The sequence below is a fragment of the Melospiza melodia genome, chromosome 4 (genome assembly GCF_035770615.1).
Source record: "Melospiza melodia melodia isolate bMelMel2 chromosome 4, bMelMel2.pri, whole genome shotgun sequence".
Taxonomy (NCBI): domain Eukaryota; kingdom Metazoa; phylum Chordata; class Aves; order Passeriformes; family Passerellidae; genus Melospiza; species Melospiza melodia.
In genome coordinates this window covers 69072045-69216223 of record NC_086197.1, presented here as the reverse complement: position 1 = coordinate 69216223, position 144179 = coordinate 69072045, and the positions used below count along the sequence as shown (strand labels likewise).

General features: G+C 40.1%; 2 protein-coding genes across 2 annotated transcripts; both read left to right on the top strand.

Annotated features, from left to right (window-relative positions):
* Nucleotides 1-26385: 26385 nt before the first annotated feature.
* Nucleotides 26386-110374, top strand: CNOT2 (CCR4-NOT transcription complex subunit 2). Its single transcript, XM_063155060.1, has 15 exons — nucleotides 26386-26502; nucleotides 76239-76361; nucleotides 87189-87255; nucleotides 90569-90716; nucleotides 91322-91504; nucleotides 92964-93043; nucleotides 94195-94320; nucleotides 96837-96961; nucleotides 98443-98563; nucleotides 98675-98831; nucleotides 100629-100690; nucleotides 100787-100836; nucleotides 101636-101736; nucleotides 102315-102459; nucleotides 109236-110374. Exons 2-15 carry the CDS (start codon nucleotides 76251-76253, stop codon nucleotides 109320-109322), a joined length of 1563 nt encoding a protein of 520 aa, XP_063011130.1. The 5' UTR covers nucleotides 26386-26502; nucleotides 76239-76250; the 3' UTR covers nucleotides 109323-110374.
* Nucleotides 110375-116542: 6168 nt separating this feature from the next.
* KCNMB4 (potassium calcium-activated channel subfamily M regulatory beta subunit 4) lies at nucleotides 116543-134898 on the top strand. Its single transcript, XM_063155921.1, has 3 exons — nucleotides 116543-116903; nucleotides 126337-126464; nucleotides 134030-134898. Exons 1-3 carry the CDS (start codon nucleotides 116565-116567, stop codon nucleotides 134196-134198), a joined length of 636 nt encoding a protein of 211 aa, XP_063011991.1. The 5' UTR covers nucleotides 116543-116564; the 3' UTR covers nucleotides 134199-134898.
* The last annotated feature ends 9281 nt before the right edge of the window (nucleotides 134899-144179 follow it).

The following is a 144179-nucleotide window of genomic DNA, read 5'->3' as shown; positions in this document are numbered from 1 at the left end:
AAAGTACCAATTTAGACCTGGGCCACTCTCATATTTTTGTCTTTTAACCAAAAGTATTTTCTTTCCTTCTGACCATATTAATGGTATATGCGGATCTGTTACATTTACAAAAAAAAAAAAAAAACCAAAACCATCTATATTTTTGCCAGGGTGCATACACATTTTCATGCATATTAATGGAACAGTCTGCTATATGGAAATGTATTGATTGCTGTCAACATGAGCTACATTTATAGATCCTACAAAATGTAACATCTTCACCTTCAGATACATAAAAGTAAGGCTCACTTCCTTTACCAAAATTGAGAGACCACAGCATTCTCCTGGACAAATGAATCAGAACTCACAATGGACTGACTCATAAATGGATAAGCAAGCAAAAGTTTGTCCTAGCAGGAAGATGCATACACACAGCTGATGCAGAAGGACAGGGCAGTACTTCTCCTAATATGGATTTCCAGCATCTGGCAGCATCTGCATTTTTCTTGGATCTGCTCCTCACCATGACGTATCGGGTTACTTGCAACAGCTGGAATCAACTAGTGTACATGGCATGTTAACCAGCACTTAAAATGCCATATATGTTGGCCAGTGTTATGAAAAAAGTTTTACAGCAGGAACTGCTGCATTCTTTTCCTGTAGTATTAAATTTCTATTTCAGGCACTAGTGTGAAGGCAATCAGATAATGTCTTTGTACAGGCTGGACTTTGATCCTGGGAACTCCCTGCAACAACACAGCATTCCAAGAAGATAAATTGGTATACAGGCGTCACAACATAGAAACTATTATATTTATTAATGGTGCCAGGATAGTTTCAATTATAATAATAAACCTCTATACATAAACTTGAAAAATAATTCTATGCGAACTTTCTCTCCTTTTTAAAAGGGGGACTTGTGAAGACAAACTCACAGGAGATGAGGTAGTTTCTTCCAATAGGAAAAATCAACATAGAGCATGTCAGAGATTAAAACTCTGAAATGCAAGGCTTATATTTGTTTTTGGCTTATGACAGTGATGCAAGGAAGTAGCTGTAAAGAAGCTGTTGGACATGTGTGATCTGTACATTGCCTGGGCTAGTCTAGGATAGGCTTTGCCTTATCCATTTTAAAGTTTGCAACAAGATGCTGGAAAGCATACCTTTCTTTAGCCTCCAGCTGTTCCTGTAGCTCTACTCCCTGACTTCCCCCTTGCAGCCCCTGCACCCAGCTTCCTACCACAGCCTGCATCCACCCTGCTCCCTGGCAGGTCTCCCAGTCCTTGTGCCACCATGTCGCCGCTGCAGGCTCACCATGAAGTGCGTGGAAACTTCCACACCTCCTCCTCGAGGCAAATGGCACACAACGGGCTTTGGGCAGGCTGCCAGGGCAGCACCCTTGCTCTCCTCACACAGGGTTTATTGATGGGCAAAGCTGGCTGTCAGCGCCTCAAACTGTCCATGAGAACAAAATGTCATTTGGAAAAGCATATGTGTTGATCAAACTGCTTGTAGAGACAAACTCTCAGGGTTGAATAGAACTCTTTCCCTGGTGCTTAGTTCTTAGGCTGGCCTGCAGAAGTCAGGGATCCTGGCATCCTTTACTCATTAATACTGAATTAATGCTGGAGCCTGGAGAAGCACAGCTTCAGTCTTGCCCAGGCACGTCTGCAGGCTGGAGCAAAGTTAACCCATGCACATGACAGAAAGTTCATGTTTCCAGCCTGGCTGTGGGAACACGAGCATTACCTGACCTGATAGAAACTAAAAGTAGCAAAGAGAGACAATGCATGATCAAACATAAATGCTGTTGATGCAAAGTCTAATCACTGCTATTTTTGAGCAAAGTTGAATAATGAGTGTGTAGTGGAGGATACATACTGTTGCTCAGTGTGGTTTTGATCTGGCTCCAGGAACCTGACCAACAACACCCTTATTGCACGGTCCAGCCTGAGGTTTGCTTGCAAAGGTTGCCCATCCCAAAGATCTGTCAGGCAGCTCAGAAAGGGAGAGCAGCCAAAGTACAGGAGCAGTGAATAGTCTCAGAAACAATCACACTTCAAATCTGCTCGATGTTCCTGCTGTCAGTTATACAAAGCAGCATTAGTGTTGTAGGACAGACCATTTTCAGATAGACAAACAGAGTCAGATTTCAACATTCATTTAGATTCTTAGTTTTGCCATTGCATGTGTTAGGGATTTTTTTGTTGGTTTGTTATTTCTCCCCCACCCGAACTGGCTCAATTAGACCTAATGCCTAGCACATATTCCCTGGGGTGGGCTGCCAAGCTGAACTGTGACTTATGCTTATTATTTAAGGCTCTTCTACTGTTACTTGGAGTGATTTTGGTTACACCAGTACTGCTCATGCTCTTCCAAAACAAATTAATCAGATGGGGTCTGCGGTCCTCCACAATTTTTAAGAGTCATGCTGCAGAGATGTGGGTAAAGGAAACTATGATCACCTGCTCAAAATCTTTTCAGCTGTTCAATTTATTTAATATCCCTCCTTGGTAAAATAGGGGAACCAAGGAAAAAACCTTTGATAAAGCAAGTTAAAGTCCATGGACAAAAGTACCAGAGGAAAAATGTTTAGGTGTTGTAAGACTTAGCTCTTAATGAAGAATTTTCTTCCTTCCCAGTGAGATTGCTGTGCCATCCCACTTAGATTGCAATCATTATTTTTCTCTCCAGTACTTTCTTGCATTTGACATATTTTTTACTATTTCTGAGAGTAGAAAAGACCTTACAGTGACCTCTTTACAAGGATATTAATAATTTAAACTCCCTGAGAATGAAACTCCTTTTGTCACTTATCCTCAGCCTCACATAAAGGACTTTCTTAGGATATGCAATTTGATCTCCCATTAGTCTCTTCTTGTGGCCTGAATTTCCTCTTTCATGTCCTCTCTTGCATTTTAACACTGTGGAGATTGTTTGAAGCCAGCAGCAAGCTACAGAAGTTTTTCACTGCTAGAATTTCTTTTTCAAAGAAGCCTTGCTATGGCCACTCCAGTCTCCATTAGCAGAGAAGGCCTTTGAAATGCATGAGGCTCCACAGCATGGTCATAGTAATGATGAGCACACACACACACACAAACCCCAAACAAAAACCAAACACACACTTAAAAAAAGAGCTGTTTGTTTTCACTGTTGGTAGCCACCATATAATTAAGGTGATGAGAAGGTCTGGAGTCTGTTTGTCTTTTAAAGGAAGGTTACTCACACACTGGTTTCTGCTTTGCTGCAGGTTGGGTAAACTATAGGCCTGCGACTCATGCTGTGACTGCCTTGTTATTTATGGTTTCCCAGATGGATTTGGCTCTTGCATCTTGTCACAGCCTCAGTGTTTCCCTGCTAAGCTGTGACTGTCTCCTGCACTGTAAATGTGAGGTTTCCCATGCAGTGCAATACCTGCCAGAGCAACTGCAGGATTGCAGCAACTGCACTGGGGGCTGCTCACTGACCTTAGGGTGTGACAGAGACAGGACACACCCAGAGATGGCCTGGCCCTGACCCCAAGGGGGTTTCTGGCCTTCAGCAAAGCAGGGACAAGCTGCAAATACCCCCTGGGAGCTCAGAAGCCACGTGATGGGCCCATAGTGAGGAGGGCAAGAGCCCCAGTGTGTGGGCAAGGTCCTGGAGAAGTGCTTCCCTTCTTGGCCCGGTGTCCTGCCAGTGGCCACTGCACCCTGTGCTGGTGCTGGCAGCAAGGGGCTGGCTGGAGATGTAGCTAGAATGTGTTTGTTTGCTTGTTTTGATGAGCCTTCAGCTACTGGACCTGGCTGGCAAACCCTCACCACAGCCTCAAGCCAACAGCGAAGACCGTAGGTGTAAGCCCTGTGAGAAGTAATTCCTAACAAAGTAATGCAAGGAGAGCAAAGAAGAGAGTCAATCTGTTTCATCCTATCTGTAAGTACACAAAAGTACTCAGTGACTCTGCCAGGTAATCCTGGCATGCATAGAATTAAGTTTGTTAGTCCCTTTGGTGAAGCAGCATTAGCTAAAATGAGAGCGCATTATATTCAATCTATCAAGCTAATCTGCTGTGCTAATGCAATAATCTTGGAAAGACAATTTGTGGGAGACCTCTAGGAAGCTGGGGGTTACTTTTGTTTTTCTGTAAGCTGGGGGTTACTTTTGCCATTTCTATGTGAGTTCAAGGCTAAATCCATGAAACATCCAACTACTGAGAAGGTATTGGAGCTAAAAAGGATTAGTAGAAAACAATATAGCTCCATCCATGGAAGGACAAATTACTTCATCATTGCAAAATAAGCATTTTGTTACCACCACCACTTCTTTATAATCCATTTCAGATTGTAGCCATGAAGGATTAGACAAATATACTAATAAGACAGCAAAACATGAGATTTTACATGACTGTAGAAGAAAAAAAAGCAATGTGGATTAAACAAACACCCTATTGCTTGCTGATGCAGCTTAGCCTCTCCACAGCATCTGCTCTGCCCTGCCATTCCTGTGAACCTTAACAAAAGATGGCAAAGCTCACATTTGGAGGTGACAAGCTTTTTAACTTTGTGGAGTTAGGATCAGGAGGGTCCCAGGGCACAAAATGACCTTAACAGAACCCTGAGGCATTCTAGAGTTTAATGATATCTGGAGGGAATCCCTTCCATGACAAAATGAGCCATGGTGACATGGGTACCTCACTGATCAGTCTTTGTCGCACACAGGCGAACACTGATCTGCTTGGCAAACTCAATGTCTCACCAATTTCCTCTCATGACTGGGTGACCTGCAGCTAACACCCACAGCAGTGTCACCCCTGTTAGCCTGCCCCTTAATTCTTACCCATAAGCTCTTGACTCATTCTTCATCCACACCTAGGCAGCGCTCCACACATTCCAATTGCTCTCTCACATAAGGAATAGCTCCACCATTCTGTCTTGCTGTCCTGTCTCACCTACAAATTCTGTGGCCATCCATGACAGCACTCCCATGCTGGGAGCTGTGCCACCATGTCCCTGTAACTGCAGTGAGGTCGTGGCACTGCGAGCACATGGAGGTCTCTGCTTATTCCTGTTTATTCCCTGGGCTGTGTGTGTTGGTGTACAGGCAGTTCAGAGAGGGAGTCAAGAGCCAGACTTCCCAGGAGGGGGCCAAGAGGGTCCACCACAGCTATATGCACCCCTGAGGTGCTTTTCCTTCTGGCTCTCCTCTAAGGAGATAGCTAAGGAATGTTTGTTCCTGCTCTGGCTGGCCTGGCTTACTCCCTGAAAAGGCACTTTGGGTTATTCCCCAGAAATTCCTCAAAGCCATTTTGGTAATGTTGTGCCTCTGTCCGACCACTTAAGCCGGTGTATCCCTATTGAAAGGGGCATCTCCAGTATAACATGCTGGGCATTGGATGTGAGGGGCTGGAAGACCTGTCTGTGCTGTAATCACCTGGAATTCAACAACAGTGTACCTGCAGGTGCTCTGTACATGTAGCTTATGGTTTGCATGAATCCAGCTAGATGGATATGTGAAAATACTTGTATTTTATTCACCAGTGGTATCTGGAACTTGTTGAAATTTTTATTTTCATTAAACATGCAAGACCACTATGTACTGTGGTGTGATTTGAATGTATAATTTAGAGGGATAATTATTTCTTTATATTTTATGAGGGTTGTTTGCTGCTGTTTCTGCCTAGAGTTTATTAAATCAGATTTCTTTTGTAAAATCAGTTACATATAAGGTAATAGAGGACGCAGCACTGCATCTACAGAGTCTTTTGCCAAAAGCAATACTTACAAAACTTTAAAAAATATTTTTGTCAGTCCTTATGAACCAGCTAAAATCTGTGGTTTTTAATGAAAATAATCTACAGAGTATGAAAGGTTGACAAGTAATTCCCTGTATAATGCATTCACCAGGTCATAGTAATTATAATAAAAACAGATTGACTGCCCAGATTTCAGAAGACAAAATCTATGAGTCACTTCTGTCTTTACAACTGCAAAGGTTATTTGGTTGGATCCAACACTTTTAGTCTCCCCATTCATCCGAACTTGGAGCACTGTTCCATTGCTATTTTCTGTGAAATCCAGCAGAAAATTTCCTAGGCTTTAATTGGTTTTGATACAATCCCATCAGCTGCACTCAATCACATACTACTCCAGACATTCCAGAAAGCCTATACTCCTGTACACAATTTTATCAGGTCACTCATAATAAAGTTTACTTTAAGATGAGCATGTTCACCATGGAGAGACCAGATTATGAATATTAATTTTACTGTATATAATTGCAGTGTTTAGTGTGAAATTCAAATACAGATACAGATTTGCACCATAAAGCTCTTGCTTCCACAAAGTCCACCAAAGAAGAAAATAATTTTGAAGCTAAGCAATACATGATCAAATAAAATCCCTTGATTGATACTCTGGATACTTGAGTTTTATGTGCCTTAGTCAAGCAATTTTCTACAGTTTACAAAACACTAACAACAATGCAGCTGAAAACTGTGATCTAGTATTTTAAAGGTCTTTCAGATTTTCAGGAAAATACATCACCATGTCATATTTGTTACAATGTATTAACATTGCTGACTATTTTTTTTTGTTTGTGGGATGAACTACTTTATCTGAACTACATTACAATAGCAGAATTGCTACTCTCTTCATGGAGAACTTCAGAAACATTTACAGGTTGGTTAAATATTGATTGCAAAATTTTTACTAGGAAAAAATAGGACTTAAGTTGGAGAGGAGGGGAAAAATACCCCTCTATTTTCTTTCAAATTCTGCTTTATAAAGATAATAAAAAAAAAAAGACAAAATAAAGTGAAAGTAGTGGGAAGGCAAAAAGCTTAGTTATATATATTTGCTGGAAATGCTGTATGTATCAGCATGAAGTGCTTGTAGCATTTGCTTTTACAAACCTTAATGGGAAAAAAATTTTCTCTGTTTAGTGTGCAGACCTGCAGAGGCAATGTACAGCTTGACTTGGCCTGTGCCATGCAAGTGATTAACTGTGGATGTTTTTATTCTCTTTGAGGACCATGGAGGGTATCCTGGGCCAGAGGTGGATGGACATTTTGTCCCAGGACTCAGCACGGTATGCTCAGCACAAGCACCTGGACCTAGTGTGGTCCGGCAGCAGCGGGCAGGGAAGGAGTGTCCATGAATATCCTCTGGTGTCCTCCCAGGATGTCACACCACTGCTCAGTCAGCCATGCTCCATGTTCTCACTTGGCAATTAGACCCTTAAATCTGACATGACAGATGACATTTTCCATTTTCAAATTTTTAAACTCTGCTCTGTCTTTGCTGAACCTTCACTGATGCCCTGAACATGGGCTTGTTAAAGGTTTTCTGTGATATCACCAAGGTGTTGCCACCAAGCTCTCTTGTGCCTATCTACTGTGCCAGGGACAACAGATTGTCCCTGTCTATCTATTGTGCCAGGGACAGCCAAATTTAGCCATGTTTATCAAATGATGCATTATGAGGTGTGTGTATTTGTCATTCCCATGCTTTAACATGTGCTGTCAGGGCATTAGCAGAACGAAGATTTATTTTGTAGTAACTTTCATGAGGAGGCGCTGTAAGAGATCCATGTGATGGGATGCAAAGTGCTGGCAGCATGCCTGAAATTATCTCACTAATGCATCCCATTATAATGTGGTAATCACAGGGGACCAGGACTATTTATAAACAATTGGGTAGGGAGTCTCAGAAATTGTTTTACGCACATGGGGAAAAGTATTCAGGCAGTTTCTAGTTTCAAGACACCCAAGGAACAGGAAAAAGAGCTAATCATTTGGCTAGAAATGCTTAAGGACAGACAAATGAGTAGTTTTGAGGCAGTTTACATGATTCAGCAGCTGGAAGCTGTGGTCGTGTTGGTTCAAACTTAGAACCAAGCTGGCAAGCCCAAAAGCCACCCTGGTTTTCCCTTGTACCTCCAGCCTCACCTCCTGCTATCACCCATGTGTGTCCCTCCCACCTTCCTCCTGGGAGGGAGAGCAGTGTGGAAGGAGGCAGCGAGGCCACCGGGATGCCGGCTCAGCTCGGATGCCCACCGTAATGTGAGGAGGAACGTGCCCTCAGCTGCTGACAGCCCTGGAGCCCACGGAGGAGAGCGGCAGCCGTGACGGGCACAGCAGCATGGGGCTGCGCTGCGGGAGGGACGCTCCGGGCAGCACCAGCAGCACGGCCCCGTGTCACAAGCGGGACACCGATACCAGCCCAGCTCGCCGCCAGAAGCACCGAGCCCTCGCACGGCACCGCCGGTGGCCAGCACAACACCGAGAGGGCCACTAGAGGGCTCAGACACTGCAGCCATCCACACCCGCGGGATTGCCGTGCCCGGCAGCTCAGCCATCCCTGCAGCTCAGCCATCCGTGAGATTTACTGCGCTGGGCGCCTCACTGACCGCCGCCAGGAGTAAATGGCATCTGCGAAACGCCTTCCGTGCTTTGACACTGCACGCTGTTTACTAGAGACGCGTGTCAGCATCACCGAGTCCTTCTGCAAGCGCAGGGCGCTGATGGTTACTGAAACTGAGTCCTCAGAAGTTGAAAGCAATTACTTGAGGAGTGAATGAAGTCCAAATTGCCACCTACAGGGGATTTCCCATTTTGGAAAAATTTTTACTTTCATCTTACTGGAAAAAAAAAAAAAAAAAAGACATAATAATTTACTGAATACTTCAAAGGTAATACAACAGGGAATTATGTCACAGTTTCAGGTTATATTGTGTGCAGCTTATCTGTGTTTCTTGATTACTGAATAAAAAGGCAAGCTGTTCCTCAAGCTGAAATCGCTGATTTCTGCAAATTTTTTTTTTTTTTTTTTTGCATAGCCTGTTCAAAAGCATTTTGGCTGAACTGTATTCTGTCATTAAAATATAAATATTTTTCAGGAGTGTTTCAATTTAAACAAAATAAGAGATGAAATAAAAGTCTTAAATAAGATCTCATCATGTAATTTTTTTTTAATATTGATTACTAGCTCACTGACTGTACCAGAATATCTCCATTGAATAGCTGAAACTAACTGCTTTTTCTGAGATTTTTCATGGGCCCTAATCTGCTGAGTTCAGACACATAGCAATGTGAAGTAATACACCTTTAAACATCTTTCACATAAGGAAACTGCATTACCTGATGTACTCCTATAAATTCTCACTATTTAAGACATAAGCTTAAAGTACAGAGCTCACAGTTCATGTTCTTATTGTCACCTATCCACCTACAAAACAAAGCATTGTCTAAGCAGCATCAAATTCCTGCTTAATTCTGCAGACAGGATGCTCATGTTTACTTTCATTTTAAATATAGTACAGTGAATTTTATCATGAAGACATCATGACATAGTTAAAGAATGTCAAGAAAGGCAAGTTTATCAGTGTAAGCCATGTGATCTTATTTTATTGCCTTTAAAATAAAGTAAACAATGAGATGTGCAATGGCTTCCATTTCACTTCTTACTATGAAGTGTGTAGGTAGGTGTAACACATTTATCAAATTAGCTGAATTAAATTAACTTACTGTCAGACAAACAGTTCTAACCTCACTCTAACAATATTATATAAAAAACCCCAGATTTCTAGCCTGGGGTTTTTGACCCCTTTTTGCCAGAGCTGATGGAGATACTGTGTGCTTAAAAGTTCATCCTAGTTTTTGCAGATATTTAACAAAAATATCACCTCTTTCTGCAAGCATTTCCTTGTACCAGATTTTGGAGCATCTTGCTTAAAACACTACTATGATTGGTCTTTACTAAAACACTGATTTTTTTTGTTGCCTGACAAAATTTGCTTTAAATATTAATTTAAATATATATTTTTGTGCATCATTGAGTATTTTTGGTTGGCTACCAGTAAATATCTATTTCAGTGTTTATATCATCAAAGAAGTGTACTGTGGAATTTTAATTTTTTAGACCTGGGAAGATTGTTCTTGTGTACAGAGGCCTGAGTTACAGCCCTTCTTTGTTCACACCAGTGAATTGCACTGCCCTTGACATTATTAAATATTTCACAGATATATTTAGTTGTAATATATCTATGACATAATATAACTAAATGTCAGAGCTTCAATGCTGAAAAAACTCAGAGCAAAATTCAGCAGATGCCAGGATTTAATCCTGGTGGAAGGTGCCTACTGCATGTCCCCAGATTATTGCACAATGGGTGTTGACCACGAGCCCCGGCTGTGGGCTGCCAGCACCAGAGACCCCCAGGGACCAAAGCACAGTGCAGAGAATAAAGACACTCTGTTCTGAGAGGGGTGCTCCTGTTAGAGAGAAATTCTGCAATTCCCCTCTGTTTTCTCTCTTGGTCAGGCAGTGAGTGCTGAAGCACCTCACTGTCAACAAGAGACATTTTGTTGGTTGCAGGAGACGGAGACAGCCCCTGTTGATGCTCTCAGCATCCTGACAGGGCATTGATTCTGCAGTGACTCAGAAGGAAATGTGTCACGTAATGAGTCACCTGCACTGCTGCTCACAGCACCTCTGCTCCAGCAATTTAGGTCTCCCATGCAAGCTGACAGTGACCTCATCTTACTTCTGATTCTTGGGACGGTGGAAGCAAGAGATGTCATCACCATGAGGGAAAATTATCATGGAGACTGCTCAGCTGTTACTCTGGAGTTTGACATCTGTGGTCCTTTTTACTCTTCTTCCTTTTTTTTTCCTTTTTTTTTTTTTTTTTTTTTTTTTTAATAAGGATGAGCAACTGCTCAGGTTCTCAAGCAATGAAAACCCAGGACAGCATTTTCAGAACACTGCAGCCACTATCAGTATAATTATAAATATTACTTTTGATAAATCATCAGACACTTTAGACTATGGGTATCTAACTATGATCCACAGCTGGACAAAAATTGTAAAATGTTTCCTTTTCTTTTTCCTTTTATCTTTTTTTTTAAATCTATTAAACGATTACTACAAGGAAGAATTGGTTCACTTACAAAGTAAACTGGAAATTAAAAAGGCCGAGCCATTACAGGAGGCAAAACGTGCCCCAAAGAAGCTACTCCTAAATAATACACACTCCTTCAGGGGAGGACCTAATACAACAAACAATCTCTCACTTTTTTCCATTTAGATAAAGGTTTTGAGTTTTACTTTTTTACTTTTTTAATGTTACTTTTAAATGTAATTTTTAATTTATTTTTTTTAATTTAAATTAATTTTTAATACAAGTGGGTGATTTGTTTCCTGTGCTAGTGTTTTTAACAATTGCCCCACCCTCTCTAGTCTGGCTACTCAGAAAACACAAGATACAATAGCACATTGTTAAGGGAAAGATGCTTCTCTAAAAGCTGCTATTTCTAGGAGTAACATACTATAAAATTTTTGCTTCTGCATCTCCTACCAGACGTGGATCATGTTCCCCTGAAGATCTTAAATCTCCTTGTTTGAAAAGGCACCAAACCCTTTAAGGGCCCCTGAAGAACGAGAGCCTGCCATGAGGTGCTGTGTGAGCTTTGCCTTTCACTCCAAACCCCGTCCTGGGTGCACAGAGCAGTGACCCCCGATGTCTAAAGGAGTCACAGAGCATGGCCAGAGGTGCTGCTGTGCTGGCATCAGGCATCCTTGCAGAATTTAATCTCCTGATTAAAAACACCTTGCATAATCCACACATTGCACTATATGAGCCAGAATTCCTGAAACATCAGCAGTTTGGTGGTGTGCTTTTATGAGACCTGCCATCAACCAATATGCATATAAAGGCTTTTGATTTCCTAATCAAAAGGATGAATTTATCTTGATTCCCCATATGCTAAGTGAGATTGATTAGTGAAAGATATAAGATATTAAAACTGCAGCTGATTAAAACTAAATTATTCATTGCAAATCAGTTATCTGACAAGCTGGCCATTATCATGTTTCTGAACTAACTAATCTAACATTCTCAAGCTCTGTTTTGCAAGTTATTTCCAAGTACTGACAACACAGGATAAAAACATTTCAGAAAACAAACAAGAAAACAAACATGGGCACTTAGGTTGATTGTCCATCAATGCAAGATGGATAAGTCTGGGTCACTTGGACTGCTCTTAACAGTTTTACTGAATGTCTGAAAAAATATACAGATACATCTTGTGCATCTTCCAGCACAACACTCTTACATATGAATTTTATGTATCTTGCTAGAAGATACAGAAGATATTTAGAAGATATTTAGTTGTTAAAGAACTTGTTTTCTGTTAGAGGAGGGACACAGTGAAGCATTTACTAGTGTGTTTTTACGTTTCTGAAGAGGTGGGTCTGAACAGTTGCAGGATGCAAAATGGTGGTCAAGACCTTATGGCCTTTCTCAGGTTTTGCATGGCCTGCAAGGGTACAATAACCCCTTTCTCTTTTATAAAACCAGCTTTGCACACAGCAGTAGTGCTTTTTCTACCTATAACATCTCAAAGCTTCCTGCTGCTTTCAAAGGATCAATCTAGCAAACGCTCCTGTATTTCACACTGCCAGGTTCCTGAGGAAGCAGTGTAACATACCAGCTTGCCACGTTGCCCTGTGGTGGCATCAGGCCTTGGCACACCAGTGGGATGTGGCCCTGGCTCCAGGGGCTGCCACCTGCAGAGCTGGGACCAGTGCCCCACAACTGCTGCCCCCAGTAGCAGCTAGCTGGGTAACAGTGCAGGAAAGCAGCCCAGGAGAGTGAGCAAAGGCTTTTGTCACCCCAAAGCCACTGTTTGTGGTGGGGTACCAGGCATCCTGCAATGCCTGTGTGCCCAAACAGCCCCATGGCCCAGCTGCCTGGATGCAGTGATGGGCACAGAGTTATCCATGCCCACATTATGGCACTGGTCGGTGGCTAAGGCTGGCACAAGCCTTGCCAGTGGGCTGGATGCCACATGAACAGATGAAAAGCAGCACAGCCATGCCAGGATCTGGCTGACTTCATCCCAGGAGCAGCAGCACTGGGGTCAGCAGCATCACACCTGCAAGTTGTTGGTGCCAATGAGCTTGGCTAAAGGTTTTAGACTGAGGTTAGTAACAAGGGGGCCACATTGGCAGAGGAGCATGTTTCTGTCACTCCAGGCCAGAAGCAGATTATCCCAAAAATTTGAAATAGGAGTTTAATGGCTGCATGTGAGAAACAGCTGGACTGAGTTTTTAAATGAACAAAGAGGAAACAATTATTTGCAAGGAAGGTTTGGGCAGGGGTTTTGTTTGTGGGAGGGTTTTCAGGCTGTCAGATTATTTGCATTTTAGAAGCATCAGATTAGAAATCCTGTTCGAATTCTTCACACTAGAAGATGACTAGCATGATTAGTGTAATCAGGTTTTTGAAAATTTTTCTTCTTTTAAACCAAAATATCTACATAAACACATCTTTCAAGGAAAAGTGTCACCCAGTTTTTTCATAATTAGAAGGATGTTTCAGGAAAGCAAAAGCTTTTATCTACCTTTTAAACATGAATGTTATATTTCCATCTGACTAGGAGGGTCACTAGAGTTTGAAACTGAGGTGTATAAAATGCATTTCCAGGAAAAAATTGCCATGTTATTGAGCAAGGCTGCAGTTACTTAGACCCAATACTCCTGTCACAGTCCTTTCAGACAGAAAGAAGTAAAGGAGCCACCTACTGTGGATTTTGTCTTTATTATTCTGTCTTTTCCCAGTCTCCTTTTGCAAGAGGAGTGGCTAAAGGGGTGAATAATTTGCAGAGAATTGTGCTCCTCTAAGTATTGCACGTCCTGGGTTGCCAGACTCGTGTGTAGCTACTGACAGCAATGCCAGATCTTTTTCTAATCCAAGCACTTTTTTAGCTGCAATCCTTCTCACTTCTATGATGCAATTTCACGTGTGACACCAAGGCATGACTGCATCAAGGCCAAGGCTGGGCAGAGCTGGAGTGCAGGACAGCAGCACCCGGGGGCCGGGAGCCGCTCTCCGGCCGTCGCTGCCTTCCACAGGGAGAGATTTCATGATCAATAGTCATGGTTGCCACATCCTTGGCCTTGGAGGTGATCGTCCATGATGTGTCATTGCTGGAAAAAAGCACTTGACTCCAAGGTGGGGTTCTCAAATGCCAAAGCTTGTTTTGGCATGGTGGGGTACAAGTACAATCCCTGACGTATCAGTTGCTCTGATGGCACTGAAGAAATCTGTGTACTACACCTTCCCTCTGACAGAAGCAGCATAGCTAAAGGCTTATAAAAATTCTGTCATGCAAAAGAGTGAATAGGAGCTAAAAAGGTCATTCAGACTTCACACTGAGAAGGGGGATGCTAAAGAGAGTGCTGGATGGAGGCAAGTGTAGAATGCAGAACATACCAAGCAGGGAACACAAAACAAAGGTCCAAAAAAGCATCCAGGCTAGCAAAGTGCTTGCCAAAATTTGAAACATTGAGAACAGTCTAAAAGAGAGAGGTTTATGGGCAAGAATGCCCTTTTCCACTGATGAGCCAAATGGAGCTGAAGAAATCGTCAAAGGCCAGAGGGAGAGAGAAAGAAAGAGTCCCTGATGAGATAAAGAGAGTAACCTACAAGAGAATCCCAGAATGAGGGGGAGGAGGTATGACAAATGGTGTCATGAACAGTAAAAATTTACTGACCTAAATCCCAAATAACACTAAAATGCAGTGGGGGAATCAAGCAGAGACTTAAATGCTAAATTTCTTATGCTGCTTAAAATGAAATTCAGTTGAACATATTTAATTCAGAATTAGTGTATCCGCAAGATTTGGATTCGAGGACAACACAAACCAAACCAATAGGGTGTATTCAGTGGTTATCACTGCTCCAGTGCTGCTCACCACAGCTCCATCCCACTCACAGTTAGGAGATCATGATATGGAGATGGATATGTCATAGACCTTTACTATCTACACTGACACAGGCATCCAGGGAGGGGCCTGAAGGGACAGGGGCAGAGGCAGTGCTGTGGGTTCCCCAGCCCAGGAGAGGCTGGCAGCCACACAGGCCAGTGCTGGCACACAGCACCTAGGCACACACAGTGCATGTCCAGCGTGGACTTTTGTGTCAGCTTAATGCCACACTCTGCAGGCATTTCATGCAAGATCAGAATTTCATTTTGAAAGGTAGATTTGGAATAATTCCATGTTGAATATATGATTTAGAGAGTACCAATGGATGAAAAATGTTTCTTTTATAAGATGTGAAAAGAAAATCACTTCGGGTCACTCCTTTGAGGAGGTAAACAGGAAAATATTTTTATATGTAAGCTATAAACAAAATATCAATATATCTACAGTAGAACTGATACAGGGAGGTGAATATCTCTGATATTTTTGTTGTGTTATGGCACTTTTGTTCCTTCTGTATGTGAAGTGGATTTCATTTTTCTGGCAATTTTAGTTTGGTGTAGAAGTAGTGTTAATACTTCCACCACTGACTTACAATAATCAGGGTATATCCCCTCTGGAAAAGTTCACAGTCTAAAATAAACAAGAACTTGCACTTGAGAAGTATGTCTGTTGGCCAATGAGTGCAAATGCCAGCTATATCTTGCAGACAAGAGAAATCAGAATGCATTTAAAAATATTTTGGTTTTACCATTTTTTTCCAGTTAATTGTTATACCAGAATTTCAGGGAGGGAATGTTTGTGTGGAAAATATAACTAAGCATCTCTTTGTCACAAGAAACCCAAAAGAAAAAGAAAGTAATGTGATATGCAGCATCAAGGACGACTAGTGAGCTTTTATTTCCATCCCAGAAGATGGGTTTAGAAAGTAGGATCCACAAATTCTTTGTTTCTCTCCAGAGAACTGTAACAGTACAGTATTCACACACACGACACACATGCATGTGACACAGCCTTAACACATAATTCTTAGTTATCTATCTTCCTTTCTGTGGGTGGGTAAAGCCTCAGTGCTCTTATAAAGAAGTGAAAGACTGTTTGCCCAGTTTGGAGAATACAAATGAGGAATTATTCTAAAGTAATTAAATAGCTTTTCTTTTCCCCAAACTGTGATAAAATGCAAAATGTATGACAACATTGCAAACAAAAACATCACTGTTTGCACTTTTCTAGATTAATTTGTACAAATTATAGCTATATTATACCACAGGGATTTTAATTATATGTTACAAATGATAAATTTTTAATGCATTAGACATGATTAAACTTATGAAAATGTTCAGCGGTGGTAAGAAAAATGTAAAGATACATTTTTATGACTAGGGTTAATTCCTTCCTCTGACTTAATTTTATCTATATTATCAGGAACATCTTCTACGGAAACTACTGTGAGGCCAAGACACAGAAGTCACTTGACACAAGACTAAAGATATTTATTTGCTGATAACTACTGAAAATTTCATTGAATCATGCATTTATTTTATTTGCAATGGCAACAGATGATGGATGGAAAAGTTGAGGATGGACCCTTGCAAGAGAGCAACCATGTGGAGAAACACAGAGAGAACAGGCTGCTTCTGGGGGCAGGCTGCAAGTGATCTGCCCCAGGCTTTGCTGGAAAATGATAACCCTGGCTCCACAGCAGCTGAGAGCTGTCCAGGGAACCTTTCAGGGCAGGTCCTGACCTAACACACTGCAACCTGGGCTCCGTTAAACACAAATCTTCCACAGGTAATTAGCAACTCTAACAGTGATCATACCTATGATAATATTGAATCTTGTCTTCCCAAATCCTGCTTATGAAGGGGAATTGCAAGGGTGTCTATAAAACTCCTTAGGTAAATGTGAATTCACTCATGAAGAGATAAGCCAGCAGAGATTAATGCCTAGCAATCAGTGTTTAAGTTTCAGTTCAAATCCAGACAATTTTGGTATGAATGTCCCACAATTCACTCCCTTTTTTTTGCTTTGGTGGTTCAACAACTGGAAGTGATGGCTCCAGATACTGCTTGAGTGGTTGATGGGACAGCAAAGTCCACACCTGCACCAGAGGAGAGAGCAATGCCCCCTCAAGTAGCCCAGGGGTTGCTATGATGGCTGACTCATGCGTTTCCCCCAAGAAAAGGGGGAAGAAGCACAAAGACCAAACCTCCTGGTGCCTCCTGCCCAGCAGAGCGATGCAAGGCAGTGCTCTCAGGGCAGGTCCAGTTGATGTTTTGCAGACAGATGTGAGGCCTCTCCCACAGCTCATCCTCCCTGAAAACAACACAACTTTGTTAGATGAGCACAGAGATCTGATTATCAGGGTTCCTGGGCTAAGCAGCCTTTTGTCAGTTTGCAATGTGACTAGCTGTGGGATAAAAAAGCAGCCCAAGACATGGCTATCTACCCTCAGGCTGTGATGCCATGGTGCTCATGCTGGACCTACACATGGCTGGATCACTGCACACTCTGGTGCCCCCAGAATGGGCTTGCTGACCCACACAGAGCCAGTTCTAAGCTTTTCCTGATTTTATGTCAATGGCTGAAGGATGAACAGTACATGGCCTGGCATGAAGCTGGGCTCTTGATTTGGCACAAAGCCTGCTGCCACAAAATTATTCCATTTACATTTTTCTAAGCAAATGTAAACCAACAGAAGAAAGACAACTTTCTTTGAGAAACAATATTGGGAATGATGAAGTCAGATTTATTTTCTGACCAAACCTCAATTGTTTTCAGGGCTCAGAGTACCAACTATCCTTTTACTGGTTGAGCATGAGAAATATCCATAAATGTCCTCATGTCCTCAATAAAGAAACACTGGAGGCTGAGTGGGGAATATGGCATAGGGCCAGATTATATGTGGTCCACTGAAGTTATCTCAGATTATCTCATATTTCTACACTTAAAAAAAAAATCATACTCATCAGCCTTTGACTAGTAGTTTACCTGGGTGCTAGTACACATTGCTAACAAGGATGTGGCAACCATAACTATTCCTCACAAAATATTTTTGTATCTTTTGCCATTCTAACAATACTAAAAAGAATAAAATTCTTGCTCATGAATTGAATATAACCATGTTTGAATATAACTGTGATTTGTCATACTGTCTTTATCCCTGGGGAACACTTGAACTGGAAAGGCCAAGCTAACTGTAGGGTAATCCAGTCCATTTGAAGTCCCAGTGAGCAGCTTTACCTCCTCATTGGAGCTTGGTAGAGGATATTGTTACATGACTTTTAGCAAGCCACTTCAGTTCTTTTTCATCATCTCCTCCATTTCTGTCTTGTCTGTTTTGACAGTAAGCACTCAGGAAAGATTGTCCAGCTATGTATTTATGACACTAGAACCTTGATCTCTGGAGCTTGTAATTTAAAATAAATATGCCTTCATACTAAAAAACCAGACATAACTGAATCAATATGAAAACAGTGGATGTTAGTGTTGATGCCTACATTTTAAGAAGTTAATAACAATTTCGTGTTAAAAAATTGTTTTTCTGCAGTTGAATTTTCCAGCCCTGAAAATGGCAGGATCCTTTTGAGTTTGTTTTTTTTTTTTTTTTTTTTTAGGAATACACATCAGGATTACATTATTTTATATCGAGGATCTTTCTACTAAATTCAATCATTTCTGATTTTCTTATGCCAATATATTATTTCACCATATATTTTACCATGTGTACAAAAGAGAGACCTTTGTGCATACCTTCCTAACACAGGCCTGAGCAACAGATCTTTATATTTGTGCACAAATTTATTTTTCAGGAAACACTTCCTGAGTACACAGAAAAAGTAATATTTAGGCTTTTAATTTGAGGAAACGGACTGTACAATTTCTCCCGGCTAGCACCAGCCATCCAAGTGCCACACATCCCACCTATGCCAGATCACAGGAGGGACACCCACCCTCAGGAGGCAGCAGAAGGAGTAAAAATTCCCCTCTCTCCCCACTGACTTGCAGGAAGACTGGATTAATGGCTTGGATCAGGCACTTCCTTCTCAGACAGCTAAAGGTGGTGAGATGAAGTGTGTCCCTAGCTTTCAAGTTCACCTGACTTAACATCAAAAGAAAATTGAAAAAGTAAAATATATTTGTGTATATGAGCTACAGGGCTCCTGCCAGTACGTGACACTGTGACACTGTGTCCCTTCAGTTACCAGTGGGAACCAGCCTTGCTCCATTGCTTGGTCAGAAGGGAAAGCATGTGTGCCTGTCCCTGTGCCCAGGCAGGCACCACCTGAGAAACTGCTGCAGAAATGGGGCTTTGGTGTTTCCATTTCTAGCTGTCACAATCCACAGTGAAGCAGGAAACATCCTGGATGCAGATATCATAGCCCTAAGTTTTACAAATATGAGCCATGTGTTTCAGGCCTGTACCAAATTCTGTAGGGGTCCCCAACAGGCACAGCAGTTTGTTTGCACAATAGTAACAGCTGGAGTGAGGTCAGTCTCTTGAACTAGAAGGATTTGCTGCTTACTGCAAGAATATTTATATCACTGTGCATGTGATCTCTAAGAGACAGCAAGATGAGAGAAAGAGATAAATTGAGAGAGAGAAAGAGAAGGAGAGGAGGAGAGACAAAGGGAGAAAGAGAAGATCTCTTTGGATCTTCAACTCTGAAGATGCTGCCACTTTCTTCAGTGCCAATCCAAGCAAGAAGCAGAGCTAGGCAAGGAGTATGGCTGCAATATAAGCCCTGGGCTCTGCTGGTGGTGATGGGAGCATGGCAGGCCACTGAATTTAAAATTCTGCTTACTTCTCCTGAGACACGTCTGACTGAGGAAGCAGCAAACTGCCTTCATCAGTTGATTTCCATGTGCAGAGCAACTCCTCTGCTCTCAGATGTGAGCAGTTCTTCCACTAAGACTACTGAAAATGATGAGCAGGATTGGAATGGGAAGAAGTATGAGAGGTTCAAATATTTGTGCATGCAGTATTTACATCTGAATTTCTGTATCACGAGACTTCACAAATCGCTTGGGTTCATGGTAAATGAAAGTCTGAATTTATGGTCCTGAATGGGACTAGAATAGGGAATCATGCTGGTATCCAAGGTATCTGGGACAGATTTATAAAACACCAGCACCCAATCAACTGCAGCAACACTCAGGCCTAGGAAACTTTTGGAGGGTCCTGAAATGCGATGTGCACATATTTATATATCTTGTTGGGCAGTGTAACAAAGGTGAATAAGAGGTCAAAGGTAGCTGCTGTTGCTCCATTAGAGAACACTATAACCCATAATACAGTGGTGTTGCCCAGCTGGAAAGGCTCAGTCTCAGCCCTGTGATGGTAATGGCGACTGGAGTTTCCCAGAGATGCCAGGGTTTGGGTTTATGTAAGCCAGAATAGAACATAATACAATTCAGTGTGCTGGCTGCAGACAGAGATCAGCTTTGATGCAGGAAATTCCCTCTCTCATCAGCCTAGCAAGATGTGGCTGGTTGAATTGGCTAGGGAGGTAAGCAACAGCTCTGAACTCAGGATCTGGGTTTCAGCCCTCATGGATATGAATGTAAGATACCCTAGACCTCTGCTGATGTTCATTCAGAGCCATCCCATGTGATGACCAGCATCCCATCAAAGCTTTCAACAGGGCAGGGTTCATGGGCTCATCGTGCTGCCCAGTGGCACAGTGATACTGGAGTCCTCTGGCTTCTGGTGGGATGGCAGAATATCGTCAGCTGGTGTACTGAGAGTTCATATGTTGTGCTCATTAACACTTATTCAGAGGAGAGCACATTTTTGGAAATAGGCCTGACTGTCAATCTTGAAAAACTGTCAAAAAGCAAGAACTAGAATTCAGCACTTTCCAGCCCCCCAGGCTGTTCCCTTCCCCAGTCAAGACCTGTCATAAGGGAAACAAATCATTCTTTTGCCTTATATACTGTGATGGCTTTCCTCAGGCTGCTGGCTATATATTTGCCCATCATTTTTGAAAAAATGTGGCAATAACTCTTTATTCCCAGCTTAACTTTTAATTAAAACCATCTTAAATGCTTAAGTTTATGTTTCTTTCAATGGACAATGCAGCTTGATGGAGAGAATGACTTATGTGGGTCACATTCATTGTAACTACCACAGTTAGTCACATGGAAAAGTCATGCCAAGGAGACCCCAACACCTGAAATAAAACATTGCCTGTCTTTTGACATGATCACAAGTGATGTCCTTTAGGCCTCAGTACTGGAGCCAGTTCTGTTTAACATCTTTATTAATGGTCTGAAGGAGGGAATTGAATGTACCGGCAGTTAGTTTACAGAGGACACTAAGTTGGGTGGGAGAGTTGATCTGCTGGAGGGTAGGAAGGCTCTGCAGAGGATTTGGACAAGCTGGATCAATGGGCCAAGGCCAATTGTAGGAGATTCAACAAGTGCCTGGTTGTGCACAACAACCCTGTGCAATGCTACAGGCTGGGAGCAGAGAGGCTGGAAAACTGGTCATCAGAAAAGGTCCTGGATCAACAGCTGGCTGAACATGGAGCCAGCCATGAACTATGTCTGGGTGGCCAAGAAGGCCAGTGGCATCCTGGCCTGTATCAGCAATAGTGAGGCCGGTGGGACCCAGGCAGTGACTGTCCCCTGTACTTGGCACTGGTGGAGACACACCCTGAATCCTGTGCTCAGTTCTGGGCCCCTCACTGCAAGAAGGACCTTAAGGCTCTAGAGCATGTCTAGAGAAGGGCAGCAGAGCTGGGGGAGGGTTTGGAGCACAGGTCTGATAAGCAGCAGTTGATAGAACTTGGGTTGTTTAACCTGGATAAAAGGCAGCTTAAGAGAGACCTCACTCCTCTCTTCAGCTGCCTGGAAGGAGTTTGTAGCCAGATGGGGATTGGTCTCTTCTCCCAAGTAACATGCACCAGCACAAGAGGAAATGGCCTTGAGTTGCAACAAGGGAGGTTTAGATGGGGTGTTATGAAAAATTTCTTTGCTGAAAATCTGGTCAGGCATTGGAGCAGGCTGCCCAGGGAAAAGATGGCATTACTGTCCATGGCAGTGTTCAAAGAATGTGAGAAGGTGGCACCTGGGGACACAGGTTAGAGATGAACCTGGAAGTACTGGGTTAACAATTAGATTTTCTGATCTTAAAGGTGTTTTCCAACTTAAGCAATTCTATGATTCCATGATTCAATTGTTTCAAAAGAGAAAGAGCACTTCTGACCAGGCAGCTCTCCAATGAGCACCAGCTGACTGCAATCTTGAGAACCAACATAAGAAGGGTTTCTGTTTCCCCACTGCCATAACTCCCATCTCTTTGGGGATAATGTTGTTCAGGAATGTCAGTCAGCACCTACTCTGGCACTGGCTTGTGTCTCTAAGGCTTCTCTCCCATGGAAAACATATTTCCATCTGCATCATTATTCTTCTTTTTGTCTGAACAGACACTTGAAACTGCTATCTCTAATTCTTGATTTATCCTCTCATTTACTAGCACTCTGGCAGACTTCTTAGTTGCTATACAGCAATGTGAAGCATCTTATTTTGGGAAAATGCTACATTTTATCTCCTCTTTGGGGTCATATTACTTTCCAGAATTGGCAGACTTCTTTTTAAATTTGGTATTTTTTTCCCCCTGATACTCTGTTATAATTAGCACTAAATCAGACACTGAAGGCACTGGAGCAGAAGGCTGAGAAAGGGTTCCCTGGTAGTAAAAATATGAAAGACTGAGATAAAGATACTTCTGCTCCCAATATTCCCTCCTGGAAACTACAAATCCAGCAGATGAGAAGCCATCTGTGTGGATACCTTGTGATGCATTTTAACGCTAAAATAGTAATTGAGCTGCACTTCTAGGGCTTCCCTTGCCAGCAGCCATCCCTGGAAATCCCCTGTAGGAGTGAAAGGATAGATAAGGACAGTGCCATGGAAACAACTGATCCTTCCCTTACCTTTCCTAAATACACTAGCAACCGGAAACTAATTGCAAAAGTCAAACTAACTAACCAAGTATGCACAAATCTAAATATTTTGTGCTCAATTTCAGTGTAATAGTTGAGAACTATGAGTAAATACACTAAGAAAATGTGAGGTCTCAGTACTTTTATTATTGAAAAAAAAAGTGTTGTCAACATCTCTCTGTGGTGACATCTCTAACATTAGATTTGGTGTACATTTTGACATACCTTTATCCTTCTGTTATAGAAATATTTTTAAAAAATCAAATAGGCTATACTAATGAAAAAAACCTGCCATATTCTTCTAGGGCAATGATTAATGCAGTGCAGTGCTGTAACTCTACAACCTTCCAAAGGAAGCGACGGAGAGACTTTTGAACATCATTAAGTAAGAAAGACATTAGGGAGAAGCTGCAGCTTCAAAGTCTTAAGTCTCACACTCACATTTGTAAGCCCAGCAGAAAACAGAAAACTCTGCTTTCTGCCAAAGCAGTATTTCACTGTTTTAGCTGATCAAACACACTTTGCAATTCAAGTTGTTTCTTCCAAGGGACTTAATCCATAATCTGGGAAAGAAAAATACAACTTTGTTTCACCACTGCTGAAAAGCTGCCAACTCTTGCTCTAGGTGATTGCACTGTATTTGTTTTTCCTGAAGAATACGGTGACAATACATAGGCGGGAGAAAGAAAGACCCCTGCTGCATTCCAATTAACTTTTTGCTCTGTTTAAAAATTGCTTAGAAGGTTGCTAGTTTACCATGTTCTGCCTCCACTCATAACTGAGGATGGTGACCTTACTACGATTATTTTAATTTCATGTTTTGGAGAAGTGGAACAGCCTAACCCTGCCCTACACATACTCTGGGCAATTTCTCCCACTTCTGCGACTGCATTGCCCACATCTGTTGGCGATACTTTTGAGTCACTGAGCACTGACAAACTCTCTGCAGCTAAGCCTCATAAAAACTGCAGAGAATTCCCAATGAACACTGAGATCCATAAAGCATTTGGGCACTCTAAGCACGCCTGACTCTCTTGTTGACCTCTTCCCAAACTTGCCAGCGAAGTGCTGTAGGCTTTTATTCTTCTGTAGGTATTAGCAGAAGCATTGGCCAAGGAGTGCACAGGGCTGGCAGACAAGCGTTGTGAGTGCTTCAGAACACGCACATTCAGGGCCCAGCTCTCAGGAACTTCAGGTGGAAGGCTGTGTCAATGGCACCACGAGGATTGTTGAGTGCAGGACAGGTTTTCTGTAATCCTGCTTTCTAGCTCCTTCACCTGTGCTGCTACAGACAAAAGTTTTCAGATTGACTCCTACAGGCATTCTTACACTGATTGACGATGGATGTGTATCAGCCTAGCCTGTGAAATAAGTCAATAGTAAGAGACCATTGATTAAATGAGAATCAAAATAACAGATGCATATCAGTTGGTAGACAAAGACTTAAAAAGAAGGTAAAAGTGTACCATACATGGTTCAAAATGGATTAGGACTGTCCACACAAATTAGCAGTCCTTGTGTTACATGAGCTCAGGGCACTTCTTTAATTAAGCAGATGCAACTATGGGAAACAGGCCTCACCTTTGTAGCAAAATGTACTGAGTCAAGACTAAAAGCAGCAAATATATGAACACATATTTGGCAATACAGCTTCTTTGTTGGTGGTCCCGGATGTTATTTTAACACATTAAAACACTAAATGCTTTCACTTTCTTTAAGAAAACAAAAGAGGAAGTAGAATACACAGCTACTACAGCTTGAGTAATGAACTTCCTCAACAAAACACAGACTTAGGCAGAAGGACAGGTTAGATTTTTTCAATTAACAAAATTTAAATCACAATTTACACATATTGTGAGGGCTGGTTAGGTTGTTTATACTAAGCTAACCAGTCTAATACAAGATAACACACTTTTTTCCCCATTACTAGCTCTGTTAAGCTATTCAAGCTTCTTGTCCTATAAATGCTAATTTATTTGCATGTAAACTGTAATTTTGTAATAAGCAGAGAGATCAGTCCATGTAGATGTAATGATGATATCAGGTTTACTTGCATCATATTGTTGGGAATTGTCTTAAATGACTTCTCTTTGGGAAAATGGAATGAAAATTAGCTTTAAAAAAAGAAACTCAGATCACTAAAGTGTGAAATGAAATATAATGAAGCAAAATGTTTATAAACAGATATAAAAGAATCAGACTATCTAAACATTTATTTAATAACACTGAAGGTTAATTGTATTGATTGTATTTTTCAGTCTAAAAGTACCACTCCTATATTTGATTTGTGGTAAAAGAGGAAATGTTTGATTTTTCAGACTGAACAACAAAAGTGGTCCAGAAGTTCATACTATAAACAGCATGTCACTTTAGGTACTGTCTAATGGTTTGATTCTAGCAAATGCATGGATTTGTCACAAAGGAAAGGTTTATGATTGAATAATAACATGCAGTGCTTTCCTGGATGGTGTATATACACATTCCCTTCAATGACACAGCAGCCATGCTCATCACACAACTAAAGCTGGTGGCATTAAGAAACTGGTCTCCTGGCTTAAAAGGAAGACTGCTCTTTTATCTTCAAAACATATCTTTGTTGGCAGACATGTTACTGTAGCACCTTTATCTATAAAATATTAGTGTTGTGTAACCTGCTGAATTCTTCAGTAATTCTAAATTCAATTTGGAGGTTCAAAATCAAACCTGAGAAGAAAGCACACGTGTGAAACTATTGAAAGAAACATGCTATTTCTACTCATCTCTTTGCTTGAAATTTTAAACTTTAAGATGATTTTACAACCAAACTAAGGTGTCAGTGCCATTGGGGTTTTTTTTGATGGAGCAGAGCAGCCAGTTCACAATGATGTTGGCCATCATCCTGTAAACACTTGTGCACAGGCTTAGCTTTTCTACCATTGACAGTTTCATTGAATTCAAGGGGATTATTTGCATAAGTGTTTTGTGCATCAACGCTCGCTGTATTCAAGCCACTGCTATAACACACATGTTTTGAGGTTCGATAAATTAAAAATCCACTTGGGTCATCTTGTAAATGCTTTTCCACTTTATTACCACACCAAGGGGATAGCTGGACCTGTCTATCCACTGCTATCACACTGCAGAGAAAACAGGAACCTTGACACAATTTACTCCATCGTCGGGTCGTTCCTGACCTAAAACTCCCCAGGATAACAGAGGCCAGGCCGCTCCTTCTGCCCTCTGCAATCCAAAGGGAGCTGTCAGAGCAGGGTCACGGGGGATGGGACGCCCCCTCTGGAAGCTGGGGCTCTTCCCACGGGAGCGCGCCCACCCGGGCTGGGTCTGCAGCGATCCCCGCAGCCCGAGGGTGCGGGGCGAGGGAGGATCGGGAGCCCCGCTGCGCCCTGACCCCGCTCAGCCCCACGGCCGGCGCTGCGGGCCTGCGCGCCGCCCTCTCCCCTCAGAGAACGGCATCCGGGCCGGGCGCGCCCCCGGCCAGCAGCGTCTCGGCGGGGCCGGCGGAGCGCGGCAGCATCCGGCAGCCCCGCGGCCTGCGGGCCCTGCCCCCAGCACTGGGCCGCGAATCCCGCGGGAGGCGGAGGGAGCGCAGCCGAGGGAGCCTCGCTGCTCCTTCCTCCTCCCCTCGCTCCGGTCCCGCTCAGCCCCTGCGCAGGGCCGGGCCGTTGCGGGCGGTGCGGCGGCGCTGCCCCCGCCCCTCGGCGCTGGCGGCCGGGACGAGCGGCGGCGGGGTCACGGCGGCGGCCGGGTCAGAGGGTAAAGGTTGCTCCCCCAGCATCCTCCGTGCTGGATACTCAGCCATCTTGGATTCGCGGGACAAGAAAATTCATGCGGTGAGTCCGGCCCCGGCCGCCCCTCCCCGGCCCCGCCGCCGACCCGGGCCTCGCCGCCGTCTCGGCCGCGGCCCGATGCGGGAGGCCCGGGCGGCGGCGCGGCCCTCGGCGGGGCTCGGTGGACCTGGGGCCGCCCCACCGGGTTTCCGTTTGCTTTTGTCTCCGAGGGGGAGCGGGGGGGACGCGCGGCGCCCGAGCCGGGGGCGCAGCCGCAGGCCCGGCCCGGCCCGCCGCCCCCTTCCCTCCTCCGCGGCCGCGGGCGGCGGCGGCCCCCGGGCGCCGCTCCGGGGCCGGGCGAGGCCGCGGCCCGGCGGTGTTTGGGCCCCGCATCCCTGCGGCCGCCGTTGGCAGCTCGCCCTGCGGCCCACTCGGCCCGCCCGGCCCGCCCGAACGGCTTCTTCCCGCCGCCGCCCCGCCGGCTGCTCCCAGGCCTCCTCCGTCCCTCCGAGCCCGGCCCCGCGGGGCCGCACGGCCGCCCGGCCCCCGCCCGCCGCCTTGCCCGGGCCCGGCGCCGGGGCAGCGGAACCTGCCGCCCACGGCCGGGGCTGCGGCGGCCCCGCGCTCCGCCGAGCGGCCGTGCGGCCTGCACCGCGGGCCCCGGGCGCAGAAAGGGGGTGAGACGGGGGTGTGCTGCTGGCTGGCTTTCGGGTGAAAAATTATTTTCTTTTTTCTTTTCTTTTTTTTTTTTTTTTTTTCTGCCTGCGCCTGTTTCACTCTTCTCCTGGCGGTGGTTAAGGCGGTGTGTAAACAGGTTCTGGCTTTCCCTCGGACGTGTTTGTAAAACAAACTTGAAAGGGATAGAGCGCGGTCGCCGGAGGAAGGAATCAGCCTTCCCCTGCCCGCCTGGGCGGCGATGACAGGCTCTGGCGTGAACCTGACCCGTGCTGCGAGAGGAGGTGGCACTGGGTGACAGGTTAGGGATAAGAGAGGGACAGTAGGGCGGGGGGGAAAGATGCAAGCGTCAGAGTTAGCAGTTTGGTTAGCGTACGTATGCTCCTGGTGAAAACAAGGTACCAGCTAGTGGGTATTGTCGGTTTTAGGGTGGGTTTTTGTTGGTGAAGTTACAAGTAACTTTGTTTTGGAGGCTCTGTAGTGTGGGAAAATTAAAATATGCATGTGTAAGGTGGTATTTGCTTCTGCTGCCTATTCAAACCTCACACAAGCATGTTTAATTTCTGCTGTCTCTTTTGTCAGGGAAAAAGTTGTTTCCAACTTTGCACTGTTTTATCCCCAGGGGAGGAGAAGAACTTTCTGTGTATCTTTCCTAAATATATATGTTTGTGTGACTTGAGTGTGTGAAGGAGACACTCCTGTGTGCCCGAACACCAGCAGCATCTGGTGCTGGTGACTGGCTGCTAGTCTTAACTCTTCTGCTGGGGAAAAATAGATGATCAAACCTGCTGTCATATCTGTTATTGGAAAACGTTATGTTTTGGGAAACTTGGATTTGTTTCAACCTGTTAAGACTTGTGAAGACCTGCAAGAGCAAAGTAATTGTAGAAGTTTATATTGCAAAGGTGTCTTCCTTTGATCTGGAGAATTGTTGTGTATGTGTTGATGTACTTTAGGCTCTCTTAAAATGACACATTAGTAGAACATGGCTCACAGGATCAGGTTTTGTGAACTTGAACATGATATATCTGTCCCATACCTTATTTTCCTCTTCTTTTTGTCCCCCACTTCCACTGTTCTTTATGTTGAGTATTCAGCTGGTATGCTAAACTTCAAGGTGTTGACTGCTTCTGATTTGAGAAAGGGATTTGAATACTCACTTATCAAGAGCTGACTGACTTGACTTGCGAGTGTATTTCCGTTTCATTTTCAGGAAGCTGTTGATAAAGCTAAGAGCGTAGTCATAGATAAACCTTGTCTACACATCTCCTCTAGAAACTTAATATTGCTGTCAAAGTAGTCATTGTTATTGCAACCTATTTGTGTGTCAGTTCTATCAAGAAATGAAGGAAAAGCCCTTGGCTAAAATGGAGAATAAAGAAACACCAGAAATTTATATTAAAAAAAAGATTTGAATTCTCTTTAACAGAATCTAGTTTTAGATAATTGTCATTTAGTGGAAAAAATAGGACAGTTAGTGTGTCCTGAAGTTTGATGCTAAAAAATTTTCCCATAAGTGTCTGTTTCCACCTGAAAATTTTGGTCTTTACCTCAGTCACTTCAGTATGAGAATTCTGTGTGCCTGCAGCGGACCAATACATCTCAGAAAGTATTTCTGGTTTATTTTTATATTTCTAAGTGCATTTATGTTTGGATAGAGATTAGCTTTGAAATCAGGAACATTATTGCTTTTTAAGTCTTTGTTGTAGCTTTCTTAAAAATTACCCAAATATTCACGTTAATGCAAGGTCTGTAGTGTTGTAATTGCTAAGTTGTAACCTCATTATGGTTTTAAAGGGGCCTTGTATCATAACTTTGTTTATTCAAACATATCTTCCACCTTCATCTTTTTATGAACTCAGGAAGTGAATAGAACTTAAAAATGCACCACAATTGAATTAAAGCAGAAGTTTCTGTCACCTGGCTTTCTGACTTTATCTGGAAGCTAAAGCAAAATATTGAATGGCTTGTTTTCCCATGAGGTAGTGTAGAAAGTGCACCAAGTATAGAATTTTATTCAAAAGGAAGTAGACCCCTGTATCTAACTTTTAAAATGATGTCTTGTCTTAAAGCTATAATTTGCTTGAATAAAAGGTCCCTTAAAAATGTGTTATTAAAAAGAAAAAAAGAAAAATTCCTAAATTCATGGCAGAGTATTTGCCACATTTCTTGTACATGTTTATAAATGTTAGCTTAAATAGAAAGCCCTTTACCAGTTTCAATAGAAGTACAGTACCTTAGGAAGTTAAATCACTATTTTTACAATAGATTTAAATGATTGCTCTGTAAATGATCCAGTTTTTCTCATTTAAAATTACTCTTAATACAGTGTGTATGTAAATTTCAAGGATTGACAAAAGCATAAAGTTGAAGTTAGGTTAAATTTGCTTTATCTGAGCTTTTGAGACATAAATAAGTAAAAAAAAAAGTATGTGAGCATTCTGCTATAGAGCAGCAATCTGCTAATATATTTGCTTTAAATTTATGTCTCAGTTGCACTGCACTGAACAATTCAATATAACTTGGTTCAGTTGTCTTTCCTGAGTAGAATTGGCCTTTTTTTTTCCCCTCTTTTTTTTTTTCCTTTCCAGAAATGCTTCAGTACATAGGTGCTATGTTTGTGTGTGTCCTGTTGGTCTCCTGACCTAAGTTCCTGGAAAAGAACACCTGAGCCTGTGAACACCTGAAATTTGTGTGTAGTCTCCTTGACTCAAAAGCACCTGCTTACATGCTGATGGTTAACTTTGTGCATGAGTTTTCAGGATGGATGGTGTATTTTGACAGCTAGCTATGCTTTTATTGAGCATTATAACAGCATAGCAAGAATTGTGTCAAATGAAAATACTGCACAGTAGGATATTTAAGTTGTCCTTGTGGAATTATTTTGATTTTTGGAGCAGGTGTGTATATACCAAGCATGGTCTGTGCTCATCAGCAAGAGATTCTTATGTAGGATTGAAAATATTTTTGTGGTTTTGTGCAAAAATGAAGAAAAAACCTAACAAAAAACCCCAAAACCCAGCCATAAAATGTTCATTGCTTATAATATATATTTTATCTTTCATTTTTAATACTCAAATAAAATAGAATATTTTTGTTGTGGTGGTGTGCACTAGCTCATCTTCTGCTCTGCTTGTGTAATGGGCTCCAAGTCAAGGTGTAAGTGGTTCTTGTCCAAAGGGGTTACTGAGAACCCTTAATTTGTCTTGCTGTAGCACTGGTTATCAGTAACATTACAGAAAAGTGTGCATTATTTTTTCCCCCTGTCTTGGTTACTCTGCCATCTGATTGCTTTTTGCAGTGCTAGTACGTATAATTTCACAACTCTACATTTCCTAGGAGGATTCCTTTCAAATTATGCTGGTAGGTTAAAATTTTATTATAGTGAAGACTTTTTTTCAGACACATCTCTCTCTTGTTAATTTGAAATGTAAGAGTTGTTAATCAGAAATTCAGTAATAAGTAAACCATTGTTTCTTCCTGTTTCCCTTTTCATTTGGGATAATTTATGGCGTGATATTTTTTAAGTATTAGTTTTCACCCCATGTCTCTTGGGATTTTTTCCTTTTTTTTTTTTTGTTTTGGTTTATTGAACTTCAGAAGCATTTTAAAAATCCTGCTTTCAGATTTTTTTATGTGCTTGAGATCGATCAATTATGTTTGAAAATAGTTTGCTGTGGTCAAGTTATTCATCAAAAGGTGTAGTTTATTAAACTGAAAACTGGTCTAAAAGGCTGCTGTATTTGTGGTACATAAAATGGGAACTGTTGCTTTGCACTGCTGTTGCTGAGCAGACAGTAATCCAGTGGGCTGAGTTGGACCATGCTTTCTGTGTGAGTTACCCACTGCAGTGGTGGCTTACTCTGGGTAAGTGGTTTAACCAGTCCATAGCCAAGTTCTAGTCTGCACTAAGGGGATAATGGCTCCTGTGTTTCACTTGCCTGGTTCAGGACTCCCGTGGAGCCACATGCCAGTAGCAGTTAGTGCATATGGTTAGCAAAAACAATGTTAACCACCAACAATGGCCCTATACCAAGTTCAGTAGGTCTGGTCTGTCCTTACGTGTTTCAGAATGGCATTGCCATTTTCATTGAATCTAAATGTGTGTGCATTTGGAAACAATAGGAGGGGGTTTTTATGCACCAAAAAGAGGCAGTTGGACTTATTATGGCCAACTATTTTTAATTTTAAAATGTTAACATTTAGATTTGTAGGCAGTGTCTTGGCAAGCTAGTTTTTCTAAAGCTGTCTTTGTAACACAGACATTGATAATGTAATATATTATCTTTTCTGTAAAAGGGTTGTCAGAAAATGCCTGTCGTGGTGTAAAATGAGCAACTAATGCTTGTGTCGGTGAACTCTCTACTTGTCTTACTGTCTACTTGACTCTGAGTTTTTGCTTTGAGCTTCACTGGAATAGTATTTTTCCCCTTCCAGCTTATGAAAACCTTGCATTGTTTGGGGCAGAATGACTATTCCTTGTAAGCATTTTTTATTTGAATCATGAAAACTATTCTTGCAAAGGAAATGTTGCCAGAGAGTTATAATGGTGGAAAAAATGTCTGCCAGTCTTCCTTCTGTTGCTCTGCTGTGCAGGGGACTTGTTTGGGTATATGCTTGAAGTCTTTTACCATTCAATAGTGATGAGGTTTGTGAGAAAGTACTTGTTGCATATAAATAATTATTTTTTGAAAAAGTTATGAAACAGGAAAATAGCCGTGAAGCACGTATTTTGTGTAATGACCAAGTAAGCTAAAAACGTACAGAAGAATGTAATCTCTTGAATATTTGTACCATGTATTGTTATGTGGAGAAGGGGGAATCTGAAAGGTTTTCAAATAGAAATCAGCTGTAAGCAATGTCAACTTTGGAAAGACTGACAAGATGATGAGCAATTCTGAATGTTAAAGTACCTTGTAATCCTGTGTCCATCTGTAAAACTGCTTGACTCAAAAAATCTTTCTAATGAGATGTTTGATTATTTATTGCAGTGCTGATACTGGTCTTGATACTTTTCCTAACATGTCAAAAGCACTATCATAAAGTAGAAAGGTACCTTATGTTGAAATCTTAATTTGTTGACTTATTTTCTGGATGTGGATGCACATTTCCAGTAAGATGAAGTTGATCAAGATCAGCATTACACATGGGAGTAAGTCAGTATCACTTTTTATTTCATGGTGGAAGTTGAGGTAAATTCCGGAATTCAGGTTCCTTTGCTACTGTGGTATGGAATTAATTTTTTTTTTTTTGCTTGTTTGGGGTTTTTTGAGTTTTCTCTTGTGTGTGTTTTGGTTTTGGAAATTTCAGGATGATATGATTTGGACAATAAATATATGTTTTGTTTCCCCCAATCTCCTGGAAGTTTAATTAGGCAAGAACATAAATGTTGTGAGACATCTATGATGGAACAGGGACTTTCAAAATTTCTTGCAAGGATAAATTTAGTTTTCAGAAGTTTGGTGCTCTTTTGAGCTAAGCTTAAGTCCATGTATGTTGTGAATACCGGCAGTATATGGTTGATGGCAAGTAGTATTTTCATTGGGATTAGCATTTTAGTTAGGAATTTCAAACTCTCAATATTAGCTGTGATCCTAATATTTTATTGTCTCTGAAAGACATATAACTAGTTTAAATGATTTTTTTAAAGCAACTGGCAGTTCTTTTACAGTCCACGCGGTAGATTCAATTTTACACTAATCTGAATTAGATTTTATAGCAAGAGTTTAGCAAGTCTTGCAAACTGGGATGGCCAAGCGTAGGTTGGTAACCAGGAGTGACTCACTAAGAGCAGACATCTTTAACTTCCCCTAAACAATGTGCTCCAGTGTCCAGCTGCTGGCCTTTACTAATGAATACCTGCATCTGCTGAGTCCAGTTATTAAAGCAAAACCATTTTGAGCAGTGCATTTTAAAACTTAGTAGACTAAAGGTACTTCACAGGCCCTTGTGTTAATGTACTTAGGAGAGGGCCTGGAGGGGAGTAACAGAGGCTGCAAATGAGTAAACTGTTGGTGGTAGTAAATGAATAAACTGTTGATAGTAGAATGTGCTTCATGGATTAATTTATGTTTGTAAGAAACATAAAAATATAAAATAAGTCAGATATATATAGATAATCCAACTTCGGGTTAACTCAAAATTTAAGCATTTAACTGAATTTGTATAAATATGCTTCTCTGTGGAAACAGAACTCAGAAGGAGAAATTAAGATTGGAAGTATGGTCCTACAGACCTCATAAAATTGTGTCTAGGTGAAGGAAGGAATTTCATATTTGTGCAACTTCTTGTAAAAGAAATAGACATGACCTACAGAAGAAATAGACATGACCTACAGGTATGTATTTGCTAGGATGGCAGCTGGTTAAGCATCCCGTAAATAAACACAGACAGACTTTGAGTGTCCGCACCACAACTTTTCCCTGAAGTGGGGGGAAAGTCACAAAGAGATGTGGAAAAGAAGGAAGTTGAGGGCTATCATGGCTCAAGTATTAAGAAGCAGAACAAATCTTTAAGAAAGTAACTTTTATTAATTCTTCTACTCATAACAAAGGTCTTTATGATTAGTAGGGCTTTTGTGTTTTGGTTTGTTTTTTATTTATCTACTGAATGTAAGTTAAACTTTATAGTCTCAGATGGTTCAGTATTTTTGGGACTGTCAGGAGAGAGCTTCAGTCTGAATGGAACCTAATATTCAGCTCCAGCTGAGCAGTTGTTCTTTGTGCCTATTGATGCAACTGTCCATGGCTCTGCAACAGATTCCAGTGCAGTACTTAATTTTGTAATGTGCTTCTAAAAATAAGTGCACAGTCTTATGTAACACATCTTGTATTGTTAGCACCTAGAGGCTTCATCCCCACTGGTATGAAGTGGAACACATCCTACATGAGTTTTGATTGTGGGTATTTACATCTGAAACACTTTCCCTGTCAGTGTCTATGGGCAAAGAGTAGCTTTGTTTAAGGAATGACTAGTAATTTTAGGAATATCAGGTACCTTGTTTGCATGGTGAAGTATGTTTCTCCTCTGCATAATTGAGCAAAACAACAATGGAAAGGTTCTACATAGTTCAGTAGAGATTTGTTTCCCTCAAGAAACTCTGTGGATTCCTGCTCATGGGTATGTGCACCTTCTCAGAGCTCTCACTTTATTTGGCTCTGCACTGCAACTGTAAGAGTTCTGAAAGTCTGTGGATGCTGCAGACATGAAAATGAGATGTTAATCATATTGATGCAGCTTTGAGGGCAAACTCAAAATCTTGAAGGGTGACATTTATGATCAAATTACACTATTCTGTTAGATTTTGTACAACTCTTGCTGTAGTCTTAGCAATGTTTTGATCTCTTTAATGTGGCTTTTCTCATGCTTTTTGAATTCAGGCTGCAAATAACATATTAACTTAGATGATAAAATGCATCATGTCTTGCTGATAGGATGACACCTGTACAGAGCAAACTTGTCATATGTAAATAAGGGACAGAAATCAAATTTATCAAGAGTTACAGCTTTATCTGAGTAACTTGGTTCTCATTTTTCACCACTGCTTGAAGCAGATGCTATGCTTTTATGTTAGAGGCACAGCTGAAATTTCAGAGTAGAGGATTGAAAGTTCATCTCAAAGTCTGAGGCCAAAACAGAGGCAACCATTCTTTATTCTCTTAGTGTCACTCTAGAAGTTAATTTTCTATAGTGCCATTTACAGACATCCCAAGTGCTTCACTGTACAAAATCTCTCTTTCCCTGAGAGATCTGGTACTTCAGTGAAGAATGAATTCAGAGGGATCTGAAGAAATAGATATTTGTAAAACTAAACAAACAGGTAATCTCTTAGGTTGCATCTTTAACAATAAGTGAGATGTTTGTAGATGCTTTTAATAATTGTTTTATCTGAACAATTCAAATTATTTCATTTTCTAGCAATATCTAGGCCATAACTTTGGTGCTGGGAAGCACTGTCAGCCCTCAAACTTCCTTTTGTCAACCATGGAGGTAAAATCTGGTAAGACTGAAAATGTAAAGCTTGATATTTATGACACCAGAAGCCCAAGCTTCAGTGTTACGGTTACCCTTGGCAAAGTATGAGTTGCCTTTGTCTATCCTAACAAAGGCAGACAGCACATATAGAGGTATTTCTACATGTGTGGGTTTTGTTCTTTGTTTGGAAAGGCTGAGACTGTACCTGGGCCCCGGTGGAGCAGGCATGCCCCTCTGATAGGCAGGGAGAAGGTGGGCAAGGGAGGGAGGAGCCTCTGGTGTGCAGACTGTGCCATGTTCTTCTGTCCCTGGTCTGTCAGCCCAGACCTAGCCTGTCATTAACACTGTGCTTGTAGAGAAGAAATAGCAAATATGTTCTGTTCTGTCTGGTATTATTTCCTCTTTTTCTTGAGTAGGTGTCCAGGGAGCCAAATGCAAGAATAATGTATTAGTTGTGTATTTCAGCATTTTTGTGCCCAGTCCTTTTTTCTTTTTAAAGCGTGTATCCCAGAGTTTGCTCGCCACAGCTGTCTGTCATCTGTTTGTTCACTGGTAAGAGAAGACTGCTAACAGGAAGTAGGTCCTGCACTGAGCCTTCTTGGCCTGATTTGAGTAGGGCTGTGTCAGAAAAATATTGGTTTCACCAGGTTTATAGGGGGTTGTTGAGTGAGAGGAGTTTAATGAAAAGAATGTGCCATTCATTTTGGTGTGGAGAATCAGTACACACTTTACTTTAAACAGTAAAGTTTTACTTAATTGTGCTGTTAATATAAATTCTATTTGTGAAATTAGTGTGTTTATCCCTCACTCATCATATAACTTACTATTTATTAAAAGCTTCAGAGTTTTGTGGAAGATGGCATAACCTCTCTTTCCTGTCTAATTAAGCAAAACCTTGAAGTTTTATGTGAGATTTATTCAATGTCTACCTTTTTGAATTGCAGCTTATAGAATGAATGGATGGTCTATTTTATTGATTAATACAGGGTCAGAATGAGCTCACATCCCTGTAATGTTGCTCTTGCCATGGCATGCTATAAAATTGTGTGGGTATGTTTTGATCCTTCTGAGATATGAATATTTTGGCAGTGAACATGTTTTCTGTGAAAACTCATAGTCACTAATAATTGTAGTGACACTCTAAAGTATCTGTGACTGTTTTTACTGGAAAAAAGTGCATAAGACCACAGAGAATGACAGATTTTGCTTAGAAGGTAAGCTTCTGAAATTGTTATGCATGAAGACCATTCAAAATAATTCAGTTGTCAGTGTTAAACTAATACTGAAACAAGAAAAAAAAAAGAAAATAGTCTTGCTTAATCCATTGCCCTCATGCTTTGTAGCGTCAACCCAGAAGACACATCAAATTTTGCCTTGGTTTGCAATACAAAGTTCCCTTTCGTGGTGTGTTTCTTCTGTATGAGTGCAACTGCCACGGTTCTGCCTACAGCATCATTCTTTCTTTTCTTTCTTTCTGTTCTCTGTTTTCCTCTTAGAGGTGAGATTCCAGTGGTGGTAGGGATATGGGTGGTAAGAGTGCTATCTTAAAACAAGATAGACAGCTGCTGATAGAATGGGTTCCACAGCAAGGCCTTGTTATTCCTGGGAAATGTTGCCAGGTCCTGCTCCTGACAGCAGTCTGACTTCTGTGGAAACTGCCAAACTGGTAAAGTAAAATGGGCAAAAAATCAGAATTATAAATGGCAAGATTACTAATGAAAATGTGTCCCTTGAGTAAGAATGGGACTCCTAGTGATACCTTGTAATTACACATCTGTTATGAGAATCTAATCTAAATTTGAGGTTTGAAGTGATAGAAATCTATGCAACACTGCTGATATGGTCATATTCTTCACTTATTGGTTCTTTAATATAAAATATGCTTTAAAATCTTAACTATTAGAAGTTTAAGATTTTTTTTCATTTAGTGTGAGAAACTTTAAGTTGGGTTAGCATATAAACTTGGAAAAGGAGCAACTCTGTTCCATCATCATGAAGGCTTTCCAGTGTTAATATAGGCATGCTATTCTGAGAACTAAAGTTTTGTCTGAAGACAGGGGTTTAGGTAAGTGCAAGACACTCCAGGGAGCCTTTTTTTATCTCCAGTACTCCCAGAATGCCTCTCTTTTTTTGCCTTAGGTATTCTTATGGTTTGTTGGTTTGTTTTTGTTTAGGGTTTTTTTTGCTTTTCTTACTCTTTCATCAGTTCTTTTTGCTGCATTTCATTTCTTCTCCTGCAATTTAAGATTGAAAAGTCATGTTTTGGATCACCTCATTGTTCTTCCTGATGCTTAGTTTTTGTCTTGTGATGTCAAACTTGTGTAATTTTCAGTTCATAAACTGAGAGGGATATAGGTCACTGTTTAAATGAGCGTTTGAAGTTTTCTTGCAAACAAACCCCTCCCTCAGTATATAAAACCCTGCTTCAGTGGCCATTAAAATTGCAAACTCAAGGAGTCTGAATTCAAGGAATGTTGGAATGAAGGCTTTCTTTCCCATCTTAACTCAGGTTCCATATACATGTCGCTGTTACACAGTTTTTTTGATCAAATAATGTTTTCCCCAGAGCACTCTGGTCTCATTGGTCAGAGAGGTTTCATGGTGTTCTCACACTGAGGTTTTTCTTTTTTAATCCTGTTTTTCAGATCATGCTATCCAAAATTATAGGCAAATACAGGATTAATGTTTTCTCTCCAATTTCTTCATTATAGTATCACAGAAGTGCTTTATAATATGTTTTTGAAAAACTACATTTTTATATTGCCTCACTGAAATGACAGCGATGCATTACAAATAGAGAAACTGAGACACTGGCTTAGGATTTCATAACATAAATACCTTCATTTAATTTGCAGCTGTGAATAGTTAATGCTTCTCCATAGACTCATGAAATATTTCAAGCAGAAGGCACTTGTAAAAATCTGTGTGTGGCTCCCTCAGCATTGTTAAAAAATAAAAGAAAATACAGACCTTTATGGACAGACATAAAATTAGTTTACATATGTGGCATTTAAACATCTTAGCTAGACATGTTTTCTCTCTATAGTTTCTGTGTCATTAATTAGAAGAGGATAGAAGGAGATCTTGACGGTGGTTCCTGGTCCATTGAACAAAAGGATGGGAAAATCCAGAAGGGATGGGTCCAGGACCTGAGGCTCTGCATGCTGCAGTGTCTGAGTCTTTGGGGCTCTCTACTTACCCATCGGCACCGTACACATCTGTCTTTTTCTTTCTGCAATTTCTTTTTCTGTTCCTGTTCTGAACTCCAATTCCTCTTCTGGTTTCCTCCTCCTCTGTGTTCTAGCCATTCTCCTGATAGCACCCAACTGGTATTTAAGACAATGCCGAGCATTTCTCAGTGCTAGGATGGCAGCTCCTTAGCTGTCTCGTGGCTGAGCTTGCATCCACAGCAGGCCCAGCAGTCCTGTGCACGAAGGGGAGATGTGTTGTAGATCAGAGAGAGCCTGCAGGGTCTCAGTGCAGCCCGTGAGCACGGCCATGCAGAGCTGTGCAGCTGAGGTGGATTGAGCAGCTCTTCATTGTGGTGCTACGCCGTGGTTTTGTAAGACAAGAACAGACTGAACTTGTCGCTGTTGCACAGCATTCAAGTACTAGAGCATCCCAACAGAATAGATTTTTAAAATGTTTTCAGCTGGAGGGGAGTGTTTTTCTGTTGAAAAACACTGAACCATCTTAGCTGCTCTAAAAAAGAATAAATTTGATCAGTTTTGCATGAAAGATGGTTAAAGGTTGTGTTTGGTCCTAAAAGGCGTATGCATTCTGTAGTTTGGGCAAGTGAAATAATATGGGATCTTAATGACTACTGCTATACAATACAATATTACTGCCTGTGCTTTCTGTAACAAGTTATGTTGGTCTTAATTTAATAAGACTGAATCAGTATGTTTTCATAGCTTTTTCTTCTTCCAAAGTAGTGCATTTGAAGGCATTTTTAAACAAGGCCCAGATTAAAGTGCATTTCATGTGCATGCAATTTATTGTGCTGTTCTGAACATGAAGCATAAGAAGAACTGTAGAAAATGTTTTGAAAATTCCTTAGTTTAGAAATGTTGGCTTAAACTTCAAATTACAGGATTTTGTTCAGAAATCCCAACTTTAAAATACAGAATTTTCAAAGGGGACTATCTGCCCAAGATTTCTTTCGAAAATGGCTCAGGAGTTAAATGCTTAGAAAAAGTATTTTTGTGCTCTTGATTTTTTTAAAATTTTCTTTTCTGAAATAAAGTGTCACTTTAGGAGATAAGTTGTGTCTGTAGGAAGATTATTGGTATTTTTAGAAATTGATTGGAAAGCAGTTAGCTGTAACTTCATGGTTAAGAAATGACTACCGCTGTATTGTAAATGAAGATACTTTGTGTGTAAGGGTATAGGAGAGTAATGTCGTGAGAAATAGGGTGAAGCAATTAAAAGTGAAACTGTTACAAGAGGAGTGGGTGTTTTCAGGTGAGGTGAAGATTTTAGTTTTATTTGGTGTGTTCACCTGCATTAAAACTGTTGTGAAAATAGTAAAGATGTTTATTTAAGCAATATATGACTCATTTTTTCCACTTTGTGTTTTACAAGTGAGACTTAATACCCAGACTCAGCTGTAAGTCTTTGAGTGTCAGCTATAAGATCCAGATTTATCCCACATATCTTTCTGCACTTTGTTTTATTGCTATTGAGTCTTCTGACTTCAGCTGGCTAATATGTGGGCATGTAGGCCTCTGCAAGTCCAGGTAAAGATGTACAAGAGCTTGAGTGTCCTTGACAGTGCATGCATACAGCAGAAGTGGGCATTTGCTCTGGGATTGAATGTGCATAACTGAAAGAGTACCTGTGTTAGGGCAATGTGTATAACAGGTCACAGGGACACTGTAAATGTTGCTGTACCCTTGTCCTCTTCAGACTGTGCTTGTGGCAATACACTTATAGCCAGGCTTTATGTTGTGCAGATATGCTGCAAATAATAATTGGGGATTTCACTAGGATGGACTTAAATGCGTGAGTTGCTGACATGGTGAGTTGCTGAACTTCTTCTTTTTATGCTTCAATTTCCAGATAGGGATATTTTTTCCTTATTATGCACGTCTTGTTTTCAGTGTGTAACCCAAGGTTTTGGTAAAAGTCTTCCCATATAAATAGGGAGTAGAACTGCTAGACCTGTGCTAAGGCATAAGAACCCTAATAACCTGGTATCAGTGTAGCAATTACAGTATAATAATGATTGAAAAACCTTTGAATAATCTTTAAAAAAACCCACAAAAACCCAAAATCAAACCCCATGCAACAGTGTACAGTCAGTAGGATCCCTGTGGGATTACGCATTTTTTGAAGACTGCCTCTATGTGTGTGAGTAGTGATTATCAAGATTTCAAATGGGACAATGGTTAGCGTATTGTCCTGTTAGGGATCAGTTCTGGACTCACATTTTCTTCTCTGCCCCTCTGTCCTCCCTGTGTTGTGGTCCTTGTCCTTCTTGGTGAGGGGCCTGTATTGTATTATGGTTTGTTTACTTCACAGACTGCTTGCTGCCTGCTTTTTAGGCACAGTGCCCCTGGAATCTTTCCTTTTCAAACTTCTTTGTCTGACAGAGTCAGAGTTTGTACTTCAGAAAATTTATTTAGATTCTTTTGGTTGAGAGATGTGATAATTTTTTTGATGTATAATTTTATAAGGATGTGCGGTGTTGCTTTTGCTGTCTCAGTGTGTGCTTCTCCTTTCAGATGCAAGTATTAATGATTACCAGTTCTGACTAAAAAATGTGTTTAAGTTACGGTTTCATGTGGATTTTTTTCTTTTTAATGAATCGGAACAGTATAAATTGGATTAGGAGTAGAACATTCATAATAAAAAGTTTGCAATATGTAATTTTTGCTCAACGGCTCAGTGTCCTCTCTGATTGTGCACTTCTCTTGAGATCTATTATGAAAAGGTCCCTACTGGGCCACCATGCTGACAGTATGAAGTTAACTCAAGATACAGACTTTGCTTGTAAAAACCTCCTTAAAATGTGAGCTGCAGTACTTGCTACCAGTCTGTCCTAACAAAGTTCAAAATCAGGCTACATTTTTCTCCAGCTTTTTCATTGCTTTTTTATTGTATTTTTTTTGAAGTATGTAATGTACTCAAGAATCACTGAGTTTTAACAGTGTTAATTTATCTTTCTGGTGTTTTTGTTCTTTAAAATGTCTGTTAGGCTTTCTAGCTGTAAAAATACACTTGATACTGATGGGCCTACATAAACTGGTGGAGTTGCTTATAAACAGCTACTTTAATTTTTTTTTTTTAAGAGTTCTGGATAATTATGAAATGCAATGGAAAAATAATTTTTTCTGTAAAGAGACAGATACATAAATGGTTAAGGGAGCATCCATGAGGGCAGCAGACATACATTGCTCCCATGTACATCATGTAACTGACACATGTTAATTATGGTGTGCTTCAAATGAGTAAAACACTGACACAATTTCTTTCATTTGGGCTTTTACCTAACTAAACCAATTAGAAAAGATCATGACACTCTTTCATACTTCATTTAAAACTTTTAACTTAGGTTTCATGTGGTTTTGAAAATTCTTGAAGGGTCAGTTCTTTTAAAAGGTGAATTTCCTGTTTTATTTAGTGTCAGCCTTGCTGGATTTTGTGTCCAGCATTAAAACCAATAGTTTCTCGATATTGTAGTTCATAAATTTAGTTGTGAAGATTCCTTGTGTGTCTGTTTATATGTGTCTTCATCCTCTTACAGAGAAGTCTTGAGATTTCTGGATATTTTTTTCTATTTTTGCTAATTCTTTAGTGAAGAGTTTATATGTTTACTCTTAATTTGCAAATATGAGTTGCAAGCTCTAAACTGATACACCATCAGGTATATATTCCAGAATTGGACAGTTGAGATTTTTACATATAGATTAGTTTTGAGGGATGATATAACTTGAGATTGTGGGTATGGTACAATTTTTTTTTTTTTGCGTAATTAAGTGAGCAATTCTCAGTGAACGTCTTCCTTATAGAACCTTCTTATGGGAAATGCACCAAAATTTAAAGCATGATATCCATTTATAAATATCTTCAGCTTGTGTCCAGATAGGAGAAAGAGAGTACTGTCTTCTATTTGTTTCAAAGTAGGCCTTTGTTAAGTGAACATTTGGATGTATAAAATGACCTGATGGACATTCTAAATAAGGTCTTGTCTCTAATGTCTCTGTTAGCCCATTAAGTAAATAAGGTCTCTCTTAAGGGTTAACACAGACATTACTTAGGCGTTAAGTCTAGCTTTCCTCACTTAACTCCAAGGAACTTGCCATAGGGTTGTTGTGAAAAGTAAATGTCCAGATATTCCTGTGCTGCACCCGAATTAGGAGCGGGAGAATAGATTCAGAATCTTTTGGCTTTCAGAGTCCTGGAAGGTACAAGTAGTTGATAAACAGATACCATTAAAGACTGTAAGGAGGGTGCCCCCTGACAGCTGTTTAAGGGCTTATAAAGTAGAAGTTATGATTATTAAGCTATTCTTCATTTTGGTGGTTGCTCTGATTCCTTGCAGCTGGTCTTGCAGCTCACCAAGGGCAGAGAGGAATAAGTTGTGTCGGTTAGAATTATTTTTACTTATCTGTCATATTTTGAGAATGCTGGTGTTAATCATTCATAGCCTGCAAAAGGTGTTTTCTGCCGGCAGTTGTAGTGGGTTTGGCTGAAATGAATTCATTTCCCACTGCAGCCCTCACAGTGCTGTGCTTTGCATCAGTGGCTACAAAGGGATTGATAACACACCACTGTTTTGGCTACAGCTGAGCAGCTCTGGCACAGCATCAGAGCTGTATCTCCAACATTTCCCCCACATCAGTAGGCTGGGGGTGGGCAGAATCCTGGGAGGGGACACAACTAGGCCAGCTGACCCAAAATAACCAAAAGACGTTCTATACCGTATGAAGTCAGCTGTGATGTAAAAGCTAAGACAAAGAGGAGGAAGGGGGGTGGTATTTGTTATTTTACAAAGTTTGCCTTCTGCAGCAGTTGCTACAGGTGCTGAGGCCCTCCTTCCTGGGAAGTGGCTTGCTGAGGGGAAGTGGAGAGTTTTACTTGTTTTCCTCTTTACTTCTGCATGTGCAAACTTCTGGTTTTGGTTTAGTAAGTAGACTTAACTGTGGAGTTGTTTTCCGTCTCTCTTTCCCCTGTGCATGTGGGAGGGGAGAGCGATAGAGCAGCTCGGTGGGCACCTGATACCCAGCCAAGGTCAACCCATCACAGAAGCAGAAAACATTCGATGGAGAGATTTTAGAAAAATTGTGGAAATTGAGTTTTTGGACAATGTGGATTGTTCAGAACAGTGTCACATTTTCTCTTTTGGAAGCAAGACACAGAAACCATTTATGCAAGATGTTGGTTTCCCCTAGACAGAGATCATGGAAGAACAATATAAACATATTCTGTGGTGTCAGCCTTCTGAGTGAAATATCAGCTGCAGAGCAATGGCTCTGATACAGCCATGTCTGAGCAAGCTATTTATGATCATTACCAGCACAAAAAGCTTTGTGCTTCCTTTTTTCTCTGCATTCATAAATGCTTCCTGGCAAACAATGGTCTGCCAGCACAGGTACCTGTATGAGAGGGAAGTGAGCAACTAAACAAACCCAAGAGATCTGGCCAGCCCGTAAACTGGCTAGAAAATTGCTGTGAGAACCAATGCAGATGTTGGTTGGCAGAGCCTCCTCTGATAAATGAGGAAAGTAATTTTTAAACTGTTCCTTGCTAGACCGGCTTGCAAGCCCTGCCTTAGGCTCTAACAATTATCTCTGATTTCCAGCAAGGCAGCTGAGTTAAAGAGAGCTGCTACATCCGGAAAAGATGAACAAGTTTCTAAAGAGATATTTCAGGTAGTTTACTGTGTTTTTCTCCAGATTAAGCATGATCTAGGAAGCTATTACTGTTCTTGGAGGTTCTCACAGAATGAGGTTTTGGAGGTCACAGATGGGAGTGTTTCATAGTTGGAGTGAGATCTTGGCTTGGCAATGAATTTAAACGTGTCATTGAACTAAGACGTTTTTGGTCTGCTCATGGTGTGATATTTCACGGAGTATCCCCTGGAAATTGGCCGAGTTGAGGTGAAATCCAAAATTCTTTCTATGTAGGATGGCTTTTTCTGTTTGAGCATGCATACTTCTTTTGCACACCATTTTCAGAATAAGTTCAGCTTTTAACAAATATCACTTAGTAAGCTACTAACCCAAAATAGAACAGTTCAGTTGGGATGAATTTGAAAAATGAGTTATGGCAAAATTAAGCTATGTGGAGGAAAATTTTCAAATCTGCCATCTTACATGCCTCTCTGTTTTATTTTGGGTTTTTTTTTTAGTTTGGTTTTGTTCAGATTTTAGCTCTATGCCTGTCTTATCCAAAGGTAGTTTTCTGATACTTTCCCAACAATCAAATTTCCTTTTGTCTTCAAGTGTGTCTGTTTCCAGGAGCCAGACTTCTGTAGTAGCAAGTCCTAAGTCGTGCTCTTGGCTGCTATAGGCTGAGTATCCCTTATAGTAAACTTACAGAATTTATTTTGCTAAGAATAGCAGTTTTTATAGTACTGTTTGTCTCACTTCTCAAACTTTAAATGGAGACAGAAGCTGCATTCTTTGCATTCTATCCATAGTGAGGGAATGAAGGAGGGAACTCGTGCTTTTCAGTAAAGAGTATAAACCTGGGATTTGCTCTTCTGCGTAGTTGTAAAATATGCTAACAATTCCCTGTAACTTTTGTTTGTGTTACTAAATTGGTTAAGATCTCTCCAGTACTAAAAAAAAAAAAAATCAGTGCAGAATTTTAGCTTTAGAGATTCTTCAATAATATGCAAAGGAAGAAAAAACAGCTCTTATCATGTTAATTCTCATTCCCAGTCTTAGGGACAATGGGGCTTACAGTATTAGCAATCTGTTGCTCTCAGTGTTTAAATGGTACTGTCTGAGACCTTTGGGGTTTTTTCCCTGGCCTCAGTTTCTCTTTATGTTCTTGTCAAAATGAGCGAAAATTTAATGTAGATGTACGTGTTCAAGCCAACTAAAAGCAAACTCAAGAAGAGGCCTATTGTTTGATCATATTCTTTATTAAACATTAACTGTTATGTTATGCTTTTTTCAAATCTTTCAATTTGTTCTTTTATTCTTTGAAGAGTGTGCTGAACTTTCAAAAATGTTTTACATATTGATATTATAACTTAAAACATACTCAGACTCCTGATACATATAAGAACAGAGATTATACCAGCATTATTTTTTAATTGATTTGCCATGGAATGGTTTTGAATACTTGTTTTGTTATTGTATTGTTACAGAGCTTTTTTTAAGGGACAGAAACTGTCAAATAGGTAGCAAGAAGTATTGGAATGTGAGGTAGCTGGCGATGAAACTATTGGGAAAAGTTCCTAAAAATACTATGTATTTTTATATTTAAATCTATGTAACTATGATCTCTAGCCTTGACTTTGGAGCATTTTTGGATACTTTTCGATGATACATATCTTTTATTCTTAATTGCATATAACCAAGATAATCTATGGGTGCTCATTTCTAGATGCTTAACACTGCAGAAGAAGGATTTAGCATACACAGTAACATTTGTAATAATGAAATTTGACTTAGTCTTAAATGTTCTAGTGTATCTTACTTTAGAAGCATGATTCTTAATATATTGTAAAATAAAGGAGTGCTCAGTTTAGCTGCATTTATGAGTGCCTGTGTAATGACACAGTTTTAAATACAAGCTCATTGTGCTTTCAGATGTATCTGTGCTTACATTAAAGAGAAATTTGTTTCTTTAGCTGCCATCTGAATGTTACTAGTGCCTTACCAACTAGTGAGTGCAATTACTGTTCTGGTCCATCAAGAAATGGAGAGTGGGGTAGCACAGACAATACTGAAACAATCAATAATTAGACCCAAAGAGTTTGCCATTTAGCTATTCCAATTTAAAGAGCAAAAGGCTGAATCATTTACTGACTTGAGAACTGAGCAGGTTTATGAGAGACGAAATGAATAAACTTCATGTTTTTTCTAGGTACTTTGGATTTACCAGTCAGGAATAGAAAGGTGTTTTCTAATCAAAAGTAAAATAACCTGGACACTAATCAGCTGCAAGAGATGTGCAGTTTGCTTAATTGTCAGTACTATCTTGCTCCATCTTATTCAATGAGTGTAAAATGTGGATGGGCCCTGGAAGGAGTAATTATAGGCTTACTTTTGGTGTTAAATGCAGCTAGATTTTTGTAATTTTGATTGAGAAGTGCATGTGCTCTACAAAGAATAAATTGTTTTATCTGTTAATCATGTCTAAATATAAGCAGTCGAGTCTAAATTGTTAGTGTACTTGGCCAAAGACAGTTTTCAGTTAAACATTCAGTTATAAGAGACTGTGCTGTGATATTTAATGTGTAACCCAACTTTTTTTGAAATTCCCATATTAAGGATATCTTATTATGGGGCAGATATATATACTGGTGTGCTTTTTTTATATCTTTCTCTTTGAATTTTTCCTCCCTTGCTGTCTGTTTAAAGCAAGAGGAGGGAAAAACAAAGGCAAAGGTGAAAGTCTCTTCTACAACCCTCTTTCCCTCCTTACAAAAAGGAATATGGATACAGCTTTATTTTCAGACCCTAATTTAAAATGGTCTATGCCCTGTTGGTATCAGTAAAATTCCCTGTGTGTAAAAGCACTTGCTTTGGGGAAGGGATTGACTCCAATCCCTAACTAAACATAGCTTGATTTAACTCATGAGTTTCTGATTTGACTTCAGTGAGGCTCACTGTGTATATGGCATTTCCACTAAAGAGTGTGTTGTGTAAAAATAAAGTAAAAGAGTGATTGAAAGGGCACTGCTAATTTGTTTTAAGTTGATCTTTTCCAGTAACGTATTTTGAATACTTTACCATGAGGCCTTTTTTATTTATTCAAATACACTTATTTTTCCCCTGTATATCACTTGCTGATCTACAATTTGCTGCAGAAACCTTTGCTAGTCAGCAAAGGTATCTTGCTACTCTGTTCTCCTGGAGCACCTTGTGCTGTCTGCTGTCTCTCCAGGGCCTGGGTTGTTGCCCTTGTACACTGGTTGGTCTGGGCAGATGGGAGTGCATGAGCAGAGCACAGCGTCCACAGATACACCACAAAGGGGCTGTAAGAATGAAACCAGTGACCTGCAAAGTGCTCTCAAGCCAAACAAGCAAAAAGGATAATAATATTTTGAATTAGCTTTCCTCAGTGGTTTGTTTGCCAGCAGGGCTGACAAGAGCATAAACCACTGTTTCATGGTTTAATAAAGTTCATGAGGGGTATTTAGTGAAGTCATGTCTCTTGATTCTCTACAGAGTATCTGTATATTGAGGGTGAAGGCATATCTCCTTACCTTTTGGATTCCTGAGTCCTACTTAGGAGATATGTAGCTGTTTATCATGAATTGCAATTTTATTTTGGTCTGATATTGTTACTGCATTACTGTAAAGTTACTCTACTGACAATCTAAAAATAAGGGCATTTGGAGTTACCTTAATATCCACTTAACCATCAGTGGATAAAATTCTTGAAACATGCATGGGGTAATGTACTGTGGTGTTGAGTTAAATGGAACAATTGGAGAAAAAAGATACACCCATGTCTGGGCTGTGTTGTTTGAATAAATTAAACAAAATGGATCTGCATCAGTGCCTGGACTGGATTAGACTAGCCCAGACGTGCGCTTATAGCTCCACATAAATAAATGATGTTTGAGGAATTAAGTGGAAGAAAACTTGGAGAATCTATTAGATGAAATAGAGTGAAATTCAGTTTCAGTGTATGAATGGGTTTAGCTGCAATGGTGTATACTGACCTATTTCAAACAAAAAAGCAGGAATATTGCAGATGTGCTCAGATGAGTGCTGTTGGTGTGTGCTGAGCTCCCAGTGTCCAGGGGCTGGCTTGTTGCTGTTGGGACTGTCTCGGCTCTGTTTCTGCACACGTTGTGCCAAAGGCTGCGTGTGCTCTAAAGCTGGAGCTTAGATCCTGCATAAAACAGTTGCACAAATACTTAGTTACCCTGTTAACTTATTTGCCAGAACATCTAATTGAATGTAATACTCCTTTAACTATACTAAACAAACAAAAAATTATTTTTGCAGATTTTTAACAGATGTGAAGATTCCTTTACCTTTGAGGTATGAGTCATGTAGGTGTTCACACAGAGATCCTTGTATGCTCACAGCTATTTGAATTAGAGACTTCTTCTATTTGTAAGTATTTAGCTGGAGTATTCTTGGTGCCCTCCCCTGTTTAATGACAACACTTGGCTGTTTTTGTTTTTCCATGAGCTGTGCATTTTTTTACTTGGAGTTTCTGGCCTTTAAATCTACTTGCCCTACTTGTCATTGGCATTTGTGTTAGTGACTTTGTGATCTTTTCAAGCTCTGTGTATTGTAGGACAGGGCCAAAAGATGGTGGCAAGGTGAAAAAATTTCTCCATAGCAGATGAGACGGATGCTTGCTTATTTAACTTGTCTGAGCATGTGCTCCAGGATGCGGATTTGTGGGGCATGGTGGTGGATCTCTCTTTCCCACATCATCTGGGAATGAAGTAACTCCATAATACAATACAGGTCTGCAGTCATCTTTGTCTATCAGAGAGAGCATAACCCCTAGGTGTTAGTAGGATAATGGCTTTGCTTCCAGGGTTTAGCTGAAGGCATGGCAATGGCCTGTGTACTAGAAACAGAAAAGGGAAGGGATGCATCCTGCGACCTCACAGATGCTATGCAGTAGCTAGATTGTTCTTACCTGCAGGTATGGCTGAAGCCCAGCTCTGCTTCACTGCTGATTTCTGTTTTCTTGGCTGTAGGAAAGAAATGTCAGGAGTTCTAGCCTTCTAGGGGGATATTCTTGGTGCTGCCTTCATGTCTGGCTCTCTTGACACAGAGAAATTTTAATAGTTAGAGTTTAGGGATAGGCAGGAATATGTTTTGCCAAAGCACTTGTATCTGTTGTAGAGGATCTGCTTGTGTTGTTTGACCTGAAAACAGATGGTCTCATGTTGACAGGTTTTCTAGCTGACAGCATCCTTTTTTTTTCCTCTTTTATTTTTTAGGGGCTTTTTTTCCCAAATAAGGTGACTTTTACACTTCTTGGAGACCTTGGCTTCAGCTTTTCCTCACTTTCTTTTCAGACATGAAGAAGAATAGTCACAGTTGAAGGCTTTATAAGCTTCACCTCTAGCTCTAATGACCCATTTGTATTCACTGTGTTTGCTGTGACTGTAGGTGTCCCCAGCAGGTTCATATTGCCCATTTTGTCCACCTTGCCAGCAGTTTTCTTTCTCTGAAGTGAAAAAAACCCAGAGAACCAACCAGACAACCAAGCCAAAACCACAACAAACTCTCTCTCCTCTTCTTGATGCACTTAGCCACAAGTCCTACCATTCATACATGTCCTACAGTTTGTCACTACCTTTATCTTTCTGGAGTCACTGTGGAATTTTGTTGTATAAAATTTTATTGCACTACAGAGAGAGAGAATTTTTTATTGCCTGTTTTTCTAATATCAAAAAGGAGAAAGATGAAATAATTTTATTCTGAACCGTTCATCTTCTCCTCTCCCTTTTCCTTCACTCTTGGTGACTGGCCATTCCTTTGGCCACTTGGGAAATTAATTGGTGTGTCTCTTGATTTCAAGACACTGCAATGGAAATATGGAAGTGAGCATCACAGAGGAAGTATCTGTATTTTTTAGTGATGCAGATCTGCTAAGAGTAAAATACCTGATTGATTGACTTCTTTGCGGCGCTAAGGTATGGTGATGATGCCTCCTTCAATGGGAATAAAATGGGGTTCTCTTAACTGAGATTCAAGAAACTGTATTGTTGACTTGAAGCATCTTTTTTTTTTTTTCTTTTCATCTCAATGGAAGACTAAACTTTAGACTCAGTGCCCAGAAATTTTGCCTATGTCCTATTAAGTTGGATACAGCTGACTGGAGTAATTTGTCCTGCTACCTGGATTAACGTCCTTAGGGTTGTTTTCAAAACAACTTTCTCCTTCCAATGTAAAGTGCAATTAGTGTTAGTTTTACTTAATCTACGATGGGATTCACAGGGCTTGCACTTAGAGTTGTCCATTCCAGAGAAACAGAAATGTTACGTCATTTTTCTGTAGCTGGTAAGTGAAGTGGAAGGACTAAGAAGTTGCTGTCTTTGGGTGACAGTGGTGATATATATCACTACAGTATAGCAGTATTGAAGAAAATGCTGTAAAGTCACGTGATGTTCATCAAGACAAAATAATTTAACATGTCAGGGATTGACTTTCCTTTTCGTTGTACTCTGGATGTTTTGAGTACCTTAGCAGAAGCCTCAGTCACTTCATGACTTGGATCCTGAGTGGGAGGTTTGGACCTGTGAGGTAGACATCCACAGATAGAGCTGTTCTCTCTCTTATGCATTCAGAGAATAGTTCTTGAAATATCAATTTCAGTTTATGATTGTGCTGAAATGGTGTGTGTTGTGATTTGAGCACCTTAGCCCAGCAGGGTCAAGGTTTGCCTTAGACCAGTGGGAAAGTTTCTTGCTCTTTTGAATAATATCCATGCTGGACTTGCTTCTACCTATTGTTGGAAGCCTGAAGATATTTTTTCATTTTCATTTTTCCAGCAGTTAATGTCTTCCGGATTTAGGATAATTTTGGTCTAATATTTCTTTAATTAAAATTTGGGATTTAAATAGTACAATGGATATTGTGAAATATCCTTCTTGAGAACAAAAACACTATAAAACAGCATAATGGTTTGGGTAGCTGTAATTTCCAAGTCACAGAAGAGAGACAAGACCATAAATGCAGGTAGTATCAACAGAAAATTGTGTAGTTTCACTGATATTGTAAACACTTACTTATGTTAGCCCAAACCAGAGTTACTACTTTTTTTTCTTCTTAATTTTTTTTTACCATTCCCATGTGAAGTTGCTTTCATCTGCATGGTTATTCTCATTTTCGGTTATTTAAGCACTGGAAATGGCTCAGTATTACTGTGATGTCAATTAGCTACTTTCCATGCTTTTCCCTGTACAATACATTAAGATTTTCTTGCTAGTGTATTGTCTAAGAAGACTACTGGTGTTCATTTTTACCACTCCTCCTTGTAAGGAACCTCTGTTGCATCTGTGCAGTGGGGACCAAGTCAGTGTCTTTGCAGTGCTGTATTTTTATAAGTTTTTGTGGTGACATTTACTTGCCCCTTTTTATCCATTTAGCAGACTGAAATCTAATTAAATGAATGTTTTGTAATTTTTTAGTCATCTTTATTAAAAATAAGTAGTCTTTCCATTGGAAATTCACTCCCTGGATGAAATCTTCAGTGTATATGCTCTCCCAAGTACAGAGAAAGACATGAGTGTGTGCACAGATAAGAGATGTTGATTTTAGTTATCTTGTCAGAGGTCCAGTATGTGGAGGAATTAAAAGTGGAAGATCAAAAGGAGTTGTCAAGTCATACAGGCTAATGAAGAATTTTGAAGGAAGCAGTTGAGAAATGCAGTTGAATGGGAATATTGTTTGCCAGAAACTGAATATTATCTTAGGTTTTATGAATTTGAATACTCTTCCATTGCTCTTTGTGATCTTTTCAGGACAGGAGGAATAAAAGAAAGCTTATGTTATAAGAGTTTTATATTTAATTTTTTTTCTTTTTAATCCCACCAGTTAGTAGAGCTTTTGACATCTGTAGTTGGTTGGGAGACCTTTTTATTGAGATCTGTATGTACACACACGTGTGTATGTGTTGTTTATATCTTGATCTATGGATTGTTATTCCCGTGTCCCCTAAGTGTGGTGAAGTGGGAATGTTTGTTCTGCTGGGATTGTTAGGTTGTCTCTGTGATGTAAGTGAACAGGAATGTGGTTGTAAGGTAAGGTACCAAGTAGAGAGGGTTCATTTTTGTTTACAAGGATACTTGACAGAAAAGTATATAGACATGTGCATGTTTTAGGATTATCTCTCCATTAATATGTCAAAGCTAGTAATTCATAATCCTGCATTATTTTTCTTCATAATTATCAGATGATGACTCTTTCTGAATGGAAACTGTTATTGTAATTTGGATTTACTATGCAAAGAAAAGACAACAGTGATTTTATTTCATGAAGTGGTTAAAGGGGAAACTGATGCTAGAACAAACTCCAAGTTCTTTCTCCCTACTTAATTTTACCTGCATAGTTAGAAGATTAACTTGAATATTTTTGTGCATCTCTACTTACTAAGTTGAGTCTAGGAGGTGAACTTGTCTGCAAAGTCGTGGTGGTTCTGCTTTGAGAGCTGTCTCCCACTTGAGTTAATGGTGGGCGTGTCTGTAGTAAAAGATCATTCAGAATTACTGGTCCTTTATGCTTAATATTTGTTTTCTGTTAACTGTCTTTTGTGTAGTTATTTTGTGCTCTTGCCAAAACTCTGCACATTTGAGCAGTTTATAAATAATTTTTGATTGTCCTTAGAGCAGTTGATTGATGCCTTCTACTTCAAGCTTCAGGTGCTGCATCCTGAGATACTAATGCCAATGTAGGGCTGTCTTAGGTGAGTGTAAGATGCAGTTGAAATAGAATATGAGAAAGAATAAGTAAATGAGCTCCAAATAAATATAATAAGTGGTAAACTCTGTTTTAGTTTGTTGTGTATGGCTGTTCAGTTACTCATTTTAGATGCTAGTTGCATATCTGTGTGACAGATAAAATGATCATATTCTCTTTATCATGAGCCATTAGAATTCTGGTGTGACAAATTTAGCATTATTGGCTTTGTTCCAGTCAGTAAGATCAGAGGAAATGTGAAGTATGCTCCAGTAGGTGCAGTGACTAGGTCTGCCTCACTTATGCTTTACTGCTTCTAACAAGTTTGAAATGTGATTCACCTGCCTCGTCAGAAATCTGCTATAGGCAGTGGCTTGAGGTCACTCCAGGGGCGATTCTGTCCCTGGCACTTCTCTTTGCCTGTTAAACCTAGGTGTTGATTTTGAAAGCACAATTCTTAATGCAGGATTCTTAATGTTTCTGAGTTCTTCAGTTACTGGCAAAGAACCTGTACTGCAGACTTGGTTGGTTTGGTGGAGCATACAAAAGGGCCTTATTACCTAGAGAAAACTTTTTTTTTTTTTTTTTTTTTTTTTTTTTTAATTTATGCTTTAGTAGACAGAGGAAGACAGTGCTATTTCTCTGTAAGTAAAAAAAAAAAAAAAAAAAATTCTCTGGACAGTTTGTTCCTGAAAAAGACACCTGAAGTAGTTGGGATTAGGATCACTGATCAGATGAAGGTTTTCAGATGTGTAAAGTCAAAGCAGTGTAAGAATATTTGAATTTAAAGAACAATGCTGTAATAAAATAAAAATATGGCAAATGCAAATCAAAAATAATGAAATTGTCCATCAAGACAATTGGGTCTGAGGCTACAGAGAAAACATCTTTCAAAGTAATTCTTCTACAGGGAAAAATGCAGGCAGTATTCAAAATACATCTCAAATATATCTCAAATAGAAGCAGACTGTAAGAAACTGTATCTGAGTTTAATGTAGAGGAAATTTTGCAAAATGACATGCATATTTTAATGTGCTTCAGTATAAACACTGTTTTGACTGGATTTTTTACTGGAATTTCAAAATTAAATAATGAAATGTTTCCAGTAAGGAAATACTTCCTGTTGTCTTTGCTCTATGTAACCTAAGGTTTTCATGTCAGAAGCATCTTTGGTTTAGCTTTGCATTAATCTGTATTAAAGTTTGGAATGCTTGAAGAAAGGCTCTTCAGTTTTTCTGGCCCATATTGTGTGTGTTTTGGTATATTTTTTAACTGAGATTTCTTTGTATTGAGACAGTTGTCCAAACTGTATGGTCTGAGGTTCAGAGTGGGACTTGCCAATGTGAATACTGCATAGTTTTTTTGAAAATCAAATGGGGGAGGGAGGAAGAGAAGCTGTTCTTTAAGAAAATATTTTATTTTCCTTTTTTCTCTCAGATCTAATATTAATAGCCATTTTTTTCTTTTTATTTTTCAAAGATTTTTATTTATTTTCTGTGACCCCTACTCTGTCTTACTTCTTAAATAAGATTGTTCTTTGTGTATGTTTTCTTTTTTGGGGTTTTTTTGTTTGTTTCTTTGTTTCTTTTTGTAATGTTATTGTTAAGATTTTTAAACCCCTAGTAATGTTTTTTCTCAGCCTTGTTAAAATGGAGGGTGAGTAACTTAGTTAGGGTTTGAAAGCTAAAGCCTAAACTTAGGTTGCGGATGGAGTCTGGGTGTTTCTCTTGAAGCTTATTTTGAAAGGTTTTGTACAAAACCAAACTGTGCTGAAACAACCATGTGTTCTCCAGTGGTGGAGCGGGATATTTGAGTAGAGAAGCAGTAGATCCTGTGTATTTCAACAAGAGCTTTTGGCATACACTGGTACCGTCTACATAGCTTAGTTAAGAAGGTGTGTCATAGACTGAAGCTTCTGTAAGTTGTTTGGAAAACTGTACTATGAATATTTCACTGTGCAATTGTAGGAAATTTCAGGTTTCATATGCATTTTCTTGAGGCTTGTACTTGACACTACTTTTCCTGAATTATTGACACATAGAATAGAAAGTAAATGTACACACTTTGCATAAAAAGGCAAATACAGAAATGCCAAACAGTACAAATATATGATGAGGAGTACTGCTCAGTTAGCAGGAAAGGAGGTAGTGCTTGCACTGAGCAGTTAGACATTCAAACCTGCAGTATGTTGTTGAGGGAAAGAGGGAAACTGAGTGTTGGGATGTATTCATAGGAGTGCCTGTGTCCAAACACTAGTGAAATCCTGTGGCTGTGTTCAGCAATGTTAGGACCTCACATGGAACACTGTGCTTAAAGAAGTATATTAACTGTTACAAGGACTAAAAAGGAATGGTTCTAGCAATTTGGACCAGAAATGCAGAGAGGAAGAACTGGAGCTGTGCAACAGGAAAGTGAGAGGGAAATGGAATTGACAATATTGTTATAAAGCTTTGAATAAAAGGGTTTTTAGGAAACTGGAGAGTATTGGGATAGGTGTGGTCAGATGCTGGGGATAGGTTCCTCAGGGAGATTGTATAAGGACTCCCATGAGTTTGAGAGCCATTTAATGGTGTTGTTACCAGTAGATACTGGCTCCTACCTTCTGGAGAACTGAAAGCCAGAAACTACCATGCAGGGTATGGCAGCAACTGCTCCTCTTCAGTGTGAGGTATCTCTTTGCTACATTTCCTGCAAAATTTTTAATCAAATTAACATCTAATTTGGAAGGGAAGAATACTGTTTGTTGCACAGCCTTTGGGCTGAAGAATTCTCATTTCCTATAAAACACAGAAAATTAGGTGAAATTAGGGTGATTTTAATGAGAATAGAGTTTGTCTTCATAGAGGTGAAATAGACTAATATTTGGACAAGCATGTTCTCTTCTTAATATAACATTATTTACATATGTAACAAAACAATGAAGATTGGCATTTTCTCATTGAAAAGGTTGTTTCCAATTTGGTTTGGCTATAGTGCTCTCAAGTGTTACCTGTTTTGGTACTTGAGTACCCAAAGGTACTTGAGTACTTGAGGGTCCCACTCATGCTTTATCAATCCCTATCTTAGGGATGATGAAACTGGAGTGTTGTGGAATTTCAGCAATACTGTTTTAATAGTTCTGGTAAAGTTCACATTGTAATGGTGTGAGATGTCTTTCTTCATTGGAACTAAACAAAAGGCTGCTTTTGTGCAGTTTGATGCTGTAAAGAGAGGAGAAGGAGGAGCTGAGTGAAACCCAGCTTCCACTGTGACACTGCCTAGAGAGGCTTTGCAACCCAAGCCCTTTCCCTTTTTGCAAGGCAAAGGAGCAATCTAGTCTTGTGTTGGAATTATGACACTTTAGGGATTATACCCTGGTACCAATTGCCTGTGCTGTGATTAAGTTTGTCATATCTGATCAGGAAAAGAATATAATAACCCTTTCTCTCCAATTTCCCTTATGACTTCATTATTACTTGCATGCCAGCAATGTGCATGCTTCCATCAGTAGGTTTATAAGACTCGTTGACAGAAGCCATTCCATGTAGAGCAAGTCTGAACTTAATGTAATAAATAAATGTAGTAGCCTTTGTGACTACAGTGTTAGAAGAAGCACTTAGTACTTAGGGATGCTAGAATCAAAATTGTAACATTTTAAGGCAAGTAAAGAAAGCAGCTTTAGGGAGTGTGAGGTGAATACAGAATCTACCCAGAAGGGAGTTGAGCAAGCTGTGAAGTTTTGTCCTACACGTTGAAGCTCCTGAAAGATCCAGTCCCTTTCCAGGCAGGATTGTTTCTGTAAGGCTTAGGTGGTGTAATTTGTACTTTTTATAGCCAATGAAGTTATTATAGAAATCTCTTCCTCAAAAAAAGAAGCCTATGGGTTTCCACAGTATTTGATACCACCTCCGTTTTGTCAGATGAAGAGCCAGCTGTCAGACACGTCCTTGTATCCAGCAGTGCCAAGTCCTACTTGCTTTGGGCAGCAGTACTGCTCTTTGCTGGTGCAGGGAGAGTCTCTGGATTATCTGGTTATGTAACTTGGGAGACCAGGTTCATTTTGCAGAACCAGAAGCATCTGAAACTTTCTGCTGGCTTTTTGGTAGTGTATGTTGACTTTGCAACCCTTTTAAGGAAGGAGGAAGACAGCAGCTTGCCTACTGTCCTCTGTGTCTTTGCTGGATGTGATGAGGCTGAGTGTGCTGTACAGTGTGTGCAGACACTGGAGACAACAGCCTGCCCTGCTTTTCTTCCTCCCATTGCCCCCCCATTGCCAAGCTGGGTTGTGTTGCATGGTGCACTGGACCTGGGGCTGTGCTTTAGTTGCTCAGGGACTGCAAGGCTGACTGCTGTGGACCTGGGCTGCTTGGTTTCTTTCTTTCAGACTTTCTTCTAGGCTGTGTTTGATGGTAGCCTCCATGAATAGGTCCCCTACAGTATCATTGCTTTGGGAATGATTTCACTGAAGGCTTTTGGTTGAATGGCTTAAAAAATTTTGCAGAATAAGTATGTCCAAATTACTTAGCAAATGTAGTTTGAAATGTTGGCACTTTTCTGAGGTAAGGAACTGTAGGAAAGTATTGTGAGAAGGGATGATGCAAAACATTTGCTGGAGTTCTATCATGCAGCTGCAGGACCCACACCTGGTTGTGTCATGCCTCTTTTGGGCATCACTCTTACAGTGTGGATGTGCTCTTTGGCTTTCTGGTCAAAAACAAATTAGAACTTTGTGATTGTGTGCAACAGCAGGCGCCTTCTCTGGACCCTGAAAGGTCACCATCTGCTTTCCCAATTGCTTTTTGGTGTTCTTTGGTTTTCTATTTGTTTGTTTTAAATTGGTTTTTTTTTTTTTTAATTTTTCTTTCCATTATTTTTTTCAATAAACTAAGTATTCTGTTTTTCTCCTTTGGATTTGGAAATAGGGAATTTGTGCTTTCAGCTTCTGGGTTTGTCTTTCCAGTCATCTCTGAAAACTATTGGTTCATGAATTTGAACTTGATCTTTTGCTGTTCCAAGCATTGGGTTTGGAAGCATTTCTGTCTTTTTGTAAGGAGGAAAAGTTCCCTGTAAGGTAGATAATAGAAAGAGTTGTCAGTATTCAAGCTCTGTTGAGGATAACAGAGAATAAATTACGCACAGTTAAAAATAACTTCAGGGCCATTTGTGATTTCTTATGTGGTATTCTTATAACACAAATCTGTGTTACTAGAATAACTTGTCTGTACAGGGTAAAGGCATTTATGGCTTGGTGTTTAGAGAAAGGGGCTCTAGATCTATAGATCTACATCTCTGCAGCCTTTAATTTTTTTTCCCTCTGGGAAAAAAGACCCCAGCACTTACTGCTGATCGATTTTTTTTCCTAAATCTTCAAGCGAACAATAGTTTTGTTTTATAAATGAAATTCCTCTAGTTAATGACTCCTGCTTTAGTTTGAGTGTGATTGTTGCTTTTTTATGGCATTTGGATTTTGCTTTAAAACTACTCAGTTTATTAAACTACTTAGTTTATTTTCATTTTATTTTCAGTGTATAAAATGTTTTCAAATGGATTTTTTTCCTGTTTATGGAACAATAGGACTTGTTACAAGGTTGGAAGATAACAGTATATTTTACTAATAATGTTTTATTAATCTACTTCATTTACAGGAAGTGGTCACTGGTCAAAATTTGCTTACCTGAGCAGACACAAAAAATTAATGGGCAAAAATGCAGTGTGTAGGTACATTGCCATTTTCAGGGTGCTTGAGGTTCTTTGAGGAGAACCTCATTCTAAGGGAATGGGATTGGGTCTCAAAATTAGGATTTCAGGTTTTAAAGTATTTAGGTAGTAGATATTCAACAATGATGTGTTGAAGGAACTGGCTTTGAAGTATATTAATATGTTTCCTACCTTTTTCAGTTTTTATTAAAAAGTGACAAGAAATGTTGATGCATTTGAGTGGTCAAGAGAAATTTTTAAAAGTCTACCTGTACTTTAAAAATTTTTGCAAATACTTTTCTTTAAGATTTGTAAACACAGTGTTCCCAAAAGTGATAGTCTTCCCAAATTTGAACATTACTAATTTTAAAGTGTTTTAGCACCTTTAGTTTTTGTTGGATGGGGTTTTACTACATTCAGTGCATTGAAACATAGTGCAATAGTTGTTACACTTCAGTATCATTTACTGCAGTCTGTAATCATAATGAAAGTTAGTCAGGGTTCTGTGATTGTAAATTTCAGCAGCTTTACCCCACAGAGAGTGGTTGAGTTCTGCATTTTGGAATATGAATAAGAAACATGTTTTATTTATCCCCTTAAAAAAAAAATCCTTCATATTAACAGTCTGCTTTACACATAAACATTCTTTGGAATCCCTAGTGTTCTTTCAGCTGACATGGCAAAGGCTAAAAAGATCTATGAAAAACCCCTTTGGTCTTGCTTATACAGAAATGTATATTGTTAATAATGATATGAAATACTTTCAGACAGCATTGCATTTAATTCAATAAAATCATCTTTGAAGATGAAAGGTTCAATATCAGGACTGTTTTTTATTTTAACATCAATAAGTAGAATTTCAGTGGCTGTGTTTTTTATTGCACATCTCAAACTGTGGTGCTATGCAGTGTAGCCAGTTTTGATATTTATGGCCTAAACATAGAGTAGGAAGGAGGTGACGTTTCTAAATTGGGTATTATGCCATTTTAAATGTAAAATTTGTTACGTTCTTGTGAATTGGGGAGGAATTTGGTGGAATGGACTCTGATGGTTAGTAAAAGCTGACAAATTACTGGGAAAAAAAGTGAATGTGATAAAGCATGAAGTTAAAACCAGATGAGTTAGCTTTGGGGTTTTGCCAAATTGCATTTGAAAGCAGCATGGTCACATTCCCAGGAACATGTCATGACATGTTTAGGATTCATTAAGCTAAGATGAGCAGAAGAGTCAAAACCTCAAGAATAGCTTGCTTTTGTGATTGCTGTGTTTTACATTTTGGCAATATGTGTTTGATTTTAATGATACACTCTGGAAAGTCCCAGAAGTGATTTTGAAGAATTTTTCCTTTCTGTTGTCATGTATTGTTTGTTATGCTCAGTTGGCACAGGTTAGTTTCTTGTTCCTCAGGGTAATTTATCAGTGTGTTCCTTTTGCATCCAAGATAGTCTCCAGATTGTTTTGGCTTTCTTAGAGCCAGGCCGGGTTGGTAGTTTACCATCAGGGACTGTGGCTTTCACCAGTAGTTTCTAAAAATTATTTTTGTGGCAGTCTCTCTTGCAGTGCTTAGGCTGAGACCAGAGAATCCTGTGGTGTGGAATTGCAGTTCCCTATGCAGGTGAGAGCTATGCAGCAATGATATGTGCATACTGGTAACCAGGAGTTTGAAAAGTTGTAGTTCCAGATATCCTTGGTATCAGGATGACAAGAGTTGTCATGACTGACTTAGTTGCTGTGATAAGGAAGGCAGATGAGTGTTCTTGTTCATGAATTTATATATTCTGAACCAGGCAGTAGGGTCCCTTCTTAAACCAGTAGTGCTTGACACACATGCAGGTACCAGGGTAGGAGGAATAAGGACTAGCGGAGCTTGAGTGCCCCATGGGATATGATTCAGCTTATTTAAATTTGGACTAGATCTGATACTTCATGAAGCAGTACCAGACAGACCTGTTTTGAAAAACTGGATCCACAGATGAAAAGTCATTCATTTATTGAGAGTGATCTTCAGCTTTGTTCTTTCTAAAGCATTTTAATGAGTTTGCCTTGTAAAAGAAACCTTCTTTGGTTGAGTACTTCTCTGTCCATGTTGTCTCTCATTTCCAGTCTAGCACTTTTTATACCAAGGAATTTTACAGAAGCCTGTTATCCAAGACTGAATGCTTTGCTTCCTTTAAAAGTAGGTACTTTAGAACATGGCTTAGAATTGAGGGATGCTTTTGTAAGAACGTTTTCAGATGTAGATTTTTGTTTGTATTAAATCCTTTGCTGATTTGAACAGGAATGAGAAAGTTGTATTTCAGAGCCCCTGATGCAGAGATACATTTGTCCCTATGAACATATATGAGAAGAGGGAGCAAACTGTAAAGTTCTACTTTATGTTAAAGTGCAAGGCCACTTATAAAATTTAGTAATGTTTATGTAAAGGGTTTGGAAAATTGCTGTAGAGAACCACATGCATACTTTGCTCTTGATGAGAAGAAATTCAGAAACATCAATACAGAGTAGAAGATCAGATAAGTATTAGAAGTCACAAAGTTCCCAGAGGGGCTCCTGTCTTTCTCCTAACTAGGCTAAGTCACAGCTTTTCTTCCTTGTTTGTTGGATCACTATAAATAATTGATATTTGAAATAATTTTTCCTCCGAAATTTACCAACATTTTAAGAAGGAAGGCTGTTAAACTGAGAAACAATAACAAAAGGAGAAAACTAGAACTAACCAAGGATGCACTTTCTAGAAAACAAAAAGTTTTTCACTTCAGTCTTTTGTCAATTAATCTGACTATAGACTTCACAGGAATCCCAGAGGAATGAGTACACAAAGGATTCAGAGAATACTTTCAAAGTGCACAAAGCCATAGGATAGAGGAAGTCTTCATAGAATTAATTTTTCATTAATAACCTGAGATATAGAAACTTTTTTAAAAGACAGTAAAAATGTAAGTCCTTTTTAAAAGAAAATTTATAGCTCCTTAATTTTATCTGCTTAACTAGGGCTATACATGCCCAAACTAGCTATCTAAGCATTTCATCTAGAGTTGAGCAAATTTATCTTTATTAACAAAAAAAGGCTCTTCAGATCATGCATCTTTTCTCTGTATGCTTTTCATGGCTTGCTGACAGATTGTTTTTCTTTAGTGTTTTTGAATCATTAATTAACAGGCATTGGTCAATATTTTGTTCTTTTCAATTGAAAATTTAGGCTGGGGGTTAATGTTTGATGTTATGTGAGAAGCATACAGGTGACAATAGTTAAGATCTTCTAGTACTCATGGATTTATTAGGGTTTTATTTTCAGTTTTTCCAGTGAAAAGGCAATTGAGCGAATAAAGAAAACCATGCCCAGGTGCTGGGTGCTGACTGACACCCTGTGCTGGAGAAATGGAGTGGTGCATGTGGTTGTTCCCCTCATCTGTGCTCTTGCTCCTGTCCCAGAGGTTTCTGTACTTGCTGTAGGGATGGTTGGACAAGGTATTGTAGCAAGGCCTGTGTGAAATTCAGTGTAACCCACCAGAAGTAAATCGTGGTACTTCAGTTGCTACTTGTGTTTGCAGCTTGTCAGCAGCAGCCCTTGTAGAGCAGGCATGATGGAGAAATTTAGGATAGCAACTTCATTGGTCACCCTAGTTCAATTTTACCATCACAGACCATCTTGCTTAATAGTGTTTTCCATCATACAAAAATGCATCCTTTTGATAAAGTGAATATGGACAACAGAGTGCTTGCCTGGATCTTCTGATACAGTTTCTTGGCTGTTAAGATACTGTAAATTGAGGCTGTGGCTATTACATTGTCCCACCTGCTATGGCATAGTGTAACCATGGCTGTAACCACAGCTGGGCCAAGAACACAGCTGGCTGAAAACTTAAGGAGCCAGCCAGGAGCAGGACTGTGACAGTAGACTTCACTGCTGTGAAACTATGCCTTGTGAAAATTCTGCTCTGTGATGATTCCCACTGTAGTAAATCTTCCATTTACTAAACACAAAATTTTTGTATTCAAAGCCTTAGTATAAAAATTATATTCTTAATGTAAGAATTGTCCGCTGAATGTATAGAAGGTTTCTCTCTGTCACTTCAAAATCCAAAAAGCTTGCTTATCATTAAAATTTCGTAGTTGCAGCCTGTACTAGATGGTGGTTATGTGTTTGTATTCCACCTTCCCTGTAACTGATTTATTGTCACCTTTTAACTAATTTTAAAGTATCCTAAATAACCTTATTCTCAAAAAATGCTTTGAGAGTTAAGTGAACGGTGTTCTACCAGCTATCTGTAGTACATCTGGTTTTCCTTGTTCTGCTTTTAAAGCTTTTGTTAGGTATTTAATTTATTGAATCATCTAGAATTTTCTTTGCAGTTGCTTAAAATAATTCATGTTAGTACTTCAGAAGTAGTAGATCCTCCTTTCCAGCAATCTCCAGTATTGGAGGCAGCTGGTTTGTGTGCATTAGAATTTGTTAGATAGCTGTTTTAAGTTCAGATTCTTTTTAAAAAATCATGTGTTTGTGACTGATTCTTTTTCTGCATTTCAGTTAGATGTGGGTGATATAGTCTTGTCAAGGTTTTTTTTTGTTAATCAGCAAAAAGCTTTTGATGTGTGATATATATCCAGTCACTATATGACATAGATGGTTTTGGCTCTTTTATGCTACCTGTATATGTTAATAATATTGCCATTTCTGAACTAGTTTGAAGATAAATTCTGGTCAGAGCTAGGAAAACATGCTTTTTGTGTTTGGCTAGGTTTGGGGAGTTACAGATTGTGCACTGTGCTTGCTCTATAGGCTGTTCATTTGTGCTGCCTCTGGGAACATTATTCTTCATAGCAATAAGCATTTGGGTAAGTTCCCTTTTAAAAAGGGGGCAAGGGTTAGCAAAAGCTACAAGGAATATATTTAACAGAAAAAACTTATGACACCACAGAGATACATAAACGATTTTTTTAAAAATGACAGTATTGAAGGAGATCAAGCACAAAGAATACTTCAATATTTGTAAACGCTTTTGACATTTGCAGTTTTTGAGAGCTAGTTAGTGTACACTTCAGTCACTTAAAGAGAGCTGCAGTATCTGGGTGGTATTTTGTTTAAATTAAGAATAACTATAAACTTATGCAACATGTAGCTGCCTCCAGTTATCCGGTATATTGGTCCATGATGAAATGTATCACCCTCCATATTCTTGCCAGCTTGATGCTAAGAGAAAGACATATTCATGACTTTACTGTACTCACTTAGATTATGAAAATATTGTAAAGAAATTACTTTTTATCTTTCCTGAACAAGATTTATATCTGGAACAATGTTTTTTTTAAATCTTCTAAGATTCTACTTCAAAATTGTGGAGGCCGGGGAGGGCAGGAAAGGGATTGTATCACTCAAGAAGCAAGAACTTCTTTCAGGACTTGGCTGACTCCAAGTATACTTCAAAGAATTTGGCATCAGATCATGGTGTAGTGATTTAAATCTTCTGCTTTCTCCATCTGCAATACTGGTAAAATATGTTGAGATGAAAATTCATTTGAGTGTTTTGCTATTGCAAGTTTAGATGAAAGTGAAGTAATGCTGCTGGTCAGGATAACTTGGATAACTTCTGAATTTTGTGAAATCAGAACTAGGAACTCTTGAGTAAAGTGTATACATTAGCTGAGGATTGAGAACTCACAATTAAAAGTACTCTTTTAATGGGAGTGTGACCAGAATAATGGAAAGCAGTGCCCTGTTGGCTGTTTTAGGAGGCTGTTGAGGCACTAAATGTTGCTGTTCTGTTTTGGGGCTCTGCATACAACTGCTGTCGCAGAAACTGTGAGGAAGGTATGAGATGGAGGGGGCCATCCCATGTCTGGAGCTTGGGCCAGGTCTCAGCAACATTTGCAGTCTGAGCTTAGACTGCCAATTTGAGATAGCTCTGCTTTAAAATGTTGTGGTGTAAAGTCTGTCCATTCCAAGAAGAGTTGCTTTTAATTTAAAACTGGTGTGTTATTTCAGTTTCTGATATTTGAACAAAGTTTACAGCATAAAGCCAGATTTTAACAATATGGAAATCTGACTAAAGTCCATGTGCAGAGAGAGGGTGCATAGCTAGTCTGATTCAATTTTTGACAGCTTTAATGGACAACACAGTGATTGGAGAGGTTGAAATTAAGCATGTGCAAGATTAGTACAGTGGAAAGGCATGATAGGTGCACTTACCACTTCCTTAATTCTACTTGTTGATTGCATTTGTGATAGTGTCGTAGGGAGCTCAGTCTATGTATGATTTATCTTTTCCACTGTGGAGTAGTATCAAATAATAAAAATTCTGAGGAATTGCAGTTCAGAAATTTAAAGTCTTAAATAATTCTGGTACTTTTCCATTATATTTTTTAAAAGATCAGCAAATTCTTTTTAAGACTGGTTTGGCCTTGTACTTCAGATATGATGTGAAAACATTGGAAGTTGTTTTGTCATGCTTTATTTTGTGTCTGAACCTGGTATAGCTGTAATCACAACATAGCCTGGCTGTGTAATCAGAGGGTTGCAAGAAACAGGCCCTGGAATACTTAGGAAGCATCTGAAGAGTTTCATTTAATAAAAAGCACGGTAAATAAATAACCAAAGGGGTAAAAGTTTGTGATTTTGACTTGGATTTTTTCATTTGCCCTAAAGAGTCACAGACTTGTACGTATGTTTTAGAAGGACACTCCAAAAACCCATAAATGAATTTAACTTCAACATGTCTGTGCTCCTGGGAAGTGTTTCTGCTTTTGCAGACCATAACATTAGTCTGGAGAAGGAGAGTCACTGAGAGGCAAGTATGCTGCCAGGAGGTTGTGGCAGCTCATAAATACTCCTTTTCCTTCAAGTATTCAATATATTAAACACACTTAATGTTTTGAATTTTCCAGTTGTATTTTAATGTAAGACAAGATGTTTGATGTGCTGTGTGTGCTGAATAAATTTTTTGGCCAGAAATATTCTCACCTATTTCTATTTTTAAAATACCTCCAGGAGGAAAAAAAAAGTGCAAACCAAAGGGAGGCCTGTATTTCTTAACATTCAACTTAAATTAAAAGTACTGTTATTACCTCTTTCCTGAGGTGCTTCAAAGAAATGGTTAGCAGCTTACATTAAAAACTTTATATATGAATGTACTGATAGAAGGTAAAAAAGTAGTGGCTCTCTTATTCAGTTAAGATTCATCTACCTTGTGCTCCCTGTACTAGAGCCCTCCCACACCCAAAGCCACCAACAATACACTTCCCCCCACCCCTCACCTTGGCAGAAGCTGGAGTAGAAATGGGTCTCTAGTAGTACTGATTTATTTAATGTCAACAAACTCCATCAGAGTAATGAAAGAAAAAAATATTCTGTTCTTACTCTGTTAATCTTGCTGCACATCTCACTGTACAGTGCTTAACTGCAGGAAATGCCCAGGAAACCAGGACTTATTTAAAATACAGTATTTTAGATTAACCAAACATGAAAATTTTGACTCTTTCCAGGAAGAAAAAGGAAGGCAGAGCAGCTGTCATAAAAAGTTAGTGGAATTGGTGCTGTGCCAAAAAAAAAAAAAAAAAAAAAAAAAAAAAAAGAAAAAAAAGATAACTGCAATATTCCTGGAAAGAAGAAAATTTTTGTGGAAATGTCCCAGCTGGAGCAATGGTTGCCCTTTTAACTGAAGCACAGATGCAGAAATCTAGCCTCCTGGCTGAGAGTATCAGCTGAAAGCAAATAAAAAGTCAAAGGAGCCCTGTTGTTTAATTTTTAATCTTTTATTCTTCTCATACAATAAATGAGATTTGGCATGATGAAAACACGTAAATCATGCGATTATGAACCAAAATTGAATTAACACTTCAGAGTTTGTTTTTTCCATTTGGTTTACAGGCTTTCATCTGCATGTCTGATATATAGTACAAAAAATTTTAAACAGTAAATTAACCAACAGAAAATGGGGTTCAGTGAACAGATGCAGCATACTTGATAGATAGTGTGACAAACACCATCTAATAAGACTTATTATTTTGTAGGAATACAGATCTAGAAAGCTCATTTGGGTGTGTAGGAAGTGTTAAATACTGCTTGAGCAGTATGTAAAGTAGTGACTACAGAGGTAGCTGGAGGCACTTAGCAGATAAACTCTAAGCTTGGCTTAGGTGTCCTGTAAGGGACCTCAGCAAGGTTAAGAGAAATGGGAAAAAAACACTTGCAGCAACAGAGCAGGCGTGTGGTAATGGTGGTGTGGTAAAGGACTTGCTCACTGACAAGCATATCGACCATGCCCTTGTAACCATCTTCCCTTGCCTGTGAGGCCCAGCTGACCTTCGTGTTTCCAGCTCATCCACTCCCATCCCGGGCTGCCGCCTCCTGCCCTGGCAGTGTCCTTGATGCAGGCCATTTTCGATTTTCATCCCCTGGAGGGATACAGCCTCCCTAAAATCTGGGAGTGTTGTTTCCTCTTTCCTCACCACTAGCTTCCCTTGTAAACATTTCTGATTTGGCAGATTCTGATTTCAGTGTAAGTGTTTGTGTGTTGCTCCACCAGGGGTTTTCTTTTGTTTTGATAGCTTCTTAGAGGATTCATCAACATAAAAGGTTTTTGAGCTGCTCCTTGTAATGGAACCTTTGTATCATTTCTTTGATACTGGCTTCAGAAGTCAGACTATAGTGCTGGCTTGGAGTAGATGAGGACCTGGTTCATTTTCCAGTTTAAGCTGTGTTGGTCCATTTTTGCATTGTCTTGAGTTGTCTGTTGTTTGTGGAAAATATTTTTGAGCAGCTGTGAGTGATACAAAGCATCAGAGGTGGCAAAGTGTGTCATGCTGATATCAAAGCTGTAACAGTTGATAGAGAAAAAATACTTCAGCACTGCAGCTCTATAATTGTGAAACTGGACTCCAAAGTATTTAATCTTACTTAGTTAGCTTCTGTTACAATTGCTATTAAAAAGTCTTTTTTTTTAAATACATGATGACTGTTAAATACCAGTGATGAAGGAAAAGTCTTTAAAGTGTTTTTCTTCTCTCAGAACTGTTCTGAGCTTTTTATCAGAAGTCATGCTGTATTTCTCTTTGTATTTTTGAACATATTTGACCTGTCTGGGGATTCAGTGAGTTAAGATGCTGGAATTCCAAACTTGGCTTATGGCCTGTCTGATTATCACTTAACCTGCTTAGCTCCCTTCACAGGAGTGCATTTATGTCCCTTAAGAATCTTTGCTGCGCTACGTGCCCATACACGTGTCACAAAACATGTATTGAGCAACTGCCCTGTTCTAGTGCATTCTAGCAGAGGGGCACTGCCCAGCTGAAGAGAGGAGCACTACTCTGAGGTCAGAATGGTATGTCCCTATTAAAATCCGTTTTCTATTGCCAGTACAAGATGGAGCAACTTTTTTGAGACACAAGCTTCTTACGCCCTCTATATGCTTTGCCTCATCTGGCATCCCTGTTTAAATTTTCAGCTGAAGTTACTTATAACCAGTTCTATGACTTACTTCATACAGAAATGAGTTTTTAGAGTAGGAAGTGCAAACTTCTTTGAACTATTGGCTTTGGTCACAATTTCCTTTTTTGCTTCCATGAGAAATTTATAGAATCGGTTACATTTTTAAGTAATTCAGAACAATGTGCATGTGCTTAGTGTAATTTTACTTTATGGGTTCATTTCTGCAGTTACCTTAATCCTTTCAGCTTTCAGACTGCGCATGCATCATGTGAGTTTGGCCATATGCACAGTTGGCTGCAACAGAATTTTGCTGAACACAGAAGTTGCATGTTTATCAGTTTGCTCTGAGGATCACAGTGTTTAAGAAAATTCCACATTCCAACTTCTTTCTTTGGGGCCTGGAGGAAATGGTAGGATTTTGTTATATCTGAAGAACTTAATGTATTAGGGATTTTCTGATCTTCTAAAGCCAGACTTTACGATTGTATATGCTCTATTAAGGAAGTCTCCAGAGGGTATCTGAGTAGATCTAGAATTTCTAATTGGATAAATTGTCTTTTTATTTCATTTTTAAAAGAATGTGCCACAAAGCAACAAAAAAAGGCAAGCCCAGGTATGAAACTGGAAATAAAATTCAAATAGATGAACTTGCTGAATAAGAGGTTATCTTAATCTGATTTGTTACAAAAGGAAAATTGCTGAAAAACAACTAAACTTGTTGTGTCAACGGTGAAATACTTAAAAGCACTAATGCAGCTCATATGGCAAACTGCAATTTTTTCAATTACAAAATCAATTTTTAGTTCAAACTGCAAGTAGTTTTCAACCAGTGTGTTTCTGAATTACATAATGGGATGAGTCAAACGGTTATCAAGCAAAAGAAGGTAGGAAGGTGCCATTTTGATACCTGCCAATGTCAGTTTTTTATTATGGCTGAGATGTAAAATAGTGATTGAGAGGAACTCAAAAAATAAATTTCTGAGGAGCCAGGAAAAGTGTCACTGCAGTAATAAGCTTGTTATAAGGGTATTTGAAGACATTTCATTATCTTTCTGAAATGGAATTTTGACGTATTTTGGTTATTTATCTACCGACTTTACAGCTGAATTTCTTCTGAGATTCACCCATTCCTACATTAACCAAGTACCAGTTTTTGTAGGAAAGGTTTATTTTTATAATAATATCAGACAAGTAGTCATTGTTCCCAATGGACAATATTTCTTAAACCATGGCCTTGACAAGAAAATACAGCTGTGTATTGTACAGTGTGTGGGGGGGTGTGCAGATGTGTGCGGTAGTCAGGACTTGTGATTTCATTGCCATGTCTGCAGAGGACACATGTTCCTCCTCCTCAGCTCCTGTCATTGACTAAGGTGGAATGCATGTGGCATCATCCTGATTTCTCCCCAGACTGCTCTGGATGGAGTGCAAGTTTGTTTGCCCTTGTCACTTCTGCAAATCTGCTGCTGCCGTTCTTGTATTTGAAAATACAAGAAAGGCAGCAGCAGATTTGCAGAAGTGTATGTGTTTTATGTGTTTGGATTTTGTTTGAATGGTCTATCAGAAGATTCTTTTCCCTATGAGTATAACTCATTGATCAAACCCATAAAAGGCATCCAGCTTAAAGAGAAGTCATATCCCAAACTACTGTTGGTTGCTAATATATTTCAAGTGTTGTGTCTGTACCAGGAGGAGAACCTGCAAGAATTTTTCCCAGGATGGACTTGGTGTCAACCATGTTACAAGACAAAGTGGAGTTTCTTATACTCACAATTTTCCAGTTCAGCTTTAGTAATTTCAATGTTGGGTTATTCTTATTTTAATGTAGGATAATTTTTCCTATTCCTCCTGTGCTATTTCAGGAGTGTTTTAAAATGTTTATTTTGTAAGAGTTAAAGATGATCAACAGCAGTTAGCGTGTTGTTCTTGTTCAGGAGAATTTCTGTGGCTTGTTTAATGTTAGGGACTGCCATTTCTTGGATATAGTTTGTATGCAGCATAGATTCACAGTTGTAGTGTACCTTTTGAAAGAAATGCAGTGAAATACTCGGTTTGCCATGATGATGTTCTTTTGGTACTACAAATTTGTTGTTTGTTATCATAGCATTATCATACAGTGTTCTGGTAGAGGTTATCATTCACCTTGAAGAAGTGGACAAACTGCGATTATGAAATGAGAAAACAGAGGATCTCCACTTCTGGTTTTGTTTTGTCTTTCATGTAGAAAATGAAATCTATTTCTATCAGAGTACTTTTCATATATTTTTAAAATAGCTTTCACTTATCGCTAAAGGTTTGGGATTTGAAAGGTTTTTTGCATTTAGCAACTTGGTAATATATATTCTATTGTATATCAGTTCCACTTTAACTTAAATAGGAACTATCTTTGGCGAGAAATAGGACCATAAACTGTAGTAGTTTTTACTATAAATTTAATTTATGCTAGCAAACCAACTGATGGAATTCCAGCTTCTGTATTTTGACTTAAATTGCAGGCTCATTTTGTGTTTCATGTGATTTTTGATAGACATTTTGAGAGACTCTTATTTCTCACTAAAAGGCTCATTAAGGGTCACTTTTGTAGATCCTTCCCATGTGTAAATATGTCATCTTCTGTGAAAACAGTGATTTGTGACAGACAAGAAATACAGTAAATTATTGCCTTTGCTTATTAATACCTAGGCAGCAACATCAGCAGCAATAGAAGATAATTGGGTAGAAGCTCTGTAACATCAAACTGAGATTACAACTTTTAATTGCTTCCATGTAATGATAGTGTGCCTGTTGACAAACACTGTAGTCACTGGAGAGGCAGGAAGGGGAAGATACTGCTAGAATTCCTAAAAGGGTTTCTCTTTTTTTTCCCAGCTTGTATCACTATGTATAGTTTTAATCTCACAAAGATGATGAGTTTCATCAGTTGTAATTCAATGTTGGTTTTTCTACTCTATGGAAAATTAAAAGTATTCATTCTTCTCTGAGATTTTATAGTATCATCTTAGTTTAGATTTGGCTATGTTAATGGCGTGAGGGAGTGCTCTGTAGGCACTGCCTATAGTAATATGGCAAAACAAAAAAATATAATTAGCTTTCATTTTTTAATAATTTGCTTCAGGATGTTAAACTAACATTGATACACAATCATAGAACCACTTTATAAGTAAATTTTTAAGATTTTCTTGCAGCTTAAGACAAAATTTTTAGTAGTTTTTCATAAAAATTCAGTTTTAATAAGATATTTATCAGTTATTGGTGAGACATTTTTGTGTGCTGAATTGTGCTATACTGCAGTATTCCTCCCAATTTAAAATATTTTAAAGAAGAAATAAAGAGAAATAAGTACTGACTGTTGTTTTGGGTTATTTTCTCAGCTGAAGTATAAAAGTCAGTGATCACAGCAAACTGGTTATTAGATCCTTCAAGTTCATAAGCTTTGTACAGTGCTTCAAGTTCTCCTGTTGTTAGGAAATGTTCCACAGAAGAATTTAAAGGTCTTACCAGGTTTCTGACTGCATTTTGCTTGATGAACATTAGCTTGAAGTTGTGAGTTCTAAACATAGAATCATAGAATGGCTAGACTGGAAAGGGCCTTAAAGATAATCTGTTTCCAGACCCCTGCCATGGCAGAAATACTTTCCATTAGACCAGGTTGCTCACAGCCCCATCCAACCTGAAAACTGGGGATGGGGCATCCACAACTTCTCTGGGCAGCCTCATTGTGCCAGTGCCTCATTACCCTCACAGTAAGGAATTTCTTCATAACATTAACCTAAACCTACTTGCTGTCAGTTTAAAATAATTTCCTTCTTCTCCTGTCAGTATATGATCCATATTTTGTGTAGGCTCCCTTCAGGTACTGGAAGGCCACAAATAAAGTATCCTCAAAACTTCTCTTTTCCAGGCTAAATAATCTCATTTCTCTCTGCCTTTCCTCATAGGAGAGGTGCTCCATCCCTCCAGTCATCTTGGTGGCCCTTTGGTGGATTCATTCCATTAGAGTGATGTCCTTCCCATGCTGGGGACCCCAGAGCTGGATGCAGCTCTCCAAGTGGGATCTCACCAGAGCAGAGCAGAGGGACAGAATCCCCTCCCTCGCCCTGCTGGTCACACACTGCTTTGGATTGCCAAGATCCAGTTGGTGTTCTGGTCTTTAAGTGCACACTGCTGCCACATGTCCAGCCTCTCATTCACCAACACACCCAAGCCCTTTTGGCAGGGCTGCTCTCAATCTGTTCATCTCCCAGCCTCTGTTGATACCAAGGGTTGCCCTGAGGCAGGTGCAGCTCATGCTTTGAAAGAAGTGCGTGTGTTCACTTGATCAGAAGTGGACAATGTGCTTTGTGGCCATGTATTAGGTTAGTTCTCCTAACTCCATCCTAATATGTAGCTCCTTCCCTTTCTTTCCTCTGTCACCTTGAATATTTTCTAATAATATTTTGCATGGGACTATCAGTGGGAGTTGTAAGTACTTTTGCAACATTACGCTAAAGAATGAATTGACCTAAGTGCACCATTTCTACATTTTTAATGAATGGTTACACTGCCAGTGTGTCTTGTGCAACGGAGAACTGAGTTCCCACAGTAGAAAAGAAAGTACTTAGAGGATTAGGAGAGGGGAATCATGACATTAGTCTGAGAGACAAGAATTCTGTGTGTAATAAAATTGTCATGCAGTTGGCATACCACTTCTGTGAGATTGTGTTGGCATGTGTGTATGGATATATATGAAAGAGGAACTGAAATATAAGGGCTGATTTCTACCTCTCTTCACCTCACCAATTTAGACCTGTACCTGAAGGTGTAAAACCTCAGGTCTCTGTTAATTTCCAAAGGGTTTAAGATCTATTTGTAAGGGCTTCGTGAACTCTGCTGTATTTACTTTCATAGCTGATTGGGCAGCGATCTGTCAGTCTGTGTATGAGGTTTCTGAGTGGCTTCTTGTCCTAGGAAATAAGCAGCTAAGTTCCATCTGCAGATCTGTCTGCATTTGGCACAGACCCAGTTATTCTCACGCCTTCTTACAAAGAGTACCACAACAGTGTTTTTCCAATATCTCTGCATATGCTTGTAGCATGAGTGACTAATGAGCGTGTTAGTGAATCCTGGAATAAGTTACCATGGATTGGAAGGTGCCTGTTGCTAACCTGGCAACAGTATGACACTGTCATTGCATAAACCTGCTGTAATATAAAAGTCTGCATGGGGATAAGTGCTCTGATTCAGAAGTCTGCCAGCCGTTCACTGTCACCAGTGACTATTGGGAAGTAGGTAAATTGGCTGCTGGTTTTAGCTTCAGAATGAGCACAAAGTAAGCAACCTGGCTACAGCAGCTGCAGTTCAAGTCTCAAATCCCAGTTCCTGCTCTTTCTGTTACTGGTTTTTAGCAGCTTGCCTCATATTACTGTGCTGTTAGTTTTGTGACAGGGCTGGATAGTGTTGTGAATTGTACCACCACATTTCTCTGTTGCGATGTGTGCTGTGGTTCACCCTAAGAACAGGAGACAGCTCTTTCTAGTGGAGTGGAATCATGTTAGGAGTGCCTAACATGAATCCTTTAGGTGCTTGCCAGAGTGCTCTCCAGTGCCTGCACCACTTCCCTCAGTGGGAGTTTGGACAGCTTGAACACTGCATGCGACTGCTTCACTTGGCAGCTCTGAACAACACAAAATCACATACAAAAATGCTGTTGTGAGGAAGTGTCAGCAAAAAGTCTTCAAAGGTCTCCAGGATACTTGGGTGCAGTGATGCAGCTGGGTAGCAGACAGGAGCACTGCAGGCTCCTCAGCCTTCCTGAACTCTTCCCCTGCAGCTGCAGCCTGCTGTGTTTTCTCTGGAGTTCATCAGCACAGTTCTGTTAGGTGTCACGTAGAAATATGGATTTCCAATAAAAAAACAATATTTATCTAATTATTAGAAGTTTTCTTCATCTTCTTTCTTTATAACCATGCCCTTGTCAGACTCCATATTAATATCATTGTACTTCATCAGTCTTCAGGGAGTAGTCTTGATTAGTTTTTTGGGCCACTGTCATTTATGATTTTCAGTATAGAAAATAATATTTTAAAAAGTTTGAATTTAGTGGGGAATTTAAAATATTTTTCAACTTTTCAGTAGAAAGACTACATTTGGACATACTTTCTTTGAGCAGCTATAGACATATATTTTGAGAGGTCTGACCCACTGACTTAGAGATCTTTACAGTACATATGTAGCCAGCCATGTGTAAACCTTTGAAGAAATAAGATCAAAATCTGCTGGGTCAAAGACAATAGTTTTTTCCCCTTATATAGGTCCTGTATTGTAGCTCAGGGTTTCTTACTACTTTAGTACAGTACCACATATGCATCAGGGACTTGCTTTCTATCACAATTCAGTTGTTATTCTGATGATGTATCACAAGAGAAGGTTATGTGACAAAAAATAATCCTTTACTTATCCCAAGTATTGTTAAAGGAGTACCAAAGAATTCTTTGGGACTTGTGTAAAGCTGCTTTTCTGCTTCTCAGGAGCAGTAGTTGGGTGAGACTGCAGCTTCTCTTCATTGCTGAAGATAGCTTTGCCAAAGCATTTCACTATCCTTTTTACTGCAGTTAAAGGCAACTGCTCATCTCTCTGCACTTTACTCAGGCAGAGCAAAGGACAAGATAATCCCCTTAGCCTGTTAAATGCTCCATCCCATCTGGTAGGTGATAATTGCATTGTAAGGGGATTAACACAGTGGGATATGCTTACAGTGTAATGAAAGCTTCACTATAAGTGTGAAAGTCAGCTGATTGCATTCTAGCACTTGGGGACCTTATATTTGCAGATATTTTGTAAAAAACATAAAAGACAAGTTTCATCTGGGGAAGGTATGTAGTATCTTTACATGCCATCCTTCACATATTTGTAACAGATTTTACATTTGTTCTGGAATATCAGTAGTCTGAATATCTGAAATCCTCTTGTAGGAGTCGTGCAGTAGACTCTTGTTTAGCTAAATGTTTTGAGATCATTCTGTGGAGTATAGCTGTATTAAATGCATCCCAGGTGTTGACTACTGTTAATCAAAAGTACTGTGACTTTGAAACCATGGGGCTTAATTGTTACCAGTCTAGGAACAGCCATGTTATTTAAATACAGCTTGGAAATCTTCATCAGTAAAGGTGAAATTTGAATAAGCCATACTGTGAGGAATATCACAGTAATTTTGTGTCAGCAGGGATTTCTGTCAAGAGGATTTCTGGCTGAAAGTAACTCTTCTTGAAGCCAACCAAAATAAATATTTTGAAATTTCAGTTTCAAGCATGAGCCTAAGGTAATGCAGACTGACTGATTTTTTTTTTTTTTAAGAAGTTTGAAATCCCGTGTTTTTAAGTTTGTCTAATGCTGTAGTGAAGATAGTAAATTTTAAGGTTCAGAGCATTTCATAAGTGAACTCTACCTTAGCTTCCTTGCCTTTCGAGATTATAAAGATCCTTGTGAAGGTAAGTTCTGTAGGGCAGTAGCTCAGGGTTGATGATCACCCTGTTGGATTGCACTCTCTCCAGTCTCCCCATATGGTACAAGAAGCTGGGAAGTTGCTCTGTGCTGACCTGCATGTGCCACTTGGCTGGTTTGAACATTAACCTGGGTGGTTAAAACAGGGCTTGGTGAGTGCGCGCTGTGCTGGGCCAGAGCTTCATAGTCAGGTGATCAAATGAGAGGTAGAGAAGTGCACACTGTGTGCAGAAGATGCTTCAGTGACATTGTGTGACCTTGCTGCAGGATTGAATTTGCTAATGAATTAAGATTCTGTAACCAGCTGTGTGGCTGCTGTTTCTCTGGCTTCCATTTCCTGACTTAGCAGCACTGTGTGCGATCCCGGGAGCAAGGGTAAAATAAAACCTAGTGGGTTTTTGTGGGCTGTCTGCAGTAACTTTGCCAGTCTGGGATGAAGTTGTTGAGTGTGGTTAAGCTCAGCCTTCTCTTAGTTATCATGTATCTGAGTGGGGTCAAGTTGAAAGCTGGTTTGCTGGTGATGAGATATGGAAGATTTCACAGATCTTTATTTTTTCTTCTCTCTTTTATTTTTGCTATTTCTTTTAAGGTGACTGAGTTCTAAAGAATATTCTTAATTATTTCCTTTTAGGCTGAATGTTTACCTGAGGAGAGGAAAACTAGGGAAGTTTGCTCTTTTATTTTCTGACATGTTGTAATTTTAAGTAAGCTTGAGTGTAAAATAAATGTAACAACACCCTTCCAAAAAATGAAAATATGTCCCCTTTCCCCACCCCAATTGTTTCTGGAATATGAGTTTGTCACATGAAAATCCCTCTTGAAAGTTTGTCACATGAAAATCCCTCTTTATTACACTGGCAATATATGGAAAGTATTTTTAAGAGGAATTTTCATATATTTAGAAATGGGTTTTAACCATCCTTCTATCGATATATATTTAAAATATATACCAACTATGTAACAAACCAAATAATATATGGTGTATAATACATTTTCTTCTTATTTAGGTGACAAACAGCATGTTTGGTGCTTCAAGGAAGAAGTTTGTAGAGGGGGTTGATGGTGACTACCATGATGAGAACATGTACTACAGCCAATCATCGATGTTCCCACATCGGTCAGAAAAAGATGTAAGTTGAATAAGCTTATTTTTTCTCCTTTCAGTACTGAGATAGTTTCAATATGTGAAATGTATGTGAGGAAGATCTTCATTTAGCTTTAAGCTGTACATTTCCAGCAGCAAGTGCTTTAATTTCAGTGAATTTATTCACGTAAACTTCAGCCATATACTTGCCAATGTTGTTTTGTGGGGTTTTTTTTTTTCATCTTGAAGCATTGTGTTTGTAATTTAAATTGAGTTATTGATTACATCTTGTGCTTCTGTGCAGGGTCTTCAGGTTTTTTGTTGTGGTTTTGTGTTTTACATCTTCAGCCATTTTTAGTTTCTGATGAAAATGCTTTGTGCAATTTGTTTACTGAAGTAATCTAAGTTAGGTATTTCTCCTATTTGGAATGCCACACAGTTAAAAAACTAGCAATTCCTAAACATATTTTCCACTCATTAATGACAAATTGTATTTTAGAACTGCATTAACATTAGTGAAGCTCTGCTGCTTCTTACCAAAGATAAATATATTAGGCAGTAAAGTATGTCACTTTTACATGGAGTAGCATGAAGAAATACATGGAGGACTTGAAAGTGTGGCTTGAAGTTCATGTCACCTGCAGGTCAGTAATATAATCTCATGGTAGGCTTGTATTTGATATGTGTAGGCAACACATCCTTTCTAATTAAAAAAAAAAAAAACAATTCCATTCAAATTTTCAAGAAGGTGAAAATGCTTCAAGTCTGCCTCCAAGACTGTCTAGAAATATGGTTAATAGCAGTAGACCTTGGCCTGTGTCAAGAGAAGCATTTCCTACAGACTCTTAGCTGAATTTTAATTTAGATTTTCAAAGAGAAGGAAATAGGTTTAGAGAGTAGAAGGCTTTTTTAGACAAAACACAATAAAAAAAAAGCATAAATGCAGCTTTCCAATTCAGTTTCATAAATTGATAAGAGACAGCAAAGGATGAAAATGTAGTACAGTGTAAACAAAACTAAATGGGCTGCTTTTTTCTCTTTGTGTTGGTTACACATATACATGTACCACAGATGCACATAGGCACAGTGGAATATTTATGATGTGGAATTACATCCTTTCTGTGGTCACCAAGAGGTGCAGCTAGCACTCAAAAACAATAGAGAGAATTTTTCCAAAGTTAATTTGTTACATTAAATCCCTCCTTTTAGACTTGATGCACTGAGGGTGAAATCATTATGGTGTAGTAAGAAAGATAAAGTGAGATAAATGCTATGCTGCACAGCATACACAGTGAAAGCTGATGGCTTGGCACATCATTGACACAGTGAATGAATGTTTTAGTTGCCTACTTTTTCTGTAGGTAGAGTTGCAGAAGTGGATCTTAGAATGGCACTTGAAGAGGAAGAAGGTGGGTGTTCCATACGCCAGGAATACCAAATGAGAAAGCTTGAAGGCCTGTGGGAGAAGTGGCCAAAATGGGGCATAGGAGCCTGTAGTTGGCAGAAGAATGATGTCCTTCCAACAGGAAATAGAAGAGTGGATTTACAAAAGCTTTTTAAAATTTTATTTCTAAATTATTTTAAGGTTCCCCAAGTCCTGTAGCTTAACTGTTGACCATTACAACTTTCTGAGTTTATGCTTATGAAATTTTAAACTGTTATATGCTATTCTGACTTTTTTATACGTTTATACAAATAAATTTATGGCAATAATATTGACTGTACACCTTTGATCAGTCAGGTATAGCTAAATGCATACTGTGTGTTACATGTTCCATTTGCTCTTTCACTTGGCTCACAGTAGATAAGGAGGGTTGGAAAGGTTGTTACATTCTCTTAAGTTTCCATCTTGCACAGCTTTGTAAACCTTTGCCTCTTGAAAATAACCATGTTTTCAAATAGTCTTTCAACTAGAATTCAGCTAAAAATGTTGTATATGAAAGTAAAATAAATATATTGACTCTGTATTGACAGGCTAAAATAAAATTGCTCAGAAGTTTTTCCAAGTAAGCTAATAAAGACTAATGTTCAAAACCTAGATCCAGTTTTATGAACACCTGGGGGAAAATTCCAGCGTTCTAGATCTTGAAGCACTTTGAATCTTTCTGTCTTCACATCTACTATGGTAATAAAATAAAGGCAGAAGACATATCAGGGAAAGAAGCAAATTACTCTTATATTATCTAAACAAGGTGCAATTTTACTGCAGTTTGTTATTCTTCCTTTTTCAACTTCAGCTCTGTTTATATCTTTACTGAAAGCAGATACAATTAATGTGGTAGGCATTTGCAACTGACCTATAAAAAATACTGAAATGTAATCTTTTTCTCTCCAGTGTATGATATGTAGATATGAATGCAGAGTCCTTCATTTATGCTTCATTTATTTTCTAGAGTTCTTCCAACTGAAATAGAATGGTTTTGGTGGAAGCTTCTGTGAATGGACTCACTAAATTCTGTTTTTCAGCAAGGGCTAAAGCTTGTTTAATATTTGCCCTTATACTGGATATAGCTAGGTATTTCTCGTTTTCATTTTGTTGAAATTTTAGTGATTCTGATCTTGAGAGTTGCTCCTTTCCAAGGAACTGTTGCTGCTTGTGTGTAGGTGTACTCAAAGCTGGGGAGTATAGGAATGGGGGAACATAGGGAATGGTGAAATCCTTCTAAAATTTAGAGTAAAGGCTATTACTGCAAGCCTTTGTATAAACTTCAAAAGTTAGTTTTCACTTTATTTTTACAGTAAAGTCAAGCTAAATCCTGTCCTAAATTTCAAATATTTTTGACATGGGGAAAGAACTAGCAGCAAATGATTTTGGACATGTTACTTTTATTTCAGCCTCAGTGTAGCTAAGAGATAAAAGTTTTCTTTTAATTTACCTATTGTTTCACTAGAGAAAGCAGTTGTAAATAAACAGGACTAATACGGTAGTTGAAATGGAAAAGTTGCCTGTTACTCACATACACAAGTGCTTCCAAGATCATACAGATACTGATTGGATAAGTTATTTTAGGCCCACAACTATGGTTCCTTAGATGAGATTACATCTTGTTCAAGCCATCTTAGACTTTTTTTTTTTTTTTTACTGAGTAAGTTGCTTTGACTTGAATCATCACATGCTTGCTGAGCTAGGTAGGGGAGAGAAACAGAGTACATGCATGAATGCTCTGTCTGTGACTCTTTCTGCACTTGGTCAGTGAATTAATTATAAGCAGGTTAATAATCCTTTGGGAAATAAATTAGGTGTTTTACAGTACTTACAGAACAAAGAACAGGTTAAGAAAATAGTGTAACTTGTTGCTGGCAACAAGTGGGATCCTTTTAATATAAATTGATAAGATGATGCACTGGGCACCTGCAAAACAATTGCAGAGCTTACTTGTTGCTAATTTCACAAACTTAATTGAGCTGTCTATGCACTCAGCAAAATAATTTTCAGGACATGGATACATGTATTTTTATTTGAATAGAGAACTGTAGAAATTGGTAACTCATGGTGCTCATGTATTTCTGAAACTACAGTTGTTAAATGAACAAAACAAAAATGCAGATGAGCTTTGAGAAAAGATTGGACCAATACAATCTGAACTTCTTTGATTTCTCATGTATGAGAATGTAAGAAGGTCTCCACAAGGTTTGACCAATTTAGCCCAACCTACTAAAAATGTGTACTTGAGAGTGTGAGATAAGGTCACCTTCTGTTTTGTAGCCATAAATCTGACAGCAGACACACATGCATTTTAATGAAGGTCTACCCAGTCGGAAAACTTAGGAGATTTTTTCAGTTAATATTTTTTTCAAATCTTGGCCCAGACCTTCACTGTTCATTTTCTTTTCCAGTTGCTCAACAGATAACAAAATGCTTGCAGTGAGGTGGTAGTAATACTTCTGATTTGTGTTTGTAATTGTAGCAGGTGAGATTTAGCTTGAAGATTAGATTTGTCTCATTGCAATTGTTTGTGTAACTCTCTAGCACTAGGAAGTCCCCAGATTTGGATATTGTGTACAGAAAAATGGGTTGTTGATTCTGGGAGCCTGCTTTCCAAAGGTTTCTTCCATCTTGAGCTGAAGCATATCTGCGGTGGATGACATTCAGGGGTTCCTCCATCATGAGACAGTTGCACAAAGGCAGATTTCAGTGATACAACAAAGGGTTGTCAAAGGCCTCTTACTGTGATTCTATTAAACTCCTAGAACCTTTACTTTTACTGTGTTTTGAAATACTTGGCCTTACAAGGAGGTGGTACTTTTACAAGAGAGAAAACCCTGAAGGTTTAGCTTGCCATTATGATTGAGATCCAGAATCTTGCTAAGTTTTGGAAACTAAGTGTGTAAGAGTTTAGTCAGTTTTCTGGAAACAACTTTGACTTTAAGGCTGCTGAACCTCATTGATCCAGATGAATTGCTGACTTTTTAATGCTGTTATTTCAGGATTCTGAGGAAACCTATGGTATCATGTTTCCCAAGGTATCTTTCTTGCCTTAGTCATAATTTTACATCAGATGCTTTGAATGGACTTGTATGTATTTAAGAATTCCCATGAAACCCCCTTGTGTCAGGAGCAGTTGTGGCATTCACACTAATGCTGCTTGGCTGAATAGAGATACTGTATATTAGCCTAACTTGTAATTGTCTGAATAGTTTTGATCCATTTGTGGAGGGAGAAAAAACCCCAAAGTTTATTTTGAGAAATAAATAGAATAATGTCTTAATTATAAATGGCAAATGAATATTTTCACATGCATTACTTTGCATGTAAGCATTCTTGTAGATTTGACTGAATAGTGAGTTGGTTTGCCCTGCTTGCTTTGTGAAACATATGACTTAGGCTTCACTCTTTGAAGTGTGAGCTACAAAGCAATAAGAGTTACTTTTCACCTTTCAGAAGAGTGATTAAACATTCCTTGCATGTATTACTGAGTACACAATAATGTTAAAAAAAAAAAAAACGCCCTAACAACCAACAAAAGGAAAAAACCAAGAACAAACAAATGAAAACCCTGTTGGACAAACAAACTTTAAATGTATGGAAATTGCAATGCAATTGATAGTGGCAAAAGTGGAAAAATACTTGGAAGGATTGGCAGGGAATGAGATTAGTAACAATTTCAGGAGCTTTGTGTTTTAATGCAGTTCTCTTTCAGAGCCTATCATCATTCTGCCTAGAGTGTGCATTTTCATAAGAAAGTTATACAGTATGCTGAAAGAACAAAAAGTTTCAAATACAAAATGTACCCTTTACTGTGTCACCTATAAATTTGCACATGAACGGATTTATCAAATAAGACAATACATCATAAATTAATTTTGCTTAGAGACAAAAGTGTTTTTTTATACTATTTCACACAGTGTGCAAATAATGTGTCTGAAAAATATGTCCAAATGTAAGTTAGTTTACATCCCTTTACAATTTGGAATTGTGTCACAAGGAAACTAATTTTACTGTTGATGACTGTAGTGTAATTTTCATTATGATTCTGTTTGTATTTAGGCTTTTTATAGAATAATTGAATGACTGTGGTAGGTGTTCTATACTTTTCTGATTTTCATCTTAGCTTCATCTAGAAGCTTTATTTTACTGCATCTCCACTTCACAATGAATAATAATTTTTATATGTCAGCTCTAGCTTTTGAAGTGAGGCCTTTAACTAGATTAATTCCATGCATAAAATCACGTGCATTTTCTAGAAGGGGAGGGTTGTGGTTTCTTACCCAATAACTCATTTCATTGAACATGCTGTTTTGTAATATTGATGGTTTATGAGCTGAGTGGTGGGCATTTTGGTTTTGTTTTTTTGTTTGCAGCTGGTTATTTAATTGGTGTAAAATATTTGCTTTGTTGTCCTAGTTCTCAGTTTCTTTGGCTTTTTTTATAGCATCTTTCAATGAGCTTTCAGTAGTCATTTGGCTCACTGATAAACTGTAGTATCTATCAGACGATTTAATGTCTCTGCACAGGGAGAATTTGTTTTTACTTGGGTAGCCATGTTAACCTCACAGTAATAGTGTCATTGTCATTCAAAAGTAGCATCTTGTCTCTAAGATATTGAGATATTGCTGCCATCAGAAGTGTGGTCCTACCTCCTTGTGCTCTCCAAGTGCTGCTGGAGGCAAAAGATCACAACCAATCAGATATTATGAAATATGAAAGACTGAATAAAATTTCATTTATTTTGCAGTATTGTATTTGAGTTTATATTTCACAAATTATTTACATCAGTAATAATTTTCACTGGCAGATAATAACCTGTATTTATATATGTATACAAGGTTTTCATTGTTTTATGATATTGAGATTTGGAAATACTTTCTTGTAATATGGGACTGTTGTGAGTGCTATATTAGAAGGTGGTGTAACGAGGAAGACTAATAACACTACTAAAAAACTGCCAGAGTCTAGTATTTTTATCTGTTATTTCTTGACTTGTTTTACTACTGGTTTTATGTCAGTATAACAGTTACTTCTTTTGAGGCTCTGTGGGTCAGAAGTTGTTAATAAATAGTGCAGCACAGATGGCAGATACCAGAAATAAAGTAGTGTAAATACAAAATTATGCTGATGTTTGCATCTGTGAGAATTCCATCATTTATCAGGCCAGATACTTCTAACAAACTTGCTTATTCTAACACATTTTGCTTCTAGGAGTTGACTTTGTAGTGCTTAATCAATATATTTTAGCTAGGCTTGCTTCATGTTTAAGAAAGTAGCTTTGGGCTATAACTATGTTATGTAGCAGCCTCCACAGAATTGTTTTCTGAGTTTTCCGGGTGCCACGCTGCTGACTTGTGCTGCCGTGGCAGTGCTGGCCCAGGCAGCTGTCCCCAGGCTGAGCTGGGGCTTTGCCTGGGGGCGGCAGGAGCCCGTTCGGCCCGCGCTGCTGCAGGGCCTCCTCCCACCGCCCCTCTGCTCCTGTGTTCTGCACCCTCCCGAGGGGCTTGTAAAGTGCAGTGTTCTCTTCACGCTTCTGGCAGATTTGAACATTTCTTGGTGCTGGTTTTTTTTAGATTTGTTGACAATCTCGAATGAATTTCCTGCAGTAAACTGATCAAGAGTAATGAAAGTAGTTACAGAAAAATCTCTCAGCAGTAGGGATAGGGAATTGTCTGAGAGCCCCTTGCAGCGTATTGGTTCTTGGTGTGGACCAGTCGAGCAAAATTGGGCAGAATTGATAACTTGGATCATCAGTTGGTTTGAGTTTAGATGCATAACCTTCCACGATCAAAATTGCCGTCACCGTTTGAGACGCGTGTGTAAAATGATGTCCATGTCTTGAGTGTCATCAGCCTGCCAGTACTGAGTGTTGGTCTTTCCTGTATCCTGCAAAATAAAGTGCAGCCTTCATGTTACACAAGGTCTTTTTTGCCCAGTAGCCCCCCTGTCCCACGAGAGAGGCAAGTCATAGGCCTCCTCTGTCTTGTAATAGCAACATTGGGAAAGCTAATAGAAAAAAAATCTGCCTAGTTCAGTGACACAACTTTGGAATAGAAGCAGAAATCCCATGCTGGGTTTTGTGGCTGTTAACCACTTACAAATTGATCTAGGTTGTTGCAAATGTAATTCTGAGTGGTTTTTCCCTAAGATTGTAACATAATTGGGTAAAGCTTAATAGGTCTTAGCAACTGGAAGAGGCTTTAGTCACCTTGAGGCTTAGTCTGCTTTGGTTTTTATTAAGGTTATGACTTTTGGCCATTGTAGAAAAAGAAATTCAAGTGACTACCAGTCACAGTTGCCAGTATGTGCTTGGAGAGTTGTTATATATTCTGTGTGGCATAATAATAATATATATATTATGTGTGGCAAGTAGCCCAGTCAGATGAAATAATGATTGCAAAGTGCCAGAAGAAATGTTTTTAGTACTACTAATACCATTCATCTTGAATCTTCATTATCTTTGCTGGACCAAGCTTGAGTAGACTATAATAGTGACTCAGAGGCTTTGAATGCAAGTCAAGGTTCTGGTAATAGAGGTTAAGGTTTTGCTGAATTTAATTTTTGTTGCTGATCTAAATTGTATGGAAATAATGAAAAACCAGGACAATTTTAAACTGATCCTTACTTAGATATGACAGAAAAAGATGTTTAATAAAGTAGAGATGAAATAAGATATCCATGCAGCATATTCCTGGTCCATAAGATTTGAGAAATGCTGCATTTAATCTGCCTGGAACAGATCCACAGGATTTTTTATTGATTTATTTCTTGAGGCTTGTTATCTTTGATGTTCTAAGTATGTTATGACATTAAATTATCAGACTTACTGAATTCAACACTTGGCCTTTATTATGATTTTCTATAAAGGTTTCTCTACAAGTCATTTTGCAATTAGCTTTTTATGTAAAAGTAAGTGGCACAATAGATGTGACCTACTTTGCAATGTTTCAAAAGAAAATCCTCTTTCTAATAAGCAGTGTTCAATATAAATATTATTTACTACTGCTTTTAATTGAATTTTAAAAATCAGGTAGTACTCATTGTGAAAGAGGTGGGATTCTTTTTTCTCTCTTTAAAGTAATCTATTGCCTCTTAGGGGTTTTCTAATTATTGGGGTTTTTACCCCAAGTTAACATTAAAAATAAAAGACTTTATGCTGAGGTCTGTAGCGTGTTCTGCTTATTACATCATATGCCACCACAGCAATTTTTTAATTCCCTGAGCAGCTGTGCTTATGGGATATTCCTTTTTGGCCTAGCTGTTTTGCTTATCTGTCCCAAAGCTGGTAGTACTTTTTGATTGATGTTTCTAGCTCAGTGTCTGATGTGTTGACTTTTATTTTTGAACTTGTTTGCCTTTATCATTGTCTCAGAAGGTGTCTTTTGACTTTCTGCCTCTCAATTTCCCCATAGAATAACAATTTTTCACACCTTGCAACATGTTGCTAGGATTTTCCAACTTGTCAGACTTGAATGTTGTTTTTTGAACCTCCCCATTTCACTTTGTCTTTCTTAAAAACTACTGTGTCAGCTTGTTTTATCAGTGTTTAATGAACCTCAAGCTAACATTTGTTATCTTGGGGTGGTGGGGAAAGTGTGCTTTTGAAATCTTGTCTCCCAAGTGTCCCTACTTCAGCATGCTCTGGTTTGTGTTGTAAAGCGTTATTAAGTGTGAGTGAATTTTATTCCTTCTGAATGAAAACGGGTTGGAAGAGATGCTGCAGCACTGCACTGGACATGTGCCACTCACTAATGGGCATCTAGTGCATGGCATCAAGTGCTTTAGTTTAGGAAAGCATACAGCAGCTGGTCGGCCCCCAGAACCAACTTTTTTTGGTTTTTTTTTACAAATTTATTTCCCTCCGTCTGCATCACTTGCTAATGTAGATATGGCCTGTGAACCTGGTTATGTGAATGCTGAGCTGATGCCACTGGGTGTTACTCAAAGTGGGTTTTTGTTCACAGTGAGTTCTTCACTGAGAAAGACCTTGCTTGTCTTGCTTTTTCAAACTTCTTTGTATGTGTGGATGGTTGTTCCTGTAGTTCCTTACTGTCAAATACCTGCATTTTGTTCTCAATATGTGTAAAATGTATGCTGAGTTAGGTTCTGATATATTTTCTGATGGTCTGTGGTAATTGTCTGCTGTAATTTCTTTTATCATGTCTTCTGTATATATACAAAAACCCCCATAAATACTTTGTGACTTACAGATATGAATACTACTTTTGATACTTAGTGACTTACCCCGCCTGTCTTCTTTCTCATTTCTACCATCTGGATTTGGCCCCAATATAGACAACTAGCAGATTTGGTTTATGAGTTTATTTGTTTGATTTTTACATCTGCCTAGATGATATCAACAAAGCAGTTTGCAGTTATCACAGTAAAGTTATTTTGATTTGAATTCTTTACTCTTAAGCTGAAAACCCTTGAAGTTGCCTTTTGTCTAAGAATCCAGACATTTTTTTCCTTGAAACCATCCTGAAATTTAGTCCAAGTCCAGACTAATTCACTAAACAAGCAGCTATTTGCCCTTGTGTTACTAAGTAGAAATAGCATGTTCTGTTGTGGATGGAGAGATTAGGTCAGCTAATAACTTCTTGCTGCAGGGGGACAGTCAGCTGTACCTAGTGTTGGTGAACAGCTGATCAGCAAAAGCAGAGATGGATGTTCCAATATTTAACTTCCCTTAAGATTACAAAGGGGTGTTTTCCCAAGTGTTTAAGTATATGTCCTGTTTCTCAAAGTTATAAAAACCTTACATTTCTGTGGAAGCATGGTAAACAGCTTATTCTTTTCCTCTCAGAACAATGGCTGGAAATGTAGTGTCAAGTGCCTACATTAGTTGCCTTCTTTTTTGGTAATATGTGGGCATGGTAGAGCAGGAAATATTGCTTCTGACATTTGTAGGTCCTGTTCATATCTATGTACAAGCATGAAGCCAGCTCTTAGGGCAATATATTTTAACATTGGAGTCTTACCTGAAGTTCATATCTGTTCGTATATACCTGCTGCTACCTAGCCAATCATACTGTGAATGACAATATGAAGCACCCCTTTGTTGAGCAGGAAAGGATATGGTTGTATGAGGTGTGTTTTACAGTGGAAAAAGACCTCTGATTTAAGTAAATAAGTATTTCTTTTTTCTGTAATGATGGGTATTCTGGATGCATGGGTAGAAAACCTGAAAGCTTTTAGATCTTCTGTGGTCTTTGTTGCAAGTAAAATCTGTGTTTATTACTCATCATGTTTATTGATGTGTAATATACTGCTACAGGTGTTACTGTGCAGATATTTTGAGGAGTTTCTAAAATTTTTCATTACTCTGAACGAGTTTTCAGTTGTTTTGGTTTTCTTGGTGTAACGTGGTGTTGTCAACTTCCAGAGCAAGATAGCACAATATCTTTATGTCTTTAATAACCTCTTATTCTTCTTACATTTTAGATGCTGGCATCACCATCAACATCAGGTCAGCTGTCTCAGTTTGGGGCAAGTTTATACGGGCAACAAAGTAAGAATTCTTTTTATTAATAATACGTTTATTTTATGCTAAATATATTACAGTTTGACACTCTGGAACATGCAGATGGCTTTGTTTTCTGGTAATTGTGTAAAAATGACAGTATACATACACCCTTACATACAATTATTTTAAGAAACATTTTTGCTTTGCTTCATGTGCAATTTTGTAGTGTTTAGTGTGCAAAATATTATGTTGTCACTTTATAACTGCTAAATATCCAAATACAATAATACTATAAAAAATTTCTGTGACTTAACAGACTCTCTGAAGGAAAACATAAAGAAAGCTGAGCTAAAATGAGCCTAGTTCAGAAAACTATGTAAGGAACAGAAGGAAATTATACCTTAAATATAACTGATATTTCATGCTCTACAGGAGCACAGTAAATCTTGTGTACATGTTTGGCAACTTGCATTTGGCAAAGAGCTATGCCATTAAGATTATTGCTTTCTGCATCACTGTTTTTTTCATTCCTTGACAATGTCATGTGTCTGCCACTCCTATGGACACTGTTGTAATAGAAGAGCTATAGAGTGACAGTCACAGTGTAATGCTCCCTCAAGGACCACCTAACGTAGGGCCAGCATTGAGAACTGAACCTCTTGGTGACTGAGAGGTGCACTCAGGCAGTGTCTCAGAATACCTGAGTTAGATACTGTTCCACAAGTAAAACTGGTTGTGAATGTCACCTCTCCTGTGTCACTACAGTGCTTTTAAGTGTTTCCTGCTGTCTTGCTAAGTGCATCTGACTCAGATTCCAAGAAGAAGTGCCTTCAGAGTACTTTAGAGAGTCTGAACTTTATCTAGTCAAACTAAAAGCTTTGTTTGCTAGATGCGTGGCCTTCCAACTTCTTTTGGCTTTCTTCAAATGGTTTAAAAAACACAGTGGCGTTTTGGGATGGTTTTTTTGTTTGTTTTTGGTAGCATTGGTTTTTTGGAAGGTTTTTTTCCCTGTCTCAGTGGTTGTTGAAGAGTGACCCTGTAATATAAACTGCCATTTTATTATGCTACTGAGATTTATATGAGCAGCTTCTAGCCTTTCTTAGAGTCATGTTTGGCTCTTGTCTTATAGGTGCTGATTTTGGCACTGTTGAACCTTTCAGACTTTACTGTATACAGATACTGAAAAAGTATATTCATTCAGCTTGTCACAGTCATTTGTTGTTTATTTTTTAAGGTAATCTTTTTAATCAGCTTGGCTTTTCATTCAGTTGGTTGCTGTGCCTAGGATGTAATCTCTGTAACATGGAGACATATGTGCCTACAACCTTGAAAGTAAATATTATCAGGTGTCAGTTTCTACCAGATCTTGAGAAAAAGGGGCAAGAAACTTTTTTGTTGAAGTCATAGTTAACAATTAAATACTCTTTAGGAAAAACAAAGCTGATAGTTCCTATGCGCTTGTAAGGATTGGTAGCTGTAAGTCATTAAGCAAGATGTCTTATTACAGCATCAATGTAACCTTGACCAGTAAACTTGATCAGTAGGAAGGAAATATGCCATTTCATTGGTCTGCCTTCAACATAACCCATATGGATCTTGTCTCAGTTAGAAAACTGGAAAAAGAAAGTGTAAGAAAAGAGGGTTTGGGGTTTTTTTTCTTCTTACAGTGAGTATTTCAACTGCCTCTCCTTGCTGGCAGTATGGTTCTACTTCACTGTAACAACCCTCATCAGTAAAAAAATCTAGTTTAAAGAAAGCCAATAAGAGGAAATAACCATCAGTCTAAAAGTGGCTTTGCTAAAACAAATGCTTGCACAAAATTAGGTTGAATATCCTTATTGTGGTTTTTTTGGTGTGCTGTATCTAGTTTGGAAGTTCATGTATTTTTTCTTTACCATTTTATTTTTAAAATCCCATGTAATTTTTAATCAACATGAAATATTATTTATAATACATATTTATGCTCATTGCAATTATTCTGATGCAGGAAATTGCCAAAATATTTACAGTGAACACTGATGCAATCAACATTTAATGAAATGTTAGGATGCTTCTTATAGCAAGTCACACCACCTCTTAATCTGAATGTATAGAGATAAATCTGTGTTATACACTTGAGTTTTATTGCAAACTCCCTGGATTTGCAAATTGTAGGGTAGGACACAGACTGCAGTTCTTATAGTGTAAAAGCTGAATGACTGGGACATTTCTTCCGACTTTGTCCACGATAATATTTTGAGCATATGCTGTGTCTGTTCTTTGCATTCTTAGTATTTAACCACGTTATGCATTGTCATATTCAGCTCTTCTGCTGGGGCGTTCTACCATGGGAGAGTGCTGATCCATCAGAATTTTCTTTTGTTTGGTCTGCAAGATAAGATTTTGAGTTCTGTCAGTCTGCCTCAGCAGCCTTATGCCAAAGCAGTAGGAACTGTCACAGCCATCGTTTTTTATATGCTTTGTTACTATTGTCATCTTGCACTAAATGACTTTTCTTGTCTTTGAACATAATTCTGAAACTACTTAATACAGAAAAGTGACATGAGAATGATGAAAAACGTTTGGACATTTTGAAACAGGGCAGTAACTGGTTATTTTCTGCTGTTCTCAGTTGTACCTCACTGAAGTGCTTGCTTTATTCGGTCACACACGATTGTTTGGTTTTAACAATGGGATCAATAGTATTTTCTATACATTCTGTATGTTTTTAAATGCTGAAAGAGGGCTGTTAAAATTCTGCTTGCTTTCTTTTCTGATAAGGTCAAACTTGATCACAGACACTGAAGTACTGTTGCCATAAAGAAGCAACTTTATGTAAAGAGAGAATTGGCCTCAAATGTTGCTTTTGTTGTCCTAAAAACAGTGTTATTGTTAGTTAAAGATCCATCACTTTCATTTTTTTATCAGAGATTTGCTTAATTTTTAGCAAGACAAATCAGTCTTCTAAATACTGTTCAAATATTTATTCAAGAGTAATTAGCATATTTGAGTGCAGTTACTGATTTTCCTAAAATTCTGCCGCTTTCTGAGATAAATTGTAGAATTTCATGTCCTTATTGAAAAACTCAAAATTCAATCCTTCATCTACAGTATATGTCTCAAAGGAAACAAAGTTTTGTAAGTGACTTCAGAGAAATTCCTCAAAGAGCCATTCCAAAGTTAAACAGATATAGGCCTGAATTTGATAGTTGAGTTTCTTCTATCCAAACAAGGACTTAGTTTTGACACTGCACTTTCCTTCAGTCTGTACACTCTTTTTGTACGTTGTCGGCATAAATTGTTTCCATCTATACCTGATGGAGAAGACCTTGTTCCTGATTGCTCTGTATCTCCACCCCTCTGAATTTTTTTTCAATAGGTGCACTAGGCCTTCCAATGAGGGGAATGAGCAACAATACCCCTCAGTTAAATCGCAGCTTATCACAAGGCACTCAGTTACCGAGCCACGTAACGCCAACAACAGGGGTACCAACAATGTCACTTCACACGCCTCCATCTCCGAGCAGGTATTTATCAATAGCTGATATTTCTGCCATTGTGTCTTTCTGCAGAGCTCTTGTTAAATGTTCTGCATATTTTGCCTCATACTTTACAGTCTGATAAATTAAAAAAGAAGAAAAGTAGTGTCTATGGACCACTTACTTTGTTAGGGAAATAATACCATAAAAAAAGTAAGGGTTTACTGTAAGACAGTATTTTATTTTTGTACGTAAAGGACAAATTGCTGGCAAATTCTGCTTCAGAATGTAAGAGGTAGTTATTTGATTGTGCAGTTAAAACTTTGCTATGGTGTCATACACTGCATGAGAATATAAAGATAGTAGGTCTGAAGTGCTCATTAGAAAAGAGCTGTAACACCTTTTCATATGTGTAATACTTAAGTATTTATCTAAACCTGATGAAGGACTAGATTAGTATGTAATAGGTCATTTGGTATTTCTGAAGAAATCCAGAACTGCATTAATTATAGAGAGTAATCCAAATACAGTGTTTGGTCGCTAAGCACAAATTAAATTGCAACAGCTTGGAGTCCATCCTGCATTAGTAATGTAAATGAGTAGCCAAATACTGTTGTACAGATTCATCTCTGTGGATGGTTTTTCTTTTTCAGGGGGATATTGCCTATGAATCCTAGGAATATGATGAACCACTCCCAGGTTGGTCAGGGCATTGGAATTCCCAGCAGGACAAACAGCATGAGCAGTTCAGGGTTAGGCAGCCCTAACAGAAGCTCTCCAAGCATAATATGTATGCCAAAGCAGCAACCCTCTCGACAACCTTTTACTGTGAACAGGTAAGGCTCTTTAATTGGACCATCCCTGTACAGCCAGAGACATGCTGCTCTGGAAATGTAATTTTTATCAATTAGAATAAATCTTGAAACCTGTGTCATGTACTCATATCTGGGCAATAAACTTTGAAGCTCCTTGTAGTATTCTTGTAAGGTCTTTGAGGCCTTTAAGCTAAGTTCTCTTAAAAACTTAAAAAATACTTAAAAACTCTGTGTGCAGAGGACAATGATGTTGGATATTGATACATGTATACAAAGTACTGTTCAAATAGTATTCAGCTGTAAGGTAGATAATGAAATCCCTATGTGTAGGAACTTTTGAATTAAAATGCTCGTCTTTTACTCTTTTCATTGCTCACTTTCAATAAACTACAAGTTTTACAAATTGAGAAGGAAATATCTCTGAAACAATGACTGGCTCTTACTCCACACTTTATTAACCTGTGGAAGTATAGTAGTATATATGTCCAATGGCTAATTAAGGTGTTTAACAAAATTTTGAAATTACTCTTGGGGAAAAGAATTTATGGCATTTGCTTGTCAGGTGCATGAATTATGTGACTTTCAAAGAAGCATTTTCTAAATAGTTGTTTAGTTGGAGCAATGAAAGTTTTTAGGCTAGATTTTTGAATGTGAAGCTTTTGAAGGTGTTTCAAATTAGAGTTAAATGCTTCAGATTTGTAACTGTAAAAAGTTTGCATAAGTAAATTTCCACTAGGGAACCTTTTCATATTTTTATTTATGGAAACTTCCAAATTATCACCTTCTATCCTGTTTCAGGGAGAAGTGGATGTTGTGATTTTCCACAGGGCAGACATTCAGAATTTCACTCATCTGGGGGCCTACCTTTGGGCTTCTTAAAAGGAGGAAACACATTATTTGTGGAGCTGTCTGCACAACCACAGTAGTCCTACATGATACTTAGATTTTTTCAAACATTTTTGCTTGACCTTATGAACCTTTAGCTCATGTCCTTGTATGACAGAGACCATCCCTCTGTTCACAGTAATGCCATGTGTACATGCTCATGATTGCACACCATAACTGTTCAGCTTATAAATGAGTTGTGACAAACTTGGTCCTTTTCATGACCCAGCTTCCCACCTGCCTGAGTATGGATTGCAGCCTGACTTTTAACTACTGCATTTAATGCAGCTTCATTTTTATGTATGAAATTATTGAGTAATGATCATGTTAGTCATAACTTGTTTGTTGAGAGATGTCTTATTACACAATGGCTACTAAAAAACTAAGCTATTTTGAAGTCATTCCAGTTGACCTGATTGAGCAGTGCCTGATGCTGCTGCTCATTGTTTTCAGAAAATAATTAAAAACCAAGTTTAGGCTAATATGGGTTGCTTAGGCTTGAATAATTTCAATTTTTTTTCTCCCCTTAATATCTTCCACTAGAAATACAAAGTATATATATCCTTTTGTCTGACTTTCTGGATTTTTTTCACAGTATGTCTGGATTTGGGATGAACAGAAATCAGGCATTTGGAATGAATAACTCCTTATCAAGTAACATTTTTAATGGAACGGGTGAGTTTACTCTCTTTAATGTTGACCTTAAACTACGGCAGAGTTTTTTTTAAAATAAGTCTAATTAATAATATTTTGTTCTGTTGCAGTGCAACTTTCTAACAATTTTCAGATGTTCCATAGAAACCCTGCTCCAAAAGCAGTGCTAGGTAACTGGTACTGCTTTATAGCAGTGGATTTTAAAACTTTTGAAGACAAAGTGAAAGTAGTTCTGTAGTATATTTGCTGTGTCTCACCTCCCTATAGATTATACTTATTCAGTTAGAAATACAAAACAGCTCTTGAACTTGAAAAGGGTATTGGAGAAGATTTATCTATATTCTATGAAAACATTAGGCATGTAAAAGCAGTGTGAAAGCATTTTTTTTTTTTAATCTCAAACTCCTTTTGAGCAGCTGAATTGTCATGTAATCTTTTCAGTTAGTTGTTTAAGTTGTGATTTCTCTCTGGGAATTACTTCTTCATCTGAATTTAATGAACTGGAGAGGGGAAAATATCTTTGTCCGTAGATGATTTGGGTTCATGTGTGCTGTTGTTTCTGTATGTGGCTGCATATATGAAGCAACCTGAGGTGCTGGTGATGTCACAGGAGTGGAATGGTTTGGGCATTCCCTAGGACATTGTGACGTTTTTATAGAGCTGCAGCTCTGGCCTCACCTCTGTAGCATTTCCTGCTGCAAATCAAAAAGAGTTCCCATGTAACTTGCACTGCATTGGCTTTTCAGCTGCTTCAGCTTTATCTTACCTTATCTAAGGACAATAGAGCTCTTTGATGCTGCTGCTAATATGGGTTATTCTCTCAAATTTCTTCTTGATAACTCTTCAAACTTAAAACAGATTTAAAACAAATTTCAATACCTATTCTAGAACTGGAATTTTGGTAGTTTGCCTGTATTCTGCGTGTACAGACTTTAATTCAAGTGGAGTAGGCTTTACTAAATGCTACTTATCTGTCGTTTGAAAGCAAACTTAAAACATACTGATGCTCTTTAGGGTCATCTTGTAACACAAAGTCTGTAGTTATATGTAATAATTACTGAATGAGAAAAAAGATCAACTTGAAAGAAAATATGTCCTACATTTATCTTGCTCGTAATGAAGTCTCTGACAAAAATACATAAGGGAGTTAAGATTACCTGTTTTTATTGTAGATGGAAGTGAAAATGTGACAGGACTGGACCTCTCAGATTTTCCAGCACTAGCAGACAGAAACAGAAGGGAAGGAAGTGGCAATCCAACTCCATTAATAAATCCTTTAGCTGGAAGGGCACCCTATGGTAAGACCAAACTTTTGAAAGCTCTCTGAATGAAATGAAATTTGCTCGATTCACCTGTTGCTGTTCATAAGATTATAGACAGTCTTTTCAAAAATGCCAGACATGTGAGCTGCTAAGACTCATTTTTAAAAATGAATAATTGATACCTGTGATTGGAGACTCCCTTTCATAAGTACTAGAATACGTGTGTTCTAGTTTTACTGTCAGTAGGGATTGTTGGGGTTTTTGGTTTGTATAGTATGATTGCTCTGAGGCTGCTCACTCTAGAAATTTCTTAGGCAATAGGTTTTATTCAAATTACATATAGACAAGAGCTATTGATGTCTGAGTAGCAAATTGCAGGAATAGTGTTTTATTAGTAGAGGTGTTACTGTGTAAAAAGTCATAAGCTGTAAACGTACTGTAAACTTTCACTGTTTATTTGATAGTATTTGCTGCTGTACTGTTCAGTGTCACCCTTATGATGAGTATCAGATTTCAAAAAATAACCTGTAAGCATCAATTATTATCACTCAGATTCCAAGTATGTGTCATATAATTCTTGCTGTACAGGTTAAAAAAATAATAAAAGGAAAAACCTTTAGGTGGATACAAATCTTACTATTTGGGTCTTGAAAAAATTCAGGTAAGCTTAGTGTGAGGTACAAAACCTTCTTTTTGTTACTGCTTTAGTAGATTTTGTTACGCATGTTGCATCAGCTCTTGTGAAAAGTTGCTTTTATAACCATAAGTTATTTTTGTGACACTTGTCAAATTTTGAACCAAAAATAACTTAGTGTTTTCAGCTATAAAACATTAGTGTTCTTCAGAGATAGCTGCAACTTCAATTGGACAAGAGAGATACCACATTATCAAGAGAAAGTAGCTGCATGGATTTGGCATAACCAGGGCCCTCTGCATAAGATAGCTGTGAGAAAGAGTTAAACAAGTTAAACTGAATTGTTAAACATGGGGAAAAAGTGACTTCCCCACATAATGACACTCAAAACCAAGCATGAATGGAGACTTAGTACAGCTTGAGGCTTATGTATGATTTTGTCCAACATAAAATGGCTTGGATGGGAAGGAACCCTAAGGACAATCTAGTTCCAGCTCTGGAAAAAGAAGACAGTATGTGAAAAACTGATAGAAGATAGGAGGGATATCCACACAGATGCACTTCCAGCAGGGAGCTTGAATTCAGTATTAAACAGCACTGCAGCATAAAAATGTCTGTAATTGTTCTTTTGCTTACACCATTTCCCCATTTTGGTGCTAGCATAGCTATTTGCATGACTGCATGATAAACCACGAAATAAAGTTCTCCAAAGAGCTACCCTGAGCATCTGCTTAGTGCAGCAGTTGAGTATGCAGGTAGAAACAGTCAAAAAATGAAAATGTGAAATACTTTGGATGTTGTCTTCCAGCACAAAATATGGAGAGCACTTCTGGTTGCGGACAAGAAAGAGCAAGCTCAAAACAGAGCAGAGACCTACTTTCCTCATGCTTAATTATTCAGGAAAATTGTACTTCAAATAGCTTTTAGATGGAATAAGAATATCCATTAAAATTAATTCATTATCAATTTTATTCATCCAGTGGAAGACATTGTAATAACTCTGGATGAAAAGGCTGAACAGCAGAAACAAGATTAACTCAATGTTGGTTTATTTCCTTAAATAAAAAAACATTGATCTCTAATTCCAGAACACTGAAGAAAGTCATGTGTTGTCATCTATGGAACCATTTTAGTCCTATCCATCTACTAAGAATCTTCAAAAACCAGGACCTAGACTTCCTTCTGTCTTCTGTTCTTCTAGTGCAGTGTCCTTTGCAACCAAATCACTGAATTATGTCTCAGCAAAGTCTAGTCACCCTTGGATGTGTGATGTGGTGGCTTGTTTGGTTTGGTTTGAACTGGCATTAAAAACAAGTTCCTGTTCAGTTGTCAGAATCCATGTTCCTATGTGACTGGGCTGCTTTTTTAAAGTTAGGATCAGAGCGCTGAGAGTTACAGGCTAAATGTTTTCAGTTTTTATACTGAAAGTAGGAGTCACCTTCATGTCACAGGCAAGTATTTAATTGTTAACATATTCTGCTGCAAGTTAGCTGGTTGTCCTTTGAGAATACATGCTTCTGAAGAGATTATGCAAAAAAATTCTTCATGCACTTTGGGGATGGAGAAAAAATGTATTATACTTCTAAAAGCAGTACATCCTTATCAGTGGATTTACCCAAACACAGCTTTAACAATGCCTGTAAAGATGATTTGATTATTTAGATGTGCGAAACAGGTGCAGTGGATGTGCCTATGAACTTAACCCGGAGTGTGTCTCAGCTCACACTTAAATAAGAGGCTTTAGTCTAATATGTGTGGATGTTTTGAATGAATATGCTTTGTTTTGCTTTACCTGTTCCTTAAGTCATCGCTGTACAGCTTGTGCGTAATGAAAATGGACAGTAAGCAAGATCAGCAGAAGAAAGCGTTTTTACTTAGCAGTCATTTAATATTATTCTTGCTTTCATTTTGATGATAGTTGGGATGGTAACAAAACCAGCAAGTGAGCAGTCCCAGGACTTTTCAATACACAATGAAGATTTTCCAGCATTACCAGGCTCCAGCTACAAAGATCCAACATCGAGTAATGATGACAACAAATCTGTAAGCAAACCGTAAATCTTCTCTTATTTTCAGTGTTCATACTTTTTTTGGTGATTATATTTTAAAATGGTCAGTGATAATATTTGCAATAAGAGATTTTCAGTTTTTCCCTTCTAAATTAATGAGAGATTTTGTATAAGCAGCATTTAAAATGTAATTATGTAAATGGAATTTCTCAGTAAGGTTTTTGGTCCAAACAGTCGCCCTGCTTGGACACGTCAAAACTTATTTTTGAGAATTGGTAATATTTTTTAAGTTTATAATTTGTAATTTTTTTTATCAATTGTAGATCATCTTTTTGCTACTGATGCCTCTCATCAGTAGTAGTTATCTACACATTTTAAGATTTTTCTTCAAAGTTGTCCAGTCCTTTAAAGGTTAGGTGGTACAACATCTCTTTAAGGTGAAATGCTTAATGGAGATGTGGAATCAGAGGGAACAAACTCTCTTAATAGAGAGCATTGATGACTATATTGTAGACTAGTGAGGTACATTATATCTTAAGTATTGGCATAATTACTGTCCATTAGATATATAGCTGAGAGCATAAGATTATGGGGCTGTTCTTCATTGTTTACTCTGAAAACTTTGTAATAAAAAAAATGTTATTATATGCAAACAGTGAACTAGTTTCTACTTACTGATTGGTTTATTACTTCTAATTGCAAAAAATATGTTAATGACAGTGCCATAAATACTGAATAAGTAGTAGACATGACTGCAAACTCATGTAAGAACTGAAAAATGAACTGCTCAAAAAGAGAGACCTGAGGAAGTCTGGCCCCGCCCCAAGTGTTGTGGGCGGTTTTATCATGAGGAAAATGTTCTGATAGGATTAGTACTGTGTACAGTAAGGAGAGGGAGAGTAAATGTGATTAATTCTATAACTGTAGACTTGTTATAAAGACTGTGAAAGAGTTAGAAATTACACATATGGCAAATATATTTTGTCAGTAGATAGATTCCTGGAGCATAGTCTGTTTTCTTGCCAGACACAGTGTGTCTGGCATAGTGTTTATATCAGATATAATGTTTATATGTCTTTCCTCATAGCTGCAAATGTGCCAGTTGTATGTTACTTGCACCTGAAATTGGCTTGAGTATTATCTGTTACTGTGTCATGGAGTGTTATGCAGGAGCAGAACTATGGGGAATATCCATGGTGTGGTGAGCCAAGGAACCTCTGGTCACAGGCACTTGGGATAAACACTGTGCATTCCAACTCGAGTGTAAAATAATTTATTCTTGTAGACTGCAAACTTTTAGCCTATTAATAGTAGTTCTGTATGACAGGTATACTTTGGAAAATTATTCAATACAACGTAAAATTTGTCAGCAGAACTCAGGGGCTTCAGCTTGATGCCATTTATTGAAGTGACTTGATGTACTGGCTTAGAGTGCTTGACTGAAAAGATATGGGAAATAAGTATTTCCATTTTGGTTTTTTTCATCATACCAACTCTGCAAATTATCTTTAATAGAATTTGAGTACATCAGGCAAAACATCATCCAGCACAGATGGGCCCAAGTTTCCTGGAGATAAAAGTTCAACTACGCAAAACAACAACCAGCAGAAAAAAGGGATCCAGGTGTTACCTGATGGTATGTGTCATTCCAGTTTTTCTGCTTTAAAAGTTTTGACAGTCATTTAGATTACCTTGTTGATTCCTCTGCTTCTTAAAAAGAGAAAATTAATTTGTTGTTCTTTCGCAGGTCGGGTTACCAACATTCCTCAAGGGATGGTGACGGACCAGTTTGGAATGATTGGCTTGTTAACATTCATCAGGGCAGCAGAGACAGATCCAGGAATGGTACATCTTGCATTAGGAAGTGATTTAACAACACTAGGTCTCAATCTCAACTCTCCTGAGTAAGTTTCTGGGATTTAATCCTGTCTTCATGTTTGGTTTTATTATGCTGTCATTCATAGTCCGTTCACTTAGTCCGCTCAGCTGTTAAACCCGCAAGCTGGTTTGCCAAATAACATTTGAAAATGTAATGACAATAAAATAAAATTTTCATAACAAAGAGAATTGTGCTTCAGGGCAAGCTTTCAATAAACCTAGTGGTTTTGTTTATTCTCCTAACTTCTTTAGGACTTTTTTCAAGGAATTGACGGTATATTGTTTATAAATGTAATGTATACATTCATTTTCTAATAATAATATTCCTTGGGGATATTTACACTTAACTCTCAGCAGTTTGGGGATAAATTAGATTTATATAGTGTAATGATGAACAGAACACCTGCAGTGTTAGGCTGCACTGAAGATTAGTTTAAGTGAAAGTAGTTGACTTCCAGTGACTCAGTTCACCTAAATAAACTAGTTTAGTCATCTAGGTTTGCTATAGAGGCAGTGGGGAGAAAAGTAGTTAGTGACTGCACAAATGCTAGAAGGAGTGCTTTAGACTTAGGGGAGATGAATAACCAGCCAAGCCAGGGTGCCTTTATTTTTACACTAATTACTGAAGGAACTCAGATCAGTTTAGACAAAACTAGTGTCTTTCAGATGACTGCAGTTGTGAAAAAAAAATTAATTTCTGGTGCTCTTTCAGATGAAAATCTCACACCTTTTTGTTTTATCACAGATTTATATCGTGTTAGCCTTAGAGTATTATATATATTTTAAGGTCTGCACGTAATATATTAAAAAAAAACAAGACCAGACAGCGTACACACATAGTTTCCATCTTTCATAAATTTATATGGAGCTGCATGTAATCAGGGAAGCTTGATGAATGTGGACATCAAGCACAGGAAAAATGGCTCCTTATTATTCTGCTTTTCTTAGCAGCTATGCTGTAAATAACTGTATTTTTAGTATTTAATTAACCGTACATAGTGTATTTAGATTCTTGGATGGAGAGGAGGATAGAAGCTAACATTTGATGCAGACAGTTTATATACTATAAAGCTGGTTTTACTTCATGCTGCAAAAAAGCTTTGCAAGCAGCCCATGCAGACCTCAGTGTCTGGCCTGCCATCTCTCCTTATGTTAAATGTTCTTCCCTTGCTCTGTGGATTGTTGTTGGACAAACTAAAATTATGTCACATATGAAAAGGCAAATGTTTCTGCCCTGTGTGGTAGCTTGGTTGGTAAAAATACCTATGTGACATAAAAACTTAGAAACTAATGTTCTTTTAGAAACAAAATTTTAGAATTTTGTATTTAGTGCTAGTGGCTTAAATTATCCTTTCTGACTCCCGTTTTGAGGAAGAGTAAAATCTTTACTGGTTAGTTTTAAATAGCAACCTGCCAGTACAAATTTTTCCTTTCCTTTTACATCATAGGCTAATAAATCAGAATCCACCAGGGTTGTGACAACTGTTCCTAGTTAAGTTGAAACCCTGCATAATAACACTGGATACCTGAAAAAGGTTGGGACCTCTGGCACCTAACCTGAAGGAAAGATAGATTTAAAAGAAAATTTTGACCCTGTAGTTTCCAATGGCAGTTTAAATGCAACATTGCTCTGCATATTAAAAAGAAAAATAATAAATGTGACTGCTTTAGGAAAGTTTCCTTTTATCTTCTCACCCCAACTGAGGATTTGGTTGTGTGATATAGCTCTTAGGTTTGTGAAATTGATTATGGAGGGGTTTGTTGGTTGGTTGGTTGGTTTGGAGGCTAATTTTTATAAATTCATGCTTTTCTTTTTTCTTCAGAAATCTTTATCCCAAATTTGCATCCCCATGGGCATCATCACCTTGTCGACCTCAAGACATAGGTAAGAGAGAAATAACTATTAAATTCAGTATTAATATTTGCAAATTATATTCATTTACATGTCTTAATAGTTGCATCAATTCCGATTCTTTTTTAGACTTCCATGTTCCATCTGAATACTTAACTAACATTCACATTAGGGATAAGGTGAGTACGTGTGTGTGTGTGAGTGCATTTTTTGTTAATTTATTACCAGTAATTTTCTAAATTTTCTTTCAGATAGATGTTCAAAGTCAGTGCATTTTGTGCATGTCCTCAGTCTTTCTAGAAGCAGTGTTGAGTTAACAGGCTGATGTGACACACCGAGTACCCATTATATCCTACAGAAAGAGAATGGGCATGCAAAAAAATAGCTAAAAAGCACAACGTGTGTTTAAGAGTTTGCCCTTCATGTGAAGTTGAATTTTTTTGTGATAGAGTTCAAATGGCAAATTAAATTGAGATATTTCTTTTTGAGATAAGATCAGAATTGTGTTTTCATTTATCTGTTGCATTCCATATCTACATGAAAAGGGATTTTTTGAGATATATTTTCTTTCAACTGTTTGAAGGGATCATTGAAAAATAGCATAAGAAATTTTAGTAGTGTTACGTAATAGGGTGTGAAAGGAACAAATACATGCAGAAGTTGTGGTTTTGGTTTTTTTGAAATAAAATATGTAGATGGGAATATGCACTTAACAGGGAGAAAATTCTGTCTTGCTTGTTTGTTACATCTCTGGTTTTCTGTTGTAACTTTTAACTTGGAAAGGCTAACTCCAAGTGGAGAAAAATTAATTGTTTTAATAATTATTACTCCTGTTGTATTAGAATATCATTTTCAACACCCTTAGAATAGAAGGATGGAAGTTCTGGATGTATTCTTATGTTATTTAAGTGGGGTAGTGTGTTTTAAAACATTTATCTATTGTGATTTTTCATCCTCATTTTCTTCAATCTTTTGCAGCTGGCTGCAATAAAACTTGGCCGATATGGAGAAGATCTCCTGTTTTATCTCTATTACATGAATGGAGGAGATGTATTACAGCTATTAGCAGCAGTAGAGCTGTACGTTCAAACTATTTTGTCAGTCTTATATGAGTTAAGCTATTGCAGTAATGAAATGGCAGATGTTAAAAAAAACCAAAACAAAAACCAGAACACCCAACAAGTTAGACATTGAAAGCAGGAAGCTTAGTCAATCTCGAATGGTAAAACTTTTTTAAAATACCTCCTCCAACCTTGGTGTCATTTTGTACAGAGTTTTTTTACATTTGTGTAGTGGAAATCAAAAGCCCATCTCATGTATTTTGCATTATGAAGCACTGTGGAAAAAATGGCAGGTGCCAGTCATTATTGAATGTGTAACTTGCCTGTCATCAACCAAATCAGAACCAAGTAAATACTCATAAAAAGAGTTTGCTGTTAGAACCTACCAGACTTGAAGTTTCTTGTGTATTTTAGTTTGAGGTATAAGAACTGTATGGAAGAGGCATGAAACCACAGGTTTAGCCATGTCGTAGAAATTTTGTTTGGGATTTGAATGCATTGTACAGTAAAGATTGAAGCCCATAAAGTTAGTTTATTAAGTCAGTTTCAGATAACTAACACTAAGAATTATTTTTCCTTTCTGTTACAAATGAAAGATTTAACCGGGATTGGAGATACCACAAAGAAGAACGAGTATGGATCACCAGGGCACCCGGCATGGAGCCAACAATGAAAACCAATACGTACGAGAGGGGAACATATTACTTCTTTGACTGTCTTAACTGGAGGAAAGTAGCTAAGGTATCTCTTTTCCTTTGTGTAGATACTTTAAATACACTGTTGGCCATGTATTTTTACAACAACAAGAGTAAAACACAAAAATCTTCACAAAAATATCTAATATTTTCTTCTCCTGTTACATAGGTTCGTTACCTTAATTTCTGATGTCTGAGAGAAATAAGGTTGTCTAAAACACTGCCTTGCTTGTGGAAAATAAGGAGCTGTCTCTCTTATTTCCAGTTTTCTTTGAGAGGTAGAAGGACATAGGACTTCTTTTAGGAGTTTTGTTAAAATTGAAAGCTCTTCTCACAGCATAGAGTTGAGTGGAAAGCATTATTTGGCACTTTAGAAATTGCACTTGCAAACATTTTATTACTTTGTTTTAGAAAATTAAATAGGATGCTACCACACCTCACTTAGGAATTTAAAATGGATATTGGATGGGTGCAGGGAATGCTTTTTTGGTTTTTGGGTACAATCTCTCCTTAACCATACTTAGGAATTTCATGCTCTGTTGTATGAAAATCAGAGTTCTTTGAAATAAATAACTTCTTCTAAGGAGGAGGCATATTTCCATGATGCTTGTTTTCTATCCTGTAGACCAGGAGGCATTAAAGAATCAGAAAGCTATAGCTTTTTCCCTCCCCAACTGTCATAATCTGTTGGTCCCATTCTGTCCATTAGTACTGTCAATAATGTTCTATGTCAGACCATCTGTAGATACTGTATCATACTCTTCTTTTCTCTAAAAAACAACAGATCAAATCAGATTAACCTTGAAGCCTTGAACTCAATAGATGTGATTCCAGCATGTTGTAACTGTATTTTGTGGTTGCACAGGCTTAGGTATTTCATAGAACAAGAAATCTTTTCACCTGCAGCCCAATTTATGAATTGTTTGCTGAAAAGGCATTTCATTTGGAGATTAGGGAACATTGCATGAAATAGTTACATGTCTGTTGATGTGTTTATAAACACCTATTTTAAAGAGAATAAAGTTCAGTGTCCTCCTCTGTCTATACAGCCATTTGGCATCTAGACATGGACTAGATACATGATCTTTTTATTTCCTTCCCCACTCCACCCAGTAATTTTGCATAGTTTGTGCAAAGTCCCCTCAAGAATTAACATTCCAGTTGCCCTGAAGGGTACGGCAGGTTCTTTATCCAGTTGTATGTGTGACTCCTTGCTTCTGCTGACTTTTTACTGCTGCAGGAAAACCCAGGCATCTGTAACTGACAGGTTTAATGGTGAGCCCTGCTATTAAAGTTTTTCCTAAGTGCAAGGTAATTCCAAAACTTCTAAACAAAAGTGCCACGCCTCAAAAAGAAAACACAAACAGAAGGAAACCATTTGTTTCTACTTGAATTACTCATTTGCTGCATGGTATACTTCCTTGGGTTCCCCAAGATGCTGTTTGAAGCTATTTTATTATTGCCTAAGATATCAGACGGGATGTAATTACCTTTAGAAAGGATAGATTTCTTTTCTGGAATCAAATGAACGTGTTCTGTTTATTTACAAGCAACAAGCCTCGTGTAGTTTCACATGTCAGTGGAATTGCGGTTTTAGTTTGTGTGGACACACAGCATTTCTTTTTACTAGGAGCAAAAGGATAATACTCATTGTATAAGGATAATAATAACCTCTTCAGTGTCTCCTTTTTCTGCCTGTGGTAAATGTATGCAGCTGCTATTTGATGCTTAGCATTACTCTAGGACAGTATTGTCTCTGTTTGGAATCTTGAGTGCTATTCTGAAACTCAGGATTCAGTGCTTGGGTGATGTACACTCCATCCTCCTGCTGGGCATTCCTGAGATATGGAGAGACAGGAGCACTACTGTTCTCTGAATGGTTTTTCACAAGGTCTACATAGATTCTCTTTTTATTTGCATGCTGAAAGTAATTCCCCAGCATTAAGAACCAATTGATAGCTAGTAAGAAGAGAGATAGTATTTTCTAAAGTTTTGTACTTGTAGTGGTATTGCAACATTGAATGTGATTATTTTATTTATTCTCCCCCAATGTCCATAAGAAGCAATAATATCTTTTCTTCTAGGCTTGTGTATTCCATAATGTAAAAAACTGAACTGGAATATTATTTTGAAATTTCTATTTAACTTTGAGCAGGCAAATTGAGCATTGGTCACAGGAAGCTAGAGAATGATTTTGGGGAAAACTGAGATTTTTGTTGCATGGAAAATGAGTTGCATACTAGAATTAATTCTGTGACATTTTCACCTTTGATAAATAAATAAGAACTTAGGTACATGTTGTGTGATCTTAGCATTCCATGGTAATGTTACCTGTGGCATTAATTTCTGTAGTGCACATTTCCTCTGAGGAAGACTAATACAGACTCACCCTAACAAGATCAGCAATATTTGGTAACACTGTGTTGCTTTGGATGCAAAGAAAAGTACAGCAAAGTAGTTTTTTTTCTAACAAATGCGGAAGTAATTCATAAATATTTCAGGAAATTAGACTTATAAGGAGCTGGAAAAGAAAGAATTCTGATAAATTGCAATCTCTTATTGTAGCTGTTACATTATTAGTGGATGCTGGGAATATCAGTTCCTTAGAAGGCCACAATAATAATCACTGCTGAACAGTTTCACTAGTCCTTTATTGAAGCTGGTGTACAGGAATACTTGCTCATAAATTATTGTCTCGTGTGCATATTCAATTCTTTTTCAAAGTGCTTTATAAATTTGGTTCTTGTTCTAGTGTAGATGCTCAAATATAGGGCAGCACATACCCTAATGTGCTGTGAGTGTATTTTGTATTATGAGCTTATGTATTTATTGTCCCTATTTTAAATTACACTGCAGTGTGAAATATTGCTGCACTGAAATACAGCAGTTTACTTTAGGTAGCACAACTAAATCTTAAAAACATAAACCAGTTGTGATTTAGTAGATTTAGTGTTCTGGATTGGTTATAACAAAAGCAAAGAAGGCTGAATAACTTCTTTCAAGAAAAATCAAGCAATATTTTTATCTTTTTTATTAAACTGTAGGCTCTACTTTTATATTCTTAATGGGTAATAGAAGCAAAGTAGCAGAATAATGAGAATTCCTGAACTACTAGGAAATAAAATTAATTCTGATTTGATACATGGTAGTAAAAAGTGAAAAAATGTGAATGATAAACTTCAGATTCACCTTAAATGCAAAATAAAAAGCAGAAAAATTCTGATTACACATGTTTGTTATATGGTTTTTCATTCTAGGGCATGTGGAAAGTATGCTGAGGTTAAAGACACTGATTTTTTATTTGGCTGAGGTTTTGGCTATAGTTTGCTGCTGTTGAGGAGACATGAGAGAGGAGGGGAAGTAGCTCTGACACCCAAAGTGCTTTCTACGATTGCACACTTACTGAAATCCTGACTTAAGTTGTCTGAAGTAAGCAGCTTGAATTTTCTTCTTACTTTTCAGTAAGGAGAATTAATTTAGAGTACAAGATTATAAAACCTTTTTACATTGATGATGTAGTTCTAAAACATGGAATTCTTCATGGGAGAGGAAATTAAATTTTTAAGTGTTTATTTGCCTGTCAGGGTTGTTGTCTAGACTAAATGATTCCCTATCCTGTCAAGATCAGTATTAATTGAAATAATAATTTCTGTTATAATTACTAGAAAGTTAAATTTATTATTCCAGTAAAGATATGGCATAGTATTTTAGTTCAGCCCCTAAAGTGGGTCTTTGCCTCCATCTTTAAGTCAGTATAAATGCTACTTTTAAGTCCCATTGGGAATTTTTAAGCTAGCCATGGGATTTCTACTCTGCTCTCACGGACTTACACAATCCAGAATATTTTGTCCTCATGCCTATTCTGCTGACTTTTTTTGTTTAGTTTTGCTCTATAATTGCTATGGATCATCCTAAGCAATCCTCTCCTACTTTAAGTATCCTTGCCTGTTACTGTTTGTACATGTACAGTGATATAACTTTGCTATCAAATAAGTTCTCAGGATGGCATGGGAGGTGATTATTTTCTTTGCATAGAACAATTTATTTAGTGTCACACATGCTGTAAGCTTTCACACACATTCAGTACTCATTATTTCTGGTTAATAACGGGTATTTAAGTTTTAATTCTTACCTCCATGTGGAAAAGAAAGCAATTTAGCATATTTATCAATGGATAAGTGGGATTTTTTACGTTTTTTTATCTCTGTTTATGTTAAATAATACCACTGCTGCTGTTGACATCCTAAACTACAGTGGCAAAAGCAAAAACATAAAGTATACCTGTAAGTATTTTCCCCTATGTAATAAACAATTGGCTTTTAGTTTCCAGAAATACTGGTCAGTGAATTCCTTTTTAGGTATTGTCAGGCAGAACTTCAGGTGTCCTACGTGCTACTGAATATTGAATTTGAGCTTTACTGACACTGGGATGCAAATCAAGGCTGTTTTAAGCCTGTTTATTTTAACAGTCAATGACAGTTTGAAATATGAACTCACATACTTGTAGAGAAAATTTAGTAAGGAAACATACTCCTTCTGAAGGAGGGACTTCCAGTGTGTGGGACACAAAGGATTGCTCAGCCCCCTGAGCTTTTTTACAGACACCTTGTTAGCAGCTCCCACTGCCAGCAGAGGCTCACAACAACCTTAACTTTGGAAAACCATTTTTTAGGATACTGATACTCTCTGGTTTCTGATACTTACTGTATCTTACTGGTTTAATTAGCAATTTGCCAAGGGTCATTTTGAAGGCATTTCAGAGCTTGTGGAAGCTCAGTTAACTGATTGAAGCTGACCATAGATGGATAGTATCTACTGGCCCTTCCATGCTTATGTGAAAGAAAGAAACTTTGACAGCCATGGAAGGCAGAGAAAGCTTGAGTGGTATCTTTTCTATTATAAAATGACTACAGAATTACTGGAGATCATTGAATCATAGAATGATTAGGTTGGAAAAACATTAACGACCATCTAGTTAAACCCCTGTACCATGGACAAGAACACCTTCCACTAGACCAGGTTGCTCAAAGCCCCATCCAACCTGGTCTTAAACACTTCCAGGGATGGGGTAGCCACAGCTTCTCTGGGTAGTCTGTTCCAGTGCCTTGCCACCCTCATAGTGAAGAATTTATTTGTAGTACTCAGTCTAAATGCTGCCCTTCTTCAGCTTAAAACCGCTTCCCTTTGTCCTATGCCCTTGCAAAAAGTCCCTCTCCACCCTTCCTGTAGGCCCCCTGAGATCCACTCAACCTAATCCAGCCTTTGACACCAAAGTACACATATGGACTTGTACCCCTTGATCTTGCTTCTTACCCAGTCTCTTCAGTCTCAGCATTGTGTATCTGCCCAAAAAGAGAGCATACACCAACTGGCATGCAGTTTTTATTAGGAATGCCAGAAGCAATTCACTTGTGTATATATGACCTAAAAAAGCCCAAACAAACAAGCACAACACCTAAATAAATAAAGAACCCCCAAAAACCAACCAACCAACCAAAACCCAACAACAAAAAATCTTTGGCTGGAGTAGAGAGCTGGGAACTGGAAATGAAGCAGATGTGCAGCATTTCAGTACAGATGGCTGTAACTTCACATAGGTTTTGCTCGGGTTTTCCAGTTTTAGGGATAGCATTCTCAGGGGAGTGCACAATGCTTCGCATTTTCCTCTACTTTGTTTCTTTGCCATGCTGAATGTTCTTTTTATGCTAAATGGACCTTGTTTTGCCTTGAAAGAAGAGAGTTGCAAGAGTTGGATTTCCTAGATTTTATTTCTGTTCTTGCATTAATTTAGTGCAGATTTACATGTACTGAAGTATTATACTATTTAATCACTTTAGAGAGTGTTCTAAAATAATCTCTTCATTGCTCATGCGTTTTCACCTCTGTGTGAAAATTGTGGGCTAAGTTTGCTTTGCAGATACAGGTGGTGTTCTGCTGAGGTTCTCCACCAAGTTAGATAAAATAATTTACTGTGCATGTCCAAAGTTGTTGTTGTTGAATTACCAAGAAGTACCCCTAAGAAACAGTTCTGAAACTTGCTTACACTGTTTCTTGAATGTAGATTAAATGGAACGAGACACAATTAAACTGCTTAAAGGGTCTGAAGAATATAAAATTTCAGGTTTGGTGGGTCTAGGGTGTAAATATGAGTATGAAATATGGAGGAATATTTCTATGAATTTTGGCTTAAGTGGGTCTCAGTACTTTTTACCTGCACATTTTCACAGAATCATTTATGTTAGAAGAGACCTCTGAGATCAAATCCAGCCTTTGATTGATCACCACCATGTGAAACAGACCTTAGCACTAAATCCAGTTGTTTCTGGAACACCTCCCTCATGTCCATCCTGAACCTCCCCTGGTGCTTCATGAAGCTATTTGGTCTGGTAGTATGACACAAAAATATTCCCAAACTTTAGTTCATCCAGAATAAGCCTCTGTACTCTGTCTCTTTGAAAGACAGCTTTTGTTTATAATTCAGCTCATGCTGTGACTGTGTATTTGTGTTTTGTTTATGTGCATATATAAAATTGTTTGAGATTATACCAGGGGTTCTGAGAGTCATGTAGCATTCAAAAGAATAAGAGAAGTCTGCATGTTGTGGGTGTAAAGGCTTAGGATTGTTGATATATATAGTTTTTTCTTCTTAAAATATGGAATTCAAGGTAGCAAAGTCATGTGGTTTTGCCTTAGGATAGGCTAGTACTTGATCCCCTCTGTATTTGTGCTTTTCAAGTATGGCTGGTAGACTAGATGTTCACAGGTAAATGATACATTGTTTTATTTGTGTTTGTCTTTTTTTTTTCTTTTTTTTAATTATAGGAGTTCCACCTGGAATATGACAAATTAGAAGAAAGGCCTCATCTGCCATCAACCTTCAACTACAACCCTGCTCAGCAAGCCTTCTAAAGACTTCCCTTTTCTTGGGGTATGGCTGTCTCAGCACAATACTCAACATAACTGCAGAACTGATGTGGCTCAGGCATCCTGGTTTTAATTCCTTGAGGATCTGGCAATTGGCTCATGCGAAGGGTCACCATTTGAGGTCCTGCCTTACTAATTATGTGCTGCCCAACAACTAAATTTGTAATTGTTTTTCTTTAGTTTGAGCAGGGTCTGAATTTTTGTTTTTGTTTCCTTTTTTGCCAGCAGACAAGCTTGGGTCTGTAAAGACAAGCGAGTACACTGACAAAAGTTTACCACTTAGTTTTCCAAAATGTAAAAACAAAAAAAAAGAAAAAAGACAAAAAATTAGACAACAAAATTTGCATTGTTCATTGTAGCACTATTGGTAATAAAAAATGTTTGTGCATTTTTATGTGAAGATCCTTCTCGTATTTCATTTGGAAAGATGAGCAAGGTTTGCTTCCTTCATTTTACTTCCCCTTCTGTCTTTGAAAGGCAGTTTTCGCCAAGCTTAATGCAAGAATATCTGACTGTTTAGAAGAAAGATATTGCCACAGTCTCTGGTTAGTTTCCAGGGTTGTGTATTACTGAGCTTCATCTTTCCAGAATGAGCAAAACACTGTCCAGTCTTTGTTACGATTTTGTAATAAATGTGTACATTTTTTTTAAATTTTTGGACATCACATGAATAAAGGTATGTATGTACGAATGTGTATATATTATATATATGACATCTATTTTGGAAAATGTTTGCCCTGCTGTACCTCATTTTTAGGAGGTGTGCATGGATGCAATATATGAAAACGGGACATTCTGGAACTGCTGGTCAGGGGACTACTTTGTCGCCCTGTGCACTAAAGGGCCAGATTTTCAGCAGCCAAGGACATCCATACCCAAGTGAATGTGATGGGACTTAAAGAAGTGAACTGAGACAATTCACTCTGGCTGTTTGAACAGCAGCGTTTCATAGGAAGAGAAAAAAAAAGATCAATCTTGTATTTTCTGACCACATAAAGGCTTCTTCTCTTTGTAATAAAGTAGAAAAGCTCTCCTCACTGCAGTGTTGACTTTGATTTGAGATTGTGAAATTATTTCTTCAACAATGAAAAATGGAAAAAAAATTGAAGTATTAAAACTATCGAGCTGTACAGTGGTTAAGACACTTGAAGAGTCTTTTTGCTGCTGACAAGTAAATTTATGAGAATTTCATATTCTTTTCCACAGTAAAGTTTCCACGGCTAAGGGCTTTGGTTAACCTTGGTTTCAGATCCCCTCTTTATAATAGCAAATAATTTTTAGAAAGGTGGGTGGGTACCATGTCAAATAATAGGAAGATGCTTCAAGAATTCATCACTTGGGAGAAGCTTGGGTTAGAGCTGATCACAGCTTATTTCCATATTGGTGTTTTCCCACTTAAAACAGAAATACATTTCATTTGGTGATTGCTATTACTTGAACTTCCAGATGCAAATAAACATGAACATAGACTGTTTCTGAAAACTGTAACTGTTCTGAGCGGAGAAAGAAAAACCTGAAGTGTTGGGATGATTTTCTTTTTCTAGATATGATTGCCACTTCTCATTGAGTTGCCTCTGGTGATCTGGTGATGCAGATCATTGAAAAATACATGAAATTACCAAAGCAAGACATGTTAGTGAATCCTGGAATTTTTTTTTTCCATTTTAACCTATTTTTCTATGTAGTGCAAAAGCAGCTTGTTTGCATGTATTTGAATTATGCTTGGAAATTGGACCATTAGTGACCTTGCTGTGGTTCTGTATCAGGTGTATGGCGAATCTTAAATTCTGAATTTTTTAATATCTATTTTAAGATGGTAAACATAAAAATATTATTCTGTTGATTATATTTTTTTCTATTATTAAAGCAAAGTTTTCCCAGCTTGAAAGAAGAGAATGGTTATAATCCATATAGTTAACACAGCTGAAAAAGATTGTGGCTTGTTCTGTTTCTCAAACCAGAGCAGATTCAAACATATATTTGATTATCCCAATATAAATGTATAAATTTTCAGAATGATAATTTTCCAAAAGCATATTGTTCCCGCTACAATTAATGTTACATTTTTTTACTGTCAGGTTCATTATGACCTGAGTTTTTAGGTTGTTTTTTTTGTTGGGTTTTTTGGGATTTTTTTTTTTGCTAAGGATTCCTGAAGTGATATTTCCTTCTTCAAATTGAATGTCATTATTTGTCATGTTTATGGAAATTAACAACATATGGTAGAGGGAGTAAGATCAACTGCATTAAAATACTAAGTACCTATGACACTTCTAAAAACAGTTAAGCTGAAATTGGGAACCTAAGTTCTCCCAAAAAATACTTGATGTTACAGTTGTTTTCAACTGCCCAGTGTTTCAGAAATCTGAAATGCCTGAGTTTTGGGAAACTTCTCACCGGTGAGCACAGAACTGGTAGCTTTGCTACTTCCAGGTGGGAGAACAGTATGGCTCTTGTTTATCAGTTAAATAAGTATGTATGGAGACTTTAAAATCTGTGACTTAATTTCATATTACACTGGGTTGAAGCAAGAGAAACAGATATAAAGAGAAAACAAGGTGTAAGGTTGAAGCGATTTCTTAACTGATACCATATTAATTTTAAAAACTGAAAAAAAGAACATACTGCTTTTTTTACTGAAAGGAAGAACACCTCAGCCCTCATGTACATACTCATGTGGCAAATGGGTGACTGAATTGCCCTGCAGATTTTCAGACTGACAATTAAGGTCTGAGGCTTATTTAATATGTTTTTACATTACACTAACACTATAAATAGGAATATACTAGAAGCCTGTTTTTAAATTTGAGGTGGGTGTTTTTCCCCATAACTAGTTTTGTGCAACAATGTGCAAGGTAAGTTCTGGGTAGAAAACCCAGTGTTCTTGGAAAAAAGTAGAAATATTCCTATTTCTGGCCTGTCCAACCTGCTCTCATAGTCCTTGTTGCATATTGTTTAGAAATCTTCATTGAATAGTTAGCTCCACTTTCTCTGCAAATCCACTACCTTCAACTTCCAAGGTTTAACAGCAGTTTCACTGATTTGATTACACCCACTATTGCAGAAGATACTTCGTATTTCAACAGTTGTTACTCAAACCACCCTGCTTGTGGAAAAATCAAGGGTACCGGAGTGTCCTGAAGGAAAGGGATAAGGATGCTTCACTGAGCTGTGTAGAAATAAACAAAAACCACCCTGCACTCCATCTCCTCCACCTTAGTGGTCTGGTGCCACAAATACATGAGCACCTGAGAACCTTCATGGGCTTGATTAATCTAATTGAAGACCCAAGTAACCCAGGGAAGCCTGCAGGTACTCACATGGGTAAAAATATTTTTCACATGACTGTGACCTTCAGTGAAGTGTCAGCTGCACCTGTGTCGGGATTCACAGCTGAGCACACCACTCCCTCCTGGCTGTGTAGCATTTCTGCAGTGCAAGGATGTATGATTATATCACTTGGCTGCATGGCAGGCCTGAAATCTTCTCTGACCCCCAGCCAGTACTTCTTGTACTGGTCTGATTCCGTTTTACAGTTTCCATGAAAAAAGGGAGAATGTACCCAAATAAGAATTTGTGTGTTGTAGTCAGATGCAAGATTTTTGCAGTCTTGACAGACTGTTTCTGTTGACCATGAAGAGGCCAGACAGAGTCTTTGGCATGACCTAGGCAGCACTGGGAAAGAGAGGTCTGTGGGGTCATCATCTTGGTCCTGAGTGGCTCCTCAATGGCCATGGCCATGGAAGAAGGCTGTCCATCTTCTAAATAATACTGTTTCAAGTTACTAGTTACTTGAAAGCAACTTCCCCCCACCCAATTCCTTGTAACTTCCAATTGAAAATCCTTCCATGGCTGGACGTTGAATGAAACAAAAAGGAAAAACTGGTTGCTATCTGTCGCACTCAAGAAAAGCCTCTAAATGCACAGCTGCCATCCTAAGCATGGGATAGCTAGACAGTGCTTTTGGTTTGAGGTCCTAAATATAACAATTACTTTTCAAGCCAAATTTCACTGTGCTTGGTTTTCAAGTACCCTTTGATTGTGTCCCTCAAAATTTGCCACTGGCCAAAATTATTGATAGTAGAAGTTGAATTCTGATAGTGCAGAGTGGACTAAGAAGTTAGTCTGGATTGACGGCTGATGCTTTTATTTTCATATATAGTATGTGAATTAATTTTTTTTTTCTCTGTGACAAGCATGTATGCTCTCGTTTCCATAAATCTGAAAGCTTCCAGTACATTAAAAAGACCTGAGGAAATGCAGCTGGATAACCTACTTTGAAATTTTGGCTTTAATATTTTCAGTACCTTTACTCCTTAAGACCACTTTAGTGTTAGAGGTGAACTTTATATTTTTGAAAGTAATGTTAAAGCACATTGAACAATGGCCATGACTGTTCCTGATTCAGTTCACTTCTGGATTAGCAGATGTGAACCAAGTTTGTGTGTTTTTTTTCTAGGCTTCAGTTTCTCATTTGTATTTCATATTGTCTTCTTGGTACTAATGAGCTAATATATGTGGGTATATGTCAAGTATTTTCCTGATGAAACTACCAAACTAATTTTCTGTAAAATCACCTTTTGAACTCCCTGTGGTTTAGCAGACAATCCAGTGAAGTAGCCAGTTGTCATGACTGGGGCGTCCTGCATCAGCTGTAAACAGTCCTGATGAGGAGCCAAAGGAAGGCAGTGTCCCAGAGCTGCTCTGGTGCAGGCATTGATGAACCTCTGTGGAGACCCTTCCGTGCTCTGTAAACTCATTCTTGACTAAAGGGTGCCTTTGGTGGTTCCAGAGATCTCTCTTCCCTTGGAAGGCCAGTTGACTTTCTGGTGCACATCACAGTATTGGTTTTATAAAGGCACTCTGTTGTTTTATATGAACATTTGCCTTTGGGAAAGGCAGTTCACTTCCCAGGAGAGGCAGCATCCCACAGAACAGCTTGTGGGCTTGTGCAAGGGAACGGGAAAGGGGCGCTGTGAGCCCGGTCCCCATGAGCTGCCCTGTGCCTGCCCAGCCTGCAGCTGCCCCACCAAGGCACAGGTGTTCTCAGCACTGCCCGTACCCACTGCAGGTGGCTCAGCTGCAGCTGGCCACAGCTAAGGCTGTCCCTTGGCTGTGGGGCAAGGAGGGGCCCAAAAGAGCAGGATCTGTTCTCCTGCTGTTGAGATTTCATACGGACACTGGATTTTGTATGCTGGCTTTCTCAGCCCTGGTGGCTCCTGGTGCAGCCAGGGTCCTGGAGCCAGCATCCCCACTCCTGCCCTCAGCAGGTGTCAGCAGAGCTAAAATCTTCACAACAGGCCCCCTTCACTCTGCTACAATGATCAGGCATTGATGATCATTTTTCTCTTCCAATTGATCCAAATAGACTTTGAGTCTTGACTGAGTCATTTGTGCAGAAAAGTTCAAAATCTATGAGATCACCTGGTGAATGCTAAGGCCATTCCCAGTTAAAATACAGCTTCAGCCTCTCCCCAGCTGTGGAGGGTGTAGGGATTGGATGCACACAGGAGGACTCTGTCACCCGGTGAGCTGTTGCCTTAATTTCCGCCTGACAGCGCCTGATGTACAAGGGACTGCAGGGAGTTGGACCGAGTGTGGAAGGCCAGCTGTTCAGGAGGTAAGACAGAAAGAAGCTGCAGCTCACTTACACTGGGAAAGCAGAGCTGGAGCTTCTCTGGAGGTGGTAAGTGACCAATCAACCTGATTATAATGTTATTTTTTATATTATGAAAACTCTATGCAGCAAGCCTCTACCATTAGAGACTGCTGTTACCATAAGTGCTGGCAGCAAAACCTGATGATGGGTATGAATGAACAGAGCTAAGGACTAAGCAAGAGGAGTTGAGTTTCTAGTATAAACACCTATAGGAGGTTTAAGTAAAAAACCCATAATTCTGGCTCAGAGCTGGTATACTTTTCCAGAAACCCTTTGATAATCAGGGCAGGCTACTGCAAAGCAGCTGGCTTGAGAGGAGTGTGGTAGTGCACTTGTGCAAGCAAGGACAATATTTACATCCATCTATATTCATGTCACAGCGTGGACTCTTAATAGCCTTCCTGCCAAACCTTGCTTAATAGTCCATTTGGAAAACCTATGGATCAGCTTCATTTATAAAAGTTTGACGTTGCACTCTGCAGTGGGAAAGAGATTGAAAAAGGAAAGTGCTATTTCCCGAACTTTTTCTGTGTTTGTATGCCTTCTTCTCTGCTGTGTCATCAAGTTCAGCTATCAGCTCTGGGCTCACATTTTGTTCTACCTAATTGCCTGTGATAAAGATGACAGAATAGAACTATAAGAATTGCTATGGTACTTTGGCACCAAAGAACTTGTGTTGCCACAGTGGGAAATGCTGGGTAATAACCAAACTTTATTTGCCAAATAAATATATTTTCTTGAATCAGTGGCTTTTCTTGCAATCCTGCTTGGAAGAGAGCACTTCTTAGTGTGAACTTTCAAAGGTCAATACCTTCCTGTTCAGAGCAATTCCTGTGTGTGATAGCTATCATCTTGCTTGTCTGTTATCTCTGTCCCTGCTGTGCAGATGCTGGTTTTGGGGCTGGCCAGAGTACTTTACCCTGCACCCCAAAAATGTTAACATTTTGCCAATTTCCATTATGTCCCTTCTTAATTAATAAGGTAAAAATAGAAGATGCCTTCTCACTTTAATAGTTTCAGTAGCTTTACTGAATATTTCAGTATTTTTACTGAAATATTCAGTAAAGCTACTGAATATTTACTGACTTGTTCAGTAGCTTTACTAGATTTTTAATTTCTTTAATTTGAGGTTAGTTTCCTCCTCTACTCATAGAGACCTTGCAGAATTTGATGCCTTGGGGGTACTAAACCGGACTTTACACAAGATCTCCAGGATTTAACCAAGCCAGTGTTGCCTTAGAGGGGGGCCACAATGCACCCAAAGGACCCCACCCACCCTGTTCTAGATGATGTACATTGCATGCTGGTACCCAATATTAATCCGGCACAGCAAATCTCCGGGGTTAGATAATCCCGCTGCAATCTGTCCCTTTCCACCCCCGGAGGGCCCTGAATTAGGTCAGACGGGATTAAATTTGCATTTTATTTATTTATCTTTTTTTTTTTTCCGTGCTGGTTACACGCACAGTCAGCCTCGGAGGAGGCGGGGAGGGAGGCGGGGAGCGGCGGCGGCTTTAGCCGATGGCAGAGGCTGATGCCTGGCGGCGGATGCCAGCGGCGGCCGGGCGATGGCGAGGAGCCGGGCGGCTTACGAGTACACGGAGGCGGAGGACAAGAGCATGCGGCTGGGTTTCCTCCTCATCGCCGCCGGCTTGCTCTCCCTCCTGGGTCTCGGCTGCTGCTGGCTTCGCCCGGCGCTGCAGGAGCGGGGCGGCGGCGGCTCCGCCAACTGCACGGTGCTGGCGGTGCGGCAGCTGGGGGAGCGCTTCGCCTGCACCTTCTCCTGCGGGGCGGCCTGCCGCGGCACCGCCCGCTACCCCTGCCTGCAGGTGCTGGTCCGCACCTCCCGCTCCGCCGCGCCCGCCCTGCTCCACGAGGACGAGCGGCAGCTGCGCACCAACCCCAAGGTGAGACCCGCGGGCTCCCTCCGCTCCCTCAATGCGGGCGGTGGTCCCGCCGCGCTCGGGGCCCCTTCACCGCTCCTGCTCCCGCCCTCTGTTCCGTGCGCGGATTCCTCTTCTAGAACTGAAGGATGGTAAGTGAAGCGGGGAGCATCCGTCCGAAATGCCGCTCTGCTTGTTGCTCAGCAAAAAGTAGTGTATCTCTACAGTGTGTATCTATAAACATGCACTGTACATCTATATTTATATGTTGTGTTTATATCTGTATCATCTCAGGGAAGGTTTAGGCTCCATACTAGGAAAAGGTTCTTCACCCAGAGGGTGGTTGGGCACTGGAACAGGTTCCCCAGGGAAGTGGTCACAGCACCAAAGCTGACAGAGTTCAAGAAGCATTTGCTGTCAAACACATGATGTGACTCTTGGGGCTGTCCGCTAAAGGGCCAGGAGATGGTCTTGATTATCCTGGTGGGTGCCTTTCAATTCGGGATATTTGTGACTCTATAGAGCATAGTATAACATGCTCTGTGTAATGTATAATATACTATATAGTGTATTGCACTGTACTGTATACTATACTAAGTATGATACATGCACACACAGACACACACACACACACACAGACAGACAGACAGACACACACACACACACACACACACACACACAGACTCTCACACTTCGCTGCCATCCCCATCCCGTCCGTCCCGCCCGCGTCCGGAGCGCAGCCCCCGGGTGGCGGCGCAGGGAGAGCAGCGGAGGCTCCTGAGCCGCTCCCGGCACGCCGGAGCCCGGGACGCCCCGGGGCAGAGGAGCAGAAACCCCTGCTGCCGGTGGGAAAGGAGAAGCCTCTGCTGCCGGCGGGAGAGGAGGAGAAGCTGCTGCTGCGCGGCGGAGCGGTCTGTCTGTCTGTCTGTCTGTCTGTCTGTTTTGGCAGCGCTCGGGGCCGCTGCGTGGGGATCTCGCAGCGCCGCTCCCCAAAGCGCACGGAGACTCGGTGATGGAACTGCTGCTGGCGGGGCGCTGGGGAAGGGGCTGCGCCAAAACAAAAGTTTCCCCCGGGCTGTTTTGGTTCCTAAACTCCTCCATCACCCACACGAAAAGGGACCAAACGAAGAATTCGTGAAAGTTGCATCTTCCAGCAAACTGGGGAAGGCAAATGTGTGACTTGTGCTTTCTCTTTCTTTAAAGGCAGTTACTCTGCCTTCTTCTTTTTCTTTTTATGCTGGGTAAAGATGGCTTTTGACAGCACACACTTGAGTGGAGGAGACCTTATTAAGGAGTTTGAAGAAGAAAAAAACCAAATATGTCAGAATGGTCCTACTCCTGAAAGAACTTGAGATTAGGAGTGTATTGGAGTAGGAAATTTCGGCTCTTTGACTGAGCTGTGGATGCCAGATAGTGCCAAGGGCCATGTTCAGCATGATGCATGGGCTGTTTGCAGGGGCTGGGAAGCATGCTTGGGTGTCCAGCTGGGATGTGCAGCCTCACATCTCCTCAGTCATACTTGTGCTGGTGTGCTCCATCCCTTGGAAGGCAGGTTAAGTTTCACACTCAGGGTTTGAGGGCTGCTTTTTCCCCCTTGGCAGCTTGGAAGGGTGGCGGAGGTAAAAATCAGCAGAGTAAGTAGCAGGATGGTAAATCTGGCAGGATTTGGATTAAATTGTTGGCACCGCTCAGAAGTGATGAGTGATTGAAGCTGCAGTGCTGGATGGAGCCTGATCACAAAGCAGAGGAAGCGCTGGCCTGTGAGGGAGCTTTGCAGGCCTTTTCCTGGGAGTGCTGCTGCCAGGCTCCCTGTGCAGGGGGCTGTGGTGGCACAGCTGTGCCAGGATTGCCCTGGCTGGCCGGGCTGCAGGACTCCTCTGAACACCTCTCCATTTGCAGACGGGCAGGGGGGAGTTGGCAAAGTGCAGGAGAAAAGTCGCCCTTTGGGAGGGGGTAACGACGACGTGGCTCTGCAGAGGGGGCAGCGTCTCCGAGCACGGCCCTGCGGCCCTGCTGGGGCCATGTCCAGCAAGGATGGAGCTGGGAGATGGAAAGTGGGAGATGGGAGGTGAGCGCTGATTGCCACCACAGTGCCTGGGCTCAGCAGCTCTGGCAGCCCTGCAGGCTCAGCAGCAGCTCTCAAACCGGACCACGACCACACCGCCTTTCTGGCCCACCACTTATTTTCTTCTGCCTTTCTGGAAGTGTGGTGGGAAGAGAAGGATTGCACCTGGCTGAATTGCAATTGCAGGCAGGCACTCCGAGCTTCAGAAGTAATGCCTGTAGATGTCACTCAGAAAACTATTTTTATTTAACAATTAATTTCATGTTAACTCTACATAAGAAAACAGGGCTGTTGGGAGTGTGTGGTACTTTCCTGCTTTTACAAATATAATCTGTTTTCTTTACCTTCCACCTTGCATCTCTAGATGTGGGCTGTTTACCCTGGGATATTGATTGCTGAGGATTAAATCTGATTTACCAGATGTGACCAAGCAGGAAGGATGCATTTTTTTGATGTAACTGTATTCTTTGTTAGTAATAGAATTTATCTCAGTGGAAAACTGTGTAGAAAAAAAATGTACTCTAATTATTTTTCCTACTTTGAGAAGCTTATGTAAAACAAAAACAAAATAAGAAGAAAAGTTGGTTAGGTCTCTTCAGGAAAAAATACCTTTGTAAGGGATTGAAGTCTGCATCTGTTTCTTTGGTTTTCCCTTTTTTCCCTACTTCAATGCCTGTGGAGCCAAACACTTACATCCTCCTTTAATTTTTGATTTCAAGTCTTGCTGTCTTTGAAAGCTTTCAGGATTTTATGCTGGAACACATTAGCTAGAGGCACAGAGTAGGAACCTGCAGGATTTAATGCTCAAGATCCTGTACGTAGTGATGAACAAACACTTAGAGATCTGTTTAACCCTTCCTGTTCCCATCACATTTTGCACTATGCCTCCTTGTGTTCATGCATTTAGACACACATACAACATGTTAATCAGTTCTCACTAGCTAGAAGGGAAGAAGAAGACCAATTTTGTTTTGAACATTTTTTACATTTAACTTTCTGCTTAGGTGCTTCTCTTTGTGGGGTAGCAATTTTTCCCTGTAAATCAATAGTGTTGAAAGGGCATAGTTCAGGCTCCTTACAACACACAACAAAAAAAAATCAGTTGGTAGCTTCACTCCACCCAAAAATACCCAGTGTATTTGATTAAAAATCTTCTACTTTCTGTAGTAGAGCAGGCTGACATATAAACATATCACAGATATGAATGACTGTTCCAGTGAGGAAAAATATTTTTCTAGATGCAGGAAAAATAATTTTTTTTTCTTCTCTTGCTTTCTAAGATAATCACATCATTGTACAGCCCAGGATTCATTTTAGCTCTTAAAAGATTATATAGCTGGGTCAGAGATAATCCAGGAATGTATATATAAAGCACCGAACACGATTACATTTGTGTTCAGTCTGAGTGATCCGTGGATTTCCTTTTTTTTTTTCTGATTGCTGTCTCAGAGGAAGAAATTCATTGGAGTGACTGTAGCCTTTCTTCAGCTGCCTTGATAGCAATAATAATCTCTGAGATAAGGCTTAAGCAGGATTAATTCCAAAGTCAATTTGTCGCTGTTCCTCTCTGGCCATGGGGTACATTGGTGGTGCACAGGGACCAGGCCCAGGGGAGTATGGCAGCTGCTGAAAATGTCTGCTCTCTGGCTTTTTAGACATTTCCTTTCTACATCTGCAGTTAAGTGTAGGGTTGGAAGGAGTTGCCCCCTGTTTTGCCTGGGAAAGTTTAGGGGAGTGGCTGGTAGGGCAGATGTTGGCAGCTGTGCAGGGGACCTGGTTCTCGCCCTCCTTGTCCCCAGGCAAGGAGCAAACAGCAGCAGCCCCTGCTCTGCTCTCCACACCTGCCCGTGCCCCTGTCGTGCCTCTCTGTGTAATGGCTCCACGTGACAGGATGATGTGCAGCCATCTCTTCTGCACACCTGTAAATAGACTTGGGCTTAATTTTTGGACTCTCTTAAACATGGCCCGTGGCAGAGGAGGTTTCATAACGGAGTACAACTTGACAATAATTTTGTGAGAGTCTGGAGCCTCTGTCTGGTGAAGCATTCGGGTCTGTGTTTGGGCTGGTACCTGGGACAGGCAAACTCTGCAGAGGCTGCCAAGCAATTCCTCTGCAAGTGGGCCCAGGGGCCATGGATAAACCCCACAACCCACTTGTCTCACCTGGGCACCACTCCCTGCCTCCAGCCCCTGAGAGGGGTCATGGCTTTGATCAGTCCTGGTGGGCTGTGCAGCTGATGATGATGATGGTTTGCACTGACAGATGCAGGTGGAAGCCAGGCATGGTGCTCAGCTCCAGCTCCCTCAGGACCCTCAGCTGGGAGGGGCCATTTCTGTGCTGATGGAGCGAGCCCACCTGCTCTGCCCTGCCCAGTGGGGTGGCTGTGGCAGCCCTTCCTCCCCTCCACGCCACGTGGGTAACCCAGGAGTGCATGGAGACACACACAGAGCTAGGAGAAGCCCATCTACTGCTTGCTGTGGTGGGTTGACCCTGGCTGGACTTCAGGTCCCCCCCAAGCTGCTGTATCACCCCTCAGGTGGACAAGGGAGAGAAAATATAATGAAAGGCTTGTGGGTTGAGATAAGGACAGGGAGAGATCATCCATCCTTTATCATCATGGGAAAAATGTACTTGACTCAGGGAAATTAATCAGGTTTATTGCCAATTAAATCAGAGAAGGGCGCTGCATAAATAAAATCAAATATAAAAATGCCTTTCCCCTGCCCATCTTTTCCTCCAGAGCTTAACTTCACTCCTGATTTTCTTTACCTCCTCCTTCCCACCAGCACAGAGGGACAGGGAATGTGAGCTGTGGTCAGTTCATCACACATTTGCACTCCTCCCTGTTCACACTCTTTCCCTGCTCCAGGGTGGGGTCTCTCCCACAGGAGACAGTCCTGCATCACCTGCCAGCATGGGTCCTTCCCACAGGCTGTAGTTCTGTATGGAGTGCTCCAGCATGGGCTCCTCTCTCCCCAGGAGCACAGGTCCTGCCAGGGCCCTGCTCCCATGTGGCTTTCCTCAAAGCCACCACCTCCTTTGGGATCCCTTTGCTGTGGTGGGGGTTCACCATGGGCTGCAGGTGATCTCCGCTCCGGCAGGTGTGGCAGGGCTGTGCCCCACCAAACCAATGGCACAGGCTCTGCCCCACAGCTCACCAGGAGCCAGCAGGATGCTCCTCCACAGGCCACTTAGAAACTGACTTTGAAATCTTGCTCCTGAATTACTTTGTCTTCTGTTGGGCTGAACTGCTTCTACTTTGGGCTGGAATGCCTCTTCCCATTTGAAACTTTCTTTGACTTGTAGTCTGTCAAGTCTGTTTTTTTTTTAATTAAAAACGTGACTGAATTAGGCAAGAATTGATCTTTGAAAAGCAAGAAATTCAACCTGGAACTTAAACCATAGTCAAGAGTTCACGCATCTGTTCTTTCTCTGTGATATGGAAGAATATCTGCCCTCATTAAGTGCTCAGAAGTATCAGGAATCTTTCCAGACACCTGCAGGGACACTGAAGTGGGAGAATCCAGCAGCAAACACAGATACAAATCCTACAAAACCTTGGTGTAAAGATGTATTGGCTATTAACTGACCTTTTTACTGGTGTCCTGGCTTGCTTTCAGTTGGCATTTGTTTATGTTTTGATGTCAGTATTTCATGCCATGTCTTGCATGGGAGGACTACAGATTTAATGTTTCAGAAACTGCCTATTGCCAAAGTGGAAATTATTTCACATCCATCCATCAAGTCACAGCATCAAAATTTGTGAGGACACAATTCCCTTTTATCTGCCTGCTGGATCTGCTTTGGAGGGTGATAGATCTGGCTGAGCAAAGTTCCCTAGAAGTATGAAGAGAGATCCAGCCCGTGTGGGTCAGAAAGGGACAAAAATCACCTTGGATTGTGGGGACAGTGCTGGCGTCCTGGGGAGGCAAACAAGTTCCAGTGTTTGTGCAGCAGCTGACAAGGCTCACTCTGGGATTGCATCTTGGGTGTTTTCTGTTGCTCAAGGCCTTTGTCACATGGAGTTGATGTTTAGGGTGGCCCCTGGGATTCATATTTGGGCAGGGACCATTCCTCTCCTGAGGACTGTTAGTCCTCAACAGGCAGAAGCAGAGAGGCCACGTCAATTTATGGCAAGACCCCAGGTGTCTCCTTTGTGTTTTCCACATGGAAATAAAGAGGAAGAGGTAGAAATGTATCCAGATGCTTTCTGTCAGCTGGGATTATGTGTGCAAAAAATGATGTGAAGTTTGAGTTATGGAAAACATTCACTGTTGTGCCCACCTTCCAGGGGTCCCTCCTGTAGGCACTAGCAACACTCCTATACACTGCTTTGCTTTGGCACAGGAAAACACAGAAGTGTTGCCCAGAGAAACTCTGTGGGCCCCTTTACGTCTTCCAAACCAAGAAAAATCCCTGCCCTGAAAAACTCAATTTTTAATATCTATGTATTGAGCTAACAGCATGGGGACTGATGGGAAAAAATGTGAAGCTCTCTGATGAAATGTCCTGGGAGACTGCTAAAGTTTGATACTTGTCTGTTCAGAGGGACATCTCTTGGGAAAAGAGACCTCTCTGTTGTTTCTAAGCCTGAAACTCAGCATGGGGCTAACCAACAGCTCACCAGGTTATGAACTTTGTGAAGGATTAAAGTGATATATTGCAGAGTGGAAGGTCTCTGAAGGATCCAGAGAAAGTTTAATCAGGACTGGTGGGGCACTGGCTGCACTTTCATAGCAGAGGACAAGAGCAGGCTCAGCCAGGAAGAGGAACATTTCAGAGGAGAGAGGAAATATGTGTACTGGAGCCAGGAACACAGGAATAGGAGTTTTGAGATAGCTAGGTGCATTTAGGCAAAATAATCTCTATTGGTACTTAGCTGGTTTGTCTAGTTATGCATTTTGTGTGCATTTTGTGTGCTGGCTAAATAGCGTCTGGTTTGGGAGCTCTTTCTGGAGCCCCTAAAATCTGGGGGCTGCCCACAAGCAGGGGCTGGGAAGAGCAGAGTGGTGGTTGCTGTCAGATGGAGGCAGTGAGTGCACAGCCCGTGGGGTTTGGTGCCATTCCCAGGGCAGGGAAAGTTCCCTACAGGAAAACCTCGGAGTGGAGGATGTTGGAAGGGCTGGGGCCAAGCAGGGAGCAGGGGAGCAGCTGGGAAGGTGCAGCACATGGGCGCTGGCAGGGGTCAGAGCAGAGCCAGCAGAGCTCTCAGGTGTCTTTGTGCCAAATTTGCCGACTCTGCCCAGCTGCTGCACACATTGTTTGTGCACTGGGAGTGCGGAGGAAAAAGGAGAGTGTTTAATGCTTCCAAAGTGGGCAACCAAACCAAAAATTCTGCTGACCAAGGAATATTATCTGAGATGGCAATAACAGTATGTGATAAGCCCTGCATTCTGGTTCCTGAAGTAGAGTGGGGTTGCCCTCATTTCTGTCCTCCATCATCAGCAGTGGGACACCCCTTGTGTAGGGTCCCGTGAACAGGGAGCTAAAGGGAGCTCTGTGCCATGGCAACACCAGCCAGGAGTCCATGTGGAAATGAAGATCCTTGCACGTGCAAAGGTAGGTTTCAGTCTGGAAGCAGCAAGGAGGACCTTGCAGATTCTTTCATTCTGAAGCACACAAAACACTGGCAGCAATTGCAGGAGCTGACAGAAGTGGTCAGATTTTACATGATCAGGAGAATAAAATCCTGAGATTTCTCCCTTGCCCTTGGAATGGCAAATCTTCAAGCTGTTGTATGGTGAACATGGTCTTGCAGGTCTGTAGATCTTAGGTATAGTGTGCAGCTGGGGGCAAGGTAAGGCCCTGTGAAACCTCAGCAGAAGGAGAGGAAGCAGCGCCAGGCACAGTGAGCCATGGTGAATTTCATGCTCACGTCAGAGAGGGCTCTCCTCGCTATTCCTGCCTTCAGGACACAAGAGAAATTAATGCTGTGATCAGTTGTGGGCCCCCCTTTAGGGGCTTCCCACACCCTTCACCTTCTGTGTGGGGGGATAGAATTAAGAAAATAAAGATCGTGCAGAAGGCAATCTCACCCCTGAGGAGCTGCAGCTGTACTAATTACCAGAGATTAGGAACAGACCTGCCCTTTACAGGCCACAGCTGTGTCCAGCAATGATGAGTGCTATAGAAGACCAGGTTACCTGGGTGAGGAGAGAGTTGGAGTTTGTTGGCTGAGCTGTGAAGAAGGAGTCAGTGATGTGAGGAGGTGACCATGAGAAATCACCAAGAAGGTATGGGAGCTTTGCAATAAGATGAGAACAATTCTGCTTCCTCATCCTTCCTAAGCAGGAGGCCTTTTAGCTGCCTTCCCAATCACACTTTTTTCCTGTTTGCAGCTCCCAGTTTTAAAGGAATTAAAATTCAGTGTGTTCAGTTCGCTTGGTACGTCCGTACGTCCTGCAGGGGGAAAAGCCTCGGTGTTATGGGAGGGTCAGCCAAGCTCTGTCACTCAGTGTGGTCCAACAGCTCCCAAGGAGCTCTCTTCAATGATCTCCTGTGTGGATGCCTGGTAAAAATGAGAGGGATTGTGCTTGGACACTGAACTCTGATAGGCTGACACTTGATTCAGGGCACTGTTTGCTTTCTGTTGGTTAACTGCCTGTGGGTAGGACTTGGGGGTGGTGTGGCAGAGACTTGGAAACAAGGAATGTGTGTCTGTGTGTCTGTGTCTGACCCATAGGGGAGCCTCTGAAAGCCAGCCAGGGACACCACGCCAGGGGAGGAATCTCCCTTGCTCTCTGGGCTCTGAAGCAGATGTCTGAGGGTGAGATCTGCAGATAGCTCAGCTGCATGCTCAGCTCTCCTTGACTTCTGTACAGCAGAAGCAGATGCTGAACCTTTCTGCTGAAGCAGGGCTGTGAGCCTTTTTTCTTCTTTCTGTGTGTTGTATACAGTAGATAAATACCTTCTTTTATCAGTGGACATCAGCCAGATATCCCATCCTCTGGGTAAGCTTGCTGGACTCTTTGGGATATTTATTAGCATGATACTTAACTAAACGTCTGATTATGTGCCTCACTGAAAATAGGAAGTTATTCAAATCCAATCCATGCAGCTGGCTAGGAATACATCAAAATGAAGTTATCATTTTCCCATTCATCATGCCAAACCCCAAGATATTATGAGGTGGTTTGGTTTAAGAGTGGAACAAACATGGCAAAGCCTTTCTTTTCTTTCTGAATGCTACTATATTCTTTTCCAGTACCCGCACAGAATAATTAGCAATTGAAGTGAAGTTCAGCAGATATTTCTTTTCTGCTTCTTTGGGGCTTTTGTTTGTCATTCTCAGTCCATTTCAGTCATGTTGGTATCATGAGGAAAAGGCAGAGAAGTGATGCCCTGAGTTCCTGAGCACAGCAGTAACCCTGTTTTGCAATGTGTCTTGGCAGTGCTCATACATCCCTCCCTGTGCAAGAGATGATCAAGAGAACTCTGAGAACGTCACGTACAAGCAGAAATACTGGAAGGAGAAAGTGGGATCTCAACCATTCACATGCTACTTTAACCAGCACTTGAGGTGAGTAATCTCCTTTTGGCTGGGCAGGAGTGCTTATGCATCTGCTTCACAGCTGTCCACTGGTTCTGTTTGAACACACTATAAATGCGTGCATATGTGCACACGCAGAGAGACCCCCTCCAGGGCAGTCTGCTTTATCACACAGAGCTCAGTGCAGAACTTTGCAGGACAGCTCTACTGATGAAAAGCTATACAGAAAATAAAGGAGTATTTTTACCACTTGAAGTAAAAATATAAAACACTGAGAAAAGTTTTATTTATTTAAAATATAAATTTTTATAGCAAAAAGCATCTTGGCTTTTAACACTCAGATGGCAGATTTCTGGTGTGGATATTAAACATTCCTTTCCTCCACAGGAAAGAAACCCTAGTGTGTTCATGGAAGAAAGGGGGAGATCAGTAAATATGACAAACTAACTCAGCAATTGTGTTCATAGAGGGTTAAGGGATCAGATATAAATAAACAGCAACAGAACTGCCAGGTTTCATACATGCTTGTAGAGTAGAAAGTTATAACCTAAAGCATCTCCCCTTCTGTTTCAGTTCTTACTTTTGCTGCCAGTGTTGATGTGACTTGATGTGTATGACGTGTGGTTTCCTTCCTCCAGTAAACAGAAAGGGGAGGGAATGCTTTTTCCTGTCTCTTTCTCATGTGATCTGCCAGGAAATAAAAGGTCCTGTGGCTGCAGGAGGAGGTTAGTCCTGTCCCACACACACTGGAAAGGTAAATAGATGAGGGACTAGCTCATGGCTTGCAGGTGCAGTTCAGGGCTCCGTCTGGGAGTGTTGGCACCAGATATTTCAGTTCAGAAAGGCGATCAGGAGGAAAATGGATGGCAGGTGGAGAAATGCCTGACTCACTGTGAGTGTCCTGCTCAGAGCCTTGGGGGCTTCAGCTTTGTCCTAGGCTGGCTATAACAATTGTCTCCCTGAAGAGACTAGACACAGCCAGCATGCCCAGGATGAGTTTGTTGTCCCTGGTTAACTCTTTGCAGAGGGACACCACAAAAACTTTATAGCAAAACTTTTTCCTTTAGAAGGGAAAGAAACATTGCTTACAGCATGCAGAAGTTAAAACTCAGGGCACTCTGAGTCATGGCATCTGACCTTTCAGGGACCTTCTTGGGGGTCCTCTGGTCCTCAAGGAGCCAAAGCTTGGATCTGGTGAACCAGGAGCCAAGTTATGGTTCTGGTTTGTCTGGGCAGGCAGGTGTTGCCTGTTCCTTGTACTCCTGAGAACTGGGACTTGCAGGAGAGTCAGAAACATGGGATTGTCTGCAGGAGAAGGCTAGGATACATCTAAACTGGTGTGGGAAGGATGGTGTAAAAGGTAACTGTGTGATTTTTTTAGTCAGTGGAGAGAAACAGGAGCCTTTTATCTTACCCCAAAGTAAATGCCTGATACAGGTCAGATGCCCAGAGATGTTTATTTCTCTCCTCTAGAGGAGTGGAGGGTGGTAGTTGTCCAGAGCTATGGGAGCTGATTCTCACATTACACTTTGGTGTAGCAAAGACAAAGCTTTTCTTTCTGCCTAGCATCTGACATTTATGTAAGCTGGCACTGAGAAGTTGTGCAGCACTCAGGAAGGGTTTTTTTTTCCCTAAAGATGCTGAATCCTATACTGCTAAAAGTTCTTGCCAGCACAATGGCTGCCTTGAAACACTGCCTTTTGCTGATCATGCAACAATTCATACACAGGATGAGAGAGGCTTGCTGCCAGAGATACTAGAAGATAGTCTAAGCTGAAATGTGTACACCATCTATTTTCTTCTGGAGATAGCAATGAGCTTTGGGACATAAGTTCTGCTGACTGGGAATGTGCTTGCTTGGGTATACTTTTAGAGCAATGATGACTAAGCAGCCTGAAAAGCAGTGAAAAGAAACCACAACAAAGAGGGAGAAATCTGTTCCCCTCAAAATAGAAGTGTGCATGCTTTCTGACAGTATTTTTTCACTGTGTGGATAAGCTAACTGTTCTCTGTCAGTCTGTATAAAATGTACAGTAAATAGTTCCTTAGAGAATGTACTGTTTGTAATGTTAATACTCCCTCTTTTGAAACAGCAGAATAAAATTCTACTTAAATATGCAGGCAATGAAAGAACATCTTCATCGAGTTTACTCAGTTTTCATTGTCAGAACTGTTGCTGCATGCAGAGTGCACTGTTGGGTAACTTCTCCCTTTCAGTTTGGTGGGTTCAACAGGTTACTTGGGAAAGACGAAAAAAAGGGGTGCTGTTTTCACAGTTCAAACTTCTGCAAAAGGGATGAGAAGCAGACTTGGCAATTTCAAACATTCTTAGTTACTGTAAATCAAACTGCCCAGCAAAATTAGCTGCCTGACATTTGTCATAGGGAACCAAAGTACAGCTTATCTTGGAGCTCAGTGCTCTACTGAAGAGTGAGGATTTGCTTTGCACTGTAGGCACTTAACTTCAGTGTTGCACTCTTCTCTGACAAGCTTTGGGACAAGGGGCTCAAGCTGCATGTTCAAGCTGCTTTTCTGGATCTCTGGTGAAGGTGCCTCTCTGTTGGCATGATGATACCCCAGGCTGAAGGAAGCCCAGCACAGCAGAAGCCAGCCTTCAGTTGGTTTCAGACTCTATTAAAATAAAGGACAAATCCAGATGAAGTTCTCAGGCTGTTGCCAAGGGTTTGAGAGGGCCCTGAGCTCTGGGGCTTTGGTGTTCTGGGTCTCACACCCAGTCCCAGCAGTCTGCAGTCACGACCTCATGCAAACAGGGGCCACAGCTGCGTGCCCTAAAGTGGGAGGCCTGTGGGAACAGGCGGGATGGGGAAGATCCTGTCACTTTATTCCTTCGTGCTCCAGGTGCCGTTGACATCCATGACAAGAACAACAAAGAGAGAAGCTAAGATTGCCATGAGCTGAGACCTCACTGTCTCGTGCCATGCAGAGACAGGCAGAGCCACCTGTGTCAAGTCATTTCTTATTAGTGGCTGATTTCTATGGCATTATTGCTTGTTAGCTCTGGGTTTGTCCCATACACAAGAACACTCTCTTTCCTTTGCTGTGGCACAGCAGACAAGCCAGCCACGCTTTAATCTCCTCTGTGTTTGCTGCAGGATGCTGTCCACCATTCATCAGAGATTTGAAGAGCAAAGAGATTAGTGGCAACCTGTGTGTTGTTGGGGTGCCCTGCAGGCTTTCCACTTATCTCGGAATAATTATGTGTGCAAACCAAGGGTGCTCAGGTAGCAAGGCTGCTCATCCATAAAATGTTGGAACATAAATCTTGGTTTGCTGTCTGTTACTTCACAGTTTTCTAAATTAATTCCCTCCACCTGTGGAGCAGTGCTTGGGCCTGACGGGGAAAGGGCTTGACTGTCAGTAAAACACTGTGCTGCCTCTGCATGCAGCCATCCAGCTGAGGATCTCTGCATCTTGCAAAAACAAGGGAAAAAATGACTGCTTGTCAGAGCAAAGGGATGTGAATATCTGTGGGGGAAAAAGTCAGTGTATTGCAAACATCTTTAAATCCAGATTGTTTGAATACAAAGATACTTGTAATGTTTCCCTATCCAGCATCTCCACCTCTGTCAGCTATTGTTCTGTGACATTAAGTTCACAGTTTGGTTCATAAGTGATGACTGAAATGTTTATGTGCCTGTAATCTTTTGGTCCTGCATGACATTTTGGTAATCTCTGCCCTGCGATTCTCCCCATGATGTTCAGTAATTGCTCTGCAGGCACCTGTTTTATTTGGTGTCTGAGCTACCTGGCAGAACCTAACAGGGATGTGTTGCATAATGCAAGTAATCCAGTTAGCCCTGCTCAAAGCTCCACAAGGGTCTAGCCCTGAGCTCAAAGTCCTGCTAAAAATAAGTCCTGGTCTCACCTCTTAGCAATGAAAACAAAATTCCTTCCTCCTTGCCTGTTCAGTGAAAGGGAAAGCTGTGTTTTCAGGGGTAAGGCACAGGCTTCTTCAGGGGTGTTTTTTCAGTTTGTGTGTTGTTTCACCCTGGGACTGCTGCTGGGCAGAGGTGGTGCTGCACGGTGGCCATCATTGCTGGCAGCAAGAGCCAGCTCTGGATGCCTGTGCATGGCTTGCAATCACTGCAGGGTTTCCCCCTTCTGTCCCACCAGGTCTCTTTCTTGCCTCTGCTGTTGTTTTATGCATGGATAACTGGTGTTAGGATTTTGGGTGCATCTCCTCAAGAGGCTTTACATTTACTGGAAACCTGAATGGCATTGCCAGAAGGAAGAGACTGCCAATAATCATGCTTAGGGTGAATATGCACAACCCCTCTGCCAACATCTTTGAACTGAAGTACTGTAGAAAGTCACAGAGCAAAGATGGGTTTATTGAAGACACTGTACTTACAGGAGCAAGGCAACAATTTTAATTGTATCAGCTGATTTTTATAGGGAAAAGAAACCTGTTTCTAGTCATGGTGTACCTTCTTTGGGTTCAACATCACTGCCTCAGCACCAGGGGAGTGATACTCTTAGGCTCTCCAGCAAGGACAGGTCTTTACCATGAGAAGTCCTCCTCTGGGGAAAGAGCATTTCCTTTTCTGTTTCCAAGTAAAACAACAAGCCTTCAGACTGTGGGAGCAGGCAGATCACCTTTAAAAAGGTAGCATGAAAAGTCAAAACTGCTAGCTTTGCCAAGCAAACCCAAAGCAGTTACATTACTGTGCTTCAAGCACTGCAGAATCACAGAATACTCTGAATTGGAAGGCACTCACAAAGATCATCCAATCCAGCCAATGGCCCTGCACAGCACCATTCCCAGAGTCACTCCATGTGCCCAAGAGCATTGTCCAAATGCTTCTTGAACTCAGTCTTGGTGCTGTGACCACTGCCCTGCAGAGCCTGTTCCAGTGCCCAGCCACCCTGTGGATGAAGAACGTTTTTCTAATACCCAACCTGAACCCCCCTGACAAAGCTTCAGGCCATTCCCCTGGGTTCTGTCACTGGCACCACAGAGGAGGGATCAGTGTCTGCCCCTGCTCTTCCCCTTGTGAGGCAGTAACTGCAATGAGGTCTCCCCTCAATCTCCTCTTCTCCACACTGAACAGTGATGCCAGCCACTACTCATACAGCTTCCCCTCAAGGCCTTCACCATCCTCATGTCCCTCCTTTGGATGCTTTCCAACATCTTAACATCTTTCTTATATTGTGGCACCCAAAACTGCACACAGGAATCAAGGTGAGGCCACTCCAGTGTGCAGGGACTCTTGCTGTACTTAAAAATAGCAGTAATACCCATCTAAACCCAAACCTCAGCTCAAAACTCACTTAAAGGCTTTGTCTTTGACTCTTTTCTAAAAGGGAAACTCTTTTAAATTACTAAGTCATTGTCATATCTATAATGAGTGTTTGACATCATCACTGGTACCTTTGGTATCTATGTTTTTCAAAACATTTAAGATTCAGTCTAAAAGATATCTTACTTTCCCCAATCACACTTTCCTTCCTTTAATTGAATCCAGTTTTCTAGGTTTTTGCTTGTCCCTTATTTTTGAACTAACATCTGCTTAAAAAAAATACTTGAAATAATAAGTTCAGAGCTGTGAAGAATGAGTGTTGCCAACTTATGGCCTCCTTGCCAATTAGCACTCTGTTGTTACAGGTGATGATTCAGTAACTGTGGGGGAGCAGGCTGATTCCTCTTGTGAGAGGATTTCTCTGTTCAGGTGCACAGTTTGGTGAGTTTGCACCCATGAAGTTAATACTGCTTTATTCAATGTATAGTCTCCACCTGTGCCTGCTTATATATCTGGAGGATTTTGGTTGTGCAGAATTCATACATTTCACTACTGAATACACCTGGGATTCTTTTGCTATCTTTTTATACTGCTGAATTTCCAATTTTATATAGCTGAGCTGCTCACAATCAGAGTTTTATTCTGCTCCTTACTACAGAAACAGAGAGAGATGAATGGTGCTGGCCTTGGGGACTTTCAGGCTGGCACAGTGCAGAGGATTCTCCGCACACAATTTTGGGGGAGAGACCCCCAAATGCAAATACAGGAGTAATTAAATCTGGCATCAAGGGTAGCTTGGCAGTCTGGCTCCAGTAGCTCCTTAAGGATGGATAAAACTCTGTAGACTTGCAAGCTTCTCCATTCAATTTCTCAGTGAAGGAAGAAGAGTTTCTTCTTTTTCCTCAACAGAGAATTCTTCCTTAGGGCTCCTTTCTGATCAGGACAGAGGTATCATGGGAGAGACAGCACAGTCATTGAGCAGGGATCTGCTCCCATGTGCCACCATGTTAGGAGACCTTGATTCCCAGGACATTGCTGGATGGGCCTGGTTTGCCAGGACTTTAGGCTGTGAGGTTTGTTGCTCCAAGAAATGTCAGGTGGCATTGGTGAAGCAACAAGTGATGGATGGGAGTGCTCAATGTGAGTGAGGACCAACATGAGTCAAGACTATTGATATTTTTCTAGCTGGAGTTTTCTTTCTCTCCTTTGCAGATAGTTTTCCAGCAGACTGTGTGTCTCTGGCTGTAGATGGGAAAGCAAGAGCAAAGTGCAAATGCCATGAGATCGATTTAATAACTATTAAATGGCAAGGGAGAGCAGAAAGAGCCAGAGCTGAGAAAAATATGCCATCACATTTTGCCAACAACCTCCCAGACTTGGAAGAGGCAGATAGACAGCAAGTCTTTCAGACATGTGGCACAGCTAAATTTCTAAATGTCTCAAGATACTTCCACCTCAATTGTCCTCCTTCCTTCATGTCCCTTTGGAAGTGCATAAACCTGTCACAGGCCCCACCATGAGTGTGTGTTAGATGCTGCTGCTGGAGGCAAGGAGGTTCAGACCTTCGTGGGAGTCTTGCCAAATTGTCCCTGTAGGAGCCAGCTCCAGTCTACTGAGGCCCTGCTGTGTGCAGCCCCAAATCCCAGCCTGTTGCTGAGACAGCCACTGCTGGGAAGGAGCTGACCTGGGAGCCCTGGCCACCCAGGCAGGCTGTGGTCCTGGTGGGGATGGATTTCCTGCAGCCTGCCAGTGCGGCTGGGCCAACCTGGGCCAGCAGCAGGGCAGTGCTGAGCACAGGGACCAGCCCCCTGCCCAGGGCCAAACCACAGCCAGGGCTCGCTTCATCAGGAGCCTCCATGGAGCCCCATGGACGCATCAGTGCTCAAAGCTAAAAGTGAAGATTTAATTACTGTTTAAATCCTTTCACGGGGCCTGATAACATTTGAGGTAGATATGTATAAATGCTGCCTGGTATTATGTTTTTGCCAGAGTGGTTTTGCAATCCACAGTCAGTATGATACTGTATCTCTCATGGCTGTTTGTGATGACCACATTTGCTGGAAGATCTAGAGCACGAACACTTTTTTTTCTCTCTTTATCCAAGTGAACTTGTTAGCCTGTAAACACTGCAAGTGGAGAGCTCTCCCAGTCTGCCATGAGTGCTGGTGATAAAAAGGCAAATGCGAGCAGTGAACAAAATAATCCACTTAATCATTTTCTAACACTTTGGCAAATAAATCACCTTTACTCTTACCATGTTAGATGGCTCTTACTGATGAATTGATGATATTATGTTGATTTATCTTTTCTCCATCTTCTGTTCCCATTTCCCAGGCCGGATGACGTGATGCTGAAGCGCACCCACGATGAGACTGTTCTCTTGCACTGCTTCCTCTGGCCCGTGGTGACTTTGCTGGTCGGAGTCCTCATCGTGGTCCTGACCATCTGTGCCAAGAGCTTGGCTATCAGGGCAGAGGCAATCAAAAAGAAGAAGCATTTGTGAGTGGCAAGGCTGCTTGTGGAACAGAGAAACCTGCATGAAGGTCTGAGGTGGGGCAGCCTGACACACCTGCAGGTCTGTGGGGCACCCAGCTGCATCTCCTGCCAGGGTCTGATCTGTGCTGGAGTAGCTCTTGTCTCAGGATTGCTCTTGGGAGATTGCCCCGTGAAATGCCTGCTAATTGCTTCTTCTGCTATGGCACTAAATAAGTATATCCTACCAAAAAAAGAGAGAAATCTACACTGCACCAAATATGCTGTGTGCTGTTAGTGCTGAAGAGCAGCTGCCCAGAAACTGAGACAGTTTATGAAACTCCCTGATGATGTTGCTTTCATCTCCACAAAGCAATCTTTGCTAATGTTTAATATGAAATATTTAAAATATTTACTTTAGATAGAACATATTTCTAAAATAATAAAATTTTATTGTTTTGGGGGTTTTAACTTTTGGGGGTTTTCTTTTCTTTCCTTTTTTTTTTTTTTTTAATGCTTTAAGGCAAACGTAGCATTGTGCTGGTTAGGTTTTTTCCCACTGTGTAGAACTTAATTTTGAAGTTCAAACTTTACCTTCTGTCTAGACAAAATCTTTCATCATCACCCATTCACTGTGATGAAATGTAGAAATCTCTCAGAAATACTTCTTAAAAAAATGAAGCAGTTATTGGAAAAGATGATTAAATACTGGATCTACCTTTATTGCCTCAGTGGTATTCAGTCCTAGAGTTTTTCTTGTCCCCTCTCAGACACCCTCTTCACGAGTGCTCCATGCTGTAAGGAGCAGGGATTTTACAGCAGTGGTTTTACAGGAGTGTGTTTTGCCAGCACCCTGCCCAACCAGTGAGTGCCTGAGTGCTTGCTGAGAGGAGCCTGCGTGTCACTGGTGTGACTCACAGCACCAGAGAGGGACAGCAGCTCCTGTAGGGCTGTGGGTGTTTGCTGCTGAGCTGCCCATCCCAGTCTGCCTCCGAGGGGATGCTCCAGAGGACACAGGGCACTGTGGGCACGGAGTCTTGCTGGGTCTGCTTGCCCTGCTTGCCCCACCCCTGGCTGTGTGTGATGGGAGCACCAGCTCTAGCCCACTGGCTCAGCACAGAGAGCTCCCTGTTCCTGGCTGTCTCCCAGAGCACATTTACCCTGCTGCAGCCAGGGGCTGGGGCCAGAGCAGTCCCATGGCACTTGTCACAGCCCCACAGGGCCCCCAGGACCAGCTGTGCAGCTTGGCAGTGCTGGAGGGCAGCAAATGGAAATGCCATGGGGCTGGGTCGGGAAAGTGAGTGATTACTGGTAAAGCACTTTACATTAACAATTCTGCAATTCTAAACATACTGTGCATTATACTAATCTCTGATATTCTTAGTATTATGTGTAAATACCTTGGGGTTTGTTGTGATTTTAACACATAGCAGAAATATTTCCTGAGGATGAGAAAAGTGCTAGATTTGAAAGGCTGAAAGCTTAGTTGGCACAAGGCACGATGACAAACCTGCTTGTATTGCTCAGTGTCCTTTTCAGATTAATTGTCTTGTGTGTTTTAGAACCGATTTCCATAAGACCTCTTGTACACACTGTGGTGCCCAGTGACGAGGCTGATGCATGGCAAGGGCAGCATAGTGGCTGGAGGTCGTTTGCTGCTTCTCTTCTTACTTGCTGTGTGACTTTTGGAGTGTCCTCTGGTCCCAGTCCACGCTGGGATAGCTGTTCCCTCAAAGCAAGTTAAGGAAATGTGTTTGTAGGGGTAGGAACTTGATCTTCTTGGCACATTACTCTGTATGAAAGATGCAGTTGGCATTGGTTGCACATGTTCAAGCACCTCCAGTCCTGCAGATGAAAAAGACCTCTTGTAAGAAAAAATTTCCAATTCTTTCTGTTAAACATCACCACTTTGAAGGTGCCTGCTGTCCAGCTCACACTGGTACCTTCTGTCTCAGCCTACTGAAAAGAATAGTGCTGGATGTCCTGGGTGCAGAGAGGTTGTGAGCTCTCAGCCTCTCAGAGGAAAGCCTGCAAAAGCAACCCACAGAAACACTGCATCGTGTCTCTGACTTGGGGGTTTGGCTGCTGTTTTATATATATATATTTGTATATTTATATCTAAATATTTTATATATTTTTATATATATATATATATATATATATACACACGCACACACATATATATATATATATATATGTATATATATAAAACTTGCTTGCCACTCTGCAAATCACATAAAGCTGCAGGTGTGGGGTGGTTTGGTTATCTGAGTAGCATGATGCCAGATTCTCTTCATTTATTTCTCCTTGGTAGCTTCTTACAGTTAAGAGGAATAAGCCTGATTTTCTACATACATTCGTCCTTTGTTTTCCCTAGGGAGAAGGAAATACAGGGTGACACAGATTCATCATGAAATTTTAAACCAGTAGCTTGGGGCTCCCAAATCCAGATTAACAAAATCCTCTCTTTCTTTGCTCCAGAAGCTTTTGTGAATGGATCCTACAGCTGGTTCTCTGAGCAAAAGGCAAGAAGCAAATTGAGTGGATGCAGCTCACTTGATTGGCAATCATATATTTAAATCTGTTGGAAATGCCTTTTGCAAAGGCCTCTGGAAGAAAGTAATGGCTACAGAGATGATAATATATTGTTTTGCTGAGAGATTAACACCCCAAGTTAAATACAAAAACCTGTATCCAAAGACCAGCAATAGGAATAAGCCTGGCATGGCAGTATGGGATGCTAAGGGGAAAACTCAAAATCCTAACATTCAGTCTTCTGTCTCATCCCATCCCTCAGTGATTTAGAAATGTCTTTGTAATCCCTGTACTTGATTGTGGAAGCTGGGGATTTCCCCCTAGTGGATTATTCATTCCTTGGCTTTGCAGATTTCCAAGTTTTGTAGTGTGTGCTCTGAAACATACTTGCAGCCAGAGCGGCTGCTTTTCCCAAAGCCATCTGCAGAGTTGGCTTTTGCATTTTATTCAATATTTATATGCCATTGCTTTGAGGAATTTTGTTCTGGCATGCTGTCTACTGCTCTGCTTCAGTAAGACCTGCCTTCTCTTTCATGTAGTGCAATTAAATCAATTTGCTTATGCAGTATCTCTCTCTGTTAGCTTCTTACCCTCATTTTAAAAGTTGTAGTGATAGAAGCGGTTTTGGTTGCCTTTTTCCTGCTTATGTGTTTCTGTGTTGCCAGTGACAGACAAAATTTCACAAAGTTAGAAAATATAGCTGTTGAATGAACAGCTTATTTCAAACTCAGACAGATGAGGGATGTCATGGGAGAATCCAGGGGCATTTTAGAAGATCTTTACCCATAATCTCTGCTACAAACGGAGCCCTTTGGCAGGGGTCCAGCACAGAGTTCTGTGTTTGAAGGATTGTTTCCAGCTCAGCTCTTCAGCAGGTGCTGCAGGGGGGATGCAGGTTGGGAAGTGCAGTGGGGAGGTTGCAAGGTCTCAGTTTCCAGGCTTGCACTTCCAAGTGTGTTTTGAGGGATTTGTCCTAGAACAGAACAAAGACATCTGCGAGGAGAGAGCGCACAGATCTCCCCATGCATCTGCTGCCTGGCACAGCCTGCTGTGCCCACCCCAGCCCTGGTGCTGCCATCTGCGGTGTCCCTGCCTGCAGTTTGCTTCCTGGGAGCCATCCTGGCTGAGCCAGGCTGTGGTGTCGGGCCCACAGGAGCAGGGATGTCCTCAGAGGGCTGCCACACAGCTCAGCTCATTTCACACACAGCGCAAAAGCATCCATCTAGTGTGTGTCATCCCATCGAGCCCAGCTGGGAAAGGCAGGAGGGGAAACATTAATCAATGTTTAAAACCTTTTAACAGACAAAGTGGTAGGGTTTCAGTATTCCTGAGGAAGTGTCTAATGCAATTTGCTAAGGCTTACTTGGAAAATGAAAACTTTAAAATTGGCGGTGGGGCTGGTCTGACAGCAGGACAGTGTGGATTGCCTGTGAGCAGGAGGGAGGAGCTGTGCAAGTATCTTTGCTCAGCACTGCTAATACAGGCACTGCCCGCCAAATCAGGGCTGCTGCAAACTTTAGACGAAATGGCCAAAGAATCAAGAACAAACACGTGGAAGAGGAGACACCTAAAACAGTGTTTAATCAAAAAGAAAAACACTCATGCCATGGCTTATATTTCAATAATCAGATGAGAGAAAGCACAGCTGAATTTCTAATTATGATGCCTATTATATCATGCAAATATGGTCTTTCAATCCCTGACAGAAATCCCATAGCCAGAGTTATCGAAAAATCAGCTTATTCCCATGTGTGGTTTTCTCTGAGAATCAAAGCCTGTTTGGTTTGGGGCTTTTTCCCCCTCAGCGTGGAACAGCTGCTGTTCCTCCATTAACTTTCAATCAGAAACCAACCTCTTCCCTTTCTGGCATCTTAAGAGGCTGCTATGCTGATCTGTCAAGCTAACAATCTTTGCTGCAGAAAGGATGAGCAGGAAAACCTCTGAGGGAATTTGTGTGCAATTAATCATGCTGCCTTGTCAGGTCACAGACCCACTGAATGAATCAGCCCCACAGTTTGGTGTTGGAGAGGCTGAGCAATTCCCCCTCTGGTTTGATAGCCAGCCCAAGTGCTGCCATTGCCTGCACTGGGCTCAGTCCACAGCTCCTTGGTGGTCTAATGGTTTGAAGTCTGGTAAGCCAAAAAATCCCTCTGTGTGCATTGGGTGCATGGCTGGAGATGCTGTAAAAAGAAAAAAGAATAGCTTATTACACTACATAGCTGTAATTTGCATGTAAAATTATATTATAAAGTGTGTTGGCATGGCTGTAAATTGCATACACACCTAGAGTACACAGTCTCCAAACAGCACATTGCAATCAATCGAAAATAACCCTCCCAGAAATTCACTACTACTTCTGACACTGCATTAAAGAAAAGTAAACACTGTAATTTAATTTAATGAGCTAATGGAGTTCAAGCTTTACTTTTAATAATATAAGTTTTTCATAATGTTTCAGCTAGCAGAAGTTCTATCCTTGTTTTTATTTGCATGCCAATTGCCATTCGCTAAAAGCAGTTGGAAAAAAAATCAACCTGTAAGATCTTTCACATAATTGCTTGTTCAGCAGCTGAGGGTTTCTGGACAAAATGCTTCAATGTGGACCCCATGCAGCAGAATCATTTCCTTTCCCCTCTTGCTGTTTTGTCTCATGGTACCCACAGGAGAGGGAGCAGGGCAGCCACCCTCTCTGCCCTGCTGTGTCCATTCAAAAACATCTCTAGAATGTAATTCCTGGGGTTTGCCAGAGGCCTGGATATCAGGAGCACTGCCAGGGCGTGGGGCTGTGGGGAGGGAGCATCACCCAGGGGCATCAGGGAGACAGCTCCCACCTAAGGAAATGTGGAACATCAGAAGGGGCATGGGGTTGGCAAAGAATGGAATCTTCCATGGAATCCAAAGGGCTGAACTATACATCTCTGCACTATTCCTCTGAAGAAAAATGTTCGAGACAATTAAAAAATTACTGTGAAAATTCCAAGAAATCTGTTCTCAGGTAGGGGGAGAGTAGTTTGGAAGGACCAAATATACAACAGCACACCTAAACAGCAGGTAACCTATATCATTACTAGTTTTTTCTGAAAATTCATAAAAAATGGGTCTGATACAAAAGGAAAAAATATATGGAAATGATGGAGTTAGCTAGGGGTTTTTGCTTTTGATGGAGTAATTTTAAGTCCTTATAAGAAATACAAAGCATATGTTATGAATGTGCAAGTATCTGGGTAAGTGAATCACAGGCAGTAAATGATTCTGCTGTATTAAACATAAATAGTGTCCTGTGAACTTCCCTGCTTTTTTTGCTAATGGAGACATGTACGAGAAGCAATATATCATAAGGAGCATTTAAAGTATTATCTCAAGATCTTATTGATAAAGTTAATTTAGTTCAAGCTGGCAACAACAGAGAGGAGACTGAAAATGGGCTGCAGAATTGTCAGCACGAAGCAATAATGAAGAGTGAGCTTCCAAGCACAGGCGTGGGATGATGTGTCTCATAACTTTTTTTCCATTATATTAAATGGCAAGATAAAGGGCAAATTAATTGCATTTTTTAAAATATGCCAGAGCAGGAGATTTATGAGCTTCAGTTTGATGGGCAGGTGATTCAGTAACAAATATTAGGAGTTAAGAATACTAGCAGAATAATAAAATGTCTTGTCTATTCTTGGAAAATATAAGGTAATAAATAAAGATAAAAGGTACAGACCAAATGTTTTGGTGAGAGGAAACATCTCAGCAAGCAAAACTGTGACTGTAAAGCCTTCAGATAGGCTGCTAAAAACACACTGGTGCTAGCTAACTCTGGGTTTTGATGGCATGCAGCTGATGTTTTAGGTCTGAAACTGCAGCCTTTTCTCCAGTAGCTGTCACTAGGTGACATTTCGAGGACATGTGGTGGTAACATGTTTTTTTAACCTGTTTCAACCTATTTTTTTTCACCCGTTTTGCTCAGAGAAATGTATTTCCCATTCTTTTTTGTGTTGAAATTTCTGGGAAGTTGAGAGCAGTGTTGCATGGGATTGTTTACAGCAATTTGGATGGGTTTTGGTGCCTGAGGAAGGATCTGAAGCAGGCAGAACCAATGGAAATAGCCCCATGCTGTCTGGGTCTAGGTAAAGCAGAGTAGCAGCTTCTACTGCCAGCTTCAAGCTCTGCCAGTGCAGCACCAGGACCATGGTGCTGATCTTTGTTTCCAAACAGCAGCACAGTTCTGCTGCAAACCCACGCACGACCAGAGAACCCCTGCCTTTCTCCTGCCAGGGGAAGGAAGTTTGCACAGCTGGATGCAGCAAGCAGGACCTTGCTGGGGTGAGCACCTCAATGTTCCCTGGGGTCAGTGTCCACAGCTTTGGGGCTAGGGGGGCTTTTCCTCCAGACTTACTTTGGGCATAAGCCATTTATTCAGTCACACAATCTACTGGCCAGTAACCTGTCTTCCTCACTGACAGGACGTGCATGTGTGCCCACAGAATTCCTGCTATGCCAAGCACAGCAAAATTGAAAATGGTTTAGGCAATACTCCATGTTTCAAGTCAGTTTTTAAATTATGCCTTGGCCTATATTGAAACCTTGTGGGAATTGGTGGTTTTTGTTTGTAGCGCCTATACAGATTTACAGTCCCTTTTGTAGGAATAGAACAACTACTGCATAGTGGAAGCTCATTGCAGTTCTAACTGTGCCTCAAAGTCAGATGGACTGGAAGTTCTTCCTTCCCTACATCCTGCTGTTGGAGTGATGCACACACGCTTTGATTTCCCTCTGTTGCTTCCTTGTTAGGCACTCTCTCTCCAAGCACACAAATACATATGTATTGTGCAGTAAGTGTTTACCCAACTCATCATTATTCTGCATTCATGCACACTGAGCTGTCTTTCTCAATAATTAGCTTTGTAATGATCAAAGACATTCTGTACCACCTTGCATTCCTCCTTGTTTTATTGTTCTTCCATCACTCGTCTCTAACTCTTTTATGTTACATTTTCAAGGTTGTTTTTATTGATAGCCAAAACAAAAAGACAAAATTAAAAATGAAAAGCCAAATTGATTAAAATTTATTTTGCAAAGACATATTAAAATGAACTTTTTATTTTACTTGATGTACATTCTGTGCTTTGCTAAATAACCTTGAAGACTGTGCTGCCAAGTCAAGAGTGGCTATTAGCAATACTCATTATGTAGTTCAAAAGTGTTCTGATAATTTGTCCCCCTATGTTTAAACACTATCTTTTGAGAAAACAAAACAAAACAAAACAAAACAAAAACAAAACCAAACACATAAGAGCTGCAGTCTTGTTGACAGTGAAGCATTTGCTTCCTCTTTCACAAGAGTAAATTTCTGGCAAATGTATCATGTAAAAATGCACTCTGTCCTTGGATGAGGAAGAGGGCTGGCAGTAGAGTTATTAGTTGGAGTTGGGTCCCCTCTCAACCCCAGGAAGCCAGAATTTTTTACAGGAAGCTGAACTGCTATATGCAGAGGTTAGATTTTATATGAAGGGCTGGACAGTGAAACAGAGACAGATATGAACTGCAGGGGACATGGTTCCTCCACCCCTGCCTCAGAGACTAGCCCAGTTCCCATCCCTTGCTGGCAGCATCTGTGGGAGATGCAGGTTTTGTGGAGCAATTCGGTGTTTCTGCACATCAGCAGCCCAGTGAAGTGCCTAGAGTGCTCTGGGGAAGCTGGCTGTGCAGGCCAGGCTGTGAGGCTGTGAGTGCCAGTGCTTGCTGCTACTGACACTGGATCCTAGCTTGGCAATGGAGATGTGGCTCTCCATGTTGGCAGGGGTTGGTACTCACACATCTGAGGGAAGGGAGACAGCTTTGCCTCCTTTTTCTTCCCTTTTCCTCCCTCCCCCGTTGCTTTACCCCTTACTGCTCCTCTGAACAATGCCCTCGCAGTTTGAACTCATTTTCTTTGAACTGCAGGCACTGCATAACTCATGCTTGTGCCTGTTATTCCATCCCTGAACATCTGCCATTATTTATCTGGGTGGTTTAAACTCTTTATGTTCGATTTATTAATCTCCCTGAGAATTACCTCCAGCTTTGAGTGGAAATGTGTTCAGCAGTGGAAACAGCTGCAGGGCTCACCAGCTCCTCCTGTGATGGATTCCATTACAAGGCGACCTCCAGCATTCAGAGGGTGGGATCTGATGACTGTGCCATTTTCCTGGACAGAGGCCATAGCCCCATCCAACACAAGCTGGAGCAAGCTCTTTTACCACCTGTGTGTTGAGTGAGGATGCTTTTAACGCAGATCCAGAGGCAAATGTCATTGGTGAACCCCTTTCCTCCGTTGTGGTGGCAGAGGAGCTCCAATTCTGTCCTGCTGGACCTGCTGCAGTGGGCTCCCACCACACAGTGCTCCTCCAGCATGTCTGGGGACATCCAGCCTGTCTGGGGACATGGCATTTGTGCTGCCAGCAGCTGTGGCAGCTGGTCCTCACCCAGCCTTGCCCGCTGTGGTCTTAAATGTAAGGAAGACAGGGGCACCAGGGGCTTAGAGCCTCACACAGATTAAAGATCTCTTCTTTTTGGTGTCTTTTCCCCTTACATTTCAGACTTGTGCCAGGCTGAAATGCTTGCTTCAGGGCTCCATCTTGCCCAGATCCCACATTTCCTGCCATTGTCAGTTACCAAAGACCTGGTCAGGTCACACCACATTCTATGGCAGATTAGACCAGCCACAATCGTCATGGAAAAGCTTGATTTGGATACTTAATGGTCAGTATCAAGTTGAAGGCTGGAGGGCCATTCATTCTTTTTGCTTAAAGGTCAGTGCACAAGCAGCCTTTGAAGTTCAATTGCTTCAAGGCCCATATACCTCCCAAATCTGTCTGTGTCTCTGCTGTAGGGTTTAAAATGCCCCACTGTTTTCTCTAGCATCTTGCATGCCATAAAATGCACCACTGTTTTCTCTAGCATCTTGCATGCCATCTGTTTTCCAAATAACTTTCCTCAGCTGCATAATTTAATTACTGAAGATAAGAACTACAGGGGGGAGGATATGGAGAAAAATGAGAAATTTGTTTGTGAAGCCTCTGCATTCAATTCTCCCTTTCAGTGTGTGGGTACTAGAAGATGTAAAGTGGCACTTCAGGAGCAAAGGGGACCTGGTCACACTAACAAGGCTCTGTTTCCCTATCTCCCTGGAGAAGGTTGAGGCAGGGAACAAAGTCTCACCATGCTGGGCTTTCGTGTGCTTGGCATAACACAGGGCATGAACCAGTATCCATCCTCCTGCTGCAATCCAGATCTTTTCCTTCACTTCCTTGGGTCCCTTCCTCTTTGAGGCTGGTACCCAGCCATTGGTCATACTTGCATTTATGGGAAAGTCAGTGTTGGAATAGCCTTTTTTCAAACTCATCATTCCTGTTCCTCGTGGGGATAGGTGGTAGTCTGGGGGCTGAGGTGGGTTGGAGCTGTCCCCATTTTCTCGGGACAGCTGGGAGGGACTTGTGAGTGGCAGATC

What these genes read in the sequence shown, in the direction of transcription:
- CNOT2 (XM_063155060.1), top strand. Translation starts at nt 76,251, where the DNA reads ATGTTTGGTGCTTCAAGGAAGAAGTTTGTAGAGGGGGTTGATGGTGAC. An exon ending in AAGTTTATACGGGCAACAAA is followed by an intron (nt 87,256 to 90,568) that starts GTAAGAATTCTT and finishes TTTTTTCAATAG; the next exon opens with GTGCACTAGGCCTTCCAATG. An exon ending in AGCTGGAAGGGCACCCTATG is followed by an intron (nt 94,321 to 96,836) that starts GTAAGACCAAAC and finishes TTTTGATGATAG; the next exon opens with TTGGGATGGTAACAAAACCA.
- KCNMB4 (XM_063155921.1), top strand. Translation starts at nt 116,565, where the DNA reads ATGGCGAGGAGCCGGGCGGCTTACGAGTACACGGAGGCGGAGGACAAG. An exon ending in AGCTGCGCACCAACCCCAAG is followed by an intron (nt 116,904 to 126,336) that starts GTGAGACCCGCG and finishes GTGTCTTGGCAG; the next exon opens with TGCTCATACATCCCTCCCTG. An exon ending in TACTTTAACCAGCACTTGAG is followed by an intron (nt 126,465 to 134,029) that starts GTGAGTAATCTC and finishes CCCATTTCCCAG; the next exon opens with GCCGGATGACGTGATGCTGA.